Source organism: Euleptes europaea, chromosome 16 (assembly GCF_029931775.1).
Source record: "Euleptes europaea isolate rEulEur1 chromosome 16, rEulEur1.hap1, whole genome shotgun sequence".
Classification (NCBI taxonomy): Eukaryota; Metazoa; Chordata; class Lepidosauria; order Squamata; family Sphaerodactylidae; genus Euleptes; species Euleptes europaea.
The window spans coordinates 46172959-46317137 of record NC_079327.1 but is presented as its reverse complement, the minus strand read 5'-3'; the positions used below and the strand labels follow the sequence as shown (position 1 = coordinate 46317137).

Sequence of the window (144179 nt, the reverse complement as noted above, 5' to 3'; positions counted from 1 at the left end):
ACAGAACTTCTGTCCCTTTAACAGAAGAGGTAAAATTGGGCAATGTAACTTCTCTCACTGCTTCAGTACTTGGCCACGGCAAGCTTTTCCTGATAACATTCCTTTTTTTTTTACACACCAAAATAAAATGTGCAAGAAGTCTGCTGTACCTGGTCTCTACCTATGTACCTGAGTAGGTAAGAGTATATAGACTTGGCAGTATGTATACCACCAAATGTAACCTTCTAATAAACTGAGGACAATAAGCACACAACTGTCAATTCTATGAAACACGAAAAAACAAACCCAAGATTTCTGCTGCTTGAAACGATCCATCCTAGGGATATTTACTCTGCAACAATTATTGATGTGAGTGGAATTTAATGCCAAAGTAGCATGCTTGTAAGCTCAATTCATGCATGTTTAAACAACTGAATTTTATGTTTATGAAAAAATATGCAAAGACATTACCTGCTTTCTTCCATTCCGTCAGCGAAGAGGTTAGCATAAGTGTTATCGACAAGCCTTCCTCGGCAGACTGCTCAAAAGAGACTTAAAAAAAAAAGATATTCCAGTTCTCTCCACAGTGGGTCACATTTGTGCCCTCCTAGAATTTATGTAGACGAGATTTCCTAAGCACCCTGCTTTGGAAATGACTGGATTACAAACAGCCCCTTTCTCTCCTCGGGCTCGAAACCGGAGCGCTGTGCTGCAGCTACCGAACGGCAGTCACACTGTTGTTCTGGACCTCTGTTGTCACCACACTCCCTGAATCTCAGGGAGAGAAAGGGATCTCTAAAGTTATCTGCTTCATACCAGGAGTCTCATCGTCTCTGGCAGCCTTCGTAATGATGATGAAGCACAACTTTGGATTTATGCAACCCTAGCATAAAAAATGGGAGACTTAGGCGTTGGAAAAGGGAGTAAACTCTGTAAAGAAGAAAAAAGGAAAAAACAAGGAAACAGCTTTATAGTTTGTTAAATTAGTGATATGTTCTAGAGGTGGTGTACCTCTGAGTACGACAAGGAATCGCCACCTGTTCTTGCGCACTTCCAGCTGGCCATCCATAAAATCCCAGTGCTGTAGGAGATGAACTCCGGTCCGATGCAAGGTACTTACTTTACTAACAAATACCCCTACATCCTAAAAGAGTTTATCTTTCAAAAGCAGCAACATTTTGGGTCGCGATAAAGATACCTACAAATAAAATACAGGAAAATGATGCTTACCTGTGTCTGTCCCTTGACCCGGGAAAATTTGTTATTTGGGTGGACTGACCTATACTTATTGTTCTGCCTTTATGGAGGACTGGCCTACATGAACGAGTACAAGTGGTGGGGGGGGGAGTGAAGAGTTGAACTTCATCTCAAGTTGCCTATAAAGGGGATCATGATAACATGCAACTTGAGGAAACAGGCGTGAATTCAGTTTCCAAGTTAACTTTCTCTTTGTTGACATCAAACACTATGGCACGCACACCTCCCCCCCTTGAGACCCAGCTTTCACACAGCCTGCTACCACGCAGTAGGAACAGACTTAAGGTGAATGTGCAAAACATATAGGCAAGTAATGGCTGAAGCAGCTATTGATCCCAAAAAGTGTCTTTAAAAGATAAGTATGTTGGGGGTTTTTTTTTCTAACTGTCACAAGGTGGGTTAGTCTGCTGCAGCAAAACCAGGAACGAGTCTTTTAGCATCGTAAAGACTAGCATTTATAGTGGCCTGAAATAGTCTAGAGACCATTTCATCAAAAGCATTAAGACAGCCAAGTTAAGTAAATATATAGAAGATAGCTGGGTTTCCGACTTTAATATCGATTGGAAGGTATGGTCAATATATATAAATCAGTATTTCAGGGATAGAAAAATGACCCTAGGTTTTAGAATCTGAACTTACTAAACTGTAGACTAAGATGAAAATGCATGTATGTGTGTGAAGTGCCTACAAGTCGCAGCCAACTTTTGGCGACCCCTTTTTGGGGTTTTCATGGCAAGAGACTCACAGAGGCGGTTTGCCAGTGCCTTCCTCTGCACGGCCACCCTGGTCTTCCTCGGTGGTCTCCCATCCAAATACTAACCAGGGCTGACCCTGCTTAGCTTCTGAGATCTGACGAGATCAGGCTAGCCTGGGTTAGGTCAGGCCAAGATGAAAATAGCTAAATAATAATTAAAGTAAAAACAGATAAAGTGTTATTCACAAAGGAAATAATATATATAGTATTCTGTTCTGTATGAGGAGAGTTGGAAGTCGGTTTCTGTAATGTTTTATATTTCATTTTTTCTTTCTTTTTCTTCACTTTCTTTCTTTTTTGTATACTATGCTTCTCTGTATATTTTGTATATTTTGGTATATTCTGTAACATTTTGCATACTTCAATAAAACTGTAACTTAAAAAAGCATTAATTATATCTGCAGTTGGCAGGTACATACATCCAGGTGAACACAGAGAAACCTGTCAATTGCAGTTTCAAAAAGCAATGAAATACAGCTGTCACATTTCTATCAAGATGTACAAGGATATGCAACGTATACAAGATAAGTGGTGACCGCTCGCAGCATCAGTAATGGGTAACGAATGATGATAATTTTTAGTAATGTTAGCATTATGCTGCCCTCCTCCCCCATTGCCTAAGTGATGAGGAGTTCCAGGTGCCGGCACAGGAGGAAAAACCATGGTAGACTTTAGGTATTTCTGTAGTATTTTGTGCATTTACAAATATGCAGGCAGAATACAGGTGGATGCATAGAAATCACGAGTCCCAGCATCCAGTCTGGATTCCTTTGAAGAACCCAGACCCAGGGCATCCCTCACCCCAAGGTGGAGAAGGTGGGCCTCACAGTAAATCTGTGCTTCCAGGCCCAATGCTGCTGCTACCTTGATGTTTTTGCCACCATCCATCACCATGAAGCCCATGGTGACACCCCTGCCTACCCAGGCCGCTAACTAGTTTCTGATGGCGGCAGCGATGTTGTCGGACATGGGCGCCACATAGAACTGCTTGGTGTGGAGCAGAGCCTGGCAATAGCCGGCCCGTCGACCCTCACCCTGCCTAGCGCTGCTCTCCCCACCCCCATGGCCCTACTGATCATGGTGTGTACCAGGGAGCCAGTTCACAGAACACTCTTTGGAAGGCGACTTTCTCTACAATGCTGAAGGGAAGTCTGTCAATGGTGACCATTTCGCTGATGAAACAAGTAACCCTTCTCGCTACCACCTTATTCCCACTTCTTGGCACCCTAGTGCCAGCCTCGCCAAGCATCTTGGACACAGTAGCTGGCCATTTCTTCCCTACTGGAGACCCTGCACTGCATGCAGCAGGGAGAGCCATCTTGAAGATGTGTTTTTGAGCACCACAGTTCAAAAACTAAAAATCAAAAGCTGATGGCAACAGTTAAAAATAAGTCGGTTTTGAAAGGCAGTTTCACAGCATAGGCAACAAGCAGGTTTTCCCTGTTTTAGAGATGCCTGGAGTTACAGCCAGGGATGCTTGCTCACCCCCTGTTCAGATCACAAATTGTGAACTTCACTCTCAAATGCTCAGAGAAGTTCACATTTTTTCAATGTTCAAAAATAGGTTGCAAACACTTTGCATATGCTGATTCTCATTATTCTCATACCACAGTCTCCATTCTTCGTTGTGTTTGAAAATCAGTAATAGAGGAGATAAGAATGATGTTGCAAGCCACTTCAGCTCCCCATTGTGGAGCAAAGCAGAGTCTAAATATCTAAATAATATAAAAAAGAGGTGCTTTATTTCCCTTGAATGGGGGAACAGTTGCGTAGCTTGCTTCTGTAGATGCAGAAACTTTCTATCTTGCCTATTTTATTTGGCTGATTCAGTGATTAGATCTGGATCACAACTATTTTGTTCATGTGTATTCTGGCACTCCTTTGCCATGTCTGGTCTCCCCCACCCACGCCCATTTTTCTAAAGCACCTGGGTGTGTGTGGAGAACACCAATTTACAAAAGATGAGTTTTCCTTGGTTGTCTTGATCCTGCTGCATGGCTCATCTCTCTAGTGTTCCGGCTTTCTTCATTTTGCCTCCTTGTGTAATTCCCAAAGCTGAGCATGTTTGTGTTCATTTGTTTATATTAATTGGATTTATGCACTGTTGCGCTGCCACCTGAGAACTACTATTCAGTCCAGTAAGTTCCAAGCATGCAACAACATGAACAATGCTGTCAAATGTGCAGTCACAAATACAGTACATCAACTTTAGTGCAGTGGATTTTAAATTATGTCCGACCTGCTAATAATAATGAATCAGGCTGCATGCAATTCAAGTAAATCGTTAATTGTGAGCGCAGACCAAGAATGGCTGTCTGGCCGGCCACCATGCTGAATGCTGCCGTTGCACAATTACAAAACTACTTGAAATGCTGTTTGTTTTTAATTGGAAGCAAATAATACGAGGAGCTGGACTCTATGGAGAATAAGCATTCGAATAAAGTATGATTTTCCAACAACCTATTTGAGAAAACTGAAACATCCCTAGTCAAAGCAGGTGGCTAGCCCAAAAGGTTTTGTAATGCTGCTACGTCTGCCCTGACCGCAGGACTTGGGGCAAGTAGCCAGGGCCAGATTAAGACATGTCGATGCCCTAAACTAGGTCAAGATTAAGAGGCCACATAGGATTACCCAAAGAAAGGTAATCTGAGGGGAAGGGCTGCACCAGTGACTGGAGGCAATGCAGCCGCAGTGACTGGAGCCGCATTGCAGCCGCATTGCCTTCAAAGGAGGTTTCAACACCCACCCACCCCACTGAGGCCAAAACCTTTCTCTTCCCTCAAAAACCCATGCAAGGAGGACGGCGCATGGAAGATGCCGGCGTGAGGCTATGCCGGCGTCCCTGAGTGGCACAGCTGCAGCAGCACTGGGAGGATGGCATCTGCCCCCCTCCCCCCGGCGTCTATGCCATCCTGAGCGGTGTAAGTGGCACGGGTGCCAGTGCAGGGGGCCCAAATGCCAGCGCAGCCCCTTCCTGGCCTCCAAAGGACTTTTGTAATTTAGCATTTTTTTGTTTTGCATTTATAATCTGAGGTCCCTAAACTGTGGTTTGCTTTGCCTGTGCATAAATCCAGTTCTGGAAGCTGCTGTCCACTTAAGACTTCGTAACAAATGACACCGTAAGTAAATAAAAAGGGAATTATACATTGCACACTTGACTTTGAGGAATCTTTGGCTGCAATCAAATAATTTGCTGTTGATTAAGTGACAATTTACAATTTGACCAGTCAATTGACTGCAGCGTTGTCCCCAATATGTTGCTGACCCAAAAGTCACTGTTAATCAAAGACATTGAAGAATGACTTCTGTATGGAACTGCTGAATAATTCATTGGTTACATTTACCCCATCTTTCTTATATGGAACTTCAAGCAGAATATATAAGGACTCCCATGCAGTCTACCCATCCAGACCAGACTAGCTTAGCTTTAGCAAGGGTGCTGCATCCTATACGCCTTCAGACCATACCCTGAATTTGTTTATCGGGAAGCTTGACACTATCCAATGAGGACTCAGTTGCAATTATGGGCTCCTGTTACATGACAAGTGTTAAATTAGCGTAGCAAGTCTAGCAAGATTGTGTTATCACCTATTACTGCGACTGTGAATGGTCCTTGTGCTTATCTTGTATGCATTTGAGCTTTGCATCGGAATGTCACAGGCTGTACCTCTTGTGTTTCGTTGCCTTTTTGACCCCACTCCTCCTTACCATTTCCCCCCTCTAGGGCCCTGAAGCGCATCTGCTGTCAGCTGAGGATGCCGTTCGTGTATCTGATGAAACGGACTCCAGCCTGCCAAGGCTTGCACCGCAATGCATATGCTAGCTCTCAAGCTGCCATTTGCTTTTGTAACAAGAGAAGTCGCAAAACCACTTTGCCATAATCTTTTCCCCACTACATTTGTCTACACTGTTTAAAAAGCATGCACATTCTAAGTTCTAAAAAGTTTAGCACTGCTGAACTGTTCTCTGTTAGCACATCATGTTAATTTTTGTTTCACTCTTTAGCAACTGAGCATATATTTTTAATTGTCGTCGTCGTCCCCATTAAGTCACAGCCAACTTATGGTGACCCCATAGGGTTTTCAAGGCAAGAGATATTAGGTAGCCACCTTGGACTTCCTTGGGGGTCTCCAATCTGAATACTAACCAGGGCCAGTCCTGCTTAGCAGCCAAAGTCTGACGAGATTGGGCTAGCCTGGGCCATCTCAACTATTGTACATGGGCATGGTCTATGAACCTTAGATTTCAGCCAGGGATGGACAGAGGGTCACTTGGGAGCCACCAGTCACTCTCCACACAATTAAAAATAGCCCTTTCCCTCTCTTCCAGTGTCACTGTAATCACTTTCTCGTCCATCCCTTTAAAGCTACCACAGCAGATTCTCCCCTCTTTCTTGTGGTCGCACACATGCACACACCTTTCCTCCAGATGGGAAAACACCCTCTTGCCTCTGACTCTCCTCTTCATTCACACGTGCAGCTTTGCCCTGGATGGGCAAGGAGCACGCTGTTGTCTCTTTCACCCTGCACTGAAGCGGCTAATTTTCTCTTCCAAGGGAAAGCATAGTGGTAACTAGGGTTGTCAACCTCCTGGAGGAGACTGGAGATCTCCTGAAATTACAACTGATTCCCCCTGGAGTAAATGGCTGTTTTGGAGAGTGGACTCTACGGCATTATTCCCTGCTGAGGTCCGTCCCCTCCCCAACCCTCCCAAAACTCCACCCCAAAATGTCCATGAATTACCTAACCCTTAGATGGCCACCCTAGTGGCAACTGTACCTTTTTCCCTGCAGGGCATTAAATTTTGGAGGGAGGGGGTTTGTTTTGGGGAAACAACAGAGCAAAGGTTTCCCCAAAGCACTGCAGACACACACTTGAAACACTATAATTTTTATACAAGCCCTCCTTTTGTGTCTAGCTCAGTGGTTCCCAACCTTTTTTTGACCAGGGACCACTAGGACTTTTTTGTTCGGTGCAGGGACCCCAAGGTTCAAAATAAAAATTCAGAGAATTTGAAAATAAACATTAATCATAACTGTTAGTTAAACATTAAACTTAGAATAATATTTGAATATGTATTTTTATAATAGAGAACTTTTAATTGAAAATATTAATTTATGGGTTTATAACTTTGTTATAACTTTCACGGACCTTAATTTAGTTCTCGCGGACCAGTGGGGGTCCACGGACCCCCGGTTGGGAACCAGTGGTCTAGCTCCATCGACTGAGCTGCCATTTCGTGATTGATAGCTCCCAAGGCTCTTTAAAAAAAATTAAGTAATTCCCAAAACATAAAGTCTGCCTTCTCCTGATTTAAACAATTATAAGTATCTAGGGTGATGTATAGCTGTGTATGGGTGGAATGGAGCTACCACCATTACTCCCAATATGGAGACCCTTCATAGTGGTTACCCAACTGCTGCTGCGTGTAAGTCCTCATTATATGTCCTAATGCACCATTTTTATTATTTTGGTTTATTGGTAGGCAAACAGTGTCTCAGCATGAGTGTGGAAGTATGCAGCTCTTTTTGAGAACGCAAAATTGTGCCACGCTTCTGAACAGGTGCAGGCGGAGGCTCATGTCAAGCATCACCAAGATAGCAGGAGAGCACATAAAAGTCATGAATGGTTAATCCACCGTGCAAGCATAGTCAGCCCTCTGCTGACAAATCATCAGACTCTGCTTCAAATGTATACTGAAGCAAAAAACAATATTCCCGAGTGGTAGCCACGTTAGCAAAATTAAAGAGTAATCTTTGTGGCACCTTAAAGACGAACACATTTTTATTCTAGCATAAACTTCCACTTCTTCAGATGCAATGGGTTGATCAACACCCATCTTTATTTATTTTATATACTATTTATTTAAAACATTTCCATGCTGCCTTTCCACCCAAATAGGGTCCCCAAGGTGGGGAACATCAACATATTAAAACATTTCAACATTAAAGCATCAAGACATTAAAAACAGCATTTAAAATATAAGTTTATATAAACACACAAACACATATAATATGTTGTCATTTTATGTACTATGAATAAAAAACAAGCATGGTCAAGGTACCATTTTATGTAGGTAGTGTGTACTGTTGGTTGTTCAGACAAAAACGTCTACAGCAGTGGTTCCCAACCTTTTTTTGACCAGGGACCACTAGGACTTTTTTGTTCGGTGCAGGGACCTCAAGGTTCAAAATAAAAATTCCGAGAATTTGAAAATAAACTTTAATCATAACTGTTAGTTAAACATTACACTTAGAATAATGTTTGAATATATATATATTTATAATAAGAGAACTTTTAAATGAAGATATTAATTTATTACGGGTTTATAACTTTGTTTCGCGGACCTTAATTTAGTTCTCGCGGACCCCTGGGGGTCCATGGACCCCCGGTTGGGAACCAGTGGTCTACAGCAACAGTTGAAAAAATGCAAAACAATAAGCCTTGCCGTCAAATATTCTCTAGCAACATTATCATTCAATGTGAATAGCACTGAGATGACTTTAGAGTAGGGGTCCCTCAACCTTTCTCAGCCTGCGGACACATTTGGACTTCTGACATGGCATGGTGGGCACACCGACAAAACGGTTGCCCCCAAATGGCTGCCCCGAGAGGGGGAGCCAGCCATAAAATGATCACAACAGCTTAACTTCGGTAAAGTGCAGGTCCTTGTGCTGTTGTGGCAGCTGCTGCCAAAGCAATAATTTACAAAATCTGCACGGCCAAATCCCCAATAGTCAAATGAGAAGCCTTGCTGGGCAACAGCCCCACCCGGCTACACCCACTTCCTAAAAACACTTAGTGGGTGCAAGAAAAGGTGTTGGCGGGTTCCATGTTGGGGACACCTGCTTCGGTGTAATAGGCATTACTTTTGTGTTTTTTTTCTTTTTGACTAATGTTATGATTACGGTAAATAGATAGGGAAAGAGAGAGGGATTAGGCCGTTTATGCATTGCAGAGTGAAAGGTTAATGGTGTATTGTGAACTCAGAAAATGCCTTAATAAAAAGTAAAAGAACATGCACAACTTGCATAATACTTTTGCACTGTTCCACAATAATAATTCCAAATTAATTCATGATGGGAGTGTATATACCACCTCTTTAATGACCTGCTCGAGGTGGCTCACAAGGAAAAACGATACAAAATGGAACAGAACAGTGCCCAATATATACCCCCCCCCCAGAACTTAAGGACCTTCGTTGGCTACCAGTCTGTTTCCAGACCCCGTTCAAAGTGCTGATTTTGGCATGAGGCCATAAAAGTTCTGAGATCTGGTGTTGAAAGGGCAGCCTGCTGCCATGTGAACCTGACTAGCCATTATAGTCTTCGTTGGAAGTCCTTCCTCCCAGTGCCCTCCACAAGATGTCACCAGGAATAGAGTCTTCTCTCTGGTAGTGCTTCTGTGGGGCTTGCTTCCTTTGCCATTCATCAGGCATTTTTAATTGCTTCTAGCTAGCAAGCATCCTATAATGGTGTGTAAATAGGGACGCCAGTCTCCAGGTGGGACCTGGGGATCCCCTGGAATTACAGCTCATCTCCAGACTACAGAGATCAATTCCCCTGGAGAAAATGGATGCCTTGGAAAGCGGGCTCTATGGTGTTGTACCCCACTGAGTCCTCCCAGACTCCATCCCCAAATCTCCAGGGGTTTCCCAACCTGGATCTGGCAAGCCTACCCCCCATCCCCTACCATGGGCCAGGAGGGACCTGGCAACCCTACGCTTACATGTTTAACCAACTCTCTGGCTGTTTTTTGTTTGTTTAAATTGACAGCTGGTTTCTTTTATGTCATTTTTTAAATGTGCACATTCTTCGAGCACTAGTTAGGAGGAAGGCTATTAACAATTTAAAATAAATAATGACTAAATATACTCAGATATTTAATTCCAGCTCATACCATTTCTTTCTTTGCGCATTTTTCACTTGTAGGCATGCTCAGATGCCTGCCCATTCAGCTCCTGGGTCACAAGCCGTCAGTGGATTACCCAGCAAACTGTTTGGACACGTACACTGTTTTCTTGAACAATTAGGCTTTCTGGTCATCACTTCCCATCTGCCCTGCTACTGCCACCAATTTTTAGAAGGGCATGTAGCAAAATGGGAAAAGGTTTGCAATTTTTGAGTTGTGACTGATTAGTGTCTTAGTGTCTACTCATCAACCCAGCTAACCATGTGATTAGTTTTGGATTGCCAACCTCCAGATGAGGCCTGGAGATCTCCCACAATTTCAACTGATCTCCAGATGACAGCGATCAGTTTGCCCCCGCTGAGGTCCCTCCCTTCCCCAAACCCCGCCTCCCCCAGGATCCTCCCTCAAAATCTCCAGGAGTTTCCCAAGTCAGCGTTGGCAACCCTAGAGCAGTTCTTTCAATCACTTTCCACATACATGCTGCTTGACTGCACAGGTGCAAATGCATCTTATCTGATGTTGGTCCTCAAAATGATTACCTGACAATGCAAATACAGACAAGGTGAGCAGTAAGTTTACCAACATGACCCAAGGGGTTGCTGCCTCTTCTCCAACTACTGTGCATGAGATTGGCATAGGGTTGCCAACCTCCAGGTACTAGCTGGGGATCTCCTGCTATTACAACTGATCTCCAGCCGATAGAGAAAATGGCCACTTTGGCAATTGGACTCTATGGCACTGAAGTCCCTCCCCAAACCCCGCCCTCCTCAGGCTCCACCCCAAAAACCTCCCAATGGCAAAGAGGGACCTGGCAACCCTAGATTGGCATGATGTAATGGTAAGAGTTTCAAAGCATATTTCAAAACATATTTCTTCTGTCTGATCCATACTGCAACTGGAAAACATTCATGTCTAGTAGCACCTGAAAGACCAAAATCATTTTTCAAGGCATAAACTCACTCTGTCAGATACAAGTAAGAATGAAGATCCATCAGTCCTTATAGCCTGGTCAGAAGGGGGGAAGGATGTGTCCTGACTCCAACTGGCCCTTCCTTGTAACTCCCCTCCCACCCTCTGACCTGCATATAAGAACGGAAGGATCTTTATTCTTACTTGTATCCTGCAAAGTGAGCTTAGACCCATGAACGTTTACACCTTGGAAAATCTTGTGGGCCTCTAAGGTGCCACTGGACTTTAATTTTGTTCTGCTAGAGCAGCGGTTCCCAAACTGTGCTCCGCAGAGCACTTGGTGCTCCGTGAAACATCTCCTAGTGCTCCGTGAAGAGGCTGGGAAAAAAAATACTACTGTCATTGTTTAGTATATAGGTGCTAGGTGAAAATTAATGCTCAGTGATGGATTTCTCTCCTGAAAAGTGCTCCATGGCTCAAAAGGTTTGGGAACCACCGTGCGAGAGTAACCGGGCTGCCTACCTGAAACTGTAGCCATGATGACTAATGCAGGGAGACAGGAAATCTATGAATAGCAGTGCTCCTCATGAAAAACTGAAGCAATATTTGGACTTCTTCTTTTTTAAAATAATTGCAATGCTTTGCATGAAGCACCACATTGTTATCATAACTGAACAAGCAATACTGCTGAGTACTTCACTATTTAGTAACCTGCTATGTAACATTGGGGTGGTGTATTACCCATGGTTAGGTAAGGAAATGATTCCAACAGGCAAGTGTTGGGGGAAAACAAAGTACGCAGTTTTATTAAACAAAAAATACACCCTTTTACCCAAGCTAAGTAATCTTTTAACAAAAATACCCTTTTATCCAGCCTGAATCTGAAATAAGGATGGGAAGTTGTCTCCTGGGAGGCAAGCAAGCCGCTTCTTCTCTGGCAGCCGTCCAGACACCCTCCTCCTGGCTGGCTGGCTCCTTATCTGAATCCCCCCCTTCTTTTAACAGAGTGAAAACTAACCTTTTCCCCCATCACCAGGTGCTCATCATTTACAGTGCTGTGTGAAAGTTAACTCCCTAATGACCTGAGATTACATTCACATGGGGAAGGGCTGCATTGACCGCCATCTACCTCCTCGTAGTGCAATGGTCTTTCGCAGTTTCCACTACAGGTGGGGGTGGAAAGGGCTGTCAAGTTGCAGCCGCCTTATGGCAACCCCATAGAGATTTCAAGATGTTCAGAGGTGGTTTGCCAGTGCCTTCCTCTGCACAGCAACCCTGGACTTCCTTGGTGGCCTCCCATCCCAACACAAACCAGGGCCGACTTTGCTTAGGTTCTGAGATGGAGCTGGCCTGGGCCATCCAGGTCAGTAAAACACATCCACAAGAAGTACAATTCTGACCCAGGATCGGTGTCTGAGGAGCTCCCACATCTTGCCCTTATGTATCCCAGGAACACTCTGAAGCAGAGGGGAAGGGGTGTAATGTTCCAAAAACTCTTGATACCCCTGGGGACCCATGGAGCGGGGCAAGTCATGCAACTTGTTTTCATCCAATGTTTGGGTTGGATTCCCAAAGGAATCTTGACAAGGAAGGCGATGATGGTTCTCAGCAGTGCTGGTGAACCCCATTAGAAAAAGGATTTCATCTTCTCTATGCAGTATTTGACGAGGACAGGGGGGGGGATTGTACCATCCATCTTCAGTCACAAAAGGTCCACGGGGTCACTAGAAAAGGTCTTTGCCTCTGATATATCCTTTCAGGGCCATCAACCCACCCCACGGGGGCGGGGGGGGGGCAGCCTGATCTGCTCCTGTGTCCTTTGAGGTAGCTTGATATGCAGAAATTAGTAGGTGAAACTTTACACAGCATGGAGAGAAGTATTATTATATTACCTATAGATGAAGTTGCTGTTGAAGATATAGTTGTAAGGTTCTTCAGCCGACCTCGGCAATCCCAAAAAGCCACTCGCTCAGACAGGCAGGTCTAAAGCAGGTAAACGTTTATTTAGGAGCCGCAGGTACAACATGAGCAATCCATGGTTTCAAAGCTGCTAATGGCGAACCAAACTACAAAGCATAACTTTATGCACGGAATCACCCCAGGTGCAAAACAAAGCGGCCTGGGAATTAAGAGACAACAGCGCCTGGTAGGAAGCAGGGAATGAGCAAGCCAAAATACAGAAGCTGTCTGCTAGCGAGTCAAGGTCAGAGCAGGGGGAAGGGGAGGAGGGGGAACAGCTTGAACAGTTCAGAGAAACTAACCCAAAGGATAATATATGAACAGGAATGGGCATAACGCATGCTGTCTGGACAGCATGCCTTCAGACAGCATGGCCATGACAGAGGAACAAAACCATTAGACACACAGGAACATCATGACACTTGTGGCAGGACTCCTGGCATGCCTCTTGGCATGACTCCTGACATTAGTAGCAGACTGGGCGGGGGGAGGTGGGCGGCCCTTCTGCCCTTTAATTGAAGGGCCGCCCACATTTTCCCTTTGAGCAGATCCCCTGCCTGTAACAGTTGTGTTGACGTCCAACAGGTGCAGCTTTTCCTACAGCAATAGGGAACCAGGGCCCTGTTGCATTCCCAGGTGCAACAGGTGCAGCTTTTCCTACAGCAATAGGGATCCAGGGCCCTGTTGCATTCCCAGGTGCAAGAGGTGCAGCTTTTCCTACAGCAATAGGGAACCAGGGCCCTGTTGCATTCCCAGGTGCAACAGGTGCAGCTTTTCCTACAGCAATAGGGAACCAGGGCCCTGTTGCATTCCCAGGTGCAACAGGTGCAGCTTTTCCTACAGCAATAGGGAACCAGGGCCCTGTTGCATTCCCAGGTGCAAGAGGTGCAGCTTTTCCTACAGCAATAGGGAACAAGGGCCCTGTTGAATTCCCAGGTGCAACAGGTGCAGCTTTTCCTACAGCAATAGGGAATCCAGGGCCCTGTTGCATTCCCACCTCCTGACATTTCCTAAAGGCAAAGAAGTGTCCGCGGGTGCAATTGGCCTGAGACACGTCCTGGCCCTTCCTTGCCTCATTTGTCCAGTGCAAACAGCAGGGCATTTCCTAAATGGTTTTTTTCCCCCAGAATGCTGTCTTGGGGGGGGGGGCACAACCACTACCTCGCTTCTGGGGGGGGGGAGTGTGGTGGGTAAACTGTCAGATTTTGCACAGTAGTCATATATATATATATATATATATATATATATATATATATATATATATATATATATATATATATATATATATATATATATATATTTGTTAGTCTTTAAGGGGCTACTGGACTCTTGCCCTTTTCTACTACTGTCAGATTTTGCACCGCGCAGCCTCTTGCTCCCGAGGAGGACCCGCATTTCCTTGCAACCCGGCACGTGAGCGTCTCGCAGCAGAACAAGGGGGAGCTTTGCGCATGCGCGCGGCTGCTCCTTCGCCTCCTCCTCCTTGCAAAGGGTCTCCAAAGGAGACACCGTAGACGGGCGCGCGCAGCGAAAGGATTCCCGCCCCCCCCCTCCCTGATCCGTCCCGGCGGCTTCCGGGTTCTCCCCTTTCGCCGGAAGTAGGCGGAGCGCAGCGGCCCATCAAAGGGCGGGAAGCGTCAGCCAGGCACGCCTTGAATCTACTGCAGAAGGGGATTGGTGGAAAAGGAGCCGCCCGTGCGGTTCCATAGTGTAGTGGTTATCACGTCTGCTTTACACGCAGAAGGTCCTGGGTTCGAGCCCCAGTGGAACCACGTGGGGTTTTCCTCTCCCCCCCTTTTAAATTGCTGAGATGAGGATGAAAAGCTTCCAAATCCCCACCTCCTTCCCCTCCTTGGGTGAAATCTTTCTGGGGTGAGAACGATGCTCTCATGTGTTAGGGTAAAATGGAAGATTTGCAAAACAATTAATCTCTAATGGAAATGGAGGGAGGTGTAGGGGAAGCCAATATTCTTTTTTATTATTATTATATGCAAACATCTTTACTAATGGTTCCTATCTGTTTTTATCTTTTACTGTTTATCTCAACTGTTAAACTATGTGTTTAATATTTTTGGAAAAATTTAATTTTCAATGGGACCATTTAAAGAATACTTTCTGAGCTACTATCTACACCTTTTATTAATTGTATATTAGGTATTGATCTAATGATGTTAGATAGGATAAAAATATGTTAATTAAAACAGTATAGGGATTTTTCCCGTTAGCAAAGGTTTATACAATTTATTTTCAGACGGAAGAGGGAGAGGGGGGAGTCAATTTATTGTTAATTTAGTAATATTGTTTGTTTTTTTAGTATTATTACTATTTTTTAATATTGGATATTGTTTTATGTGTTGATAAAACAAATTAAGAAAATAAAAAAAATTATTATTATTATTATTTTTAAAATAAAAAAATAATCCTTAGGAACCGGGAGAAAGATGACGGGAACAATAAGCATATGAACAGTACAAAATTCTAAGAGACTAATAAGCCATTGAATGAGATAAGCCAAAAAAATATATTTTTTGTATTTTTGTATTGTATTGCCTCACATGTACTCATAGTTATTTTCATAAGTTTCCTTTATTAGATTGTATGTAATTTTTTCACTTTCGTCACTAAATTCACTGGCTTATAGAATAAGAGTTTGTATGTCATTTATAGAGCCCTTACTATGCTTTCTCTCAGCCTCCAGGTACCAGGTGGAGATCTCCTGCTGTTACAACGGATCTGCAGTAGGGCTGCCAGTGCAATGCCTGAAATCATTATATGCTATGGGAAATGTATTGGAAATGTATTCTTTGATTTGAAATATATTCTTTGTACTCAATAAAGTATATCTGCACTCATGGACAGGCCACGCTCAGCATATTAGAGGTGGCTTGTATAGTTACACCAAGCCCTTGCATATGTTACAGGCCTCAAGTATAAGAGGCCCACTGTTGCTCCTTAGTTAGAAGCAAATTAAAGAATCCATCGATGGCCTTAGCGTGCTTGCATAAGCTGGTTTTCCAAAGATAAGGACCAGCTAGGAACCCTCTTAGTTAGCCTTGGCAGCTGCCAGGGTCCAAGATAAGAAGAACTGCAGCAATTTAGGATCAAATAGAGAAGCACCTGGGAATATGGGTCTTCACTGCTCATTAGTGAGAATGAGATCACCATTTCTATGCAACGCCTCCAAATCTCTAATAAAATATTCAAATCCTTAATTATCTATTATTGGTTCTATGTATTGTCGCCATGTATTTCGTCTTTTGTACCTCCCATTACCAAAGATTATATCCGTGCTTGCACTCCTTTGATGTTTGTGTGAATTGTCCTGCGCATTTGGGCAATTTTCACCCGGTGTGTCTATTGGGCCTAATAAACTGCTTTGAACTATCAACCTCCGACTGTGTTACTGTCATTGGGAATTGATACAATAATACAGGCGTATCACCAGGTCCCTCCTGGGAGGTTTTTGGGGCAGAGCCTGAAGAGGGCGGGGGGGAGGGACCTCAATGTCATAGAGTCCAATCGCCAAAGCAGCCACTTTCTCCCGGTGAACTGATCGGCTGGAGATCAGTTGTAATAGCAAGAGATCTCCAGCTAGTACCGGGAGGTACTAAGTAAGATGTCTTACTTTTGCCGTCCAAAGACACAGGAAAGGTTCACTCCTTTAAGCGTTGAATGAATTTTGCACGGAAAGACTGAAGACTTGAGAAAGTTCACACGAAATGGAACTATACCGGATTTCCATTGCACCACGTCTTGTTTCCGTTGCCATGGGATGCAATATTTATGAACTCTATTTACAACGAATATGATATGAACTGAGCCTTGCGCCGGTATATTCTTACATTTTGTGTTTATTTTGGGATCATTTTCGACCCATTGCTACATATTTGTTGCTCTAGAAGTATAATTGTATCCCATTTGTTCTCAATATATTCTTCTAAGAGCAAGTATTGCATTGTTATTTTCCTATTTTGGAAATATTTGTCTTGTGCCATATTTTGAATTCCATACTCCTGTAAGCACTTGCAAGCCGTTTATTTGATTAGTACCTGGAGGTTGGCAACCCTAATTTCCAGCCGACAGATCAGTTCCCCTGGAGAAAATGGCCACTTTGGCAATTGGACTCTATGGCATTGAAGTCCTTCCCTTCCCCAAACCCTGCCCTCCTCAAGCTCCGCCCCCAAAAACCTCCCGCCAGTGGCAAAGAGGGACCTGGCAACCCTACAGCTGGATCTGCAGATTTGCAGTTGCTTCTGGCCATTATACAGAAAGACAGAAGGAAGAGGGGAGGCAAGCAGGAAAGAGTGAAAAGAAGCTGGATATGGGGAAAGGGGGGGGAGAACCATTTTTCTAGGAACTAGCAGGGGACAACACAGCATACTGTGATTATGCCAGGTTGCAAAGCGCAGCCCGGACAATATAATTTTATTTTTTTAAAAAATACAAGGCTTCCCAGTCATTTCATCTGTAATTAAACCAAAATCTGAGCATTTGAATAGGGAAGGAGGAACAGGTAAGCCAGGTGTCTGTGCCTTTAAATGGGCAGTGAAGTGTAGTTAGGTGAGGATCTTGCTAGGGTCAGAAGGACCTTGCAAAATAGCTTACCTGTGTTTATGTATACACATCATGACCATACAATGGCTCTTTGTTTCTGCAGCTGTTTCTTCTAGAAATAGCTGCAGAAAACATTTATTAAAAATATATCCATTAAAAGAGCTCAGTGAAATAAGGGACCTGCCTTCTGCTGCTGGCCTCACAACGACCTTGTTAGGTAGGATAGGCAGACGGATAGCTATTGGCCCCATGTCACCCCTTGACCTCAATAGCTGAGCTGGATTTTTAATCCAAATCCAGCTTTGAAAAGTTGTCATACACCGTTACGCTAAGCACAAGCCTTCTTGAAACCAATGGCCACTTTTTGCCTTTGTCTCATTCGGGAGGAAGACAGTTGATATCAGCTGGAATGGTCCACTCAAAACTCTGACTATATTTGGGCAGAGCATTGCACTAGTAGGTTTGAATGGCTGTGATGCTCATTTTGCGATCCCCTTTGTATTTTCTTTTTTTTTTAAAAAAAACAACATCCTAGCTGTATGCTCATTCAGGGAACGAGCCCAATGCCAGATTACTCATCCAGGGACAATTATTTTAAAATGGCAAATCACAGCAAGCCGCCTTGCCCACAACAGATCTCCTGCATCCTTTCATTCTGTGCTGCTTTAATGTTCTTTTAAAATTTGGAAGCCTTTTTCTTTCCTGTTGAGGAGCACACGTCTAATTACGCCCAAAGTGGCATAACTACGGTATGCACTTCCTTTCCAGACTCCGCAGCAAGGCTACCAACACATATCCGTTACGTGTACTCTGTGGGTCAGGGTTTGTGCAAGTTATCACACAAAACATAAAAAATGTGTCCCTGCGCTTTGCATTATAATGTGGGAAGGCCCTAGAATAAGTAACAGACATATGAATCAGAGTTGGGGGAGGGTATGAAACATGCTGGCTATGTACTATTTAACTTGTTTCAACTAACTGTTAAGTAAACTATAGATTTTCATATAATAGAATATCAACATAAGTAGAATAATTGAATGACACCCTGTAATAATTTTTTGTGTGTGTGTAGAAAATGTTTCTTTTTTCCTGTATATAACTGAGCTTATTTTTTAATACTGTATTGTTATTATACTTACAACGTTTTATCCCTCCCACTTTTTTCCTGTACCCCTTCAATTATATAAATAAAATCTTTAAAAAAAAAAGAGTTGGGGGAGGGAAAGGGATTTTATAATTTGTGATACACATTGTAATATTTATTTACTTTTATTAACATTCGGATTTTGATCATGCCATGTGAATCCATTACAGAGGGCAAATTCAATGCCTGTTAATTCTTGTGCATATTTTGGTTGAAGATACTCTTGACCAGAGAAGGAGTTTTTTTTTTTTTTTTAAAGAGAACCCACCAGATGGTTAAAAAGGGTTAAACCCCAGGCTTTTTGCATATACGCAGTTAGATATTTGGGTCAGATCATTTTAAAATACGATTTACCCTTGGTCTTTCCTTCGAAACTGAAGTGGGATGAATATAGCAAATTAGCAGTTGTCTTAGTGTTGTGGAGTAAACCCCCTAAGAGCTAAAGAGAGTAAGGTGCTTAAGGAGTCCGTGCTTAAGTTAATCTCAGCCCTTTTCAGAAAGGTTCAGCACACAGCAAGCCTAGTTAGTACTGAAAGGGGAAAGAAAATAAAGGTGATGGACGTCAAGATAGGAAGTGTGGTTCTGTGTCTTCTTTTCGGGTCTAAAGGTAAGCGCCACTTGTGCTTGTGGGAATTTTGCATTGTCATCCCTGTTACTTGTGACCTTCCTGTAAAACCGATGATATCTGTTCCCAGCTGGACATAGGTATTTGCAATTGGTGCGTCTTTAACAGCATTGTTCCTGTCTCTAGGGCAGTGGTCCCCAACCTTTTTTTGACCAGGGACCACTAGGACTTTTTTGTTCGGTGCAGGGACCCCAAGCTTCAAAATAAAAATTCCGAGAATTTGAAAATAAACTTTAATCATAACTGTTAGTTAAACATTAAACTTAGAATAATATTTGAATATATATTTTTATAATAGAGAACTTTTAATTGAAAATATTAATTTATTATGGGTTTATAACTTTGTTTCGCGGGCCTTAATTTAGTTCTCGCGGACCCCTGGGGGTCCACGGACCCCTGGTTGGGAACCAGTGCTCTAGGGTAACCAGCGTGTTCCATGAATTGCATTCAAAAGATGCTTTGTCAGAGAAGGAAGGGTGGCAGTGATCAGGACCCAAAGATGTAGCTTGAACTCACACAAAGGGCGTGTATTAACTCACTTCTGACAGATGACTCTAAGTGCCATATCACAAGTTACTCTTGAAATTCCTCTTCGTTTCAGAAGTAATTTTCCAGGTATCTTAGGACTGCTGATGTCTGAGAGTCCAATCCTAAGAATTCTTGGGAGGAAGTCCCACTGGATAGACTTGAGTAAGATTCTAAATAGACCTTTTTTAGGATAGCAGTGTAAAGATCATTTGGACTCACAGATCTAGGGGAATAATTGTTTGGGTTCTGACCAAGGTTTAAGAAAATAACAATAATTTATTGTTAAGATGACCTGCAGTTTACAAACAATTCCAGCTGATCAGTAACCAAAGACAAGGTATGATGCCTGACCAAAAGTGCATTTTTTTCTAAAAGATTTTTCGGACTTCTCCAGGATGTGTAGGAAAATCACAAACGAAAGGCTTCATTAAAGCCAGTCACATACACTATAGAGGATGAAAGAATTAAAAAATACATTTGGTAAGTAATGATTAAACTTTAATATCTGCAGAAGCTAAAAGAAATGGATCTGGGACCCTTCTGACCTTAACTCACTCTTTTGTGCTGAAATAATAATGTTGACTTCTCAGTTTTATAGATCTTGGCTCCTGTCCCAGAGGTACATAAGTTGGCACAGGAATACTGACTTTACTTGCTCTGTGCCACCTCCCTTCCCCCCACACTTTAAAAATTTTCTTTGTACAGTTACATGACCAATCTCTGATTTGCATGGCATGCTTGAGCCAAAACTAGAAGGATTATTTCATTCAGGTTTCAGGTGACTTGCCTATTGGGCAAAACCTCTCATATCCTATCTTTCTCTTTCATTGTGCTGGATGTACTTTATGTTCTTTCAATATCTAGTATTTTTATAACATTCTGTGCTTTGTTCCTCTTTTTTGGAAATCTTTCCTCTGTGAATAAATGTCATGGTTGCTTAAAGCATCTGGGTATGGATTTCATCTGATGCTGTGTCTCAGCATTGCTGCTGGACTTCAGGGGTGCTGCACCTGGCTACTCACATCTGGGCAGTTTTGAGGAATACATTCTATGCTTATAATGCCAATCGTGTTTTCCACTGCAATTATTCCATTATTCATGGTTAGGGTATCATGTCCTGGACATTTTCCCTAGCATGTTAGCCCTTTATTGCAGTGATTCAACCTTCTTTAGAAGAATTCCCATTAGTCTCTTCATGTATAGATAATCACTTTAACTTGCCATCGTGAGAGGTACTGTCAGGTCATCCACCTAAGCTGGGGAAAATGATCTTGTTCTTTGTAGTAACCTGCTTAGGGAGTTCTTTTCAATTTGTCGTGGAGCTTAGAGAGGATTCCATCACCTGCTTTCTTCCTCTGTTTGATTTTTTATTTATGTTGATTTATAGTACCATACATGAAATTATAAGATAGGCACATACCGTAAATGAAGTTTTATTTCTAATAATACCTGAGCACACTATTTTCTTGCCTTCATAAAGACAGCCAGGGCTAGATTAATATGCAAGTGTAGTATACTGCAGTATAATGTCCAAGTAAGGGAGTGTAATCAAATTTACTATGGTTAGGGAAACCCTGTTTTATTGTCTGAGCAAGTGAAAAGCCAATTCAGAATGCTTCACTTAAATTTCCTGTTGTTAGCCCCCAAGTTCAGGCAGGCTGTTTGGATCTACCCTGCCTAACCCATTCCAAATATAAATCAATGGGAAAGAAGGGAGCTATCTAGGGTCAACTGTACTTGAATCTAAAAAATGTTGTAACTAGTGCCTTTGTGGGTTTCAGGCTTTGCCTAAAGGTAATTCTGGTCTTGGCTCTAGAATAGCAATGAAAGTGAAAGACAGTGGAATGTTTTATTTATATATTTTAAAGATGTCTCACTCTTTCAATGATATATTTTCAAGGTAAAGTGACACCCTTCAACTAAAATCAGATGCTAGAAGCATAAAAACAAAGCTGAGCAGAGACTATTTAAAAACCACCAGTCAAGGAGATAAAACACAAGAAATCAAAACTTATAAATACATAAATTTATAAACTTATAAATACATAAAAACTTATAAATACATAAATGCATTCAACTCAAACCATTAATAAATAGGCACAGGTACATGGTGTGGGTGCATAGAGACATTTTCTCTGAACACTGTAAGAATTCTTTTTACCAACAATGATTTGAAAGAATTTAAATAGCCCATATTTTGAAAATGCTGAGAAGGCAAAGAAGGAAAAGATGAGTCCGAATAATAATCCCCACTACAATGTGACTTTAAATAATGCCTGATGCTTTTCACACAATGTACAGAAGTGTGTGTTTTACAGTGCAATCCTAAACAGGTGTACTTAGAATTTTACTGAATTCTGCTGAATGGGGCTTACTCACAAGAAAATGTTCTTAGGATTGCACTGTTAGTAACAGTGTAGGCTAAAGATGTGGAGGGATACCCAAAGCAATTTAGAGACAAGATCTTTTCCCATTTTATTTTGTTGGTTATAAATAAGATAGAAAAATATGTGCCAGTCGTTGTAAAAGCCAAAAATAGATCACAGTGTCATTTACCTCTGCACTTCAGTGCATTCAAGGTCTAAAGACAATAAAATTATGATAATCTCATCTGTAAGGATGTGTCACTGGGCACCAAGATTAAGTTAATTCATGCCATCGTATTCCCTATTACTATGTATGGGTGTGAAAGTTGGACATTGAAGAAAGCTGATAGGAAGAAAGTAGATTCCTTTGAAATGTGGTGTTGGAGGAGAGTGGTACGGATACCGTGGACTGCCCAAAAAACAAATCAGTGGGTTATAGATCAAATCAAGCCTGAACTGACCCTAGAAGCTAAAATGACTAAACTGAGGCTATTGTATTTTGGCCACATTATGAGAAGACAAGAGTCACTGGAAAAGACAGTCATGCTAGGGAAAGTGGAGGGCAGCAGGAAAAGAGGAAGACCCAACAAGAGATGGATTGACTCAATAAAGGAAGCCACAGCCCTCAATTTGCAAGATCTGAGCAAGGCTGTCAAAGATAGGACATTTTGAAGGACTTTGATTCATAGGGTCGCCATGAGTCGGAAGCGACTTGACGGCACTTAACACACCTAGGGGCTTTATGGAGCGGATTGCTCCTCTTTAGCCCGCTCCCCCAGTCCTGGGGGGACTTCCTCGAAAGTAGCGGGGATCCCGCGAAACAAGTCATGTCTGGTGGACCGGATCCTCAGCTGGAAGTCCGAGTATATTCACCTTTATACCTAGGTTTAATGCTGCCACAATCTCCTCCAACGTTCTTTGACTTCCTGATAGTCCCACCCTACAGACGATTATTTATGTTGGCTAGATTGAATGCCATTCCATCAGGGGAGCTATCGGGTCATTTAAATAAGGTGCTGTATTCTGTGTCAATGCGGCTCTGGTCAAACAGAAACCTTTCAACATTCTCTATTCAGCTGTGACCTACTCAATGAGGCAAGAGATAGATGAATAAAACCTATTATCTGGGACCCTCAGTGTGAACTGGATAATCTGAGGTTTCTTTTAGCAGGGGTGGATTTTAATATTACATTGGCAGTTGCCCAGTTTTTCCCTCAATTGGTTAAGATTAAAAAACACTAATTCTCTATTGTTTATGCAGATAGATAGATATGTTCAGAGCCAAAATGACTGTATAAACAGTATCATTAGGATAAAGAATAACTTCACTTTGTATGATTTGACATGGCTGTGGGTACCTAATTTTTTACAAGTGTGAGAGTTTTTTGATCAAGCAGTCAAAACTGGTATTTTTCTAAAAATCAACATGTTCTGTACTTTTGATCATGATGTCATTTGTATTTCTATGCCTTATTCAAAGGTAGAATTGATTTCATTAGTGTAATATATGTTGGCAGAGGGACGGTGATTCTTCTGATTGGTTTTGGATAGCTAGTTGTGTTGGGGAACCTCCCTATAAACTCAGTGTTTTGTATAGGGTTGCCAGGTCCCCCTGGCCACTGGTGGGGGATTGGGGGGTAGGGTTGCCAGATCCGGGCTGGGGTTGCCAGATCTAATGGGGAGAATGGCCAAACGTAAGCCACCCTTGGTACCTCTGCCATTCAGAGAGTCTCACTGGCTGCACATTCTCCCTCCTAGCACAGGCCTTGTTCTGCTCTCCATGGTAATCAGGGTTCCCATTTGATCACTTATGGCAGGAGGTAAAGGTAAAAAGGTAAAGGTCCCCTGTGCAAGCACCGGGTCATTCCTGACCAATGGGGTGACGTCACATCCCGACGTTTACTAGGCAGACTTTGTTTACAGGGTGGTTTGCCAGTGCCTTCCCCAGCCGTCTGCACTTTACCCCCAGCAAGCTGGGTACTCATTCTACTGACCTCGGAAGGATGGAAGGCTGAGTCAACCTTGAGCCGGCTACCTGAAACCAACTTCGGGATCAAACTCAGGTTGTGAGCAGAGCTTGGACTGCAGTACTGCAGCTTACCACTCTGCACCACGGGGCAGGAGACCTCCAGGTAATCGTGGCCCTTGCTCACCGAAGCTTACCTGATCAGCAGGCAGAAACTGGGACCAAAGGGGGGAGGCTGTGACCATCCTAGGGTAGAAAATTCAAAAGAAGCATAAGGCCTACTTTATTTACAGGAGGTTCTGACCTTAGTTCCTGGTGATTTCTAGAGCTACCTAGAAGTGAAATGGGTAGCTCCAGGATTTGCCAGGAACTCTATCGTTAGAATTTCCTGTAAGTATTTTGTTTTTTACTTCTTCTCCTGAGATGCTGCCCTCCCACAAGTAACTCTCTATTCACTTGCTATGGGCACATGTGAGCCAGCCACTGTGGAAGCAGGGATATTCTCTGGATATTCTCCATAGTCTGCCATCCCCCCTGCCTGTCACATGCTAGTGAGCAAGTTGGCATCACAGTATTCAGTAGACCATTCAGATACTGTCACTGGTACGCATGCACAAAAACAACTTCCTCGAGTTGCCATCCTCCAGGAGGTGTGAGGTTCTCCAGCCAACCTCGGCAATCCCAAAAAGTCACTCGCTCAGACAGGCAGGTCTAAAGCAGGTAAACGTTTATTCAGGCGCCGCAGATACAGCATAAGCAATCCACAGGTTCAAAGCTGCTAATGACAAATCAAACTACAAAGCATAACTTTAAGCACAGAGTCATCCCAGGTGCAAAACCAAGCGACCTGGGAATTAGGAGATAACGGTGCCTGGTAGGAAGCAGGGAGTGAGCAAGCCATGATACTGAAGCTGCCTGCTAGAGACTCAAGGTCAGAGCAGGGAGGGGAAGGAAAGGAGTGGGGACAGTTTGAACAGTTCAGAGAAACAAAACCACCAGACACACATGAACAGCAAAACAATAGATACACTTGAACAGAAATAAGCATGACTCTTGGCATGACGTTTGAGACACATGAACAGCAAAACCAATAGATACACTTGAACAGAAATAAGCATGACTCTTGGCATGACTCTTGACAGGAGGGACCTGGAGGTCTTCCAGAACTACAACTCATCTCCAGACTACAGAGATCTTTTTCTCTGGAGGAAATGGCAGCTTTGGAGCATAGACACTATGGAATCATATCCCCACTGAGCTTCCTCCCCTCCTCAGACTCCACCCTCCCCAAGCTTCACCCCCAAACCTCCAGGAATTTCCCAATCCAGAGCTGGCAACCCTACCCAGACAACAGGGCAGCTTTTCATGAAGTGGTTGGGAGGAGGCAACGCTACTGCAAGCTGAGAGCCAGAAGCACCCACCCCCACATCAGGAGGGTAGGAGCTGCTGTGGGAAGCTTAGGGTTGCCAACCTCCACATGGGGCCTTGGAATTTCAACTGATCTCCAGATGACAGCGATCAGTCCCCCTTAGGGTTGCCAGGTCCCTCTTCACTACCAGTGGGAGATTTTGGGGGCAGAGCCTGAGGCGGGTGGGGTTTGAGGAAGGGAAGGATTTCAATGCCATAGAGACCAATTGCCAAAGCGGCCGTTTTCTCCAGGTGATCTATTGGCTGGAGATCAGTTGTAATAGCAGGAGATCTCCAGCTATTACCTGGAGGTTAATGAAAAAAGCAGCACGAGGCTCATATATACAAATGAAAAAGCATGACTAACTATTGGAGTAATGATTCTATTTTTTCAAACAATTTGCAAATGCAACTCCATAGGGAAACAAATATATATATACTGGCGTGTTGCAGGATACACCCGCCAGAGAACAAGGCTGCCACGCAGGGCTTAAGGCAATAAATACTAACTTATAACAGTTAACTGATAACAGCCTCAACCGGGCTTGTAATTTATGAACTACCCTGCAGGGCTTAAAGCAATAAATTATATGACTTGTGACAGTTAACAAAAAAATAGCCTCACCGGGCTGACAATTAGTAATAGAACTAAAACATTTACAAAAAAGGCAACCCTAAAGGAAAACAAATATGTGCAAAAGAAAATCTGCCACGCAGGGCTTAAGACAACCTGGAGCTGGCAACCATAGGCAAGGTGGCAACCTCCGCACTACACAATGTTGGTAGATGAAAGCTAAGCTGGGCAGAAATCATGGTGAGCCTGCTCTTTCCCTCCCCCCCGCCCCCGTTGGGGGCAGGCTAGGGCAGACTGGAGAACGGGGCCATTTTTGCATCCCAGTTTGTCCCTGGAAGGTGTATGGGATTATTTAATTAAGTTCTGTAGTTAAAACTTAGACTAGATAGTTAGTTTAGTGGATTTATTGATTGAATTTTTAAAAGTAATTTGTAGTTTCCGCTGGATATGCTGCTCTCTTGATGCACAGTATTTGAACTCGAATTGTCAAATCACTAGGCACAGGGGGTTTCCCCCCTGAAGAAATTCCCAGAGTACTTGGGGTTCAATTTATGCATCACCAGGAAAAATGCATTAGAAAATTTAGAGCTTCACTAGCATTCTCACTCGTTGCAAATAAAAAATAAGAAATCCTACAACTGTTCGATCAGGCTAAGGTCCAAAACTGACCACACTCACTGTGAAACTGACCAAATAAGCAGCTGCATAGGTCGCTTGTGATTATTTCAGCATTCTAGCTAGTCACAAACAAAAAAAATATTTGATCAGGGTGAGGTTTGAAACTGACCACATTCACTGTGAAACTGTCCCAATAAGCAGCCTTATGGTATTCTAGGTTCAAGGGAAGGGGTTGGATGAGGGGAAAGACAAGTGAAAGGGAGAAGCGAGAATGGGTTTGGAGAGAAAATCTCAAATTGACAAGTATGTTCAGGATCAGCTTTTGATTTGGGATCGAGGCAGACATTAAACTTGGAGTAAAACAATATCCACAAAATGTGGTGAAAACGCAAGGGGCGAGCGAAGTGACTTCTAAAGGTTGGAAAATACATGCATAATGAAAACAAAGCCCCGAAAGTGGACTCTATGGCATTATACCCCATTGAAGTCCCTCCGCTCCCCAAACCCCACCCTCCTCAGGCTCCAGCCTCAAAATCTCCAGGAATTTCCCAACCTGGAGCTGGCAACCCTACCCAACACATATGCATAACACATATGCACACACACAAAATTAAGTTTGAAATTAATAATTTGAGTGGTTAAAAATCATGCCGGGGCGGGGACAGGACACCAACTTTTCCTTTTCTGATCCTACTGGAGCAGCAAGGAGAGCCAGAAGCCCCCCCGCCCTGGGCCATTTTTTTATGGCTGATTGGAAACTACCCATAACTAAGACATCCTTACTGCTAGAAGTTTCATAATTGAGGCCTGTCCTAGGGATTCTGAATTGACAAGGCTGTCAAAGTTAATCACATAACCTTGAAACCCCAAATTAGCCACTGTCTGGGCCCTGACCCTCTTGTATCAGACTCACTGATAATTTTATCATTTATTTTATGAGGGCTCCTTCCCCTCAGCAGCCAACCAGAGAATGGTATTGACTAAGAAGAGTCAATTTGCCTGGGGTCGGCTTCCTATGGCTAATTAATTCAATCCCTGATTGGAACATGTATTTGCCGCAAAGCATAGCTAATTTACACTACCAAATTGTGATTAACTAGTTTTGAATTGATGGAAGATGAAGGCACATGGTATAATTTTCCCTGCTGAAGTGACTTTCACTACAGGATTTTTCCTTCTGGGGAAATTCACTGTGTAAGACTTCGTGATAAACATTCCAAATGGGTCCTTTTGAAGCAAAAAGATATTGATCATAGAAAAAGCATAGCCAAAAGATAAGCATGTTTGTCTTCCTTGACGGTAGAAGAGGAAAGGTAGGGTGGAGCAAGATGTGGACCAAAGGGGATATACAAGCCTGTTCTCCTTTTGGCTCTGAAATCACTGCTTTCATCTGGTGGTTCCTAATGCTCAAAACCCCATGAAGGCATTGGGGCCAAAAGAGGAGGGTAAGGGCTTATTCAGTACTCCTGTTGGTTACCCTCAGACTACAAATTCTGAAGGATAGTCCTTGTTTGAAATTAAAGCATCCTGGGGGATAGGTGTCCTCCCTTTTTCCTAACCACCCTCTTCACCATCATCCCTCCCTTTTTCTTCTACATATGTGCTCAGTTAAGTGAATGTTTGGTTGGTTCTTGCCTGCCCTAACAATATATTTGTTTTTGCTTTTTTAACATGTACTTTTACAGGATAGGATGGACTCCATGAAGAACACTTTGCTTCATGTCTTAATAAACCATTATATATTTGCTGTTTGACAATAGCAGTTATCATTACAGCCTTCTTTGAGACCAGGGCTGTTCATATGTGGAGAGCATTTTGCATTCATTACTGTTGATTGACAATGGATTATCCACACAGGACTGTTTGCACACTTTCATAGAATAATAGAACAGAATCATAGAGTTTCCTCCATCAGCCATCATTTTCTTTGGATTTCCCCCCACCATGCCACCCCAAAATTGGTAACTGCTGTTGGGGGTCTAGCATTACAATACTATAACAACTATCTTCCTTCAAAAAATATTTTAAAACCCTCAAAAGGTCCTTTGGTGGCATGGCAGCTAAAACGGCAGCTGTGAAGAGCTGAACAGAGAAAACAAAGAAAAATGGTGCCAATGCGGGCCAGACCTAAAATGAGCATTATCATCATCCAGATGGCATTCTAACATGCACGGACTTAAATTCTTTCAGAAAGGACCATACAAAGGCAGGTTTAGGAAAGTAGTAGGTGTTTCACAAGATGAATCTGTATGTCAGATAAATTCTTGCACTTGCTGGTCTTGACCTTGCAGCTGTACTATAGTAGTAAATGCTCTGCTGATCCAGCCTTTGCTTCTTGAATATCATGGAAAAGAAGCTTATCTGACCATTGAGGTCAGTTGATTTGAGACATCAGAAACTCTAAACTATCCGTGAGGTTCATGTCCTCCCAGTTTGCACATTAATATTCATCACAGAGAAAACAAGCGTGTGTGCATGCATGGGTGTGTGAGAGAAGCTTGTAAATCAGACTGTGTAGGACATACTGTCATCCCACCCGGCCCCCAACGAGCCCAGAGCAATGTATATGGTTCTCCCCGCCTCTGTTTTAGGCTCATAACAACACAATGAAGTAGATTAGGCTGAGAAAGAGAGATACTGACCCAAAGTCACCCAGAAAGCTTCATGGTACAGTAAGGATCGCTGAGCCTCATCTAACTATCAAACCACTGCACCACTGCTAGTACTAACCAGTATACTGCATAGATTTATAGCTCCGTTGTGGGGGATTTTATCATCCACACAGGAACTAGGTAGTTTATTCATAGTTGTGGTGATGGTGTCCTCCCCTCTGGCTATTTATACTTAGGACAAATCTGATTGGCAATGAGGTGTCATGACATCATTACACTCCCTATGCAATCTCTGAGTGTTATAATTGCTCAAGGAGTGCAGACATCGAAAACAGGTATTTAAGCACCAGGAGTCAAGAACGGTGGATTGCTGCAGCTTGTATGGGGGGGGGCATTGTCTCAAAAGTTGGGCTGGGCCAGGAACAGCGGCCGCCCGGGCCCCGAGGAGAGCCGCATTCAAGGGGCCAAAGAGCCGCACGCAGCTCGGGAGCCGCGGTTTGCCGACCACTGAGTTAAATGTTGACAAACTGAGGACTTAAATCCCACCTACTACTATCTTCACACAGCTAGAGGACAGCTGCCGCTACATTTTTATGGCCCATCCTTTTTCACTTCATCGTCCCTTTCCTCTGCTATGCAGAGGGGTGTGTGTGTGTGCAGTGATCGATCAAATGAGTTGTACAGAGGAGCTGGGCCCACGCTAGGGTTCTCGATATCAATAAAGATTCCCCTTTCTAGACTAGCCAGTTTTAGAGTGCAAAACACTGTACTTTTGAGTGGGGATGCTGCAGACTTCCCAGTGAACATATTTGATAGGTGCAAAATAGCATCAACAACACAAACTTAAATTAATACCAAATGGTAGTTTTTAAAAAACGCTATAACTCGCTGACTGATTGATTTGCTCACTGTTTATATGATTGAATGCCCAGTGGCAGGTCTGTGGAGGAGGGAGGGGAGTATTTATTAATATTATTTATTTACTTGATACTCAAGGCAAATTACAACATGGGTATCTTATGCATTTACACCATTTAGGGTTGCCACGTCCTTTCTGGCCACCAGTGGGGTGAGATGGGGTTGTCAGCTCCAGGTAGTCTGGAGATGAGCTGTAATTCCAGGGGATCGCGAGGTCCCACCTGGAGGCTGGCATCTCTAACACCAATATTTCTTTTCACCTGTGAAGAAATGTTTTTGTTTATTCCTTTATTTACTTCATTTATATCTTCCTTTCTTCCCAGTGGGACCCAAAGCATCATTATCCTGTCTTCCATTTTATCCTCACAGCAATCCTGCCTGATAGCTTATGCTGAGTCTGCGACTGTCTCACAGTCACCCACCAAGCTTCCAGCCTGGTAGTTAGAGACCTAACCCTACCCTCTCCCAGGCCTTACCTTGTTGGGTTCCCTTTCTTTTAGCATTTTGGTCCCAGCCAGGCTCACTTCCAGCACTGAAGCCAGTGCTGCGGAAAAAAAATGCAGAATGCAGCAAATATGGAATAGGGATAATTGGGGGGGGGGTTTGCCTATGTGCTGCATTTTTATTTTAAAATAGGCTCCTCTGCCATAATTTGTAACATGTGGGTTAGCTGACTGATGTAAATACAGAAGAAACTCCCTCATGATACCTGCTCCACTATGCCTGAGCAAACTAAGGCCATTAACGCATGGCCGTTTTGTCCCCTGAATTTCCTGGGCATGTACTGATTGTGTTCAGTCAACACGCATGGCTGTCTCCGACCAGCATGTTCGACCTGCCCACTTCCGCTACTTGCCTGTGTTTTCCTGTTCCTTGTTAATCGCAACTTTAATGTAAAAAGTGCCGCAAACGGGTGAGCTCGCTGGAGTGTTTAGCATCTGGGTTGACTCCCTGCCTCCGGCACGCTTCCAGCCACTGCAGCCTCCACCCAGCGAAAGGTTGCCGGGTGGAGGTTTGAGGTGGCTGGAAGCGTGCGGCCCTGGCGCCGAAAGGAGCCGCCACCTCTTCGCCTCTGATGGTGGGGCTCCAGGGAGCAGGCTGAAGGCTGTCTTGAGGTGGGCTTGAAACCCCGGCTGGTGATGGGGGGGCGGAAGGAGGGCATGGGGGAGGTGGGCTGAAATGCCGGCTGGTGCTGAGGGGGGGCAGAGGGGGGAATGGGTGGGGGTGGGGGAGAGAGATGCACTGGCCCTGGAGGCGGAAAGGAGCCGCCGCCACCACTGCTGCCAAATTTGTTTGTCCCAGTCTCTGTCCCCATGCATTCAATTTCTTGAACATGGGGTCATAAAATGTGAGACAGGACAGGGACAAACAAATTTGATTACAGCCATGCATAAATGGCATAAGTCTGGAGGGTAGCTTTATGAACTGGACCCTGCCTCTACAAATCCCCACATCCCCACATTCTACCTATGCCCAATAGCATTTTATTTGTTATGTATTATTGGTGCCTGTTCTGTCAGGTTAACCTGCTTTTTTGTGTTTGGCCAAACTCTACCTTCTGCCTATAAAACAGGGACTATTTCTCTTTTTGGTCTGAAATTTGGAGGGTGAGATTACGGTGCCTGAGTATTTCATCCCAATTGGATGAAATGGATAAATTACAGCTGGAAATATATGTTGAGATCCTGGGAGGGAAAGAACACAAGCTCAATAGCTAATAACTTTAACAGGCTGGACTATTGTAATGTGCTCTGTATAGGTCTGACCTTGAAGACATCTAGAAGCTGCAATTGGTTCAAAATGCAGCGACCCGTCTTTTCCCCATGAGTTTCCATTCAAAAAAGCTAATTAGTGAAATGGTGATAATTTGTTTTTGCTTCCATTGTTTTAAAATGTATAACCCATTGTATACTCTTAATGGTTTGCATTGTTGTCTACAAAAGGCTTCCAAACTACTGTTGAAGAGCACGAGAATTGTCAAGTCTCATTCCTGCAACTTCAAACCATGATTTGCCATTCCTTTTCAGAGCTCCTGTGCAATTCTCTTCAGTGAAAGCCCTTCAGGCGTTCATCCCTTTGTGTATATGGTGCTGTCCTATTTTGTTGTCAGGGAACCTGTGTGTGTATTGGAGCCTCTCATGTGCCCAAGAGTTGTTGACTTGGGTCGACTACTTACAGTTTGTAAAGGGCTAGATAAGAAATTGGGTCAAACAGTCAAAAGACAAGATCTGTGATGCTTTCTACCATCTTTTAAAGCAAAGCTACTGGTGTGCCTGGCCCCAATCAGAAGGGAAGAGTAGTTTAGACTCAGCCTTTCCCATATGGTTTAGCTAACAGAAGCTGATACAAATACTCTGCCACTGTTGTTATCTCATTAAAGAAAAAGAAAAGAAAAGCAAAACCAGGTGCTTCTCATTTTTCCTTAAAAGGTATGGAGACCTGGATGGCCCAGGCTAACCTGATCTCATCAGATCTCAGAAGCTAACCCTGGTTAGTATTTGGATGGGAGACCACCAAGGGATACCAGGGTTGCTGTGCAGAGGAAGGCACTGGCAAACCACCTCTGTTAGTCTCTTGCCATGAAAACCCCAAAAAGGGGTCGCCATAAGTCGGCTGCGACTTGAAGGCACTTTACACACACACATAGAGGGTATGAAGAGTTCATTGTGGGTATGGACGAGTTAAATCCCATTTCCTATCCTATTGTGGCCCTGATTTGAATCTGGGCTTTACATGGTTGTCATTTTCCTTTAAAGAGGTGGAAAGATGTGGACTTTATCCATGAGCTCTATCTTATCTACTTTGATTTAAGGGGGGGAATTTACAATCCGGATTATCCAAGGGGAGGGGAAAGGATTTGCTAAGTAGCCTCTGCTAGTAGCTTTCTACTGGGTGTTTCCTATACTTTTTCTAATTCAGAAAAGGCAGCTCATGTGGAATACATTCTGTTTTCAATTTTCTTTTGTGGCTACAGTTTGACATCCATCACACAGGAATATATTGTGTTGAATGAGTGACCGTATGATTCATTTTAGCACCTTTAGCATTCATTGCCACAACTTGCAAGTAATTGCTTTAACTGTCATTTTCTTGTCATTTCTTCCCATCCGTCTACGTAGCCACACTGGCCTTGTCACCTGCTGAGGTAGGTGCCTCAAACTTATCTGAATGCTTTCCTGATGCCTTTTGGACTTTTCCCCCGTCGTGTGCTGAGTTCTCCACTGTTCACCAAAAAGAATAGGAGAACAGCAATTTGTAGAATTGGTATTTATGCTTTCAGGTTGTTCAGCCATAGGGTAACTTCTGGTATTTTAAAAACAGAAATATTTAGCAACACATCCCACAAGTGTTCACACAGCACCAGAATGCATCCTCCTATCAAATTGCTGCTTTAAACAAACACATTTTCCGGAGAGATACATTTTCATCCTTGCTTTTCTTCAGAAGGTACCCCTGCAGACCGACATTAAGTTTAGAGAGCTGTCTGCGGATTGCACAAAAAGCTTTTTGAATTGCTGCCACTTCCCCACTTCCCCAATTTTCCTTCTGGGTGTGCTACTTCCACATAATTCCCCATATTTGCATGTTCATCTGGGAGATTCTGCTTGTAAGAACAACAAAAGGGCTATTCTAATCTGAACAATATGGTCTCATTCAATCTTATTTTACATACAGCCCATTCCGGGGTGGGGGTAGATCCGCTGCGGAGGGGGGAAAAGCTTTTATTAAAAGAAAAAAAGGGGGGAATGCCCCATTTTGAATGCCCCATTGCAAACAGTGAAAATGGTGGCACAGCCACGCCGCAGCTCAAAAACCAGCCACGCCTGGTTTTTCCCAGGGCAAAAGGGGTTAGGAAGCTGACTAATGTCGGCTCCGCCCCTTGGATTGCCCCCCAAACAAGCAGAATCGCCCCCCCTGCCGCTTCCAGGCTTTAGGTGCCGGCGTGGCAGCTGTGGCGGCGGAGACCCGCACCACTCCGGAGCACCCAGGCACCTAGGACTACGTAAGTGCCCATTATCCCTGGTTAAATGGGCACTTACACCAGAACGGGATCACACCAGCTCCTATGGAGTTTTGCTCCCTCCCCAGGAATGTGCTCATTGCCTAATGATTTCCTTGGATACTACAGAAATATAAATTCTGGTATTTACACTCTGGTATTTACAGCAGCACTGGTTATTTAAACAAGAGCAGAGAAGAAGCTTCGGGGGAGGCACTGTCTCTAATAACTATGATATCCAAGACTACTAACTTATGGACTATCCATGAAATTTAGGAAAAAATTAGGGTTGCCAACCTTCAGGTGGTGGCTGGAGATCTCCCACTTTTACAACTGATCTCCAGCCGATAGAGATCAGTTCACCTGGAGAAAATGGCCACTTTGGACTCTATGGCATTGAAGCCCCTCCCCAAACCCCACCCTCCTCAGGCTCTGCCTAAAATCTCCAGGTATTTCTCAACCCAGACCTGGCAACTCTAGAAATAATAGTGCTTTTAAGATCTGGAGAAACCAAACATATCAACCATAACTACATTTACTGCTAAACCAAACCTTTTCACAGCACAAAACAATCAAACACAAAATAATATGAAAATTAGAAAACTAGTTGACACATGTTGGGGAATGGCAAAATAAATCTTTTTTTTTTTTTTTTACAAATAATCATTGTTAATATCTCTAATAGGAGACTGGGTGGCCCATGCTAATTACAAAAATAGCAAACCAGGCCACCTACATACAAACTAGGTTGTTTGACATATCTAAGAAACTCCTCTGATATGAAGAAAAAAAAGTTTGTAATTTTTTTTAATGCCCTTGTGACAATAAAGCGTGCTCATGGCATTTTGAGAGCAGTTTTTAAAAAAGCATGTGGGGGCGGGGAGGAGTTGGCTGGCTTGCACTTGGAACAGGTATAGCATCCTAGGGGGAAAGGGAACTGAATTAGTGTGAGATGCTTCCTATGATTAGGGTTGCCAATTCCGGGTTTGGAAATACCTGGAGATTTGAGGGTAGAGCCTGGGAGAGGGAGGTTTATGGAGGAGAGGGACCTCGGTAAGTTATAATGCCATGCAGTCCACTTTCCAAAACAGCCACTTTCTCCAGGAAAAGTGGAATAAATGATTAAATAAATAAATCAATAATAAATAAGCAGTGTATGTAGTCTGGAGATCAGTCCAGGAGATCTCCAGCCCCCACTTGAAGGTTAGCAGCCCTACCTCTGGTTCTTCTTTATCATGTACCCTCAGGACTTCTTAATCCGAGAAGGAGGGCGAGCCACTATCCGGGGACGGGGTGAAAATAGGAATAGTGGTTGTGTTCTATTTAGCACAGGGAGGGAGAAAAATACATCCTTTCCTGCAATGAATTGCTGTAGCTCTGGACTGCTGAGGTGGAGGGCTGGGGGACCAGGACCCACTCCTGTGAGCCCCCCAGGCTCAGCAATTTCGCTCAAGTCAAGCAAAAAATCTGTGAACAGGTCTCCCACTATTTTAAAACTGTGACTGCCCTTTTCTTAGATCCAAATTGGGACCATGCTGTGGGGAGGAACAGGGGGTTAATGCTTTCCCCCTGAACTATTGGTCCAATTTCTATTGCTCCTGAGTCACTTTGCTCCTTATAATTGCCTCATGGTACTTTATACATTTTTCCTGTGGGACAAATAGAAGCCCTGGGGTTGGGTTGAGATGGCAAAAACAGCACAGCGGATGTAGTCTGAAATAGTCCAAAATGCCATGGATATTTGTAGTTGATGAAACAGCGGGGAATTGGAAAACATCTTCCATTGTTGGGTTGCCAACCTCCAGGTGGGGTCTGGAGATCTTTTGTGATTACAATTGGCCTCCAGATGATGGCATCGAAGTCAGTCTCCTCGAGCTTCACGGGGGCCAAGAGGGTCTGGGCCAGCTGGAAGGTCCGGGGTCCGCAGACGCTGAGGAACACCGCCCGCTTCTGCACAGCGTCCGTGAACTTGTTCGCGACCATGAAGAAAGAGACTCAGGAAGCGTAGCTCTCCCAGTCGCCGGGGTTGGAGATGTCGAAAGCTTCCAACGACCCGGTGGTGGCCATGAGTGCGGTGTGTTCGTCTCTCCCAAGAATCCAAGTGAATCAGCAATCGGGCCAGGCTACCTACCGGTCACTGTGAAACGGCGGAGAGGGAGTGATTCAACAGGTTAGCCGGGTCGCTCTCCAGTCTTCGTCACCACTGTTAAGTCCGCGTGGGAAGGATTCACGAGGTCGGAGACGTTCAAACAACAACCGTGTTTATTGATTACAGGAACAGAACTGGTTAACACAATGAGCAACCCGTTTATATTCCCCCTTGGCTGCCTGCAGCCACTCCCCCTTGATCCGTGATAGGGGGACATAACGTCCTGGTGACCAATGGTACATATTGGCTTAGAGCCAATGGGGTCCTTTTGCTTGACCAATAGGGTGAGCAGGGTTTAGGATCCTTCGTGCAGAACTCAAGCTCCTAAGTCTCCCTTGTTTACTCCCCAACTATATACATACATAACACCCCATATCAACGATATGGACAATGATGATGCAGTTTGAACTGTGATTTGCTTCTGTGTCAAATGCTGCTCTGTAACCTGTTTTGTATCATTTTTCCTTGGAGCCCTACACCAACAGTAGGGCCCCCCAGAAAAACAGAAGTCTATCAGTTTGTTGCATGCCAGAGTGATGGTGTCTTCTCTATGCTGTTAGGATGACAGACTGGAACACAGGCACAGCAAAGCCTGCAAGTGTGATTGTCAGGAAAGTCCCAACTCAGTATGGTCCACTGGAGCAAGCAGTCTGCAGTGCATGCCAGGTAAGCTGCTTTATTTATTTGACCTTTGCTTATAGTGTTGGATCCTATGGACTATTTCTACTTGCGCAAGGACATTTCCAATGGTTGAGGGCAGGGACTGCTGATTCCCCTTCAACTGCAGACCACAGGAAGTCTCTAGAGGTGACACTACAGAAGGAGGAGGAAGCTGAGAAAGTTCACATATGGTAAGATCTAACCCATAGTTGATAGCATATTTTACAACCCAACCCCCAAACCCAAATTATTACACCTTCTTAGTGCTGGCCACTTGGAACAGGCTTGTGCTCAGGCAGGGATGAGAATTCCAAAGTTAAGAGGCAGCCACCGAAGACACTACTGATGGTGCCCTCGCGACCTGCTATGGTGTATTTAAAAGCACATACTTGGTTGCTCTTAAAGGTTGTGATGGAGAAAGCTGCTTGGCTCGGGCCATTTCAGGTCTTCTAAATTCTCACTATCACTCTGAACTGAGCATGAAGGCTATTGAGCATATTATTCCTAGTGATGCTAACATTATAGCTCAGCACCCTTCTTAGTACTGTAGCTTTTCTGGAGTTAAAAAAGTAAGACATCACTTGACTGAAAAGACATCAAATAAGAAGGGTGGGATAGATTATAAGAAGTTTTTATAATGCCTTTAATTGTTTGGAATAAAACTAGTGGAAACATTAGAAAAATATTGAGGGAGAAAGTAGTTTCATGACCATTTTCTTCTATTTTTCCAGACGTGCTGGGCATGCTTCTTGAGTTTCAGAATTTACCTGTAACAGACACAAAGCAGGAAAATTTTAGATAACCCCCTGATGTTGCAGTATTTGCAGTCTTACTAGTTGCAGTATTTGACTGTCTTACTTTAAACAGAGTAGGAATTTTTTTTTTAATGCAGATGGGTGCAATTTCCTTCAGCTTGCAATATAAACATAAGCAAACAGTAGCAGTAGCCAAGTAGGAGCTTCCCTTTCAAATGCTGGGAGAGCAGTTGTTTGGGTTGTAGAAGCTTTCCTAGAGGAGAAAGATGTACAAAGCTTGCCTAGTACATATGTAGATTCTTAAGGTCAATGGTAACCAAATTAAATACTTTAACTGACTTGACCTGGCAGTCTCCAGACATCTGTTTAGTAATCCCTAGTCTACAGCAGTTCTCTAGAACAGAAGGTGGCCTCTTAAGTACATTATGCTTCTGTTACCATGATTAGTCTTACTAAAAATAAAATTTCTTGCACACATCTGAGCCTACCACAAAGTGGTGCTGCTTAGTTTGCATTGTTGTAACACTTCTGAGAGCCAGCATGGTATAGTGGTTAAGAGCGGTGGAGTCTGATCTGGAGAACCGGGTTTGAGTCCCCACTTGGATGCTAATCTGGTGAACCGAGTTGGTTTCCTCACTCCTACACATGAAGCCAGCTGGGTGTCTGTTGTTGGGAGGAGAAGGGAAGGTGATTGTAAGCTGGTTTGATTCTTCCTTAAGTGGTAAGAGAAAGTCAGCATATAAAAACCCCACTCCTCCACATGAGCGGCGGAGGCTAATCTGGTGAACTGGATTTGTTTCCCCACTCCTACATATGAAGCCAGCTGGGTGACCTTGGGCCAGTCACACTCTCTCAGCCCCACCTACTTCACAGGGTGTCTGTTGTAGGGAGGAGTAGAAAAGAGCAAGAGTCCAGTAGCACCTTAAAGACTAACAAAAATATTTTCTGGCAGGGTATGAGCTTTCGTGAACCACAGCTCACTTCTTCAGCTGTTGTAGGGAGGGGAAGGGAAGGTGATTGTAAGCTGGTTTGATTCTTCCTTAAGTGGTAGAGAAAATCGGCATATAAAAACCAACTCTTCTTTTTCTTCTTCTTCTACTTTCACACATGTGATCACTGCAGTTTCCATGATGGGACCTCTGGCTGTTTCTACATGGAGGTTTTTTTCCTGCTTCGGCTTCCAAACTGCAGTGCATAACCACTTTGATCACAGTGATGATGAATGCAAAATGGAAAAACCTCACTGTGTGGAAGCAGCCTCCATCATTCAAAATGTGCCTCTATGATCAAAGAACTCAGCAGTTGCATAATGCCTACGTGGAAGTGGCAGGATGCACAACATACGCCCAATGCGATTTGCTTAATTACTTGGGATATACCTCTTTTCCATTTTAAAAATACTCAAAGTTGCATGATTTGTGGATCTCTGATACAATCCAGGGAGTGTCAGCCCTTGGCCCACAGAATCAGAAATCACCACAAAGTCATATAGAGTCCAAACAGATGGTTTTTACTGATCAAAATAGGCATACAGTGCAAACGAATAAAATGACAGCTCTGAGAGGCTCACTAGCTGGGAGATATTATAAGGCAGGCAAGGCGGGAGATTACACGCATGAATACAGTTTCCCAGGAGCTGAGTTCCCAGGCCTAGGTATGCGACCTTGGGGGGCAGACAATACAGCACAGAGACAGAGGCAATAACGAAACCGAGATAGCAGCCTGACATTCTGCTCCCCTCAAGGCCCCCTCCCAGTTCGCAAGGGGGCTGGCCTGTCCGGGTAAGCAATGTGAAAGGCGTCGACGAGGTCGGGGGCGGAGACATCCCGTGCGCGCACCCATTCGTCATAGGCAGGGGGAAAATGTTTCCAACGAACTAGATATTGGAGAGTGCCATGGTGAATACGGGAGTCAAGGATCTTGGAGACTTCGAAGTGTTCTTCCCCCCCCACCATGATGGGCTGCGCAGGCGGTGGGTCCGGATGCCACCGTGGAGAAGCAACATGGGGTTTGAGGAGGCTTATGTGGAAAACAGGATGCACACGCCTCAAGGATTTGGGGAGAGCCAGTTCCACTGTGACAGGGTTTATGACCCGCGTAATGGGGAAAGGGCCAATGAATTTGGCGCTGAGTTTATGGCACGGTTGGGTGGAACGGAGGTTTTTGGTGGAAAGGTAAACCAAAGCACCCACTTGCAGATCACCCCCGGGGGAGCGATGTTTGTCAGCTTGCGCTTTGTATTTACGTTTGGCCCGGTCGAGGTTGCTAACGAGCCAGGGCCAAGTGGTACGGAGGGCGTGTGCCCAGGAGGCAATGTCGGGGTTCCCCTCCCCCTCTACATCATCTGTAGGAACGATGGGACTGAAATCTTGTCCATATACAGCAAAAAACGGGCTAAAACCTGTGGATTGATGCATGGCATTATTGTAGGCATATTCTGCTAAAGGTAACAGTTCCACCCAGTTATCCTGGTGGTAGTTAACATAACAACGCAAATAACATTCAAGTACAGCATTGACACGTTCAGTTTGACCATCAGTTTGAGGATGGTATGCACTGGATAATCCCTGTTCCACCCCCACCAACTTGAGGAAAGCTTTCCAAAACTTAGAAACGAAACCACTTCCGCGGTCACAAATTATTTTACGCGGAAACGAATGTAAACGAAATATATGCGTCACGAAGAGGCGGGCCAGTTTCTGAGCAGAGGGGATCCCTGCACATGGAATCAAATGTATTTGCTTAGAAAACAAATCAGTAACAACCCACAACACAGTTTTACCCCCACTGAGAGGGAGATCAGTCATGAAGTCCATAGCAATCACTTCCCAAGGTCTGCTGGGCGTTTCAAGAGGTTGTAGCAGTCCCGGGGGTTTGCCCTGCGATCGTTTCGCAGCGGCACAAACGGGACAGCTGCGGATGAAGGAGTCAATGTCGGAACGCATTCCCCCCCACCAGAACTGTCTGCGCAATAAGTGAAGGGTCTTCAGAAACCCAAAGTGCCCAGCTGTTTTGGCTCCATGAGCTAAATGTAAAACGTCCTTCCGGAGAGCTTTGGGTACATACAATTTTGAGTCTTTGTACCAGGACCCCCCTTGTTCCAAAACACCAGGAGGTAGGGTATGAGCGGAACGTTCTAAAAGGCACTGGTCCCGAAGGACAGTTAAAAAGGATTCGGAGATGGGGATTTTGGAGGGAGCCCCCCCGTCGGTCCTGGAGATCTGAGGAATAGTTATAGGGTTAGTGCTTACGTGCGGCGGCGCGCAGACTGCAGGCGGCTGAGCGGTCGGAGGGGTAGGAGGGGCGGGAACTCCGGTCTGTTGCGGTGGCGGCTGGGCAGCCGGTTGGGCTGGCGGAGCTTGCGAGTTAGGGAAGGTGTTTTGATGCTGGGATCGGGTTTGCACAGCCAGCATAGGTAGGGCCCCACGTTGCATAGGGGTGAACAGAGAGTTGGTAGGTCTTTCGAGTTTTACCGGATATTGTGGTAAACGGGAGAGGGCATCCGCGAGAACGTTCTGCTTCCCAGGGACGTGCTTCAGGGTGAAACGGAACTGAGCAAAGAACTCCGCCCACCGTTGTTGTTTCGCCGATAGCTTATGGGACCCCGTGAGGGCAGCTAGATTTTTGTGATCGGTCCAAACTTCAAAGGGTACTTTAGACCCTTCCAAGAATTGCCGCCATAAAGTCAGTGCATGATGAACTGCAGAGGCCTCTTTCTCCCAGATGGGCCAGTTTAATTGAGCGTGCGCAAATTTTTTTGAAAAGTAAGCGCAAGGGTGAAGAAGACCGTCCGGTCCTTGCTGGAGGAGAGCCCCTCCCATGGCTACATCGGAAGCATCGACTTGCACAATGAACATTTGATTTGGGTCTGGGTGCCGTAGCACCGGCTCCGAAGTGAAGAGGCGTTTGAGGGCCAGGAAGGCGGCTTGGCATTGCTCAGTCCATAGGATTTTTGCGGAGGGCAAGGCAGCCGAGCTTACTTTTCCCTTAGTTTTCAGTAGGTCCGTAATGGGTAGAGCCACTTGGGCGAAGTTAGGGATGAATCCCCGATAGAAGTTTGCAAATCCCAGAAATTGCTGTACTTGCTTACGGTTGGTGGGGGGAGTCCAATCGAGGACGGCTTGGACTTTGGCGGGGTCCATGCGAAGACCTTGGTGGGAGATGATGTATCCCAAAAACGTGAGTTTGCTTTGGTGAAATTCACACTTAGCTAGTTTAGCGAACAGTTGATGGTTACGCAGGCGTTGTAGAACTTCCCTGACCAGAGTCACATGCTCGTCCATAGTTTTCGAATAAATGAGAATGTCATCTAAGTAGACCACCACCCCACGATATAGAAGGTCATGTAGGATTTCATTGATGAGTTGCATGAAGACCCCCGGGGCCCCTTTTAATCCGAACGGCATTACAAGGAATTCATACATTCCGAAACAGCTAGAGAAGGCAGTGAGGTGTTCATCTCCTTCGCGGATACGGACTCGGTAGTAGGCTTCCACCAAGTCTAATTTAGAGAACACACGGCCTTCCTGTAATTGTCCCAAAATATCCGATATTAATGGGATAGGATAGGCGTTGGTCTGGGTAACCGCATTGAGCTTTCTGAAGTCAATGCACAGGCGAAGGTCGCCCTCTTTTTTCCGGACGAAAAACGCGGGGGCCGAGTTTGGGGCATTCGAAGGGCGAATGAACCCTCTGGCGAGGTTTTTGTCCAAAAAGTCCCGGAGGACAGTGCGCTCGGAAGCGCTCATAGGGTAAATCTTACTTTTGGTTAATGTGCAATCCTTTACTACTTCAATCGCACAGTCTGAGGCCCGGTGGGGGGGTAAGGCATCACATTCCCTAAGGTCGAAGACATCTTCAAAGTCCCGGTATACAGCGGGTAGAGCCGGTGGTACTGGGGCAGTAGAGGTTAACGCTGGAACGGGCGGAAATGGCAGAGCAAAGTTTTGCCGATGCTGGTCGCAGGTGGGACTAGCGAAAGAGATAGTGTTTGTTTCCCAATCAATATTGGGACTATGACCTTTAATCCAGTTAATTCCCAAGACCACTTCAAATCGGATAGGGGCTATAGTGAAGTCTATTTGTTCCCAGTGGGAACCAATTCCCATTGCCACCCCTATGGTGCGATGATCAACTGGACCCCCCTGGAATTGGCTCCCGTCCATTTGAGCAAATTGGACGGGGGCGGGTAAAGCCTCTGAGTCGGCTCTGAGTGCAGCAAACGTGGCTTCGCTTATGAGAGTGCGACAGCAACCGGAGTCAATTAGTGCTTTGACGGGGATTTGTGGACCTCCGTTAAGTTGTTGTAAAACTGCATCTACGTAGACGGTGGAGTCCACTTCTTTGATTTTGGTAGGAGCATTTGGTTTGATAGGAAGATCCTGAGAGGTCTGTGGAGATGCTCCATTCACCACAGACCGGAGCCGTTTTTTGACAAGTCGAGGGGAGATTCCAGGTTTAAGGCTGGAGAAATCCACGGGTTTTCCTCATCCGAAGAGGGAAAGCTGTCCCCCAATGGGGCACTTGTAATCCGAGACCCGGCGGGGTCGTTGGAAGCAGGCAGGGAGGCTGGGTCCCCGGCATGGAGTGCAGAGGGTGTGGGCCTTCCCGGAGCTGCGCTGCGGGTGGCCGCGGTGCCTCTGCGTGGTGGACGACCTCGGGCGCGGGTTGTCGTGCTGGGACGAAATAATTCCTGGCGGCGTGGGCAAACGGCTGCAAAGTGGCCCATTTCTCCGCATGTAAGACAGGCACCCCTCTGAAATCGGGCTTCACGTTCCTGGAGCGGACGTGGGGGATTTCGTGGGACGAGCAGTGGTGCCTTGGGTTGAGGCTTTTGGGTGCCCTTCTCCTTGTGCTTTTGACGGACGAGAGAAATAAAGCGGCGGCGGCTTTCCACTTCCTCGGCTAATAGGATCCAGCCTTCGAGGGTATCGGGATCGCCCCGCATGTAAGACCAGTTCAGAATGTCAGGATGCAAGGCTTCCCTGAAATGATGGATTAGGGTGGTCTCGGGCCAACCTACAATTTTACTTGCTAGTCGCTGAAATTCATCGGCAAATTCCCGAACTGTAGCAGAGCCTTGTTTTAATTGTAAGAGTTCCGTTTTGGCTCTTTCTCCCAGGAAGGGGTCCTCAAACCTCCTTCTCAGGGCAGTCATGAAGTTGTTGAGGGAACGAATCGCACGAGAGCGGGTGTCAAACTGGAGGACCATCCAGTCAGCCGCTTTGCCTGTCAGGAGGGAAGCTACGTACCGCACCCGGCTATCTTCCGTGGGGAAAAGTTGACCTTGTTCTCGCATATAACTGTCCACTTGATGCAAGAAACAAGGCAAAGTCTCAAGAGATCCGTCATACGTAGTCCTCAATTTGAGTTGCTTCCAAGGACCGGGCGTGGGCTGACCCGGTTGCACGGGTGGTCCGGGCGGAGGAGCAACAGGAGCTCCGGGAGGCACGGGTGGAGCAGGCACATTAGCAGGTGGTTGCACGGGTGGTCCGGGCGGAGGAGCAACAGGAGCTCCAGGAGGTAAGGGTGGAGCAGGCACATTAGCGGGTGGTTGTACGGGTACCCCCTGACCCGGTATCGGAACGGGCTGTCTCTGAGCTATCAGGGTTTGTTGTAATTGCCTGTTCTCGTGAAGCATAAGTTCCATTACTTCTTGGAGTTGATCAACACGGTCGGAGAGCTCCCGATTCTGGGCTCGTAAAAGATGAACCTCCTCACTTGGGCCACCAGTAAGATGAGGCTTACTGGTTCGGAAGCTCGTGGCCCATTGAGAGCTATCCCCATATAAATCCTCGTCTTCAGACTCATCTGAGTCTCGACGTCGGTCAGCCAAACGGCGTGCGCGTTGGGTCGCACGCGACGGGACAAACGCCGGGGAAAAAGTTAGACCTGATAGTCCCAGTACATAGTCCTTGGGGCGCGTGTCCACGTTCGCCTGATTCCTTGCTGCAGCCGCCCTGGCTGCTTCCGCCGCCTCTCTCTCTCTTGCGACCCTAGCCGCTTCGGCGGCTTGCTGATCCGCAAGAACTTTGGCGTTCTCAAGTCTTAGGGCAGCCTCTGCCGTAATGCGCGGCAAAAGTTCTGTCTCGAGGAGCAAGAGTATGGGGTCAGGTTCCCCGCCCAGCAGAGGTTGTACTCGAACCGCCAGTGCGGATGCCTCGGCTCCAAACGTCGGGGTCAAAACTTGAGCCAAGGTGGCTACCGGGGTGTCCTTTGTACATTCCACAAGGAGAAGAGCGGTGCTAATAGCGACTCGCTTGGCCTCAGCCTGGCAGCTGGCCGCATCCGGGATCAGGGAAAAACCCTCCGGCGGGGCTCCCGCCATGGTAGAAAGAGTTTGTCGAGAAATAAGATTATCCAAAAGTCCAGTTAATATTTGTAAATCCTCAGTCGCCAATCGGGCATCGTCCAGTAATTGATCCAAGTCCTGAAGATCTAAACGAGCATCAGTATCCTCCGATGTTAACATCCAGAGACGTCCTGTAAGAGATTGCCACTGCGCGTGTACCAGTCCCCTCAAGCGGCAAACCTCTCGGTTCGTCCGGAAAAGTTCAGCGATTAAGTCCTGTAACAGAGTAGGGTCCTCTGAGAAGGGCTCCAGGGTAGTAGATCACCTGGAGAGCTGCACAGCTCCCATCCAAGTGGCAGGCGAACCCCCCCTGGGCTCCAGCCTGGCTAGGAGAACGGTGAAGAGATAGCTGTCATAATGTCAGCCCTTGGCCCACAGAACCAGAAATCACCACAAAGTCTTATAGAGTCCAAACAGATGGCTTTTACTGATCAAATAGGCATACAGTGCAAACGAATAAAATGACAGCTATGAAAGGCTCACTAGCTGGGAGATATTATAAGGCAGGAAAGGCGGGAGATTACACGCAGGAATACAGTTTCCCAGGAGCTGAGTTCCCAGGCTTAGGCATGCGACCTTGGGGGGCAGACAATACAGCACAGAGACAGAGGCAATAACGAAACCGAGATAGCAGCCTGACAGGGAGGTAGTTACAGTACCTAGTTGTAGTAAAAATAACAAAGAGTCTTGTAGCACGCTGATGACCTCAAAACCATTAGCCAAGAACAAAATTTCAAAGCATGAAATTGCTGAACTAAAATGTATCAATAAACTTCATTCTACAGGAGACCCTAGCCATTCACTTTCATGACTTGTGGTTTCACTTATTCACGGCCCACAATTTGACCGCATGACCATGCTTTGGGGAAGGAGTAGTGATGAATGATACCTAAATCCCTGTATTATATGTACTCATACTTTACAGAGAGCAAAATCATGCAATGCATTTACAAATATTGATGCACATATCACTCAGAGAATGTCCCTGCATATTGTAAAGAAGCTAAGCAAACAAACTAGGGTCTAGCACATTCTGGGTGGAATGCAAAGGTTGTTTTCCACAAGTGAAACAAGGGGCTATTTTGGCTGATATCTGCTCCATTGCTGATACCCGTCACCATGTTTTCCTGAGGGTTCTCTGTCCCCCTGGGGTCACATTTCACGGAACCTAGTGGCCTGCAGTGAGGGTAAGGGAATCAGCAAGGATTTTTCCCTTTCCAGGAGCAGAAAGTGGCCTTTGGATTCAAACCTCTGCCTTGGGGTTCCAGCAAATATGAAGTAATATTAAGTTTTAACCCTCTTTTCGATTTCTCTTCCCCCTTATAAACTATTAAAATCTACCTAAACTGAAAAACCTAAAACAATTCCAAGAGAAAACAAACTTCATTCCATGAATGCTTCTTCCTGCTAGTAAAAGGAAGGTTTTTTTCCCCCTGTACTATCTTCTGTAATGGCAGTTTAGACAACTTTTGAGGAGATAATGGTGAGATTTTTGGGACTCCATCAGTCTTCTGATAAGTGGCTTATATTTCTGTTACAGAATGTCCTTATCACAAGCCACTTGGTTTTGAATCTGGATCTGTTACTTCAGATCAGATAAACTGTGCCAATCCAGAACAGTACACGGGATGGTATACTTCATGGACTGCTAACAAAGCCCGGCTTAATGGACAAGGCTTTGGGTAAGCTGAGAGATATCCTATATCTCTTAACTCTTATTATTATTTTACATGAGTACTGCAAAATATTGAGTTAAGATGTGAAGTTCCAGCAAATAAAATGTCTGACTTGTTGTGCCACTGCCAAATTGCCCACAATGGGTGGAGATGCAGCATTCTATAGTGGGCCCTATTTGCATAGCCCCAATTATTATCTTCATATTCCCACCCTGGGTTCTGTTTCTCGGTGGGTGAGGAGTGTAGCAGAATTTTGAAGTTTTAAGAGCACAACAATAAGAGAGAACATTGTGGTTTGGCTATTGTCTATTGAGAGAGGTTAACAACATGATATCGACAGTGGTTTGCACAGTAGAATTGGTAGATATGAAAGAGAATAGTGAGGAGTTGGGGATCTTCTGTTCTCCATCAACATTCACCTGATCCACTGCATTTTTCTACTAAACCTGTTACAGGTGTGCCTGGCTCTCAAAATTTCAAGACTCTAATCAGTGGCTGCAGATTGACCTGAAGGAAATCAAAGTTATTTCAGGGATACTCACACAAGGAAGGTGTGATGCAGATGAATGGATGACAAAATACAGTGTTCAGTATAGGACTGATGAGAATCTGAACTGGGTCTATTACAAGGACCAGACAGGAAACAACCGGGTCAGTATATTTTGTGATGATTTCACACATTTGGTAGAGATTCGTGAACAGTGTGAACTTGGCATCAAGATGAGTGACATTTTTCAAATAAAATTCTAGTATTCAATGGGTTGAATCCAGACTAAAATAGTAAATTCTACTGATTCCTCCTTCCTGCTGCAGACTCCCATGTCATTCCTCAGGGTCCCTTCTCCCCCAGGAACAGCATTTCATGAAGACTGCAGTGGGGGACGGGCAGGAAAGTTCCATTCTGCCATTGGAAAATTTAGTCTGTTTCCAACTCATTGACTCAACTGCAATACTGGTCATCAAATATAATGCAAACTCCATACTTCTGGGTAAAACACATGTACCCTGATCAAGCAAGGAAGATACATATACCATCTTCTGTATATGTAGCCAATGCGGGTCCAGGTTTGTAAACCTATCCACACTGTGATGCTCATTTGGATCACTGTGATGCCGATCAGGATCAGACCCTCACAGAACTTTTAAATGGCAAATTCTTTTCTGAAATGATGTTGGCTGCCACGAGTCAAAACTTTGGTTGCCATAATGTCTAGTTTGGCTGTAAGTCTTCTGCCTCCATATATCATTTCAAAAAATTGTGTTTGTAGTGAATCTATTACATTGGAGCAAACCTCTGTGCAGTCTGAATGGTGATAGGATCGTGCAAAAAAAAGAGAGGTAAATTTCAGGCTTATTGGGCACAATTTTTCCAGTAAACCCACAATAAGCTAGCTGTCCATCAGTTTTCAGGTCCAGAAGTTCAGTATTGCCAAGGAATGGTGGAAAGAGCCAATTGGCAGGCTGGTGCCTCCAAGTCTGGGGGCTCCATTTGTATCTGGGGTACTTAGCATGATGTCCATGCAAATTAGCTTCCAAACTGAGGGAAAAGGCTTAAATGCAAGAAAAATAAGGAACTGAAAACATTTCTTTTAGTGGCAAATGACATCCAGTGAATAGTCCTTTATTATGGTCATCAAAAATCTGATTTCAAGAGATGGTCACAGGGCAGGGAAACAAAGCCTCTACTCGGGACAAACTTCAGTTTGAAAGCAGGTTTTCAGGGGGGATGATATCAGAGTTAGCCAAAGTCTTGACCATGGGGGCTGTTCTGAAGGAGCTGCTTATCTGTGCAGGTGAGGGAGTCTCCTTCGGAAGCCTGGTAGTTTGATCAGCTGTTGAAGTTGGTTCTTTTTAGTTGGGAGGGTTTATCCCTCCAGACGGGACTTGGTGAGCCCCCGTCTTTTAAAAAACCCTTATTCTTTATCCAGATTAACCCACTGAATGGTTGGTCAGACCAAGTTGGCTCTGTTTACACAACCTCTACCTCAACAGGGTCCCTAATAAAACTGGTAAAAAAAAATAGAAAAATGGGAGAAAGCACAGAGCCGTGCATTTGAGCAAAGGTGAATAGCCAAACCTGAAAAAGCCAAATTCCCTTTTCAGGAATTGCCTATTCAGCTTCGGGCAGATTCCCAGGTTTTGGTATTCGGTAAATCCAAAACCCGAATATTGCAGAAACTGTAATTTGGGTTTATTTTCGGTTTGGGTATATCGATATGCACAACCCTAAATGGTGACAATCAACAAGAATAACTGGAATCTTCTGAGTTAAATATTTTACATCATTTAAAAACCTTTAATTTTATGGCCTTTACTCTTCACTTACATTATTGGGTGCTTTCTATGTTTAACTAGACATAGCACCTTTGGAGGTGAGATTACTTGCCTTTACAAGCTTGCTATTGTATTAACATAATTACGCTGTGGAAAGGTGAGTTTATCTCCCTCAGCAGAATTTAGCAACATGCACCATGTAATTGGAAGCAGTTTATTTCTAGTGACTGAAACAATCAGCAGCTTTGCTTGGCAAAGTAATCACACAAAGTGATTTCAATCAGTCAATTTGTTTCCAAGTTACTGAATGCAAAATTAAAGGAAAGTGAAGACCTAGGTTTTTCCTCAAAGTCTTCTATAAGCTGACCCCCCACCCTCTGTCATTTGGCTTTCTGTAGGTTTTCTATGGGAACTCAGACAGATCATCCACTGTGCAGAACCTTCTGCGCCCACCCATCGTCTCTCGCTACATTCGATTGATACCGCTTGGTTGGCACGTGCGCATTGCCATCAGGATGGAGTTGCTCGAGTGCATGAATAAGTGTGGTTGATGCGGAACCAACAGCACCACATGACTCTGTAAGGGACATGTTGGGAAGCATCAACAAGATTATAGAAATACTATGAATAAATCGTGTAGGTTCTTCCTGTACGTAGGATAGGCTCTCAATGTACTATAGAAAGTATAAGCATTATACAACCACCTTCTGCTGTGATTTATATCCTTGGCAACTTTGGCAGGTTTAATGGAGTTTTTTCAACTAAAAATAAAGTTGAGGTGGAATCAGGGCCTAGAAACTTTTCTGAAACAATGACCAGTTGCATGAAATCTTCCCCCTCATCATCCCTTTTCAAGCTCATGGTATTTTTACAGGGGTGTTTGTTTAATATTGCCCAAGTTTTCATAAAAGCAGAAAATTACTTGTGCCGGAAAGATAAATATTTTGTGCTCAAGTAAACATTTTATTCCCTAGGAGGTGTTGTCCATCCTTACTGTACACATCAGCCTTTGCTGATGAGGGTAGAGCTGTACCACAATTTATGTCCCAGCTATTTCCATTTCATTGAGAGATGTTGTTTCCATGTGGTTAAGGGTTCCTGCCTTCCCCCCAATGCTTCAAAAGGCCAAACAGAATAAATTAATTCATCCTTCAGAGTATTTTTCCATTCTACTTTTGGTATGTTCCTCCCATTGTAATATTACTACCTTTTGCAGAGGGTATTCCCAGTGCAAAGAAGAATTTACATATCAGTGGAGTTTGCTACTTTCCAAAACCAGCAGTATATGAGAGAGCCTTACATGATTGGGCTAGCACTAGGCCTTAGTTTACATTGGATCAGTATGTAAATCTCTGTTGAAAAATTTCAGTTTCTTGCTATTATCAATAGCAATATTCAGTTTCTTACTATTATCAAAATGGTAAAGAACTCATAATATATGGAGTACTGTCTTGTATTTTTTAAAGCTAGATATATGCCTGCCACGCCCCTGTTTGGGGTGAGGGATCCTCTGCCCTGAGCTCCTGTTGCTCAGAAGCAACGGCAATAGCTTTAGAAATAGCTGAAAAGTCTATCATTATCATAAAGTTTCTGGAGATTCCTAGAACTACTGCCATTGCTTCCAGGTTTTCCTTGGAAGTGACATCATCATGCTTCCAATGCTGCCTCACCACCATGTCCCTGCCCCTAACCCTAGGGATGATCCAGTCTTTCTCCATTTTGTCATGTGGCATGATGCTGGCAAATACAGAAATACACAAGGAAATATACTTAAAATGTGACCGGATTATCTTAGGCCTTTTCATACTTAGTGTTGGCAATATGAGATCCAGCAAAGAGATGCTAGAATTTTTTGATCTTTCTTTTATAGCTTTACATTCATTTGTATTAAATAAATAAAAATAATACAGAAATCCTAAGTTGTGTTTACTTAACAGATTTGATATGTGTCTGAGAAACAATGCAGAAAATTATCATGGTAGCTTGGTGAAATGTAAATGTGATGTATACATATAGTCGTGTGTGTAAATATATTATTTACACACACCACTACTTTATTATATATACCTTCTGAACAGGTAATTCATCTTTTCAACAGAGAATCTATCAAAAATAATTTAACTAATATACTCATTAATAAAGCCAAAACTATTTTGATGATTTACTGGGTTGTTCCTCTTTTTTTCAGGATGGAATACTACAACAAACCAGTTTATCCATCATAATCCCCTGTGATCACAACTCAACACTGTCTTAAATGCTCTTTAACCCATTGATTTCTGTGTTGGATTGTGGTCTACAGCTTTAATCAACTCACATAAACACTGTGTGATCACCAAGTCATCACCTGTCTAAATTTAGCTATGATCCTGGTTTTGGACTTGCACGTAGGCTAGCCTACCCAGCTGCGTTCAGTACATTAGCTGTAGTATCTTCCTAACCTAGCGAGAGCAGCAGAACTAGATACATGGTAGCAAGAATATACCTAGTACCAAGATTTCAGGACAGCTAATTTTTGATGATCACCACCCTCACATTGGCATTGTGATCAATGGACTCTACTTATTAACTAATTCTGGGGATATGTCCAGTATGAGGTCCCAGCAGAACACCACTTCAGAAAATCACTGTAGGGAGTGTAAGGAAGTCCATGCATCAATGCAGTGCCATAGTTTTTGCCCCAACCCATACTAGATATGTTGTTCTTCTACATTAGCAACAGAAGCAGCTGCAAGGAAGCACATCTCCTTTTTTTCTAAGGAGCTCAGAGAAATATACATGATTCTTTCTTTTTCCCTTTTATCTCGCAACAACCCTGTGAGGTAGGTTAGGCCATGACTGGATGAAGAACCCAGTGGTTTCCATGGATGAATTTACTTCTGCAACTGCAATGTGACATGTAGAGTATGTTTCAAATAAGTCCAAGGTTGCCATGGTCTGCCATACAGCAATCCTTAAAGGTGTTAGACATTTGTGGGATATCTGAGTTAGTTGTAACAGCAACACCACCAGAATAGTCTTGTGGCTCCTTAAAGACTATTTGTGTATTTAGACAATGTATACGCTGCCTATCCAGGCACCTGCTCGAGCTTGGTCACAAAATAAATACTATAGTAAAATAAAAACAGCATGGAAAAAAAAACATTAAGCAGCCTAAAAATGCTATCCTCAAAACTAGCCAACCAATGTATTCCTGTATAAATTGTCATGGGCTTTAGCCCATTTTGTCAAATGCATTTGGGATTTTAACTCTACTGAAAGTAGATGTAGTGAAAAACAAACAGAAGTTTGCTTGAGCAATGTGGAAGTCTAGGCAGTTTGGAATAGGTCAGTTTCAGTTTGAAGGCCAGGCTCTCTGGCATTAAAGGCAATCAATAATGAAGATGAGTTGGAATAGCACATATTCTTCAAGCTCCAGTTCCTGCAGTTTCTCCCTGTATACTACTAGGGTCAATGAATCCACTGAATGCTGCTGTAAGAGCCTTTACATCTCCTTCCTTTAATGCTGAAACTATGTTACATTCATGCTCATTAGCATCTCTGGGAAAGTAATTAAGTCTAAATTACTAAAAAGCTATTACTCTCATCACATAAGTTCGATACAGTAAACTGGAGCATATATAAGTACTTAAGGTAAGTTTCATTGTTCTAGGGTTGCCAGCCTCCAGGTGGTAGTAGGAGATATCCTGAGCTCCAACTCAGATTGCCCATACCCCATAGTTGCTTTTGAGATTGTTAGATGTTTGGAGATAGGATGGAAGATTTGTCAAATCTTTCTCATGGTGATCTTGCTCTTCTTCCAAGGAGCTCAGGGCAGCCTACTTGACTCATCTCTTCTCCACATAACCCTCCAAACGACTGGCTTTAGGAATCCATTGAGGTTCATGGTGAGGGATTTGAACCCAGACCTCTTCAATCCTAGCCCACCACATTAGTACCTAGACAGGCCAGGCTCTGGCCAGCATCATGTATTGCATTAAGACCCATGTGGCAATTACTTTGAAAAAGGTACTGCTGTTCAAAGGCTCACCAACTTCCTCTCAAGTTTGAGTTTGCTCATACCAAATGATACATTTGCTGCCTGTATCAGCCAGTCCCTGCTCTACTTCTGATTAAGAGCAAATGCCTCTTTATGGAAGAAGAGAAAAGAGGCTAAAATAGCTGACAGCCCATAAAGCTTCAAAACAGCATATGTGAGAGGAAATTGAGGAACAGAACACAGCTTGTGGAAAATGTCAAAAGTGCTGCTGCAAAGTTGAAGTGAAGTGGCATTTTCATGCTAGTGTCAGAAGGTATTGCTCCAGCGAGTTGCAAGGCAGAAACAGTGTAATATGGAGGCTAATTAAAAAGCATGCAACCGGCAGTCAACTTTGGTAAAGTATGAGGGAAAGCACAATATAAGGCATATGTTCATATCAAAGGAACAAAATATCCAGACCTCAGAAGGTTATTTAAGAAGACGACTTCAGAAAAGGTGTGTTTGAAAAAGACTCTTCCCTACTACATGTGAATAAATGAGAGCCAAAAAATAAACAGGAGTCTTGTGGCACCTTACAGACTAAGAAAAGTTTATACCAGCACAATACTGAGCTCACTTCATCAGATACAGTGAGACGCAGCAAAAGCATCACAGACGAGCGTCATTTATGCATGGTCGCTTTAACCTCCTTTATTCCCCGTTTCAGCCAGGATCAAAGTAATCCGGGTTGGGGGAAACGGTATGCATTGGCTGGAATGATCAGGGATGAAACTGTGTGCGAATGGGCGCATGAATACAGAAAAGCAGTCTCCCAAGTTCAAATCAAGTCCCACCCCTTTAAATGCTGCTCTATAATTGGCTTACCTAGCGAGAGAAGGTTTCCTTCCTCCCAAAACCCAACTGCTGCATAAAAAAGCATTTTAACAACAAAAACCGGAGCAATCTGAAAGAAGGGGGGGGATCCAAGCCTCGTTTTTTAAAGAGCTCCGAGGTAGCCGGCAGCACTTGAATCCCTGCCTCTTTACACATTGCTTCCTGATTGGCTGTGAGAGAAGCCAATCTTCTGTGCTTCCCCTGTTTGGCTATCTGCATGCTGCCTTGAAGAGGGGTTTGGAAAAGGGTGGGGCGAAGCTCAACCCGAGAAAGGTGTAACGCTCACTCAGTGATTCCGGAATGAGCCAAGATGAACAGTTTAATTCAGGCCAGAAGAGGAATGGGAAAAGCCGCGTTCGTTTTGTGTTGAAACAAGGTTGAGCCAACAAGGAATGAGGTAACGTGCACACAGAAAAATTTCATCCTGGCTGAAACAGGAGAAAAAAGGAGGTTAAAGCGACCATGCATACATGACCGAGGAGTCTCTTATAACAGAGGAGTTAGCCTCTTCGTCTTTTTACTTTGTTTATTATGCTTGTCTGACCAGCCTGGTAGTTTAATTGCACACTTTGGCTCATTTTGTTTTAAATATCTGGATACACATGCATGTATTGATCTAGGCTGAATCTATGTGTGGAAACCCAGTGAATCCCTAAATTGACATGGTAGCTTGCTGGTTGACCTAGGGCAGTGGTGGCGAACCTATGGCACGCGTGCCAGAGGTGGCACTCAGAGCCCTCTCTGTGGGCACGCAAGCCGTCGCCCCAGCACAGAGTTTGCCTGAGTTCGTTCCCCCGGCTGAGGAGGCTGGGGACCAGCGGTGCCTTCCCGGCTCCTCCGGGAAGCGCCAGGCTCCTTCCCAGTACCTTGTCTGCAGTCGCCGGCTGCATGCTCCGGAAGTGAAGACAACGACGAGCCTTCTGCCGAGAACTGGAAGAGGCAGGGACGGGGCTGGACCAGGAGTGGGACGCCTGGGCAGCCGTCTGCGGCGGGCTGGTTGGTGACTGCAGCGCAGGGGGTTGGCGGTGAGGGCCGAACGGGGGCCCGCTTGGCGTTTGTGATGAAGCCGTGTGCTGGAGCCAAGCCCTTCGCTTAGCTCAGGTTTCCACTCTGCTCGTTCATGCAACCGAAGGTGCCTCTGAGCGCGTGCAGAGGGCTGTCCCCATCAGCCCCCCCTCATAACAGTCTTTTTTAATTCGTATGAACAGTTGGAAAAAGAACCAAACTGAAGGGGTGGGGGCTATGCTCCAGCTGCTTTCCTTCCCCCACTCAGCCGCCCATGCAGAGTTGCCAACCTCCAGGTAATAGTAGGAGAAAAAGACACCACTGTACTACTATCAGGAGATTAGGAAATCAGTACAGGGGCGACAAAATTGTACAATAACAATTACTGTTAAGTGCAACCAATATTTATCCTATGGTGTCTAAATACAACTATACATATAAACATACAGTGTTATGTACAAGCATACAAAAATAACAAGCACAACCAAACAAGTCCACATGGATGGTGACACAGACACTAACAAAATTCACAAAAATGCAAGGTCTTTGGCAAGGTGCTGCATTCTTCTATAAGTCCCATGCAGGTAAGTGTGCAATTCTAGCAGAAATACCAATTTTAGAGGAGTAACTTGATGGAGGATACGGCCGTTTCAAATTCTTATGGGTAGAATTCTTCATCAGTCCTTCATATAGATTCCTCTAATATTGCACATCTTAAAGATTAAATTTCAAAATACTGGATGCATGTTAGTTCCCACGAAGGGTAGTTATCCTTAAGGCAGCTGATGCCCCACCATCCTCAGGCTCCGCCCCAAAAACCTCCCGCAGGTGGCAAAGAGGGACCTGGCCACCCCATGTGGACTTCTAGCTGTGTTGGCACTTTGCAATAAATAAGTGGGTTTTGGGTTGCAGTTTGGGCACTCGGTCTCTAAAAGGTTCGCCATCACTGCCCTAGGGCAAGTCACACACACTCAGCCTAACCTAACTCTCAGGGTTGTTGTGAGGATAAAACAGAGGACAGGAGAATGATATAAATCACTTTGGGTCCTGTGACAGGCCTTTTCTATAAACTGAGGGGACTCACACAGTCTCCCTGATTTTAGGGAACCAGGTTTGTTGTTTTAGTAGTAGTAGTAGTAGTAGTAGAAGCAGAAGCAGAGTTGGGTTTTATACCCAGCTTTTTCTCTACCTTTAAGGAAACTCAAACTGGCTTACAATTGCCTTCCCTTTCCCTCCCTACAACAGACACCTTGTGAGGTAAGTGGGGCTGAGAGAGTTCTGAGAGACCTGAGAGTAGCCCAAGGTGACCCAGCTGGCTTTATGTGTAGGAGTGAGGAAACCAATCCGATTCACCAGATCAGAGTTCACCGCTCTTAACCACTACGCCACACTGGCTCTATAAACCTTCCCCTCAGTTAAGTTTTTATATGCCAACTTTCTCTACCATTTAAGGAAGAATCAAACAGACTTACAATAATCTTCCCTTCCCCTCCCCAAAACAGATATCCTGTGAGGTAGGTGGGGCTGAGAGAGCTCTAAGAGAGCTGTGACTAGCCCAAGGTCACCCAGCTGGCTTCATATGTAGGAGTGAGGAAACCAACCCAGTTCACCAGATTAGTGGAGGAGTGGGGAATCAAGTTCAAGCGGAGGAGCGGGGAATCAAGTGGAGGACTGGGGAATCAGTTCACCAGATTATGTGGAGGAGTGGGGAATCAAACCCGGTTCTCCAGATTAGAGTCCACCGCTCCAAACCACCGCTGTTAACCACACCACCACGCTGGCTCTCAGTGCTCTTAAGGTAGTGCGTGTGTATGAACGTGTTGGCAGCCATGAGGTATGCTTTGTGGTGTGCAAGTAGACTACGGAGATCACTGAGGCAGGATTAGTATATAAACAACAAAAATTATTTACGGGTTGGCTTCAAAGAACAGATGAGCAGCACAGGTCTCCAGATAGTCAGAGGAGAAACCTGGCTGAGGCACGTAAACGTAAGCTAGTTATGGCTTCAGAGTGTGGTTTAAATTTTCTTCGATGCTTTTAGGTACAAACAGGCTTTCGCTGACTAATCACTAGGTTGGATCCTTTCTCACATGCAGGATTGCATCCACTTCAGCCTCCACTTTCCCAAGAGTCAGACTAAATGGTACCGTCTGCTCATTACCAGGTATTCTAATTTCTCATAGAGGTGTCACACTACCTGTGAGCTCCAGGCTGGGAGTGCAGCTGGAGTCAAGGACGAGTAGCTCTGCAGATTGTTATGACGGGCTGTGCCCCGGCCGATAGCTGTAATCTCTCATGGGAACCAGAGTCAGCCTAGTAACTAACGGTGCCTTTCTGATGTATAATGGCGCCCTTCTGATGTATATGTGTTCAACCTTCCTGCCTTTTCCCCACTTGAGTCCTTGTCCCTTTTCCCAGTAAGTTGCTGCTTTCCATCTTATGCTTTCCAAATAAATGGCTTCTTAGAGAACTCTGTTTGGATGTTCTCGTTTGGGATTCGACAGGTGGACCCAGACCTTACACTACCCTTCAAACTGTCTGCTCTTTTACGGAGGCAGACCCAGACTATCCCTGCAAGCTCCCTCGGGTAGACCTGAACTGAATCATCTCCTACTGTGCTTCCCTCCAGCAGTCCATCCCCCCCGAAAGGTGATTAGATGCTGGAGCTGCATTCCCATAGGCTCAGCTGAGTAGCTGTTCCCCCACCCCAGGGGCAGGACAGCCTTCTGTCCACCACACAACCCCCCTTTTGGAAACTCAGTAAACAGGTGAGACCTTTTTTGGATCTCTGCCTGGTCAATGTGGCCTGCTTACTCTTTATTACATCACAGTAATATTAACAAGCAATATGAACAGTGGTTTACAGAAACGGAATTGGAAGAGTTAATGGTACAATAACATTTTTCATATTTACATATATAAACACACCACTCTTTTCTTTTGGTACAGACAACACTTTTGAGCTTGCATCCTCCTGTATAAAGCGTCAGAGACCACATTTTCAGGCCCACTGACATGAAGTTAAAATCAATGTCTTGCAAAAGCAAACTCCGCCAGAGCAATTTGCCATTATTGACCTTAGTGTTGGGGAGCCAGCCCAGTGCAGAGTGATTTGTGCACAGGGTAAACTTTCATCTCCATACATAAGGCCTTAGATTCCCTATAGCCCACATAATAGCCAAACACTCCTTCTCCATGGCTGAAAGGTGTTGTTCCCTGGCCAGGAGCTTCTTGCTTAGGAATAACACTGGGTGTGTAAGTCCATTGGGCCACACTGACTCACTACTACCCCTAGACCCTTCTGAAGAATCTGTGGTTACAGTGAAAGATTTTACAAAGTCAGGGACTATGGCCACAGCTTTCAACGTCATCAGCTTTGTTAACTTCTGGAAAGCAGTTTGGCATTCTGCTTCCTTCACCTGATCCAGGCTCAGTGCTGCTGCTCTCGGGAAGTGGAAAACCACTATAAGGATCATGTGTAACAATCCTGCATTAGCAGCAAAGCAAAAAATAAACACATAGATGTTAAACCCATATGTGTTAATCAATCTTATCCCCCTTCCAATACTTTTTAAAGTCCTGGACCTGTAGCAACATCCCGTTTAGCCCCACCACACTGATGGTTGCTAATAAACATGTAGCGGGTCAGTATAACATGGGTTTTATTGCATAGAGGACCGCAACTACCAATATGCAAGTTATTAAACAAGCCACTTTGTGTTCCTGTGGTTTTATGACACCTCCTTCCACTCATGTATTTGAGGTTTTTACTTGGCTACAATGCCACCTGGCCATTTGTTTTCTTTTTTCCCTTTTTGGGTCTTATGATCAATATCTTGTCCCCTGGTTCAAAAAATCTGTTTGGGCTCTTGCATCATATCAGTTCTTTGGCTTCTGCTGGGCATGATGAAGATTCTGGATGGCAGCTGCCAGCACCCCACTCAGAGCGTTCTGCAAGTCCTCCACATATTGCATGATGGTTTCTGGTTCAGGAACTTCTTCTCCTTCCCACACCTCATTGATGATGTAAAGGGGTCCTTGAACATGTCAACCATACAAGAGTTGAAAGGGACTGAACCCAGTGCTCTCCTGAGCAACCTTCTCTGTAGGCAAACAGCAGGCGTTGCAGGTTCTTGTCCCACTCATTTCGATCCCACTCATTTCGATATGTTGCAATGTAAGATTTGATTGTCTTCCCCAGAGTCCCACTGATCTGTTTCATTAAGCTATTAGTCTCCAGATGGTATGAGGCTGATGTATCATCATACATTTCACACCACATATGACCCGCTGCATCAGAGTGGACATAGAGGAGGTTCCAAGGTCACTCACAATCTCTTTTGGAAAACTGAGTCTGCAGAAAAGAAACAGCAGGGCATCTGCTACTTTGATTGCCTCAATGTTGCTCAAAGACGCCACTTCCAGAAATCTAGCAGCAAAGGCAACTTGTATCAAGATATGCCACTGTCCTCTTCTGGTGGGTTCATTCAGTGGACCAATCACCGTATATACTCGCGTATAGGCCGAGTTTTTCAGCCCAAAAAAAGGGCTGAAAAATCCCAGCTCGGGCTATACGTGGGTCAATATGGTAGGTGGAGGGGGGAAACTTACCGCTGCTGCAGCTGCCACTTCCAGGGCGCCTTCCCCCAGGCCAGGAGTGGCCTGCGCAGCCTCCTGCGCACTGGGGTTGGCTCGCTGCCGCCGCCTCCAGCGCGCCTTCCCCCGGGCCAGGAGCGGCCTGCTGGGCCTCCTGTGCGCTGGGGGGGGGCGCCGCCTCCAGCGCGCCTTCCCCCACCGCCAGCTGATCACCACCTCTCCCGGTAAGTAGGTGGTTCAGGGGCTCTTCCCCCTCCCCCCTAGGGTGGTGCTGGACTCGGGGTGGGTCTGGGGGGCCCGGGAGGCCGGGCGGGAGGGTTACCCTGGGGTTGTATAAGCCGACCCTCAGCTTATACGCGGGTGCCTAATTTTTCCCCATTTGGGGAGTGAAATTAGGCACCTCGGCTTATATGCGGGTCGGCTTATACGCGAGTATATGCGGTATGTTAACTCCCACTCTATTATGGGCAGAGGCTGCAGTTTTGCTTTGGTTCTGTCCCTTGGTTTGCCCACGATTGGTTTGCCCACGAAACATGACATATTTTGCAGAAGTCTGCCACATTTCTTCCTATGCCAGGCCAATAAAAACATTGGATCAGTCAGTGCTTAGTTCTAGCCACTCCCAGGGGACCTGCAAATAGGCTGTCATATGCCATTGGCAGTAACTGAAATCTGTACTTTCGTGGGGCCATCAGTTGGACTTGCCTCTCCCAAACAGCTGAAATTTTTCTTTGCAGTCTCTGTACATTTGCCCCCCTTAAGCATAAATTTTACACGGTGTTCTACAGACGCTCCAGGTGGGCCTTTCTCTTGCTGGTTGTGTTAAGCCTTTTAAAGTCTCATCAGCTTGCTGATCTGCAATCAGCACACTAGACAGTGTATTCTCCTCCACTTGCCAGTCTGGTTCCCTAGGCAATACTTGCTCTTGGGCTTCTGTGTTGCAATTTCCCTCCCCCCTCTGAGGAATTCTCTCTGGCTGCAGACCTAGTTTCTGACTTTTTATTCAGCATTTTACTTTGGCATCTGGTCACTATATTGACCTGTTTGAAATGTCTTGCCAAATCATTGCCAATCAGAAGTGGAGATGGGATTTCTTCTCACACCCCCAGTTTCCAATCTCCTTAAAGGTAAAGGTAAAGGTCCCCAGTGCAAGCACTGGGTCATTCCTGACCCATGGGGTGACGTCACATCCCGACGTTTCCAAGGCAGACTTTGTTTGTGGGGTGGTTTGCCAGTGCCTTCCCCAGTCATCTTCCCTTTACCCCCCAGTGAGCTGGGGACTCATTTGACCGACCTCGGAAGGCTGGAAGGCTGAGTCAACCTTGAGCCGGCTACCTGAAACCGACTTCCGTCAGGATCAAACTCAGGTCGTGAGCAGAGCTTTTGACTGCAGAACTGCAGCTTAACACTCTGCGCCACGGGGCTCCTTTCCAATCGCCTTACCCGTCTTTATATGTTACCTGTATGTTAGCTGAGGGCACATTAAAATGAGGCCCTACCAATTCTTTCTAGCCTCTTCCTTTTTATGAAAGTACCATTCAGGCCTCACTAGCTCTGGCTTTATTAGAGCCACTTGAGCTCCTGTCCATCACAGATGCCCCATTTGTTACCCTAAGTAGGCAGCCTCCACTTTAGTTGGTGGAATTAGCTGGGGAGACAGAGCAAGAGGGAGTACCTGGGATTGATAACCTACATATACCAGGGATAATCCTGGGTGAAAACTCTCAAATGAGCAGGTGGTTATACAATTAAAATTGGTTTCATTAAAGAATAAAAATAATAAGGAACATACTTTCAAGCAATGGACATACACACACAAATACAAGAGCTAAGAGAAAAAGGGTGGAAGTTGGATAGGGTTTCAGGGAGGGTGATATTTACTGGTCTTGAAGGGATGTCCAGGGAAAGCAGCACTGAAGAGGAAAATGGCCAGCATTTCCAGGAACTAAGAAAAGAACCCACACACAAATGGAGGAATATGCACGGATCTAAGAAACTTGAATGGCCAATGGACCAATATTTATACCCCAAAATGGGTCCTGGGGTGGTATGAGGTAAGCTGGCAGGAAAGCCAGAGACAAAGAATTGATTGCTTTTGCAGGGTTAGAACAAAAAGATAGGAGAGGTTTGATGAGTAATTAGGATCCAAGATAATGCTTGGGATATTCTCCTGAATACTGACTGATTGCCAGGATGGGTGCAGATAGGATAATTAATAGTCTGCTCGGAGCTCTGATACAATCACCTTAAGGTGATACAATGGAGATTAGCTTGCCCCATTGTGCACACCTTCGGGCCAGAGGAAAAGCACAGCTGCCAACGACCTTCCTGCTCAAGTAACACACTCAAGATGGATCCCAAAATTCTCTGAGAGGCATCCATTTTGTGTGTAGCAGTGTCTTGCTCTTTGAACTCCATGCCTTCGTGGCACCCCTTAGCAGGAGGAGGGGTCTGACTGTTTACACCTTGGGGAGGAAGGTATAAGTAAATAAATACAAAAATAGATTTAATGCAAACCACTGTTATCATAATTTTCTCAATCATATAATTGTATGCCAGTAAAATTAGCTTAAAATACAATTTAAAAACCTTTCTAAATAATCTTTCTCCTCATTATCACATTATTGCCTTTCCAATCCATTGGCACAAATAATTGACCATTAAAAATAAAAAAGAAGTGAGGCAAGCAGAATCTCCAAGAGGAAGAAAAAGGTTGATAGGGAAAAGTTGCTGGTGATCAGCATATGAATGGATTATTCTATTATTCAGTATGAACTGAAATTCAAATACCTTGAATTTCTGGATGGGTGTGATGGAATTGAGGAATGAGAGAGAAAATATGCATATTTGGATCCTAAACTGATGAAAGATTATAGTTTCTGTTGTATATTCAGAAAGGAAAAAAAAAAGATAAACTACTAAAAATCATCCTAGGTCAGTTCATAGCAGCTTTTAATACACACGTGCACACACGTTTTAAAAACGTGCTAGCAAGGAACTGCAGAATGAAAAGTGAATTAAATGAAGCAAAAACAAAGAGATACCTGCATTTTTAGAATGCTGTAAGAAGTATTAACAGTGAAGTATTGTTTTGTAAAATCTTTTTTGTAAACAACCCAGCTTAAGGATTTTATGCAACACGGTGCTACAAGCACATAGGCTTGCTTAGATTTCACTTAACAGTGCAGTCCAAAGACTGTCTCTTTGGTTTCAAATTTAAGAAAAACAAGAGAGCAAACTATCTCACTTGGACACACTTTAATGTGGTGAGAGGGTTGGAGTCTGTTAGCGAAGCTAAGATCCTCTGTCAAGAATCTGAACTCCTAGCTGAGTCACTCAAGGTTAAAGCTGAGACAAGAGACTAAGCTGCATCTCCACCCCATTCAGAAATCAACAGTCACATCAGTGGAAGCAAACTGACAGCTCCAATGGTGATGAGGGTGGAGGAAGCCTTGAAGAGTACCTACTGGGCAGTAGTAGTGGAAGGTGACACTGGTGGAAGATCTTTCATGGACAAAGGCAATGACACTTCAGCTAACCCTGATTAGTACTGAGCAGAAGGTGGTAATGGTAAACCAGTTCTGATTATTTCATACCCTGGAAACCCTATGGTGAGGCAACCCAAAACAAAAGAAACTGTAATGCTGGAAGACAAAACTGCAGAATGACTTTTGCAGGAAGCGTAGCCAACCACAAAACGACTGCAACAAGAGGCAGCGCCAACCAGATGGTCAGGTTGGTCAAAGGTCATGCATAACTTTAACAGTAACTCTTCAACATTTCGGGCAGAAGCTTTGTTTAACAGGGTGACCTTTAATACAAACATATTGATTAAAAATATTTTCTTGCATACACACAGCTTACCCTCATTCACACAGTGGAGATCCTTGATCGGTTGTGGCAGTCGCTGCTGAAGCCACATTTTTGCAAAATCGCACAGCAATCAGATCTTCAATGACAAATCAGAAGCTATACTGGGAAAAAATCCCCACCTAGCCTCTCACACTTTGTAAAATCACTTAGTAGACACCAGGAAAGGTGTTGGTGAGGTGCCATGGCGCTCTATTGGGGACTCCTGCTTTACAAGATGGAGCCCTCTAACTGACCTGCTGCTAAAATGATTAAAAGGATAAAGACATTTGTTGATTATATTGGTCCATAGAAACTTTCCAAACACATATAATACCTTTCACTAAGACCAGAAAAAACACCACAGAACAGCACATCTCTACACTACTTAATCCAATCAAAGACCTAACAGTCAGTATCCTATTTGTATAGTAGTGGTTAACTGTGGCAGACTCTAACCTGGATAACCGGGTTCAATTCCCCACTCCTCCACAGGAAGCTTGCTGCGTGACTTTGGGCCAGTCACGGTTCTCTCAGAACTCTCTCAGCCCACCCAGAGTTAGGCAACGGCAAACCACCTCTGAACCTCTCTTGCCTGAAAACCCCAAGAGGTTGCCATAAGTCAGCTGTGACTTGACAACGCTTTCCACCACAACATAAACCGCACACTAAGGGTCCTCTTAGCCCCCAACCCTCCTCCTCTTTTTAAAAACTTTTTTTATCAAACAGCCCAGCTGATGAATAACAACAAAGCCTAAAGATTACTTATCATTGTGTGGTATTTTGGTAGCATTTCATTAAATTACTTCATAGTCAAATAATACAAATGTCTCAGAGAAGTTATAACCGTTTCTTGACAAGCACATTTATGTATTTCTCAAGAACCCAATTCTAAATGGCTTAAAACAGAACTGTAAATAACATATCAAGTCAGAAAGATTGAAGTTAATATAAATGTGCAATATATTTTTAGTACATTAGGGATGACAACATCAGTTTTCTAGTGCAAAACCTGCTTTTTTATTAAAGACAATTTGGAAGGCCCATTAAAAATACATTATGCTCAGTGAAAATGAATAATCCCCATGCTGACAATCAAAGGTTAAACACAGGATAGTTTCTCTTTCTGTCATACTTATTTACATACTCAAAATTATACAGGAGTTAAATACATGCCTGAAAACAAGTTGATAAACGACAACATGATACTAATAGTTCGAAAAACACTTTATGATGATTTAACTTGGAATGAAAACGTCTTCAAACACTCAACAGATGTTATCGTTTAAATTCAAAGATTAAAAAGGTTACTGTCGCATTATGACTCTTCAACAGAACGCAGGTAGAGTTAAGAATTTGTGTGTGACAATTTCTAAAAAGGAGATTGTGGGTAATTTTTAGAAGTCTGGGAAGATGCTATCAGAATTGTAACATTTTCATTATCTTCCTCTTTGTGAAACTATCAAGTTCTCCAACAAGTATTTTCTCTTCAGTTTTCTCTTCAATACTTTTTAATCAATATTTTGACAAAAACACATGTAAGCAGTTCTAGATTTTCATGTGAAGATTTTGATCTATTTTTTTTCTCCACAGAGAACCCAGTTTTATTGACCACAACTGTACACCATCTACCATCATTCTCTACATTAGCACAGGCAGAAAAATGGTGTGTGTATGTGGAAGATTTACAATCTTTGCACTGTCTTAAGAACTTAAAAGCCACCTGCCAAATGCTATTAATTTACAATTTTGCACTCTTATGTATCAGATTATTCTACTTGTAGAATTGTTGGATTCCATACATTTTAGAATACATTTTACATTTAAATGATTCTTCTGAATAGATACAGAATAATTATGTCCTGCGAACCAAGTTTTGTTGCCAAAATAAAATATTTTTAAAGGTAATGGTTCAGCTGGAATATAAAAAGGTATGATTTCTTTCTTGGATGAACTAGCAAAGTAAATGAAAAATATCCTGAGCAAGTCTAACAAGGCAATCTAATATTTTAAATCTATATGAGAATAGACACAAAGCAAAAACGGAAGACAGTGGCGTCAGGATGAATGTGTGCTGAGGGAGTACTGGTTTAGTTTTTACAGTTCGATGGAAGCACTTCCCAAAATCTGACACACTTTATTCACAAGTTTGCCATTACTGGGCTTTTAGTTCATAAATGAAACCAAAAGAGGAAGTAGAAAGTTCCTCTGCATAATGTCCTAAGAAAATAATTCAAAATGCTTATATTGCATTTTTGCAATGTTTTGTGCTAGAGTGCTCACCAAGCAGAGAGAGAGAATGCCAGTTTAAATGGTGCACTTCATTAAAGATAGACTTTGGAATAATTACTCACATTGGCAATGGCTTTAGTTTCTAAAAAAAAACTACTGTAGAACAAGTGGCTTCAATGGTTAATGATAATTTCTTTTAATTACATAATAGGACTCAGCTAACATCAGTGGGGGATCTCCTATGAAACTAATGAAGCTTAAGCTTCAGGGGCCCTAATCCCTGCAGCAACTTTTTTTTAATGAGTGAATTTTTCAACAAAATCAATGTAGTTTTTTAAAGTGTTTGTTATTAATATATAGCTATTTTAGTGATAGAATCATAAGCCAATGGGTTGAAGCACTTACTATTGACCTTAGAATATGCTCTAATACCCATTTCATATGGCTTCAAAGTGTCCCTGGTCAAATTTCAAAATTTTCTCAGGGGCTTGCAGTGCCCAAACTCTCAGCTGTATGGGCTCACTGAGCTCGCCAGAATCTATTCATAGCCTACATTTTGGCAGCTGGATCCTCGAATCCTTCATTGGTGCTCACCTTAATAGTTCTATAGATCAGCCCTTAGGCTAGAGCCAATTGGAACCATAAAAAGACATCTAAATTTTCAATTCAGTCTGCAATCGTCTCGCTTGTGCATTTTAACACCAAAAATCTGATTTTCACCTCTTTATCCTAACGAGCCCCCTCTGATGACCTTCTACCTCTCTGTTGGAGAATGAACCAATACATCTGCCATAGAACCCCACTGAAGAAGATAAAAGCGGTTACCCAGACCTTGTTGTTGGTGGGAAGGGGCTCACTGTATGGCCCATTTTCAAGGACTCCATCCCACCACCCTGTTCTCCACCATTTGGGCCTCGAGGTCCTTGCAAGGGCAGCAAGGGCCTTTGGACCTTGTTGGATGTTGCCCTAATGTTGCTGGTCGCGGAGGGGCCCCCATAATAGTTCAAACTTCAGGGTTCCAAAAATATAGGTCCGCCGCTAGCTAACATATATATTTGATACTTAGAACGAGGGTCAGGAATTCATACAGGCAATCATTCAGATTCAAGTAAGCTGAGCAAGTTTAACTACTGTAATAGAATCAAGCAATTCTTCTTGTAAGAGTCCATTGACAAACTCAGGTCAATATTGTTTACAGGGGGCTTTGTATGTGTGCACACACATGCACCTTTGAGGGGATACTTTTGCAATGTTTTCAACAGTTGAGTATTTAGGAATAAGCCTGAAAACACAGCAGACTAATTAGGTACTGCAAAATAAAGAGCCATGACTACGTTAACTCCCAAAATTATTTGAAAATACAGGTCACATCCTATATAATAAAAATGGCTTTTGTCCTAATTTGCTACAAACTGCTATATGAGGGCCAAACTAGATGTCGCAGCGTCCATGGGTTTGACCAGCGGACACTTAACTCCGTTTTAGAGAAGAATGTGGTCATTTAAAAATGCCACAAGGACCTGATCCAGCCTGCGACAGGACCAGGCAATCTTTAAAACGTGGGCAAGGAAACAAGTGCCGAAATCCCCCCACCCACAGGTTAGACCTGTGAATACCATAACATCTAGTTTGGCTCTGAGTCAGTATTACAGCCCATTCCGTGCGCTAGTGAAAAGTAGTGAATGTAATTTTATTTTCCTTTCCCTATCTTCCCTATTTCCTCTGTATTTTGAAAAAAAAAAAAAATTTTTTTTAAAAAAAGTATTACAGCCCATTCCTGAGCCTCCCGCTGGCGTCCCACCAGTGCAAAGCCCTGCGCCGGCGTCCTGGGGGGGACGTTCCCGGTGCATGCCAGGGGGCGGAGCTGCCAGTAGGCAGCTTCCTGACCCCTTTCGCCCCGGTTACGCTGTCCGCAACAACAGCAATTCTGTACCAGGTTTTTGCTGGGGCAGCCTCACCATTTTCAATGGGGCAAAATGCCCCATTTTCAAACCTTAAAACATTTAAACGGCTTTTTAAAGCCCTTTAGCGGATGGGGAGCGGCTCTGGAGGCGCTGCAGCGGCGCCTCGGCCATGCCATCCCTGGCCACTGAAGACTCAGGAACGGGCAGTTAGAGGAGGTGGAATTTGGAAAAGAAAGTCACCAGATCCTATAATTTTTTTCCCAATTGTTTAAATTGGTGCTGAAAAATGTTTCCTGAAGACTACTGTCCCACTCTTCCCTTACTACATACACTAAGCGTATTTAGATAATGGCTGCAATACTAAACACACTTACTCAGGAATAAGCCCCACTGAACTCAGATTTACTTTTGAGTATACATGCTTATGATTGCACTTTAAGTGTACTATAGACATTTCAGTGCAATGAAATATATATCTTTGGGGATGCATGCTGCTTGTCTACAGATCCTGATTTAATTGACTTCTGGGTATGCAACCATCAGACTGAATGTATATATTGAACATGTTTTAGAAAACTGATCAAATTTCATAATTCTGTCATAGCATCACTAACTCTCACATTGAACTTTGACATATAGACAGACCTGTACTCTGCCAATTCTACATTTGTTTACAGTTGTAAAAAACTGTAGGCTAACTTGCATTCTACCAGCAAACCACCTCTGTTAATCTCTTGCCTTGAAAATCCCATAAAGGGGTCGCCATAAATCGGCTGTGACTTGATGGCACTTTACACACACACACAACTTGCATTCTAATTCCTGATTCTTCTATGTTGGTTGTTTTTACAGTATTTTTAGAAAACCACAAAGAATATACGGTTTTAGGTGGATTATCATACAGTGTAAACATAAAGTTGAAATTATTTAAGGCAACTGGAAATTTTCAATGACCACTGTGGTTTGCTATAGTCTTTGGGTGGGGTGGAGGAGAGATCTATATTCAACTACAATCTCAAATATTATCTACAGAAAACCCAAATGAACTACTAAAGTTCCACCAAGTTGTATCTTTACATCTCTTCTAGGAGATAAGTTACCAAAGATTTCCAAAAAGCCAGTGGGGGGGGGGGGAAATGTTGATCCCAAAATTTTCTAGATTGATAAGAATAGGCACGGGGAAACCTTGAGATATATAAAATCAGAAAAAAATGTTAAATTCCTGAAAACTTTAAACTCACATTTTGTAATTAAGTAGCAAAGCTGTAGGGGAAAGTGTCTGTAACTGATGTTAGTTCTGCGAAACCAGAAGCAATACTTGCTTGCTATTTTCCCCAAATTATAATATCATCTGCTCCTCAATATAGTGCTAATGAATGAGTTTAAGGATATGGGGGTGGGGGAGAGCTCTTTTTGGTAAAATATTATTTTCTGAGAAATCTATTAAAATATCACATTTCCATTTTCACTAACACAGCTCTCAAGTACTGCCTACAAGTTCTCAGGAACAGGTTGTTTTCATGACGCTATTTAGTCAAGCATGCTTGTGCTTCATGGAAATTTGTGTACTTTTGAGATTTTTATTGCACCTTAGGACACATTTTCAGAAGGGCAAAGCCACTTGCACCAGTAGAAGTACTGCTGATACATCTGGAAGGAGAAGTCATTTCATCTGCATCCCCCTACTCAGTGCAGCTGTCTGTATTGTATGACTATTCATACGCACACTGGGATTCACAAATGACTGCTGGGGGAAGTGGCAAAACCCACTTTCGTCAGTATCTTCTACTGCATAGAATCTTGCTCCTGAATTTTTCTATTACAAATAATTTTAATCAGATTAATGATAATAAATCATGGATTTGGATCTAAAAGGTGCTCATCAACCAACGGAAGAACTTCTTCCGTGATCCAACGAACTTCTTTTGTGATCCAACCCAATAAGAGATTTATTTTTCCATGTATATATAAAAAAATCTAAAATCCCATTGGAAAACACATACTGTTTTAGTAATGCATAATCCTAACATATTCTTTTGTACAAACGATATCATCTGAAAAGCAAAAATAGCTATGGTTAGCAGCTCTTTCCTTGGCAAAGCTACTGAGTACAGCAAATTACTTCTCTAACCTCCGTGAAGTTAAAAGCTCAAACTTGAATAATAAGTTAATAGGCTTTCCCCTCTTACAAAGCTAGCAAATCTCCATTAGTCTAATAAGATTTTAGGCTAGTATGTTACAAAACTGGCTATATAAACCAACTAAGTGTGAAGCTGTTACTTACAACCCTTTAGTAAAAGATTTACTTTTTTCAATTAATAGACTAAAACCACCATACAGATTTAAGTTTAACTAAACAGAATTATTTACAAAAAATGAGGAAACCATGCTTTCTAATAACTTGGATCTCACTGGGGGTGGGATCACACATTTTCAGTTTTATACACAAAATGACAATACCAATTTTAAACATCTGAAAGTACAATTAGTTATCTCCCCAGTTTCATTAATTGGATGCTGAAAATTTCCAATTCGAAGCTTCCATAAATGAGAATAAATAAAATCATGCAAGTTACCAGCTAGGTAAGAAGTATTACTCATTTACAGAAAGCAGAGCCAACTAAAACGCCACATCTTGTGACATTTGTACAGTATGGCTTAGAGTCCCAGTCACAAAATTAATATTGGATCCAAGAATCAAAGGGATAAATATAAGAGATCCAGCCAGTTTTCTCTGTTCACTCTCAACCCTTACTACAGTCACCATCCCCCATGTCTTTTGTATATCTTATACAATTGAAACACCCCATGACTCCAAGATACTACAAAGCCCCACCATGCTCTTACTTCCTCACTGTGCGTCCCATAGATAACATAGCTGCTCACTGTTTCATGTGTTGCTCCAGGACCTTAATTTCCCAACATCAAAACATACACATGCACAATTCTTGCAGTGGAAGAAATACTGGGATTTGCTTTGAAGCCTGCTAAATTGGTAAGGAGGATTTTTAAAAATTTAATTTACTCCATCTGTAACTTTACTGTATTATAGATTGCAGTTTACATAGCTACTGGCACCAGGGTTGCCAACCTCCAGGTGGTAACTGGAGATCTCCTGCTATTACAACTGATCTCCAGGTGACAGGGAACAGATCACCTGGAGAAAATGGCTGCTTTGGAAAGTAGATTCTGTGGAATTATATTCCGTTGAAGTCCCTTCTCAAATCCCAGCTTCCTCAGGCTCCACCCGCAAAATCTCCAGGTATTTCCCAACCTGGAGCTGGCAACCCTAATTGGCATAATTTTTTACTTTTAGAACTGGCCAAGTTAATTATCCCACTCCATGTGTGCTACTTAGTAGTTAAATACCACCACCAGCATTCCCCAGCTTCATTTTTGAGGAAAAAATAGAAAAGTGCTAGGAAAACATATAAGGTAGAGACTAAATTATACATCCAAGAGCTGAGTAAGTTTAATGAGTTAAAGTGTATTGTTCTGACACTCCATGGCTCTTCATTTATACTAGATTTATAATGGGGTAATTACAATTTTTCAATTGTCTTTCCTGAGTTACAGGAAACTGTAAACAAGAGTACTATTAGCCCCTACATATACTAAATTATAAAGCCATCTTTTATAAAGTAATTACTCCAATAATTTCTGTAGATTTAAAAAAACAACATCCAGCACTCTGAAGACATTGAAGTTTTAATGTCCACATAAATATTCTTATGAGAGGCCTAGAAGAAATTAAGCTTCAGAAGAAAACTGTTCTTTCCGACATTCAAATATCAATGTTACATGTTTTATTACATCCTGGAAACAAATGAAAGTGCCACAGCCTCTCATACATTTAAATACAATATTTTACTTTCTGGTTAGTACAATTTCAAACAAAGTGCAAAGAATATACATAGGGCTAAAATCTTATACCATGATTTACAGTGCCATGTCATGCCACCATTGGCTTGCCACCTGCAACTCATGCTGTGGCTCTTTGGTCTTCACCACATGTATGGAGAAGAAAAGCACCTGCTTTAATTCCATTTTACCAGTCAGTTTTCCCATATGGAAGACTGCAAGCAATATCAGGATTCTGCCATCTTAATGCAGATGCTTTTCTCCCATTAACAGCAGTGGGGAAAGTTAAGCGCCCATATGTTTTATGGTTTCATTGTTTGATATATTTAAGCCATTACCTCCAGAGAAAAAGGCCTATAACAAAGTTGTCAAATTTTGTATTTTGTTTGTTATCAGTTTCACTGCATCTAGTAGTAGCTGAGCAAAATTCATATTGTTACAGTCACACTTCGATTCACATTCAGTTCCCTTTTATTACAAGTATAGTACTGCACTTTATATCACAAATGTATAAAAATATGGCAGATAGTGTCATAACAATACTTTTCTTTTAAATGAGTATAGTTTAAAAAAGACAATTATGTACCACTTTATATATATATATATATATATTCATTTATGTGTGTGTATGTATGTATGTATATAATAAAATACTCCTAATGCAATATGTTAGTTTTTATAGAAACTATTGTCGCTGTTGCACTGCATCACAATGTTTCAAATGGCTCAAAATACCTTTACATTGTAACATAAGATATGATTATAACAATACGATAATAGATCATAAATAAATGTTACAAATTCTATCAAATATGGAAGTTTAAAAAACAAATAAAAGACATACAACTGAACTTTAAACCCCTATTAGGGATACAAGTGTATCACATAAACCCCACATTAAAAAAAATTAAATCTAGGCAGCAAGGATTTTCCTAAGGGCATAGGTCTAAAGACATTTCTTTTAACCACCAAAAGTGCCTATACAGCTTTCAGACAGATATGTGCACTAAGCTGGAATGTAAATTAAGAGAAAAGGGCAATAAGTTCATTCTCCCTGAAGTGCACATTCTGTTGTCATGGGATTAGATGAATGGCAATTAAATAAAGTTCATTTCACCGTATGATCTCTACTGATGTGGTACCGGACAGTAGCTCGATGTATTCAATATTGCACACACCTTTTATAAAGCTGGTCTTTCAGTCACTAACACGATCACCAGTACCACCATACCCCTTGATAAATCCCTGCAATAGTGTTTCTAGGGGTATTATTACAAGGCAGTCTCTTTTAGATCATTCAGGTTTGGCATTCGAGATCGATTTGTTCGGTTGTACGTATGCCCATTCTGCCCACTCTTAGAAGGCATTTGATCAGGGTATGAAGTCCCATCACTGGCACTCCTGTTCACTGGGGAAACATGCCAGCTTGGTTCCATCTGGCTTGGGATCTGGAGTGTTGTTCTGCCTTTTGAATGGGACTCTTGACGTATGTTGCTGCTGGTGGAACCCTGATTTATAGGATGAATCCGAACTTCAGAAAAGGAAGTTTTTGCTGGCTGACTTGGTAAAGGCTGGAATCGGGGTTCAGAAGAAATTGAATGATTTGACGATGAGGAAAGATGTAACAGTTTGCGAAGAGATTTTAAAGGCTGGCTCTGAAACAAAAAGAATGAGCCAAATAATGAACAAGTACTGAACAATGCCTGCATTGTTGTCATATTGTTATTAAAAATGGTGTGGTTGTTTTTAATCCACTTTCTGGTTTTCAAGTGCACAAGTATCCTAACTTCTTTATCATAACTTGGAAGCTTCACATGTACACAAATTTGACTTTCGATCATCTTTAAGCAAAATGCATTGTTTCCTTGCTGAATATTCTCTGCTTTCTACAAAATGACTTAATTTTGATGTAAAGAACACAATTTTTCCTTCAGTTATTTGTTTCATTTATTAAAATATTTACATTTTGCCTTTCAAGGTGGCATATAATTCTTAGAACTAAAAACATATGAGATATAGTAAAAACTTATTTACCCACCTCAAGAACATACATGCTTCTTAAACAAAAATAAAAAAAAACTTGCAAGTAAAATGCCTTTACAGCACCTCCCCAAAGGTAGCATTCTCAGAACTGTTACTTGTTCCACATACAGGGCCTGCTAGACAGGGCATGCATTAGGGGTTTCAATGTATGGATGAAAAATAGTGCAGAGAGAAAGAGTTTAATTAGTTGGGCCCTGGAGAACTTTCTAGTACAATCCAAACCTGTACAAAAGAGATGGGTTCCATCTGAACCAAAGGGGAACCATGCTGGTGGCACTTAATATCGAGAAGGCGGCAGAGCAGTTTAAACTAACTCCTGCAGGAAAGTCAGCAGGAACTGGGGAGTCTCCAGTTCAGGAAAACCCATCCAGAGAGGATGATGGAGGAAACACTTGTGATAATATTTGTGTATCAAAAAGGGCCTAAAGTCAAATAAATTAGAAAACATAAGGAGAATATATTTCCTTATGGAATGAGTGTGAGGGAAAAATCAGGCCAATTTATTTTAGAGTTCAATTCAGAGTGCTGATTATAACCTTTAAATCCTTTCATGACCTACCACCTGTATATCTGAAGGACGATGTCTACCCACTTGTTCTTGTGTACTAACTACGGTCTTGTCCTTGCCGCCTTCTAGTTCCTATGCCATAGGTTCACCAACACGGTGATAGAGGTTTATAAAATTATGCATGGGTAAATAAAGTAGATAGCACTTTCCCTCTCTCTTCCATAATACTAGAATTTGAGGAACCCAGTAAAGCTGATGGACGACAGATTCCAGACTGACAAAAAATACTTTTTTTGTGTCTCAACAAATAGATATTGTATACTGGTGGACTCAGTGATAGCCATGAGTGTAGCTGGCTTTAAAGAGGATTAGTCAAATTCATGGAGGATAGGGTCCATCCGCAGCTACTAGCCATGTCACCATGGGAACCTTTACATTCAGAGATAGTTAGCCGGGGTGGAGTAGTGCTAGTCCCACCTACATCACAGGGTGTCTGTTGTGGGGAGGGGAAGGGAAGGTGATTATAAGCCAGTTTGATTCTTCCTTAAGTGGTAGAGAATGTCGGCATATGAAAACTAACACTTCTTCTTCTTCTGAGGTAATATCAGACGAAGGCTTTGGGCCCTGTTACCTGTTCACTGGCTCTCCACTGTGTGAAACAAGATGCTGGACTACATGAAGCCCTTCTTAAAAACTTCTAATATGGCACTCCCCCTCCCCCAAGGAAGCTTGTTCTACATGAGGAACCACTATATAAAAGAAATGGTTAGTGTCAAGCGGGCAACCTTAAGCACAGGAACTAGAAGGCGGCAAGGACAAGACCGTAGTTAGTACACAAGAACAAGTGGGTAGACATCGTCCTTCAGATATACAGGTGGTAGGTCATGAAAGGATTTAAAGGTTATAATCAGCACTCTGAATTGAACTCTAAAATAAATTGGCATCTAGCCCTGGCCATAACTGAGCTGCTGTGTTCTGAACCAGCTGTAGCTTTTAGGTGGCCTTCAATGGCAGATAAACACACAGTAGTCAAGCCACAAAGTTATAAAAGCATGGATTTATGTGGCCAAGTCAGCTAAGTCTAAGAAACAAGAGTTGACAAACCAAACAGAAGAAACAAGAGTTGACAAACCTAACAGAAGAGACAAGAGTTGACAAACCAAACAGAAGGCCATCATACCAAGCTGCTTTTTAAACAGCAAGACTGGTTCCATGAGTACCTCCAAACGCAGAACCTCTCTGCAAAAGCTAAGTCCACTCCATCCAAAGGAAGTGGTTCCACTTCCTCTAATGACTTAGCCTTCCTGACCAACATTCTTTCTGGCTTGCCTAAATTCAGCTTTTTCTGCTTTAGCCAGATTTGGGATCATAGATTAAAAAAATATAGGGCTGAGTGTCATCTGTGTACTGCTGACTTCCAACTTCAAGGCTTTGGATCATCATCATCATAATCTTTTATTTAAACCCGCCCTCCCCCGGCCAAGCTGGGCTACCAACACAGTTAAACACACATAACATTTACTTAAAATATAAATAAAACAGTAAAACATATTTAAAACTTTCTAAAATCTGACGGAAGTCGGTTTCAGGTAGCCGGTTCAAGGTTGACTCAGACTTCCATCCTTCCGAGGTCGGTACAATGAGTACCCAGCTTGCTGGGGGTAAAGTGTAGATGACTGGGGAGTGCCCTGGCAAACCACCCCATAAACAAAGTCTGCCTAGTAAACGTCGGGATGTGACGTCACCCCATGGGTCAGGAATGACCCTGTGCTTGCACAGGGGACCTTTACCTTTACCTTTAAAAACCTAATAAAATCTTAGCACACTGTAATTCAGCACCCAGTTTCCTATGCAGGGAGTGATGATGGTATAGTTGGGCTTGTTGTTACAGAATCATTCCCATGCTACAAATGTAAAATCTCAGGGGGAAGGAAGGGTTTAGAATAGGATCATCACTCCAAAAATGGGAAGGAGAAAAGGGAAAAAGGGGGGAAGGAGAGAGGGAAGAAGGAAAGGGGAGGAAAGAGGGGGAAGGGGGGCAGTACTCTGATAGGCCTGGTGGAACATCTGTCTTGCAGGCCCTGCGGAAAGTAGCTAAATCCCACAGGGCCTGAGTCTCACTAGATAGAGTTCCACCAGGCTGGAACCATGGTCAAGAAGGCCCTGGCCCTAGCCGAGGAGAGATGGATACTCTTAGGGCCAGGGATCTCCAGTAGATTATTATTAGCCCGTCATAGGGCCCTCTGGGGGTTGTATAGGGAGAGGCGGTCCCGAAGTTACAGTGGTGGCCCCAAAGATGCAATCAAATTCAGCAGCCCCATGTAAAATATTGAAGAGCATGGGTTACAAAATGGAACCCTGAGACACTCCACAAGACAGTTCCCAACCAATTGATTCTGGTCTTCTGGTTGAAACTCTTTCGATCAGACAAAGAAGACTGAATGCACTGAAGAGTTACTCTGATACCAACCCCATATTCCAACCAAAGAAGAATGATGGAGTGGTCAACTGTATGAAAGGTTGCTGACAGATCTAACAATATCAACATGGAAAGCCATCTTTTGTCTAAGTGAAGACTGGCCAGCAGTGCAACCAAAGCCATCCCTATTCTGAGCCTAGGCCTGAAACCAGACTGAAATATGTAAAGGGAAGATATAACATCCAGGAATCCCTGGAGCTGCTCTGCCACAACATGCTCCATCACCTTTCCCCAAAATGACAAACTGGAAACAGGCCTCTAATTGACCATGGATGAGGTGGCTAATTAAGGATTTTAAAGAAGAGGTCTAATAACTTTTCCCTGCAAAGATTAAGGGAGAACCCCCTCAGTCAGCAAGTATTTACCAACTGCAACAGAAGTCTTGAATATTTTCCCAGTATGATTTTAAAAATCAGAATGGGCATGAATCAAGACCACAGCTGGTAGCTCTCACATGCCCAGGGACCATGTCAGCATCCATTGGCAAGATCGGTCTGAATCTGTCCACAGAAAAAGGAACAGCAGGTCCTTTTAAAACATCAACTTGGCCTTCATGTCAGAAAGGATGAGAGATACTTTATCAGCAAAGAACCTCACAAAAACATGATTTGGGACAGGGGAACTTGAAGGACCACCTCCATTCATATTGTCCAGTCTGCCAGTTAAGATCCTATTCCGAAGTGAGACTATCTTCAGAGCTGAGGAGGGGGAACAACCAGACACAGGGCTTTTCCAGTAGTGGCATCTCGCCTTTGGAATCCCTCCCCCATGAAGCTTGCTTGGTGCTTAGCTTACTTTCTTTTAGGCCCCACGCTAAAACATTCCTGTTTACCCAGGCTTTTAACCAAGTGTTTTATCCTTTAAAAGTTTTATGGTCTGCTTCAGGCCTGAAGATCATTTTATTTACATCATTTTAGGCTGCTCAGTGTGCTTTGCCATGACAGCTTTGCTTATCTGAGCAGGGCCTTCTACGTGAGCCACCCCACAAACGGGCAAAATCAACAACTGCCCATACATGTGCATTCTCTGTTATGCCCCCACCTTATGGAATGCCTGATGAGGTGAGGAAGGCTCCCACTCTCTTGGCGTTCTGCAAACTAGGCAAAACTGAATTATTCATGAGGGTTTTTCTACACAGATAAGGCTGTACTGTAACAAAATGGTTCAGAAAGAAGCTTCGGTAAAGAGTTATGGACTGTGTTCTATACTACGTTTCATGGTTCATTCAGTCTCTTTTTGTAAGTAGAATTCTATTATGCAATTTTTGCATTGTACAAACACATCATGTTAATATTTATGTTTTGCTTAAGTTCTGTTTAGATTTCTGGTGGGTTTCAAATTTCTACAAACCAAATCCTACTGCATTGTCTAATGAATGTCCTGTCAAGTTGATTGTATTTACTATCAGCTCATTTCTGAGCTTGGGGGCCAAATGGGCTTAGGAGGTGCTGTGACCCCTATGCCGGTGTCCGTGCCACTTGCACTGTGCCCCCCTGAACTGCCGTGACAGAGCGGCACTCAGATGCTGGCTCCCACCGGTGTCCTGCCAGCCCAAGTCCTCATGCCAGCATCCTGGGAGGCATTCCTGGAGCATTCCTGGGAGTGGAGCTGCCTGTAGGCAGCTTCCTAACCCCTTTCAGCTTGGAAATGCCTCTTTTAGCACCAGCGATGCTGCACCAGCTTTTTGTACAACAAATTGTTTACAACTATTATTCAATCACTTTTGTTTTAATTTTTAAACATATTTATTTTATCATTAGTTGGCTTGTAAGCAATTCAAATGAAGGAGTTTTAAATTAAAACAATACTGATTTCCAGTTAAAGATCCTCAAACAGCTAGTGAATGAACAGTTTCCACAAATCAGGTACAAATAATACACTTTATTTATTCCAGTCCTCCTATTCTGGGGCCATTCTGCTGGGCAGAATGAGATACATAGGAATTATAAATCTACCTGAGCTAAAAAAAATTAAAAAAAAGCCCCTGTGTAGCTGTTTCTCCCCTCCTGCCCCACTCGGGCTGTTGATCAGCTGACTGCTACATCTCTTCACCAGCTACATTGGTGGCATCTGTGGAAAAATGATTCTCCTGGTTTCTACTTGGGCATCCTTCACCACTGCAGATTCTACAGAATCAGAGATGAGACAGCATTCTGCTGTCCATCTTTTGCTAATCCATACTGCCTTGTCTGCCATGTGGCAGGAAGGGGAAAAGGGAAAGGGAAAAGGGGGAGAAGAAACCATACTTACTTTCTCTTCCAACTCTGTAGTGATTTAAGGTAAAGGGTTGTCTGGGTTGCAACCTAGCCGCCCTCCCTCTCTAATTCACTGAAGGATGAACCATCTGCGAAGATATCAGTGTGACCTTAAAATGGAATGAAGTAGTAACTTCACTTACATGACTTTGGATTTCTGTCATTTTGTCAGAATGCCAATCCTTTTGCCTGCTAGCTGGATGATTAGATGAGTGAATAGCTTTCTGTAATGCCAAAAGATCCTGACTATCACTTCCAGGCATCTGCAACACACACAAAAATTGGATGCTGGTAAGATTCCAAGAAGAAATGTGCTTTGCTGCCTCCCTTCTCCCTGCCACCCAGATCCAAGCAATGCAGGTGAAGCCCATTATGGCAACTGAATCGCAATATTCTTAATATCTCTTAAATAATCATAATATTTATAGATGACATGCAGGTTTGTTATAACCTCCACCCTTAAGGCATTCACATGCTGTTAGTCAAGTCACTGTAAGGAAGAGAGAGCAGTTAAATAAGTGCCTTGCAGAATTTATTCCTCATTTTAATAGCATTCCAAAGAGCTGTTAAGATCCTGAGCCACTTCCACAAAACCAAGGAAAAATGAGTTTAAAAGAATGAATACAATTTGTAGGTAAAATCTGTCTATTGTTTAACATTATACTTGCATGGCAGCCTTTTACTGGCCTTCAGCAAAAAGGAAGGAAGCTTTAGGCAAAACAAAATTAATCAGAAAAAGTTTTTTGGCAATTCAAAAAACTAATTGATGTGGGGCGGAACTGTAGCTGAAAATATCTCTGTGAATATTACTGAGCTTGCTTGGAGAGGGAGAAGATTGGCAAACAGTGTAATCCTGAAGGGGTGGCAAAAGGAGTTTAGAGCCGGCGTGACCCCTGCAGCAGAGTGCCACTTGCGCCATCCAAATGGGTACTCATACCGCCGGAGGGCCTCTTATGCTGGTGCTGAGGAGCAGTGCAGCTGCACGAGGCAGGGGTGCCGGTGGAGTCTCAGCGGCATTGTTCCTCTGGTGCGAGGGCTTGCACTGGTGCCAAAGAGGGCATTCATGAGGGCGGGGCTGAGTTTAACCAGCTCCCTGAGACCTTTTGCCCTGGGAATGCCCCCTTTTGCCGGTGCGAACTTGCGCCTGCCAAAAGGATGATGTAGCCCCATGAAATTCTATGGAGCAGTTTTACGGGGCTTGAAGGAAATCTGGTTTTTAATGCAGCTGCGCCTCTGCAAGCCAGTCAGGAGGTGGTGTGGCTGTGTGGTCCCAGGGCACCCAGCTACTACCCCCCCCCCCCTTTCAGGATTGCTCTGCCCGTGGCCTTGTATCAGGAAATAAAGCTAAAAACCTGTTCGGCTGTTAAGTAAAAAGGGCTTATTTTTTGTTCTCTCAACTAAAAGGAGCTGATCACCATGAAATATAAAGAATGTAAAGGACATTAAAATACATAATAATTATGTAGAAAATCTAGTTAATAATGATTGTTTCTGAAACCAAACTATTTTTTTCATTTGTGGAAATGGCTCAGGATTCTTAACTTCTATGAAGAGACTGTGACCCCCCATGGAAAAAAAATACATGCTGCTGTGGTCAGTGAAAAATTGGAGTGCTTTTTCAGTGTTACCATTTTTAAATATTAATACCATAGGTAGAGTGACTACAGGAATCTTTTTCAAAGAAGAGCTATGCTTTAAGTGATTCTTTGAATTAAAAAGAGGAAAGAGAGATTTCTTGATGCTTGGGTTCTCCGCCTTGGTGGATTCTGTCTGTAATATAAGATACAAAAACTAATTGCATAAATAATTCTGATTCAGGAAAACTACCCTTGCCTCTTAACCTGCACATATACTAATAGGTAGTTATTTTCATACCATATCTGCCTTTTCTTAACTATGGCAAGATCAGATTAAGTGTTCTGCTGAATCACAACCCTTTATTACAAACACTATCTCTACTCCCATTGTATTTCAAGAACATATATGTTAAAGTCTGGGTTTAATAAACTTAATTTGTTTTTTATGGCTTTTTGGTCAATCATATGAGCTATGGCTATGGACTCATCATCACCCTGCAAACGGGCAAGAACAATAATTGCCTGTACACGTCCCTTCCCTGTAGTGTCCCCACCCCCCCAGAATGGCCTGCCTGAGAAGATCAGGAAGGCTCCTACATAGCTGGCATTTTGCAAACTATGTGAAACAGAATTATTCAGGAGGGCATTTTTATAAAGGAAAAAGGGTTACATCATAATCGACTGGTCCAGCAAAAAGCATTGTGTTTCTCTTCATGCAATACCATGAAATGTATTGTTTAACATGTCATAATTAATACTTAAGCTTTGTTCATATGATAGCTCTGTTTCAAATTTCTGCAATTCTAGTCCTATAACACTGTTTTATTAGTTGTATGATCCTATTGATTGCATTGTTGTATGATTGCATTAGTTGTATGATCCTATTGATTGCATTGATTTACATTGTACAATCCACCTTGACTATCAGTGAGAAAGGCAGACTATTATCATATTATCATAAATAAGTAAAATAAATATGTGATTTTAGATGCAACAGAAGTGCTTGTGTATAAAATTTACTTTCACAAAGTGGGATTTTAGGGCCTTAAAAATGACAGATTGGGTCCAAACTTGTGAAATAACTTTGAAAAAGGTTTATGTACATGAAAATAATCAAATAAGTAATTAAGAAATTGTACACATTTGAAGAATCATTCTTTCCCATCTGTCAATGAAAATCTATGACAGAACAACCTTTAGGGCATCCAGAGTCATTTCTGAATTATATCAGTCTGTAGAAAGGCATTTGGATGAAACTGAAGACATATCAAGGGCCATGTACAATGTCTGGAGCAAGTGAAAAATGTAGCTACATTATATCGCTAAGCACAAATTCCTATTTTAAATAAAATGACCCAAGAAAATAGCTCTGCTAATAGGAATTCCCAACTGTGTAAAATTCCCACTGCCTGGATACCTTGGAAGAAATTTAATAGATTGATAGTATGAAGAGCTTGAAGATCTAGTAAGATCTTGCTAATGACAACCTAGTTGTCTTGCTCTTTAAGATCTACAACAGACAAGTAAATGTCTTTACTTGGCAAGTACAATTCAAAAAAGTTGCTAAACCCCTAGAACAAGCAATTGCTTTAAAAATCTTAAGAAACATCTTCACATTTGGAAATGGTACCTGTTTTACAACTTTATTACACAAACAGGTAAGCACAGTTGAGTAAATAATCCAGCTCAGTAATTCTTTCCAATCCATCTCTCATATCAGTGGTAAAGGATTCAAGGGCAAACTTTTTTTGGGGGGGGGTTGTTGTGAGCCTTGAACTTAGTCTGTGAATATATATTCCCTACTTCAGTATCTTTTGTTCACAGTGTCAACTGTCAACAACTCTTTTCTTTTAAAAAACAACAACTAATTGGATATGTGCTCAAGGTAACTATGTCAGCTTGGAATAGATGAGAAAAGCAAGTGAGGAGTATTTGGGTTTAGTGTTCACTGAAATGAAGCACTCTATTGTAATGACTAATCCACTCCAATTCTATTGCCGTCAACTTGAACTAGTGAACCTGTAGTAGCATTCTATGTACGAATATATTGCATATCAGCTGCACTCTCATCACAGTGGTCTTTAACAATACTTTGGTATTTTGGTTTGTACTAACTAGATGGCTCTGATGTGGTAGAGAAGTCCAACTCACAAACAGCCTCCAATCCTACATGTGTCACATCACCTCTGTTCCCATTTCTGTGTTATATAACAAATATGCACAATGTATCTAACCCTGGGGACAGTGGCATCAGTCTATGGTGTCACTAACACAACAGCTTGGGTTGAGTCAAGGTTAACAGCGCTAGTCAGTAGAGCAGCTCATAATATCATACTATGAAGTTGTGGTATTACTGACACTTACATAAGGTTAAGGCAAACTTCAGTTCAATTTTCTTGACCATTCAGGCAGCAGCTTTCTTAGAAAAAGACCTATTTGAATGCTGCCTGTTTGTCTTACTAATTTCCTACTAATACACTTATGCACACATTTTCACACTCATGACTACACTGCATAATGGGTTTTTAGCCTTATCAACAGTTCTTCTGAAAATGAAGATATTCTGGCAAAAAGATCATAACAGAAATGCAAGTTAAACAGAAAAATTGTTTTTAATACGAGAATGTAAATATCACAGCAACAGATAACATTAATTCATGTCAGCATCACTTTAAGCACATTCATTAAAAGCATGGTGGATTTCATAACAGCTAAGTATTCTGAAATTATGAAGCATAATAATATGCATTATGTATTCTGTTTTATCCAAACATTGGCAGCAGTTGAGATGATCTAATAATCAAACAAAAAAAAGGTTAAATGGAGTTTCATTATAACTGTGTCCATGATTGTGACTTGAAAGGGGAGTCCAGTATGCTAAAGAATGAACTGGCAAAATTTATATACATTACTTTTATAATTAAGAAATATAATCAGTCTCTTGAGATCCAATTTTCTGTATGATTCCGGAAAACATGATAATGCTATAAAGAATGAATACTGAGTTAAATATTGCATGCTACTAATAAATTTGTTCTTTAACTCTAAAGGCCAGTAGCGTATGTGCATCTACACAGGCAGATACACACAAGCTGCATTCAGATGTTACAACATACCTGTTTGTCCAGGACTGTCAAAAACATGGCTTAATTCCAATTTAGAGTCTCAGATTTTGGGGAAGAAACAAACTCTAATCTGCCCAAGAGCCTGCATTTGTATGTTACAGCAAATTGGCATCTGACTGAAGGCTTCAACAGTAGGAAACCCCCAAGCATGCTCTGTGAACCAAATGGGGCATTGGGGCAGAAGACAGAATACCCGAGCTTGGCAACAAGCTACATTAATGCCCCTCATAGACAAACCAGAGGTTAGTTGCGCTGCCTGAATGCAATCACATACTTAGCATGCTTTGTCAGATAATTGATTCACTCTGCAAAAGAACTAAATTAATCCACTGGTGGTGGAAAGTGCCGACAAGCTGCAGCCGATTTACAGCAAAGGTAGTTTGCCATTGCTTGCCTTTGTGTGGCAACCCTAGACTTCCCTTGGTGGTCTCCCATCCAAGTACTAACCAGGACCAACCGTGCTTAGTTTCTGAGATCTGATGAGATCAGGGTGGTGTGGACCATTTGGGTTAAGACAAATTCATCTACTATTCAGTAACATTTTTATAGAACTGCTCTATTAATGTCCTACTTGTCTCATTTCAAGCATTTGTATAAATGAGTATCAGACAGATTAAACCATATTAAAATATATTACCTAAAAGAATGTCTCGATTCTTAGGCTAGCCATATAGCTACATATCCCAGCTTCCTGAGGTCAACAGCAGTATCCTTTAAGATCCCCAGGCTTAATTCAGACATCATGAGAATATACTTGTTTAACTGGTTCCATTTCCCTACGCTCTGCTGCACGTGTGACCTTCATACTAGTGCTTTAATTGTTTTATCGCTGAATGACTTATTTTATTTTTGTGTAAGCTGACCTGAGTCTTATGAAAATGGTCAGGACACAAATCCAACATATAATTAAAAAACCAAAAAAAATAAGCTTATAGGTAATCTTCAACACATTTGCTGAAGAAGTTAATCTGCTTTGCCAATATTATGCATGGAATAATGCCACAGGAACTTGTCTGCAGATGATACACTCCATACTGACTGGCATCATTATTTGAGATAAGATTCTGGTGTAACTCTTACGTCCTGTCTTAACTATTAGCATGCTAGTACATCAGCCTGAAAGTCAGACTGTCAGAAGGCTATATTAGAAATACTAGGCAAAATTAAATTCCTAGATTTAAAAAGTTATGACAAAATAGTGGAAAAAATCTAAAACTGCAGTTCTACCAAAAAAAGAAAAGAGAGGAATATACACACTCATTTTAGGAAACAAAGCTACTTACGGACTGAGACTTCTTTTTTTTCTTTTTTATTGCCTTGAAAAAACCTTGCTTTTCTTTTTCTTTTAGTTGTTCAGAATGAGCATTTTCAGGACTTTTCCTAAACATGGGGGGGGGGAGGGGGAGAGAATTAAAATGTTGTAAGATAGCACTTTGCACAGACATTATGCTAAGCCTCAAGGGGGAAATCCACCAACCCTTTTAGACAGTAAACCCTCAGGAAGCTCTAAAATACATAAAGTTTGCTTCAAATAGGGGAGAATTTATAACAGGTGTTAATGTTCATGAAAACATTCAGGGATGCTTGCCAGAATACACAGTGAGTTCAGATAGGTTTGCCAAACCACTGGGGCCATAATAGGCCTTGGTAAAGATATCTGGGAAAAAGCACAGATTGATAGCACTGGCCTGTGCCTGGGCTCAAAGTCTACACCAATTGCATTCTACCTGCTGCTAGGTTTGCTGCCAAGAAGCCATCCTTTAGAGAAGTGCTACTTGAACTGTGCTGGCTGCCAGCATCACCCCACACTGTCTATTTATTTTATTTTATACCTGGTTTTCCCCCCCAAGGTGATCCAAAGTGGCTAACATCATTCTAACCTACATTTTATTCTCACAACAACCTTGTGAAGTAGGTTAGGCATATATTCTGGCCAAAGGACACCCAGCAAGCTTCCATGGGTCTGGGTCTCCAAGATCCAATAATACTTGCATAGTGCCATTCTGGCTTTAGATAACTTATGCCTACAAGATCCAACACATTAAGAAATATACAGCAATAAATATCCTCTGCACCAGCTGTGTAATTGGATAAAATACAGAAACTGGTCTGGAAACTTCCTAGCAAATTCAATTATATGGAACTATTCACAGGTTTTTTATATGGAACTACAGGTTTTCTCCCCTGTACCTTTGGCTCTCTCATATGGTTTATTTTGTTTTCATGCAATGTCATAGGGTTCGGTTTACCTGCTGGGGTATAAATGTTACAAATAACATTAAAATAATATTTAGATTGAAACTAAAAGCGTAAACTTCTTGTAAGAGAAAATGATTTTTGCCAATTCCCCCTCCCACTGTAGATTATCTGCAACACACCCCACACAGTTCATATTCCCTGGGTCCTCAGGATCAACATTTCAGGGAGCACAGCAGGAAGTGGGAGAGAGGAAAGATCTGTTCCATTAGCATGGTCCTTTGGACCGAATAAGACCAGAAAAGATAAAAGGGTAAGGCTAAGCAAATTGCATTAACAAGCTAACTAAAACCCTAGCAAGAAATTCTACATGCAAAGAAACAATGCATTTAAGATTTATTAATGCAAATTATAGCAAAAACATAATCAATATGTAACATCTACACTAAACTAACACCCAGCTTTGTCTCTCCACATCCAAATCTCCTGTTGATGCGGTAGAGGTCCTGAATTGTTGCCTGTCTAATGTGGTTAAATGGCTAAGAGCGAACAAATTGAAACTGAATCCTGACAAGACAGAGGTAATGCTGGTCAGGAAAGGGGAGATCTTGAAGGACACTGTGCTTCCCACTCTCAGTGGGGTGTAGCTGACCCTTGCTGACTTGGCTAAGAGCCAAGGGATTATGCTGGATTCAGCATTATTGAAGAAACAAGTGAATACAGCTTTAAAAAAACTTTCTTCCAATTCAGTTTAGTCCAGAAGATGGTCCCCTACCTTGACTTGGCAAATCTAGCCACCTGGATCTACACCATGGTAACTTTGAGACTAGACTAATACATTCTACATAAGTCTCCCCTTGCAGTCAACTCAGAGACTCCCGTTGGTGCAGAATGTTGCAGCCATTGTTAGCAGGAGCTATGCAGAGGATGCATGTTACTTCCATTCTGCAGTCACTCCATTGGCTGCCCATCAGTTATTGAGTTCAATTCAAGATATTGGCTATCATATACAAAGCCCTGCATGGACTTGGCCCCTCATGGACTGCCTCTCCGATGCTCCACCATGACATCTTCACTCATCCTAGCAGGGCCTTCTGCAGATGCCACTCTGCAAACGGGAAAGATCAGCAAGTGCTCATACAAGTGCATTCTCTGTTGCGGCCCCTAATTTAAGGAATGGCCTGCCGGATAAGGTTAGGAAGGCTTACACTCTCCTAGCATTCTGCACACTGTGCAAAACTGATCTATTCAGGAGGGCATTTTTACATAGGCAATAGTGCTATGTTATAATGGTCCAGAAAGATGCTTTAATATAATGGACTGTGGAGTATATTACAGTGTATAATACATGTCTGTTGCAATATGTATTATCCTAATATGTAATTTCTGTATTGCTTAATATGTCATGTTAACACTTATGCTTTGTTTCAGCTAGATGTCCTGTCCTGCTGATTGTATTCACATTGTGTAATCCGCCTTGGGTTTCAGTAAGAAAGGCAGACTATAAATAAAATAAATGTTAAAAAATGAAGCGATAAACCAAAGGGGAAACAGATTAAGATGTATAGTAACAGAGGAGAGATCTATAGATTTAGGCAAAGGAGGTTGCTAACCCCAGATTCAATAGAGTGGAGTCCATAGATCCTAGGCTGAATTAGAGGACAGGAACAAAAGCTAGAAAGGATAGAAAAATATAGAGGTGATAAGAAAGGTAAAGATGGGCTGATAATTAGAGGATTAGATTCAATAAAGGAATTGTTTAGATTGTTTTGATTTGAATATTGCTACATCTTATACCTCAAAAAACTTGTTGGTCTCTGTAAGGTGCAACTGGATTTTCAATCTAGCTGTTGCTAAATTAAAATATGAACTGTACGGAGTACTTCCTTTTGCCAATAATGAATCAAGGCCAATCAATTACCAAGAGTTTAACTTCCCAGCTACTCTGAGGTGACACAGAATTGTATTATTACGGGAGAGAAAAAGGTTTCTTTATTTATTTTCCCCGCCTTCATAACAACTATATTAATCACAAAATAATATCCTAAATGATACATGGAAACATTCATTTTCATCTCTTCTCATTGGATGAAGTAGGTTTTTTGGGGTTTTTTAAGTAGGAGTCTACAAACAGAGCTAATGCCCATACAAGCTATTTCTCTAGCCTATCCACCCATACAACACACATTCATCACACTATGTTATACTGCTAACATATGTTTAGTTAGAAGAAACAGCCGAAATTAGTTTTTAAAAATTTTATTCACTGCATTTGCCTCATCTGGTACACATACAATGGTATTTCAAAACTGTACAAGAGGATTAAAGCTACTGTTGTACCCTGTAGTATAGAATACATACTTGGATACTCCCATTTTATGCAACAGCCAATTAAAATTCATTTCTCCTTCAACTATCAGTAGTGGATAGATGAAAGCTAGACTTGTTTTGTATCCAATGATACAAACCCTGTTCCAAATATATTGCAGCCAAGAAAAATAGCAAAGATTATTTGGACCACACCATATGGACGGAATGAAGCAGATAATCAGATGCCATTAAAAAAAAGAAGTCTAGGATTAAGAAATTAGGCAAGAATAAACATTTGATTCTTGCATTTCAAGGAACTGAACCTTCAATTTTGGAAACTATAGAATGCTTCAACTTTAGTTTGAGCTAACCAAAGAAAAGGAAAGGGCAGATATAAAGAAAGTATAAGGTGCCTTAGGAACATATAAAGCTTATAAAGAATCAGATCATTGTTCCTCTAGCTCAGTGTTGTCTATTCTGAATGACTATAGTCTTTTAGATTCTCTGGGAGAAAAAGGTCTTTTCTAACACCTGCTACCCAAGATAGAAATGTCAGGGACTGAACTTTTTCTATTCCATGTGCAAAATGTTTGCTCTGTCACTGAGCCACAGTCCCTTCCCAAGTGTTGTGAACACCTTTCCCATCACCATCCCCTTTCCCACAATATCTCATGAAGATACCATTACTCTCACCAGGGATCAAAAGCAGTTTGTCTCTTTGAGTGGCTTGTTATACTGCTGCTTTCTGCTGGTAGTGCAGGGATTCTGTTAGAGGCACTGCTATCTAGGAATGTTCCTTCTGGGCGTGGAGATGGAACTGTAAAAAAAAATATCAAGTTGGTTTTTATCCATTCTCAGCTGAATGTCTCATAATACAATAAAAACGTTGAATTCCTATTCATATTTGTTTGTAACTCAGAGAAAGTAAATGCACTTTCTCGAAGTGTGAGCCTGATAGTTATCTCTTTATTTACTGCACTATCAATTTATGAAACACAACAAGCTATCAGCACCGAGAAATGTGTAACAACAAAAAAGAACTAGGTCTTAGCATGTGAAAAACAGAATCAACTTGGAATCAATCCTCAAAATGATGAGTACTTCAGTATTCTGCCAGCATAATTCCCTTAGGCAATTTCAGAAGCCAAAATTCCATCTCAAATCACATCACAGAACATCTGGCTTACACAATAAATAAAGCTAAATCTTTTCCTTAGTTAACAAGCCCAGATTGTGGCTGAGAAAATAAATTTTGAAATTATTATTTCATCATAATGTAGATGTTCCAAGGACGCATAGAACATATTCTGATGTATGTACAGAAACAAAAAATAATGTGTACGGCATTTAAAAGAGTGCCAGCAGACCCAAGAGAAGTTACCTATTGATTCATGTAAAATTGTTGCTGCTTTTATTTTTTACAAATGTACAGTTACACAGTCACTCACACACATCTACTACCCATCTTGCTCATATCTTTTTCTCAAGAGGTAACAAGACACATGTAGCAAAGAAAGGTAAAGATTGGGGGGGGGAAGTCAAATTATTATCAGTGCTATCTGAAGCAGGGTTATACACGGCTGACTTCAATGGACTTAGAAGAGTGTGACTGTTCAGTCAGGATGGCACTATATGACGAGAAAATTGCGGGGAAAGAAAGAATGAGCAGTTGACCAGCTCAGAACTAATGGATGTATACAAACCTCAGTAGCTAGAAATCCACAAACCTATGCCCAATGAAAGTTTTGGCTCAGGAGTCTCTCTCCTTTTTGTAAGGTGTATTTCATAGCGCAGTGTGCATAGTGCAAGATCTCTACACAATGCTCAGGAGTAAGACAAAGGTGGTGATACTTGCAGTGTTGAGATACTAATATTTTTACCACTAATAGAGTTGAACTCATAAGTTGCCATATTTAGAAAGTATTTATAAGAGTAGATTATACTCAGAAACAAATAATTAAACCAAACTATCTGGGATCGGGCAGGATGCCCTTCCCTGTCTGTCATTGTAATAAAGCTAAAGATTAAAACAGCAGGACAAAGTCTTCTACTCAAAGACAAATACTAAAGGCAAAATGATTCCAAAGTACTACAGTTCTCTGACCCAAGTTTTGGACACTGATCCAAACTTTAATGAAAACATCTTCCACAAGAAGTTAAATTAGTAAATAGAATCCTTTGCCCATCAAATCCATCTATAATCCCATTATACCTCAAAATAAATAGCTGGATTCTCCCTCAAAAAAATTATACATTTCAACTTAAAAATATTAACAATTTCCAAGGTGCTCTCATCATTAGTATTGTTGGACAAAAGGATTGATAAAAATTACAAATGAGTGTCAATGTCCTCCAATCATATTAAATAGAGCCTTATCCTCCTATTAATACATTCAAGTATTAGTCTCCGCATCCAGAAACCAATATCCTATTCATGAGAAGAGAAACATGTTATGGTACTAACACAGATTAGGGAGACTGAACCAACCAGCAGCTGTACCCTTTTTTAATGTTGTTCCACATCTCCACACCTACAGTTGCTATCTCAGTCTGTGTTACAACACCGAGTTGATGGACAGCCTCATTCCTTCACTAAATTTCTTATCGTTGGTTGTTGCCATGCTTTCATGTAAATCCTTATTCATTAAAAAAACTGAAGAAATCTCTTTGCTGTCACTTTCAGTGCACACACACACCCAAGTGTCACACCTCCATGCTGACAGGCCTTCACAAGTGGTCTTTGGCTCTAAGAGCCAAACCAAAAACATATGAGTCAAACTCCCTTTTCAGTCTTTGGGTTTTTAATTTTTTTAATTACCATGATTTTAAATTATTGCCACCACAAAACCTAATCCTAAACTCCTTACTGTTTCCCATAATTTTATTAAAGCTATGACATAAGTGTTGTATTATAGAATTTAATACAGGATAACCCTGGTTGTCATCCCCACAACACAAACGTGACCCGGGGGTCAGCAATCTTTTTAGTGAGAGCCACTTTTCAATAATGCAAAATTTCTAGAGCAAGCTACCCTCCCACAGCATGTTACAAAGTTTTGTTCTGTCCTAGAAATGGAACATGGACTTGGAAGAGCATCAGAAATGAAGCTATCAGCTAAGCCTCACAAAGAACAATCCTACAACATAAAGGCTTTAAAAAAAAGCCTTGAGCACATCTTTCTGCAGTCTTTTCCTGGATCTTCTAGGGGATGAACCATCTACTCTGCACTGCCAGAAAGCAACCAGTAGCTCACAAACTACCTGCTGAAGACCCCTGATCTTACCTTTACCTAATCTCTCCAATTTCTCAAAATTCCATTATTGCTTTAAAAAGTTCCATTAAAGTGACTGTTTGAGCCAGTATAGAAAGCAACTGGTTAAGCAATGAATGTATTTAGCATTTGTATGTCATACAACAAAACAAATTCAGATGTGAAATGGCAGACATTGTACTTCTACTGAGGATTACCAAGAGGCTCTGTAATAAAATCATTGCTGACAATACTAGGTGCCACAATGAGATCTGTAGGTGCCATGGTGATCGTGGATTTGTTGAGCCTTGTCATACCTGATGCTGGTAGCAGATACTGAATCCTCCCCATCCCAGTCTTTTTACTTGTATGCCCAGGATGTTTTTGACTCCTCACAAACACTACCTGCCAACCACACACCTGGGATATTCATATACAGAGTTCAAAACCAGAACAAAGCCCCTGGAAGAGCCTGCACATCCTACACCAGTTTCAACACATGTAACAAGCACACAGCTGACTTGTTTAATGCACTTTGATGAACTGAGAAAGCAAATACCAAGCCACTACAAAAGCTAACTTAGACTGTTATACAGTGGATTGGGAAGGACCCTGGGATAGGTAGGCAGTTGCTTTCCTTCCAACCAGCCCCAACCCCTAAGTCCACTGTGAATAGGGTACTTTTGTAAATCACTTTGTAGATGGAGCACACACAGTTAAAACAGTTAAAACAGTCATAGGGTCCACTGGCTTAGGGGTGCATACTGAAGAAGCCCTGCCATGTTGCTGTGTTTTATTGCTGCTGAAAGCAGAAGTGGGGTGGCAACAGGAGTCTATTGCAAGGAAGACTTGGAACAGAGGATGAGGAGAGGCTTGATACTATTGAGAGACAACTGAAGTTAAGATTTGTTTCATGAGCTTTTTTTGTCAGCTGATTCAGGGCATGGAGCATTACCTGGAAAATCCAGGATTAAGACAGGATACCGCAATCATACATAATGAAAAATTATAGTCAGGACCATATCCTGGCTTGAGGTAATCATAGTATAGCTATTTAATTAAACCATAGTTTATGTTATATCTGAACTGAGCCACAGGTTCTGTTTAAGAGCAGACAAGCTCTAAGATCCCACCAAGCCCTACAATATCAGAAAGATATACAATAGCAGTAAGATCAACTGAAAGGAAGGACAGAACAGGGTACCTTAGAACGGTGGTGCTATCAGTCATCTTTAAACCACGCATATTGTTCCAGAAACAGAAGGCTTTTCCCACATCCTATTTAGGGATTTTTTTGCCAGGGAGAAGAGTAATATGCGTTCTACAATTAAATCGTGATCTTTTTTCACAATAACAGTAGCAATACTGATTAAGTTGTATATGATAAAATACCTCTGTAAAAGCTACCAACTCTCCTTGGTACAGAATCACTATACAGAAGTCTATTTTCTTTCGTGGATGTTCCATCATCTGTGTGCGGATCATGGTATGTTCCACCCTAAATTTAACAAAAAATATATTAGAACTGGTTAATCTAAAAAGCTTAAATTGTTCTCCAATGATATGTAATAGGATAGGGATTAAACTGTGCACTTTGCTTTTAATAAGATGAAGTCCAACACAATGGGAAAAGGACCACAGTAAAGCAATTTGAAACAAAACTATAATTGTAAAGTGATTCAAATTTCAGGTTTTTGTGTGTTGACTGAAAGGGTCCTGTGATTGCTCCATCCATTCCCTTATTGGCTCAACCCCGGTACACAGGCTTGCCCAAAAAGAATAGTCTTACAGCATCACTTGCAAATTATATCCAAAGCTTTAGCAAAATAGCCAGCAAATACAGTTCTAAGCTAAGAAGTCACCACTGAGCTGCTTTGTACTCGTAATGGTCAGACTTGACACAAGGGCAGCAAACTTGTATTCAGAACCTCTTAGACATCTTGACTCGACTGAGTGGGAAAATAAGCTTTTAATACATGTGGAACCCAAGCTATGGACAACTTTCAGTGCAACCCTAAGAACATTTTCCTGAAAATAAGCCTCACTGAATAGACCTGATTAGGCTTCTGAGTAGACCTGCTAACAAAACCACAGCCAAGATGGACAAGCTGCCTTGAGCACCTTCTGGGTGGAAAGGCAGAATAAAAATGGTAATATCAAACATACTGTGACTGCAGATAGGACTATATAATCAACTAGAAACACTAGAAAAATATGACTAGTTACTCATCAGTTACACAGAACAGCACACGTTCAATGCTCTATATTGATATAGCATTAGATTATATATAGTCTACTATTGACACCTGTATATTATATTTATATATATAATATACAAACGTCAATAATAAAGAGACTAGTTAAATTAACAGTTTGCTTACAGGAATTTACTTCAGTGGTAAAACATTTCCCATTATCCCAAATATTTAAGAAGTAGTATGTTATGAGGTAACAGAGCTGATCATGCAACTTATTTTACACAGTCACTTTTTGCTCATTTTTACATAGTAAATGCATGTTTGAACAGAATTCTAATTCATATTAGGATCAAAATGTAAACCTGTGTCTAGCTAAGTCTGTATATGTGAATCTAACAAAAAATGTCAGCCCTTACATAAAACATTCAAGAGAGTATGATAAATTAAATATGAGTGTTCAAATAATAAGGCAGTTACCATTAACTATTAACTAGTGTTAACTATTAAAAGATTTGCATCACGGCAAAGCAAGATCATAGCCCAGGCATATTTTTCTTCCTGGACTCTTTTCCTGCTATTCTAGTAAGAGTGATTGTTACCAGCTTTCACTAGTTTGCCAACTAAACAATTCCTGTAGAGAACCACTATTACACACACTTTGGTAAGATCCAGATTGGAATATTGCAGTGTGTTTTATGTGTGGTTGCCTTTGATGGAGATTTGGAGACTCCAGATAGCTCAGAATACAGCAGCCAGAATAGTAATTGGGGTGCAATGAGCATGATGCACAAATTTTATAACAACTCTACTGGCTCCCAATTTGCTTTGGACACAATACAAAATGCTTGTTTTAACCTTTGAAGCCCTAAATAGTTTTGTCCCAAAGTACCTGAAGGATCACATCACCTCCACCCACACTTATCTGCTCCTGCACTGACACAGTGCAAGGAGGCACTGCTGTAGGAACTCACTTTGTCTGAGGTACATCTGATGGGACCCAAAAGTAAAGTCTTCTGGACAGCTGCCTCCAGACTTCATAAAGCCCTTTACTGGAATTTCAGTTTCCTCATTACAGATTTTCCAACATCAATTAAATATTTAAAAAAAATTCAGACTGTTCCTTAAAGACCACATTAAAACAACTTTTATCCCAGTGTAAGTTACAAATTCTTCTTATATTTTTGTATTTGATTTTTCTATTGCAAGCTGCCCTGGGCGTAACTTTATTGAAAAGCAGCATACAAATGTCTACATAAATAAAAGATGTTGATAAATGGAAAGAAAGGGAAAGAGGAGTTGGTTATGGGTGACTTCTATTTTGGAATCATGTTACATGCACAGTTTAAAACAGGAGAACAATTTTCAAAATGTTTACTCTAGAATCAACTATGGCAGAAGAAGTAAATAAAATACAGTATAGAATCAACTATGGCAGAAGAAGTAAATAAAATACAGTAAGCAAAACTTTAACAGAAGCCAAAGACTCATGCCAAGCACATAAACTCTCTCCAGCACAGTATGATGAGGTTGAAAACAGAAGGGTTCAACAACCTTTTAACTAGCTGTGATATTCAAAAGTAGATGCCTTCACTGACCGAGGTATGTTTCCTTCCTGGTAACTACGATTCTTAACCAGGATTAAACCTTGGTTAAGAATACCAGCTACTGGGAAGAAAACAAACATCAATTAGGGAACGCAACTGCATTCAGATATCAATACTAACTAGAGTTACTTGAAGACTTCCATCTTCAACCTTGGACCACCACATGGAAGTGGGAGGGTGGGAGAATGAGGTAACGTGAGAGCTTGGTAATTAACTTACACAACCCAAGACATTTACTGGTACACTGTCAACAATTATGCAGATTTCATCCATATCGCAGGTATCCCCTCCCCACAAATAGCCAAAAATACTTCTTTTAGATAGACACCAGTAAATAATATAGCAAAAATGGAACAATTCTGCTTGAAGTTAATACACTTGTGATAATTTTAATGGTACTTCTGATGGCTTTTAAAAATAAGACTAACTTATGACTGAAGCTAATGGAAAATATTCTGAATACTTCAATTTTGACAGCTTGAGTTAAATCAGGTTTGTCAAAATGCCAAATCAGAATTAGAACAGATAAAATAAGTCATCTAGTTCAAGAAAATATATTGTATTCCTAAAACTCCCTGATTCATCTAAGTTTGACAACCACCTTCAAGGAAGGAGATTCTAGACACTACTGAAGCATTTTTTTTATAATTCATCTTAAATTTTGATCTTAACCTACATCTTCAGTTTATTCCTAGCCTTAGTGATAGAACCAATTATTATCTTTAGCCAACATATGTTTAACAGTACAATCCTGAAGGGGTGGTGGTGGAGCCATTTAAAATCAAGCATGACTCCACAACCAGCATCCATGCCACTTTAGCCGCCCAAAGTGGCACGGACACCGGTGCAGGGTGACTTACACCGGCTCCAGGGAATAATGTGGCAGTGTGAGTCTCGTGTGCCTCAGCAGCATTTTTCTGGCGCGTGTGCTCACACCGGCATCCAGGGGGCATTCCTGGGGGTGGAGCTGCCTTTAGGCAGCTTCCAAAGCCCTTTTGCTGGCTCCATTCCCTGGGATCTTAAAATACACTGCTGAAACTCACTAAAATGGCTCCAAGGGGTAGGGTTGGATGAGGAAGAGACAAGCGAGAATGGGTGTGGGGAGAGAAACCCGAAGATAAATGTATGCACAAACATTGCCTCGATTTGGGATCAAGGCAAAATTTAAATATGTGCTAAAACAGGTTGCTAAAACTGCAGGACAAGTGCACTGCAGCTGCGAAGAGACTTCTGAAAGTCAGAAAAATCATGAGTACTACGAATCTCTAAAGCAGTCTGGCAGAGAACACGATGCAAAGTACTCAAACATAAATGGCCTAGGCATTATTAAACAAGGTCAAAATTACTTTTCACAATTTGATCATGAATTCATTCAACAGAGGGGAATAAATATTTAATGGAGGAGGGGAGAAGATTCTGCAACAGCCAACAATTCAAACTAACCCTATTAGGATCTTCAGTACAGTCTTCACGTGAAGAACCAACAGATCTTGTAAGTGACTTATGCTGCGCCTGTGGAGATAACAGTTGCAGGCTGTTTGCTCTGGCTGCCATCCCTTGCCCTACGTTTAAGCCACCCTCTGAGCCCTTTGTCCTCACTCTGTCCCGGCTCACATACATAGAATGTCTATGAGGGCGCTGTTGTGAAGAGAAAGGACTTGTGTAACCTAGACCATAAGAAAAAGATTCATGGGGAGCAGATAAAGAGTGTGAATGGCTTCCCTCCATATGATCTGGCAATTTTAACTCCTCCATTGTTTTGGAATGTCTTGTAGTTGGTCTTCGGGATTCAAGTGTACCGTCACTTCTGTTGTTTCTTCCAGAAGGACTGAGCAAAGTTCTATTGTCAGCATGGCGAGAAGGCGTTGGTGTAGTAGGAGAGTTCAAGTCCAAACAGCTGGATGGAAAATACCTACTGCTGTTTGAGTCTGCAACTTGAATTCTGGCCTCTGAAAGATTACCCACAGATTTGGAATCTGTTAGAGCCCCATGACTTTTTGATTTTGTCCGATACGAAGGACTCTTTGAAGACTGAGGAATGGTATCAATGTAGCTGTGACGGCTGTGCCTTTCACTTGGTTGCAGTGTGCCTGTTTTACTCTGAGAACTCTCCATAAATGAGTGGCGGTTATGCTGAGATCTGGAATTTGACTTCAGGTATTTTGTACCTGGGCCATCGGATGCTTTGGGTTCTGAATTGAAATCAAATTCAGTTTTTGTCTTTGTTTCCTTTGGACTGAGCATATGCGGTATGTTGTTATTAGCTATATCTTTGCTGCCAGATCCAGAAGGATTGCTTGGCTTTTTTGACAGCATAGGACTATGTGCAGTTACAGGAAGGTTTCCATTTAGAAAGCTTTCATTTGTTGGAAGAGCCTCTTCTCTTTGAACTCCAACTCCCACATTCTGTGTATCTTTGCTGTTAGATCTGTGGTGAGACTGCACAGCAGTACTTTTGCTACTTTGATTTCTATAGTATAACAACAGAAAGAAAGCACACATTAGTAATTTCTGCCTACGCATATAGACTGTTTCAGTAACCCTCTCACCATTAATCTACTGCAGATAAAGTATGCACACAGCACAGACTGAGACTTTTGCCATGAAGGCTGTTTGTTCCAGGCAGCTGGTAAATTTGCAATTAAAAAAACCTCAAAGCCCAAATTCTTAAGGATAAATAAAGTGGATTGAAAACATATATTGGAAATTTGGTTCACTCCTGCTTTCAAAAACATATACTGTGGGAAATGTGAGTTCAAGAAAATAATGAAAGGCCACCCCCACCTCCTTTTTATCTAATTAGATCTATGAACCACTAGACTTAAGCAGGAACATTTATGTTAATTGTATAAATGGACAAGTTGCTCCACCAGGATCTACTGCCGCTTCAAGAAAGTGGTACAGCAACTGTCCTCAGCACTGCTGAGATAATACCCACTACCTTCCAGTGTTCAATAAGCCACAGGTTTGTAGGAGTAGTCACCGGGACAATTTTACACCACTTACCAGAAATATGATGTAGACTTAGCACATTTTAATGCAAAATACTGTGCGCACTATGGGAGCTGAACCAAATGTACATGGTGCTTTATTAGAAAGCCTACTTGATATATTTAAATCTAGATGTATAACAATGATGAGCATATTTGGAACTATTTCTCCTTTCCCTCAGCTGAAATAAGTGCTATAACTATGGCACTGATGTAAGAAGGTACACTAATTTACCTGTTAGATAAGGTGTTACTGTCTCCATGGTAAGGTTTTCTTTTAGTTGACCGTGAAGGTGAACGATCTAAGAGCCTCTGAGTTTGAAATGATGGGTGGTTCAGACACTGCTCTGTTAAATATCTGTCACCTGGATCCAGTTTCAACAAGTTCTTTTGAAAAGAAATTCAATTTAAAAATACTGGGCTGTATATAATATAAAAGCACAACTATTAAGCCCACTAACATTTACATCTAGATATTTCCAACAAGTATAATAATCAACGGAAACCATTTAAAGCTACTTATCTAAAAACAGCTGTAAATATTCTGTCAAAAATCTGAGCTCTAAAATCTGCTGCTAAAAATCCAACAGATGTAGATGTTATCTATACAAAAAAATATTTATATTCAGCTATGCAAAATCCTAGGGTTCAGTGACTTCTGGTGATTTCAAACTGTGCCTAGCTATGAGCCCCATGGGCTGCTGCAGATATCAAGAAGCAGGTTCATTCTCCTACCTGAATCTTATAACATTTCATTGGCTGCTACATTTTATTTTTTAAATGGATCCCTTATATATTTAATTTTAATAAGAATCTGGAAATTGTGCTCATAACGCAACAACAATACTCCTACCTTCATAAGGTCAAGTATAACACCGCTTAAGATTCCTAAATATCTCCTTTCCAAAGACTGCGGATGGTTGACTGCGGGGAACTGTATAAAAGCAACACACATACACACACACACAATTGAAGTATTTGCAAAAGGCATCAAAACGTTACTGTTAGTGTATGATGACCTAAAATTATCCAGAAGAGCATACATTATGATACTTATCTTAAATATCAGTTGTTCCCCTGAAGTGATAAGAAAATGACATATGGATAATCACATGAAACGCTGGAAGTGTGTTTCACAACGTTATGAAAATAAAACCTTTTGGCAGTCAAGATATTAGAGATCTTTGGAAGAGGATGTGCCAGTAGCCTACATGCAAACTCTGGTCAGCTGAACAGCTTCATCTACTTGAAATTAGAAATAAAATAAATCAAGTTTTAACTCTATTAAATTTTACGCTATGGTACAGGATTCACAAGAATTCTGCAGATGGCAAAAACAACTAGAAACACAGAATTCCAAACGCACACAGAGGTTGACGACAGCCAGCTTTTTCACTCAATCTCACCTAATTCCCCTCCTTACTCCAGTCCCTGTTACACATGCCCTTTGTCATTGGAGGTCCCATGATCTCCAGCATAGCTTTTTGGGTGGTAAAAGGGAACCCTCTCCTTCCCCTCTCATCAGTGGAAAAGGTGGCTGTATCCAACCCAAAGACTAGAACATATTAAACATTTCGGAGTGGCTTCAAGATTTTGTCTCCATACAGAGGACTGGAATCTTGGAAAACCATAGTCACTGTGAAAAGAGCCAACTAAAAAAACCCTATTAAAATGCAGTTTAGAGATTATTAAGATATTCCACTAAAGATGGCAAAAATCCAAGACACTATTTCCTCACAAGAAAAACACTATGATTTGTTAACAGTAAGCATTCAGACACATATCTGTGATCTTGCCTGGTGTTTTACTTTAAAAAAAAAGTTTTTGAGCTCTTTGCTTGTGAAGGTGTCTTCTACATGTAATATCCTTTTGCAGACTGCCAAATCTAAAAGCAGGACATGTAAGTAGTACAGGAGTTCAACAGAAGGAGGATTGTTTCTTTGATTTGTAACTTTCCAGTACCAGCATGTAACATCCCAGACAACTTGCCTCCATTGATTAATAATGCTGAAACTGGAAGAGAGATGCTCAGAGCACACATAATAGGATGGGAATGGACATGCTTCTGAACTAGCAGAGTTTCATTAAGCTTCAAAGAGTGAACTGCTTGTTCTCTTGCCCTACTGCACCCTTAATTTAAAAGTCAAGCAACTGTTGCAACTTGTGTGTGTGTATAGTGGTATCAAGTCACAGCTGACTTATGGCAACCCAGTAGGGGTTTCAAGGCTGAGGGGGTTTGCCATTGCCTTCCTCTGCACAACAACCCTGATATTCCTTGGGGGTGGCCCATCCAAGTACTAACCAGGGCCGACCTTGACGAGATTAGGCTAGCCTGGGCCACCTAAATCAGGGCTGTTGGAACTTAAAATCTACTTCACTGCAATTCAATTTTACAGATTGCACAACAATTAGTGTATGAATTTACACCCTTGGCTTAGAAGGATTGTGTAGGACTGCACTGTAAGAGTCTTTTACTTCCATCACTATTAATATTAAAGCATGGCTAAAAATATTTACAAATATTTGCCTAGCACGAAGTCTCTTCAAACTGTCCAATTCAAGTGTCTCTATTGAAGAAGGAGCATTTAACATTGTGAACGGGGGGGGGGGGGGTGATTCCATGGCTTTATTATAAATCTGTACAAGAGTGGATGCCCCAGACAAAGATGAAGAAATACTTAACACTGAAATTTGTTCCAAATTTCTACCTAATTATACAGTGTTTGGAATGAAAATTGATACAAATCTAAGAAAGTTTATTTTGGTGGTGAAAACTATTCTTTCACAAGACCAAATGCTTTCATATTAGTAGGAAGCCTGCCTCATGGAGAATGATGGAGGAAAGTTTCTTCAATAGACCCACTAGGGATTTGCATTTGGCAAAGCCTCCTGAGAAAACCGGTGGCAATTTAAAGGGAGCCAAAAAGCAGATCCCCAAATCATGACAAATTTTTTCAGCATGATTTGGGCCGCTTCGGCCCAGCCATTAAAAAAAAAAAAAAAGACTCCCCCTCTCCTACTCACCAGCTAGCCAGCAGGTGCAGAACTCCCCTGCTGGCAACTGGAGTCAAGGTAAGTGGGAGGAAAGGGGAAATGAGGGTTGGTAAAATTCAGATTTGGGTCTAATCGACGAGATTTTTTTGGGGAATCTGGATATCCCTGATATGGAGGTTCAAGAGTATCTGGGTTTACCAAAAAAATTCAGGTCCATTGGACCCAAATCTGAACTTCACCAATTTTTTTATACCCACACCAATTTTTAATGAACCCCCCACATTGGGGCAAAAAAGATAATGTGAAGTTTTCCAGATGATGAAAAAAGGAAGCATCCCAGACAGCACAATCTGCTATGTTGAATTTTTTTTGACTAGCAGTGTTAATATTTCTGCAAGCTGATGTCATCTATTTATAATACAGTGCAGCATATAAACATTTATCTACTCTGTATTCTAGTCATTTATAAACGCCATATACATATTTAATCTACTATTCAAACTAAACAACCAAACTTAGTAATTTGCAAGTTTCAAGGGAAATAATGAGAAAGTCATTCCCCTGCATTTTAGAACATAGTGCTCACTATCATGAATTTAATTGGACACTTGTACATCAATGTTTTATTACTATTTTCCAGTATTTTTTCATCCACTTTCCAGAACAGTACTGATGAAGAGGGGTAACATTTTGGCGGACACATTTTGCTTATGCAATTCACCATTTGAACATGCATGAAACACTTAATTTAAGCATTACCCGCAGCCCATGGAAACGGGGATTGCTGTAGAAAAGCTTCATCTGCTCTGCAGGTAGTGGTCCTAGCACCTTCTGAATTGTAAACAGTTGGTCAATTTCACTTTCACCAGGAAACAACGGTTGTCCATCACTAAGTTCCCCAAGAATACAGCCTACGGACCACATATCTACAGACTTGCCATATGGGGCTCTGAAAAGAAAGCATATGGATGCTATTGCAACAATTAACACATTACAATTAGCCTAATACTAGTATATATTTATTATTTCCTGTATTGGCCATTATCCAGCATCTTTCATCCTTCAGAACAAAACCTTTTAATTTCCCTCTAGATTACTTTATAACAACTGCAATAGTATTGTTAGGCCATCAAACTAGGATGATTATTTATACATGCTTCCATTCAACAACAGTTTTGGTTTTGCAGTCTACTTTACAGAGCTGGACAAATCCTATTAAACTTTTTATAAGAAATCACATTTAGGCTCTTTATTTTATTTTCTAAAAGGACTTACAGTTGAACTAAACTGAGCTATCTTGGTACATAAACATTTAGGTCAGGGTAGTAGTCACAATTAACTTATTACTGAAGTTAAAGGAAATTCAATCCTATATTTCAATAGCAATTAATTTTATATGAACATCAATGTGTTATACAGAAAAATGATATATGCAAAATGCAACCCTCCTACTAAAGGGCATTTTACTGGAACACTACTGGGAGAAATTTGTCAGTCTAGTAAAGTACTTCGTAAGTTATACTAAAAGAACACCTTACAGTCCCTGATAAACACTGTCTTTATGATACATGACCCAGAATATATTTTGAGTATATACTCTAGTTGATTGACAGGTACCAGAAATGGGGGCGGAGGAGTGCATCACACTTGTATAAAACAACCAAATATTGGCAGTCTGTCTCAGATGCTCTTTGGTCTCTTTAGCTAAAAGACAAAATGGTCTTGACAAGTTCCCTAATGGTGACAGCAGTTCAACAGAGGAACAGACTGCCTTGGGATGTGGTGGACTCACCTTCATACAGTCCTTAAGCAGAGACTGTATGACCATCTATCAGGAATGCAGTTAGAGATGTGAAAACAACTGGAAAAATTCATAACAAAGCTTTCCCCTCTTTTACCCTGAGGAATTCATTTTATTTTCTATATTTATAGCCTGCTTTTATCACTGAGACTCAAGATGAGATTTTAAATTTTTTCAAAAGAAAAGCAGGGCAATTTTGGGAAGCTTTGGACAAAAAAAATACCCACTCTTATGAAATATTTTCTCTTTTAGAATGAGTGAACTACTTCTTAACGTGAGATTTTTTGCACTCAATGATAACATGAGAAAGTCTGAGGACTTCTTCAGATTTTCCAATGAAAAAACTGAGGCACTTTAGGGAACTCTGGGAAAAAACACCTTTGATGAATTTCCTTTTGGGATGAGTAAAATGAAAGAAATGGGTTTAATGAAAATGTGAAATATGATTTTTTAAAATGTGGCGCACTCAACAGCATTAGATAATGATAATTTCTATGTATATTGTACAACATTCTCAAGAAGTCTGAATGTAAATCATTTTGGAGTTGATATGCTATAATGCATTTCATTATATTAAAAATTGTTCAGTGTTTTAAATATTATAAAGTTGATCTTAATATCCAAATATGCTGACAACCCTACAAAATTATCAGGGAACGAGCTAAGGGCATATTGTATTGTTCTCCACTCCAGAACACTGATATGCAAATTTTTCTCTAGTGGTAACTAGATGCCCGAAACCGAAAACCCTTCACAATGAGCCCCCAGCCCATGAGAGAGACATCTGTGGTTAGGATCACATCATGGTGTCTGAGGCCAAAGCGAGTACCTACAAAGATGTTACCATCTTGAGAACACAAATAAAGAGATTTAATCACAGCACTAGGTATAGAGTAAATTTGGTGTAGGGAATGAAAACCAGGCTTAAATCACGACTAGGAGTGTGCACTGATTCCACCCTCCCCCCAGTATTTTTCAAGTTTGGATTGGTTAAACCTGAAAATTGTCAAAAAATCCAAAAAACCTGGATTTTTCAAAAATGTTCATGATTAATCAACCCAAACCCAAAAAAAATTCAGCAAGGGAAGGGCTGTTCCTAGCTCCACTGTCTGCGCTCTCAGAGGAGATGATCTCCAAAAGCCTTGAAAGAACACACAAGATGTTGAAACTGGAGGATTTCCCCCCTCAGACCTCAGGGCTGGGAGCAGCCACTGTTGTCTGAACTCAGATTTCTCTCTTTTTTGTATTTAAACCCAGAGGAGCATCAAAAATTTAAGTCAGTACCTCAGATAGGAGCCCCGTGGCGCAGAGTGGTAAGCTGCAGTACTGCAGTCCAAGCTCTGCTCATAACCTGAGTTTGATCCCGATGGAAGTTGGTTTCAGGTAGCCAGCTCAAGGTTGACTCAGCCTTCCATCCTTCCAAGGTCGGTAAAATGAGTACCCAGCTTGCTGGGGGTAAAGGGAAGATGACTGGGGATGGCACTGGCAAACCACCCCGAAAACAAAGTCTGCCTAGTAAACATTGGGATGTGACGTCACCCAATGGGTCAGGAATGACCCGGTGCTTGCACAGGGGACCTTTACCTTTTACCTCAGATAAATTAGAAATAGTGAAGAAAAAATGATGCAGAGAAACAACAAAGCCAGCAAACTACAACAAACCAACTCCATTAGCGGTGAAGAAGGAACTGAGGGGATGAGGCTCCACTCCCTCAAAGCATGTGACTATTTTGGGGAGAGCAATGGCTCCAAGGGGGAGGGACGCCCCCTTGGTAAGTTTTTAGCTAGAGAAAAATCTCTCTGTGACAGGCCTGTTCATGCACAGTCCCAATGTGGTGCAGCACAGAAGATCGCAGATGAACACATGCCTTCCTGGGACACGACAAAGTGTTACCCCGATGCTTCAGACGGTAACTGTCTATGGCAATAATATATTTCTTCCTAATCCAAGTCTGTCAAGCAGAAGACTACCCAGATGTAACTGAATGGACCAATCAGGTTGCAGAAGATGCAACTATGGCTAAGTTAACGTGTTTAGCGAATAATAGATCAACATCTGATTTTTATGAAAAATTGAAAGTATTTCTCGAGTATATAGTAGTTAACTGATAAAAATAATAGAATGTTAACATTTAAGTAAGAAATACTCCATCGGATATGCAATTATAATATTCAAAGTAGGTATAACAGAAGTTATAGAGTAATTTCCATTATAATGCAAGAATTTGATGTGTATTTTTGTATGTTTTCTAATCGGCTTGTAAAATAAAAAACTAAAAAAAACCTTACACAACAGTTTTTCTCTAAAGAAATAGTTAAATTAAGGTTGTTGTTGTTATTATTTGCTTTGATTTATATCCCGCTGTTCCTGGTCCAAGCCAGACTCAGGGCGGCTTCCAACAATCTACGATACAAATATAAGATAAAATGGAATAAAAACGTACCAAATTCAAAGCTAATACATATTAAAGATCCTATAAACCTAACTAAAACTAAGGTGGTCCCACATCCTGCATATTATATTAAAATCAGTGTTTTCTGCAGGAGTCAAAAACCCAATAAGTTGCCGGTGACAATCAAACATCTACAGGAGACTGATGGAATAATGGGGAGTCCAGACAGAGGGTCCAACAGGGGTCCAACGAGGGAGGCCAGCTGTTGTATAATACTGCCACTGCCTTCAACAGTAAGTATGGCAGAACATCTCTGTCTTACAAGCCCTGCGGAACTGGACCAGGTCCCACAGCGCTTGGGGCTTATTAGACAGAGAGGACAGCTGGATAATCTTCGAGCCAGGGACCTCAAGAAGCCGAGTGTAAAGCTCTCTGGGGGGTAGATCGATAGAGAAGGTCCCATAAATACGAGGATCCTAGACCGCTCAGGAAGAAAACAAGATCATTTTAACACGGAGAACCAAAAACAGCTAATTGTCACAAGCAGATAATTATGACAAGATAATTATGGCAGGTGCTCACTATGTTCAAATCTATAAAATGTATTGGAATAAACACAGACAGAGGTATTGCTTTCAAATTAGTAACAGTCATCCCTAGAAAAGTTACTTACCCAAGTAAGAGTTCAGGTGAACGATACCATCTGGTGGCCACATATTCTGTGTAGTTAGCATTACTTCCTTCTGACAAATTCCGAGCAAAACCTGCATCAAAATCATTGCTTCTATAAAATGTTCAAAATGTACCAAACAACATCTTCTGTCCGGCAATGAGAATGGCATCTATGATTCAGAGTTACCTTTTTTTCTTCTGAAGACCAACCTACTAATAAGCGTACCTTACAAGCCATCCCTACATAGTGGGCTCTAGCCCCAATCAGTTCCGACTGTAGGGCAGATGCTTATAGTGCTATCCTAAGTAGAAACCCTTTTGCATACTTTACATAAAGACTCTAAAAAGTTGTTTAAACGTTCTTTTTGTCCTATAAGACAGCAGATGTATTGGAGCATGGAACAGCCCAACATAATAGCCAAGTGCATCTGTCACAATTAGTCTATGCTCAGTACTCTTTCTCCTATATTCCTACTAGTAAGATACCACACCCACACAACATGTGTCTAGTCAGCTACAGCACATGATTTTAAGGATTATACCAAGTGCAGAACAGCAAACGTACAGGAGACATTCACAAATTCTTAAGAACTTTTGTGAGGCTCCTGGATTCTTTTCTGAAACCTGACAAAAACCATACATATCTAATGTAATTCTAAGCATATTTATTGAGTTCAATGGGATTTACACCCAGATTTCCCAACAATCATAAAACACTTTCATTATTACAACTGTACAGCACAGGTCTTCTTATTCATTTCTACATTTAAGGATCCTTTTCCAGTGAGCTGCAGGGGATTCAGGGGTATGTTTTAGAGGGCACGTGAGACCACAGCAAGGCCAGCTTTAACTATCCCCTAGAACACACTCAACCCTCTTGCATAGATCTACACTGCTAGTTAACTAAATTAACTGTAAACTACCTTTTATAAAAAACTGTACTTCCCCCTAGGTTCACATTCTTAAAAAGACCAGAAGTAATGGGTAAGCTGTCTTTTATGGCTTGTACGCCATGAGTGATTTATTTATTTATTAGGGAACCCTGACAAGATTATAGGAAACTTGGAGATCCTGGGACAACAGAACAAATGCAGATCCTGTAAAGGGAAACCTGAAAAAATCCACATGTTCTAAATATTCAAGATATCAGAAAGAACCTAAAAAGAATATTTTACACGTAATCATGCCACAGCTATTAGTCTTTGCAACTTGTCTGGGATACTTAGCAAAGGACTTTCTACATTACTGGGATTCTTTCACTAAACGTAAAGTACATGAGGAGAAAAGTATAAAGATGTTGGCCGCAAAGGATTAGATAAGAATACATTAAAAACTTTACAAAATAGCCAATTAAAATTGAAGTCTGTTTAGAAGATCATTAGTCTTTTAGGATTAATATGCATACAAGGAACACCTCAATATAAATGCACTTTAGAGATACTGCAAGAGGTGCAAGAGAATCAGGTCATAATTCCTACAACTCTCATTTAGACCACTGAATTGGATACACAGCACTGTGGCCTAAGTTCCGCTTGCCAAGCAGAATTTCTGCTGCCCCCTTAGCACTCCCCCAACCACTTGTAAGGGCTAGAAGATCTTCTAGAATTGCATAGGATGTGGTGTGCATGTTTGTAGCTGCCAGGGGAGGGGGAATAGAATACCTTAGGTAGAACTTTCACAATCTCTGTGCCACCCCATATTTTACTTTTGACCATCTTCCACAGCCAACCTTCTCATTGCAAAAGCAACTGTGTCATGGTTGAAGAAGGGAAAGATTGATTTCTCTAAATACTTACAAGAAGTGCAATTGTATGTGCAGCTCTGAACCGAGGTCTTCAACCTTTCCAGACCTACTGAGCTACAAAAGCATGTGACATCACAGTCACATTACAGGAATACGAAGAGTAAGAATTATGACCCCATCAATGTCAAGGCCAAATTGTAGGCAGAAGAAGAGTTGTTTTTTATATGCTGACATCTCTACCACTTAAGGAAGAATCAAACAGGCTTACAATCACCTTCCCTTCCCCTCCCCACAACAGACACCCTGTGAAGTAGGTGGGGCTGAGAGTGTGTGACTAGCCCAAGGTCACCCAGCTGGCTTCATGTGTAGAAGTGGGGAAACAAATCCAGTTCACCAGATTAGCGTCTGCTGCTCATGTGGAGGAGTGGGGAATCAAACCTGGTTCTCCAGATCAGAGTCCACCACTCCAAACCACTGCTCTTAACCACTATACCATGCTGGCTCTTCTGTAACAGACTAAGAGAGCTGTGGACAGAAAATATACTGCAGGCAATATGCCATAGTGAGGAAGAAGCCTTGGGGCAAAGCCAAGGAGAAATTATCTCCACCATTGAGTACACTTGCCTTACCATTCTACAGCTCCTCTCAATATGTGTGTAGAGAGAGGCAGGAGGGTAGTGCTCTTTCTGCTTAAACAGGTGCCCCAGCAGCCAAGTCCTTCAAAAGGCAGCAAAAAAATCTAGCTCTTACTACGGTTCATCATGCTCTCAATCTATGGGCTGAAGACCTAGAAAACAGCCTCAGGTATTTTCAGGGAAGCTTAAGGGATCATGTTGTACTGGTACAACAAAATTAGTGATTTGCTATTTATGCCCTAATCATGTACATACATGCACCCCTATGTTTACATAAAATGACTGACTACAGGTTGAATATCCCTTATCCAGACTGCTTGGGCCAGAAGTGGTCCGTATTTTAGATCTTTCCATATTTTGGAATATTTGCATATACATAATGAGATATCTTGGGGATGGGACCCAAGTCTGAATACAAAATTCATTTGTTTTATATACACTTTATACACATAGCCTGAATGTAATTTTAAACAATATTCTAAATATTGTCGAAGGCTTTCACGGTCAGAGTTCATTGGTTCTTGTAGGTTATCCGGGCTGTGTAACCGTGGTCTTGGAATTTTCTTTCCTGACGTTTCGCCAGCAACTGTGGCAGGCATCTTCAGAGTAGTAACACTGAAGGACAGTGTCTCTCAGTGTCAAGAGTGTAGGAAGAGTAATATATAGTCAGAAAGGGGTTGGGTTTGAGCTGAGTATTGTCCTGCAAAAGTATTGTCCTGTAAGTATCAAGATAATGTGCTAATGAGGGTATGGTATGTTAATATGGAACCATTGTATCCTGAAGTGATCTGTCAATGTGTGTAATCCAAAACTAATCTGTATGGCTATTGTTGAATGTTGTCTTTGTCTGGAGGTTTTTCAGGGCAGGAAGCCAAGCCTTATTCATTCTTAAACTCTCTTTTCTGTTAAAGTTGTGCTGATGTTTATGAATTTCAATGGCTTCTCTGTGCAATCTGACAAAATAGTTGGTAGAATTGTCCAGTCTTTCAGTGTCTTGGAATAAGACCCTGTGTCCTGTTTGTGTCAGTCCATGTTCAGCCACTGCTGATTTCTCAGGTTGGCCAAGTCTGCAGTATCTTTCATGTTCTTTTATCCTTGTTTGTATGCTGCGTTTTGTGGTCCCGATGTAAACTTCTCCACAGCTGCAAGGTATACGATATACTCCTGCAGAGGTGAGGGGGTCTCTTTTGTCTTTTGCTGATCGTAGCATTTGTTGTATTTTCTTGGTGGGTTTAAACACTGTTTGTAGGTTATGTTTTTTCAAAAGTTTCTCCATCCTATCAGTGACTCCTTTAATAAATGGCAAGAATACCTTTCCTATGGGAGACTGTTTTTCTTGAGTTTTCTGATTTTTGTTTGGTTCAATGGCCCTTCTGATTTCATTCTTGGAGTAGCCGTTTGCTAGCAGTGCGTGATTTAGATGGTTAGTTTCTTCCTTGAGAAACTGTGGTTCACAGATCCGTCTTGCACGGTCCATTAATGTTTTGATTATTCCTCTTTTCTGTCGGGGGTGGTGGTTGGAGTTTTTGTGTAAGTAGCGATCTGTGTGAGTTGGTTTCCGGTAGACCTTGTGACCTAACTGAAGGTTTGATTTACGGATGACAAGGGTATCAAGAATCACGCACTGCTAGCAAACGGCTACTCCAAGAATGAAATCAGAAGGGCCATTGAACCAAACAAAAATCAGAAAACTCAAGAAAAACAGTCTCCCATAGGAAAGGTATTCTTGCCATTTATTAAAGGAGTCACTGATAGGATGGAGAAACTTTTGAAAAAACATAACCTACAAACAGTGTTTAAACCCACCAAGAAAATACAACAAATGCTACGATCAGCAAAAGACAAAAGAGACCCCCTCACCTCTGCAGGAGTATATCGTATACCTTGCAGCTGTGGAGAAGTTTACATCGGGACCACAAAACGCAGCATACAAACAAGGATAAAAGAACATGAAAGATACTGCAGACTTGGCCAACCTGAGAAATCAGCAGTGGCTGAACATGGACTGACACAAACAGGACACAGGGTCTTATTCCAAGACACTGAAATTCTACCAACTATTTTGTCAGATTGCACAGAGAAGCCATTGAAATTCATAAACATCAGCACAACTTTAACAGAAAAGAGGAGAGTTTAAGAATGAATAAGGCTTGGCTTCCTGCCCTGAAAAACCTCCAGACAAAGACAACATTCAACAATAGCCATACAGATTAGTTTTGGATTACACACATTGACAGATCACTTCAGGATACAATGGTTCCATATTAACATACCATACCCTCATTAGCACATTATCTTGATACTTACAGGACAATACTTTTGCAGGACAATACTCAGCTCAAACCCAACCCCTTTCTGACTATATATTACTCTTCCTACACTCTTGACACTGAGAGACACTGTCCTTCAGTGTTACTACTCTGAAGATGCCTGCCACAGTTGCTGGCGAAACGTCAGGAAAGAAAATTCCAAGACCACGGTTACACAGCCCGGATAACCTACAAGAACCAATATTCTAAATGTTTGTGTACATTGAACCATCAGAAAGCAAACTGGCATGCTGCTGAGAGCCTGTGAGTAATGCCTGCAGGCCAGCTCAAAAAGAAGAGTTGGTTTTTATATGCCAACTTTCTCTACCACTTAAGGGAGACTCAAACCAGTTTACAATCACCTTCCCTTCCCCTCCCCACAACAGACACCCTGTGAGATGGGAGAGGCTGAAAGAGCTCTAACAGAGCTGTGACTAGCCCAAGGTCACCCAGCTGGCCTTGTGTGTAGGAGTGGGGAAACAAATCCAGTTCACCAGATTAGCCTCCATTGCTCATGTGGAGGAGTGGAGAATCGAACCCGGTTCTCCAGATCAGACTCCACCGCTCCAAACCATTGCTCTTAACCACTGCACCACGCTGGCTCTCGTTTTCGGGTCAGTCTGGATATTGGATGTCCGGATAAGGAATACTCAACCTATATAGTTTTTCAGAAACTGAAGTATAATTAGCAAAACAGGTAACATACTGATATACCTTTAAAAGATATGAAACAAAGGTTAAAATAGGCAATTTGTTTCAGATAAAGTACCATTTTACAAAGTTAAACTTTTAAATTACAAGTGAAATTATGAGTTCTAACAGACAGCATTTCAAATTAAATCAGTGTTGTGAAATAAGCATGCACTACAACAGAATAACTTACCAAAGTCACACAATTTCAAAACATCATTATGACTTATTAAGAGATTTTCTGGCTTGATATCTAAAATATTAAATGTATAGGAGAAAGTTAATGCCACTGTATTATACTTTTTGACATTGACTGGTTTAACAAAATTGCAGATAGATACAATTTATTTGAAATATTGCAAAGTATAGTTTAACAAATTTTATTTTCTGAAATAATGTCATCAATTTGGAGTTTGAAAACCTAGAGCAAGTTCCACCACAGTCATGCACTTGTGAAATATTATTTATTTCAGAGGAAAATGTTATACTGCTCCACTGATATCAGTCTGACTCCAAAGCACTATACTTTGGTTAGATATGTCCCTGGTTTTCTTTCTTCTAAATCTGCATGTAAATGAGTAATCCCACGGAAGTTTATTTTAATGGAAATGGGATGGTGGGTTCACATTATTCTGATAATAAATTATGTTTTATTTTATCTGGGGGGAAATTTTAATGATTGAATACAATCTAATGCAGATTTTCACAGTGCACAAGCTCTCTCCCTTTGTTAATGAAATTTCAATTAGATGTTGTTTAATCTATAGCTATTTTTATTGAAGGTATCCATTAAACTATTTCCATAGAATTATATACTGTAAGAGGTAAACACACCATGAATCCATAAACCTCTTAATACTAAGGATGCACGACAAGGGAAAATACTGGTTAAAATGACTTTTATTTCTTTCCAGTATTAACTACCATCTAGGAACATCAACTTATTCCTAAAGGTAAATAAAAATGTTTCAAAGAAATAAAGAATACTAATGGCATTATAGGAGTACAAATGTGAACACACAGGAAGCTGCCTTAGACTACTGGTCCCTCATGGTCAGTACTGTATACTCAAGACTGGCAGGAGCTTTCCAGAATCTCAGTTAGAGGTCTTTGACATCTTGTACTAATTGATCCTTTTAACTGGAAATATGCTGGAGATTAAATCTACCACTAAGCTACAGTCTCTCTAAACATATTCTACAGAAAGACTAAATCTAAAGCATGTATACATTTCTATTCTTTGTTCTATATTCTATGTCACTCAACCCTGTTTTAAATATGCTACAAATGCAATCACTCTGTTTCCTGGTGTCTTTAAGATGAGTTTCAAAATTTGATATTAAAAGGTTCTCATTTCTGTTTCACTCACCTCTATGAACAATGTCATTTTTATGACACCAATGAATTGCTTTAATTAACTGGTAGATGTAACTTTTTACTTTTTCAGGTGGAACTCCATTTGGCATTTCTTCTAGCAATTCAAGCATATTCTAGAATTTAAAAAAAAATGATACTATTAGAAGCTGAAAGAAACTTGACCTGGAATATTAGTGAAACACTTTGCAGTAACACAATTATGCAAGTAATGATGTAGTTTCTCACCAGGAAGTGCTAATCTAACAATAAAATAAAGTAACCTAACCTTATTTCAGAGAAAAGTCTACATGCAGCTCAGTTCTCACCACATCAATGGATACAATGAGCAAAACACCACAAATCAAGCTGGGCACCTGGCAAGGAAAACTCTGGACTTCTCCCATGGCTCACAGCACTGCTGAATTTGCATTTTGATGTTCCAAGCAGCTACAGATTCTAGAAGGCCTTGGCTTTAACAGAAGGAGAAATATCTATTATGGGAGTCATTGTGTCTTTTCCCAGTTGGCTCACCCAGATAGTGCGATCCAACTTAATTTAGGAAAGGCCCTGTTTTTAAAGGATAGTCCAAAACCATAAAAAATGTTCAAAGATTGTGTTTAGTGGATAAACTGGATGTTTATGTTTCCTGCTCAAGAGTAGTTAGACTTTTATCTATTCTTTTAGACTCCAATTTTTTTAAAAAAACTGGCTATGACCTGCAGGTTCTCTGGTCTTGCTTCAGTTTTTAAGGACCACAGACTGTGTCAGCACCAATTACTGGGGAATCAAGTACTGGGGTGTCAATGTTGACTTCCAGTTTATGCCAGTACTGGTAGATGCTAGACTCTAAACAGATATATTTACACATTGCATCTTTCATATATACATTGAAGTCTGTGTTAGCATATGCAAACAGACATACATTAACAGCCCATTCCTGAAGGGGGGGGAGATAGGTAGTGGCCGGGTGCAGTGCAGTCACATCGCCTCCACAGAGGTTTTCTGGCCAAAAAATAAATGTTTAAAATGTATTTTTTTTTAAAAAAACTGTGAAATTCCTCTATGGAGTTACACGGGGCTATGGCAGCCATTTTGCTGGCGTAGCAAAGCTGCAGCATAGAGGGGTGTTACCAGACCAGAAGGAGTTTGGAAGCTGACTAATGTCAGCTCCGCCCCTGGGAACGCCCTGAGAACACCCCCATGAGCAGCTGCTTCCAGGGTTTTGCTGCCCATGCTGCTGCGTCGCTCTGCGGTGTCACCAGCAGGGTTATGACGGCTCCTAGTGCACTTTGGCCCCCTCTTCAGAATTGCCCAATGAAACAGATTACCATAAAACAAAATACTGAACCACAGACAAGTTTAATGTTAGTACCCGAATGATAACTGTAGTAGTTTGAGAACACACCTGTATTAGGAAATTTACCAAAATATTTCACATTTTTTGGATAGACAAGCCATTACTATGCTCAATTGTAAGGACGAGTCAGCTACACTAATGATATAAAACAATTATTTTAAATCCTGAATACATTTTGTTGTACTAGACACTCTAGTTAATGCAGATCTGCAGGATCTGCAGTGTTTCCTGTTTTTTTCCGCCATGAGTCACTAGTAAAGAACAGCTAAGATTGCAAGGGGAGAATTTTTTAAAAAAATTACAGCACAGGGGTTTAAGGAAAGATGAAGTCAGGATGAGAAGGAAGTAACTTAGAATCTTCAGCCATCTACAATGGCTATATTCAGCTGTCATGACAAACGGCAGTTTCTCCATGATTGACACAAAAACAGTGTGTTCCTCCCCACAACCATGAAAGCTTCCTGGTATTAAAATATTTAAATCTATTTAAGTTCTAATGCACCACAATAGCTGAATGTAGGTGCCTCCCAAAACTGGAATTAGCCCCCCCCCCAAAAAAAATCCCTGCAATTCTAAACTGGAATTAAACCATGATTTAAAACCCTAGTTCGTTTGGGGGGGGGGGGAATAGACTCCAGTGTCACCAGGCTCCTGAATTTGGAGGCAGGATATAATGCCATAGAGTCCACACTCTAAAGAAGCCATTTTCTCCAGGGAAACTGATCTTGGTTGACCCTTATCTCTTATATTGTCAAACTGCATACATGGGGAAAGGATAGGATGATTACAGTACACCAGACAATCTTCTTTTATTTGGAATTTTCACATCATTGCCAGAACTGTTTCATGTAACCGTGGTTGGATCCAGTAACTTTTTGTGCAAGGATTGCAGTTCTTCTTTGCTTTCCCCTCCCCTGGCAGCCATTTCTGAATCCAGGAAAGTTGATTCCTGGGGTTGTAGGACCCACCCATTTGGAGTAACAGCTGCACATGTTGATGGGCTGCAATGAGGAGGAGGAAGGGAGTGAGCTGAAAGAAGAGGCAGGAAGGACAACTTCAAGAATCCAGTTTCTCCATGAAATAAAATTAGAACTATATTTTTATATGTTTTATGAGGATAGGTAACCTGTGTTAACTGTGACTAACGGAAGAACATCACTTTTCCAGCCAAAACTTAAATCAAGATAATGAAAGAAAAAAGTCTGTCTAGGATCCCTTTCTTTAAAAAAAAAATCCTAATTTTTGCTCAGTACTGAGGAACACAGTAAACAAAAATAACCAAATGCTTAATATCATCATTTCAGTAAAAAAAATAATCAAAAAATCTCATACATAGAGTGCCTTTATTTGTATTCATTTCTTATATTAATATATTGGAATTGTTCTCCTGAATAAGCACAAACTCAACTTACTTTTTCCACATATTCAAATACTAAATAAAGTTTTCCTCTTCTTCTGAAAGCTTCTTTTAGCTCCACTATGTTTTCCTGTTTCAAAGTACGAAGCATTTTAAGCTCTCGCAAAGTGGTTTCTTTGACCTCTTCATTTTCTAAAATTTAAAGATGAGTGGGATAAGAGTATGATACCCAACAAATATTTATACATATATATATATTTAGCCTGGAATATCAGGCAGGATTTCACTCAAATTTGGCACCAAGTAAAATGCTCTGTTATACAATCCACTACTCATGTAAAAATGTTTAACAATTTAGTCACTTTGAGTACTAAATCATAATCTGACAACTGTTACAGAACTACTTGACACATTATTGTAATATACACTAGTACAAGTTCTTGATGGAATTTGGTTTTCCTTTCCTGCTTGGCTGTAAAACTATTGCAGTAACTATAACAGTAATTCTGCTGCTCACTAATTATTCCATTTCCAACATAGCCACTGCATAAGCAGTGCAGGACAGTTGAAGGACAAACACAAGGACTATTACATCCCTTTAGCCATCATGATTCCTTGATAAATACCACTGAATGCCAAAAGGATGCACATATCATGCAATAATTACTGCATCGGATGTTCCATTTAACTGCAATTATATAAAAATGTGCATGAATCAGCTTACACACAGCTCACTACTCCTAGTGCGAACATTTATATTTAAAAATGAAGCCGGTTTACCAAAAGCGTACCAATGCAAGAAATCAGGTTAACTAGAGTTACAGCCCAATCCTAAGAAGGGAGGATAGATAAGACGGTGGCCACACTGCCACCACAGAGGCTTCCTGGGCAAAAAAAAAAAAAAAGGAAAGCAAAATAGTTGGCATAGCAACACCTCAGCATGAGGGGGTGTTTTGGGGGCAAAAGGGGTTAGGAAGCTCCCCAAAGGCAGCTCTGCCCCTAGGGACACCCCCAGGAAGTTATATTTCAATTTATTTATTTACTTCAACATATTTATTTAAAATAGTTATATGCCTGCTTTTCTCCTGAGTATCTCAGGACCCAAGGAGGATGTTTCCATATGACCTCAGCTGGCGGGAGAAAAACTAACTCTGGTTAACTCATGAGCCAGCATTCATACATCCTGGGCAACTGGGATTTCTTTTAAATGATGATACCCCACTTGAGAAGGGAGAGAAACAACACAAGCAAGCTTGTCAACAAGCTGAGTTTTTGTCCACATTTTTACTTATCTGCAGTTAAGTACAATATCTGATTACAGCGAAAGTGAACTTCACACATTATTTGCCAACAACAATGCTACAATCTTTTAAAAAAGAGTAAATGTAATAAAGAATATTACATTGTAACCTTATGTAAAACTAGCCAAACAGCCCATTATTCATGCAAGGCACCCTTGAGAGGGGAAAACCTGCAGCAGAGAAGAGAGGAAGAAGGCACTTAAGCCTTCCCTGGACTACAGCTGCTGATATTATGGGCCTACATTAACTCTACAAACACAGTTCTAGAACACTGGAAGGAGGTCTGAAAGCACCTTGCAGGAAAATACCACCTCTTTCCTACTGCAAAGCAACCCTTGCCAAGGTTCAGTGTTATAGCACAGAAGGAGCTATAAAAAAAGATTCCGGGGGGACCCAGGAAATTACAGGCCAGTTAGCTTAACGTCTGTTCCGGGTAAATTGGTAGAAAGCATTATTAAAGATAGAATTGTCAAGCATACAGAAGGGCAAGGTTTGCTGGGCAAAACCCAACATGGCTTCTGTAAAGGTAGGTCCTGTCTCAATAACCTATTAGAGTTTTTTGAAAGCGTCAATAAGCATGTGGACAGGAATGAGCCTGTGGACATTGTGTATTTGGATTTCCAAAAAGCTTTTGACAAAGTCCCCCACCAAAGACTGCTAAGCAAACTTCATAGTCATGGGATAAGAGGACAAGTCCTCTTATGGATTGAGAGCGGGCTGAAAAATAGGAAGCAGAGAGTAGGAATCAATGGTCAATTCTCACAATGGAGGGATGTGAGCAGTGGGGTGCCTCAGGGATCTATGTTGGGACCGGTGCTTTTCAATCTGTTCATCAATGACCTGGAGTTGGGGTTAAACAGTGAAGTATCCAAGGTTGCAGATGACACCAAATTATTTAGGGTGGTTAAAACAAAATCGGACTGTGAAGAGCTCCAAAAGGATCTCTACATACTGGAAGAATGGGCATTAAAATGGCAAATGAAATTCAATGTAAGTGTAAAGTGATGCATATTGGGGCAAAACATCCCAACTTCACATATACACTGATGGGATCTGTGCTGGCAGTGACAGACCAAGAAAGGGATCTAGGGGTGGTAGTGGATAGCTCAATGAAAATGTCAACCCAGTGTGTGGCTGCTGTAAAAAAGACAAATTCCATGCTGGCCATAATTAGATGAGGAATAGAGAATAAAACTGCTGATATCATACTGCCCTTGTACAAATCTATGGTGAGACCATACTTGGAATATACAGTTCTGGCACCACACCTAAACAAGGATAATACAGAGCTTGAGAAGGTACAGAAAAGAGCAATCAAAATGATTAGGAGACTAGAGCAACTGTCCTATGGGGAGCAGTTAATACGCTTAGGGCTGTTTAGCTTGGAAAGAAGGCGACTGAGGGGAGACATGATAGAGGTCTATAAAATTATGCATGGTTTGGAGAGAGTGGACAGGGAGAAGTTTTTCTCCCTCTCCCATAATACTAGAACGCGGGGTCATCTGCTGAAGCTGGAGGGTGAGAGATTCAAAACAGATAAAAGGAAGTATTTCTTCACACAACGCATAGTTAAATTGTGGAACTCCCTGCCCCAGGATATTGTGATGGCTGCCAGCTTGGAGGGCTTTAAGAGGGGAGTGGACATATTCATGGAGGAAAGGGGTATTCATGGCTATTAGTTAGAATGGACACTAGTCATGCTGCATACCTATTCTCTCTAGTATCAGAGGAGCATGCCTATTATATTGGGTGTGGTGGAACATAGGCAGGATGGTGCTGCTGCAGTCGTCTTGTTTGGGGGCTTCCTAGAGGCACCTGGTTGGTCGCTGTGTGAACAGACTGCTGGACTTCATGGGCCTTGGTCTGCTCCAGCAGAGCCTTTCTTATGTTCTTATCATACACAGGTGCCGTGTCAAGTGTAATTTTACAGTGCTAAGAATACCTACTGGGTGGTAAGTACAACTGAACTCACTGGGCTTACTTATGGATAAACATGTTTTGATCAGACTGATAGACTACAGGGATAAAAATCTCTTGAATGTCACTACTAGGCTTCCAAGAAAAGAAGACTAGATCCAGTGTAGACTAATCTAGAATTGTTTTTCTTCTAAATGTCCTGTATTCAAGTGGCTTGAGTAGTAGTAGTAAAATTTATTGCGGCGTTTCGCCAATAGAAAGTTAAAACAAACAGTACAAATATATTTCAGAAGGTAACTTAAAAACTATATAGGTTATATCATAGAAGTTTAAAAAGAAACATACATTTAAACTGTTTTGTAGTAAAATAGAATACAATATCTATTTGCGCACTATTTGCAGGTTAAATTTAATAATTTCTTTGGGAGTTCAAGTGGCTTGAGTTTCTACCTCTTTTTTAAAGCACACCTAGATAATTTTAATCCATGGAATCAAGAAGGATATTATTAAAAACCAAAGGAAATTAGAATTTATTTTAAAGTGATTTTTGGCATTCTTCAGTCTTATAAATCATATCTTGTGAAGGCACTTATCAACATACATGTATGCCTGTACTAAGACCAATATTATAAAAGGATCTAATCAGTTTTCCACTTATATTTACTGACAACCTAATTAACTGTGAACTAAATCTGCATACACATATATTCATTGAAATGACAGAAAACAGTTGTCAGCAAGTTTTGAAAATGATTTTCTAATACAGTGGTTCCCAAACCTTTGGGGCCAATGCCCCCTTGGTTCCACAAACTCAATTCCAGCGCACCTACCCTATCTTATAAAAAGCATTATTCAAAATAGGGGCTTGCATGACTCACTAAAGAAGATAATAGAAAAGAGCAAGAGTCCAGTAGCACCCAAAGACAAACAAAAATATTTTCTGGCAGGGTATGAGCATTCGTGAGACACAGCTCACTTCTTCAGATACAGCTAGAATGTGAAGAAGTGAGCTGTGGCTCACGAAAGTTCATACCCTGCCAGAAAATATTTTTGTTAGTCTTTAAGGTGCTACTGGACTCTTGCTCTTTTCTACTACTGCAGACAGACTAACACGGCTACCCACTGTAAAGAAGAAAATAACAATAAAATTTCAAAACAGTAACAATTAATTGCACATATATTCAAAATCAAATTAAAACTTTTTAGTTGAAATTTATTCAACAAAACTGAGGAACTTAATCCAGTGGTACCAGCTCTTCAAAGTCTGAAAAAAAATTCTGATAGTTTCCACCAAATTTGCCAGCATGGTACCATAGCTTGATCTATTGTAAATTAGTGAACAACACAGTCGAAGGGGCCCACCTCTAGCGCCCCCTGCAGCTCTTTTGCCTCTTAGTGCCCCCCTTGGTAATCCCACCGCCCCCCAGGGGGTGGTACTGCCCACTTTGGGAACCACTGTTCTAATACATATAGTTTGGGCCATTCTGCATCATGAGCCAAAGAAAGGCATATTTAAAAAGGCCTTTGTAAATACTGCAAATTTATTTTCACTTCACAGTAACATGACATCTATGCAGCATGTAATTGACAAGTTTTGGAGAGAGATGAAGAATTGTCTTGTCACTATTTGACACTTTAAAAAAAGATTATACATATATACAAGGAGCCTGTTTGAACTGAAGTGGTATAACAAGGGAGAGGATACTGAAGAAAAAGAGATTTCAAGAAAAAGATACTAAAAAAATCACGATTCACTAAAATGATGCAGAGTTATAGCAGTAAAGTCATCATAAAAATCACAAAAGGATTCAATAAGTGTGTTATTGAATTCACCCAAATCTTGACATGTCTTGTGCACAACCATATTCTTTCAGCAACAGTAACAAATCGATGTGCAGTCACAGAAAGTATTGGGATACAACAATAATTGTGTATTTCATATTCAAAATCACAAGTTTGTGTTGTTCAGAACTATTATTCTTGACTAGGTAAAGAGCAGCCTGTTTCCCATATGTTTGGAACTTTATGTTGTCATGGGACACCAGGGATTGAAGGCCAAAAAATATTTATCCATAGGATGGGAGAAATGGTAGAAATCACTCCCTTTTGTTCTCACAGACTTTTTTGATGGGATTCAGTCCATTGGTTTCTATGGGCTTAGACTGGAGTAACTCTGCAATACATTGTTAGTTCTCATAATAGGAAGTTGAGAAATTACCTTCACTGTCTTTAAATTTTTTAATAGCCACAATTTCATGCGTCTCCTACAAAACAAAAACAGATATTTCTCAGAAAGATCAAGGCTACCCCTTTACAATACACATAGTTTCATTTTACAGAAGTACTTCAAAATAAAATAAAAGCAAAAGTAGTACGAAAGAGAATTCTAAATCATCATACTCTAAACACAATGCAAGATTAAAAAAAATACATGTGATATATTCACAATGTCAAAGTCTTTAAATGACATCTAGCAGTAAAAGCCATCTTTAGTTCATTCAGTAATAAATATTAATATCCAGAAATTAGGATCATTGGCATCCATTCACACAAATAAAAAAATGTATCTCTGCAACTGTGTAATACTTATGTCATAACAGAGCCATCTGTTCAGCTGCAAATGCTAAAAAAGCAATTAAAATTTAGGTATCTATTTCAATTGCTAAAAAATTTAGCTTCCCACTACAACTACTGAGAAGGGATTGGACTAGATCAGTGGTGGCGAACCTACGGCACGTGTGCCAGAGGGGGCACTCAGAGCCCTCTCTGTGGGCACGCGCGCCGTTGCCCCAGCACAGAGTTCACCTGAGTTCATTACTAGAAAGCCAGAGGGACACGGGGCCGGGCTGCTCCCCTTTCCCTCTCTCCACGCGTGCCTGAGGGCATTTCTCACCTCACCCGCCCCTCTGCCCAGCAGCCCAATGGAAGCGCTTCCTCCCTCTCCGTCACATGCAGCACGGCGGCTCACATGCGGTGTGAGGGTGCGGCACGGACGGCAGTCTGTTGAGTCTGTGGTGAAGGTGATTCCCGTGGTGGGGTTGGAGAGGAGCTAGGTTGGAGGGGAGCATAGCTCACAGCGTGGCATAGCTGGAGGGGAGCAGAGCACTCAGGCCACAGCGCTGGCTTTGCGGCGCCTCCCACCTTTCAGTGAATTTCCCTACTAAAAGAGGAACACCCACTTACCCAGCATGTAACTAACCTGTGGAACTCCTTGCAGCAGGATGTGGTGTTGGCATCTAGCCTAGATGCCTTTAAGAGGGGATTGGACAAATTTCTGGTGGAAAAGTCCATCACGGGACTTTTTAGTTTTCTAAACTAAAACCTCGGTATTCAGGTTAAATTGCCATGTTGGCACTTTGCGATAAATAAGTGGGTTTTGGGTTGCAGTTTGGGCACTCGGTCTCTAAAAGGTTCGCCATCACTGGACTAGATGGTCTGTATGGTGCCTAACTAGAGTTGCCAGCTTCGGGATTGGAAATACCTGGAGATTTTGGGGGTAGAACCTGAGGAGGACAGTGTTTGGGGAGGGGATGGACTTCAATATGGTATAATGCTATAGAGTTCACCTTTCAAAGATGTCCAGCCACCACCTGGAGATTGGCAACCTTAATTGTAACGATATTCCAATATTTATTTTCTCAGGGAAAAGGTCTCTTTTCCTATTTTCAGTGAGGTATGTGTTTTAAACACAGAAAATGCTCTGCACGAATTTGTATGTCCCCACCTCCCAAGTCTATTTCTGCCATTTCTCCAACAGTCACTATTTCCTTTAGTCCCCTCCACACACAATTTTTGGGCAGCTTTGCATGACCACCTTTGGAGATTATACTTCCTCTGCACTGTACCTCTATCACAGCATCACAAGGACAATGCATTTATATCACCACTTTAAAGCAGCCCATTAACGTTTCCAGTAACCTATCATGTTAAGTATCAGGTTCCGAATGGTGGGTCCTCTATGCAATCATGCAAGTTACAAGTAGAAAATATGCTTGGTTTAATATCTGTGATCTAATCAACCCTGTTAAATTATTATTATTTTATTTAAGCTGTTCAGTGACTACACTGAAAATCCAAATGCTTTCTCTAAGAATCTGAGTATATACTTCAGAAACTTGGGATTTTTTAAAAAATCAATACCATTCTTTAACGACTCCCTAAAGAAATTGAAATATCAAAATTATATAGGAATTTATCAGAAACAAGCCACAACAGGAATTCGCAGATGGCTCTGCCTGTAAATTATTCTTTATATAAACATGGAACTATTCCATATTTGCCATAAATGTTAATTGGTTTGAAGAAGAAAGCTTGGCACTTGGTTAAGATGCATGCCATGGAAGCTGGTGGGCTGGCAAGCAGACTACTGAATTTTAATTAAAATTTAAAAAACACAACGTGATTCATACAGTCAGAGGGGCTGTAAGAGATCAAAAAAGGTAAGATACCTTCCATTGCCACATTTAGGTTGACTAGCTGACACATGCTGACAATTTATCCCAAAATCAGAACTGTAGGTTATCGAATGTGTTGGTAGACAGGGAACAGGCCTTAAAAGGAGTATAACACGGGGAATGATTAGAGTTCCCTGTGCTTTGCGTAAAGAAGACTACAAAAAGTACTCGGAGGGGGGTGGGTTGGCCAGATTACAGTCTCAAGATTAATAATATTTGCTCAACTGTCGTCATTCATTAATCCTTTGTTATCCACTGAACCTCTCTAAGAGCAGCAGACTCTAATCTGGAGAACTGGGTTCGATACCCTACTCCTCCACGTAAATCCTGCTGGGTGACCTTGGGCCAGTCACAGTTCTCAGAACTCTCTCAGCCCACACAGAGGCAGGCAATAGCAAACCACCTCCAAATGTCTCTGGCCTTAAAAACCCTACGGGTCACCATAAGTCAGCTGTGACTTCATGGTACTTTCCACCACCACAACAAAAGACTTTACCTGGCAACATTTATTTCTATCCTACCTGATGATTATGTATTCCTAGAGTTGCCAGCTCTGGGTTGGGAAATAACCTGGACATTTTTGGGGTGGAGCCTGAGATGGGTGAGGTTTGGGGAGGGGAGGGTCTTCAATAAGGTATAATGCCATAGAATCCACCATCCAAAGCTGCCATTTTCTCTAGGTTAACTGATCTCTGTCACCTGGAGATCAGTTGTAATTCAAGGAGATCTCCAGCCACCACCTGGAGGTTGGCAACCATATGCATGCCTCGTGACTTTGGAATTTAACTCACTGCCTGTCTTCTTCACTGGTAAGGTAATGGGGAAGTTTGACATTTATATTCCACAACAGCCATGCCCCCAAAAAAACACATAATAATTATCCAAGCTACTCAAATCAATTTCTCATCTTAACATAGGGGGTTGCCCCTTCTGTTGGCCTTTAGAAAAATAAAAAATAAAATAAAAATAACTTTATTTTTATCATTATAGTTTCTACCAAAGAATCAGTTTTGTATCATTCTTGTATGCATTTTTCATTAGATGTACAAAATAGTGGCAATACACTACAGGCTCATCATTAAAAGCAACTAGCAGCAGCTGCTATGTTGCTGATGATATGCCTAAATTTAACATACTCCTACTTTATTAACAACATGTATTAACTCGTTCATAGAAAAGAAATACATATAGAATCAGTCAAAAAGAATTGGCTGGTTACAGCTGACTTGCAACAAATGGTGTGGTCAGATACTTCCTAACTTTCAACTGGACATAGTAGCAAGGGATCTTCAAAACCTTCTATATAAAAAAATTAATCTGACAAAATGGTTCTAGGAACACTTATGGAAACAGAATGACTACACAGAGTGTGGTGTTGGAGAAACTGATGGAGCAGCCTTCTACTTTTGAAATAGCCTTTTGCTTTAGCACCTTAAAACAATGTTTTATTTCCCAGTACCACTGGGAAAAATATTGATGAGTGTCTGTACTCAATTCCAACTAATTATGACTAGAAACACAACTCAGTCCAACATCATGTGCACTATGCATAACTTCCCATAAACAAATGAAGTTTATTATCTGCTGCTTGCTTTTACTGTAACTTTAGAAACAAATATACCACACTTTATGAGCAGTTTCCAGGAATTTAGTAAGCTAATATTTATTTCTGAGATTGGGACAGACTGGGAGGAAAAACAGCCCTGAAAAATGGCCCTGCCCCTGGCCTCCATAGGCCCTGTCCCAACAAAGGAGAAAGAGCCAGCCAGCCCCACACCTTGCTCAGCTGAATGCTTCCTGCAGCTCTCCTGAGTTGGGCATGGTCATCTCTATGCTGTACCCTACTTGCCTAGGCAAGGCAAGGCTGACACCTGCTGGGCACTGCCTGTTTCCAGGCTGGGCACCACACTTTCCCCTTGGGCTGGCCCAAGTGGTGGTGGGGGGGGGGGCAGGCAACTGGCCTACTGGGAAATTCCCCAATGGTTATAATGGCCACTCCACCCCATCTACAATCTTGGGAGTCTTTGCATAGAATGGATTATTGTGCCGCTTCTTTAAAAAACGAAGCAAAAACAGCCTGATCACCTCAAGTTGCATTTTCCTGTGTCTTGACTGCTATATTTTTAGAGTGTTGCAAACAGAACTGTACATTAAATATTCTAAATAAGGATGCATCATAGGTTTATATTACAGATTTATAATTCTTGTTTTGCTTTAGCTCTACTACTTCAAATCCAGTAATTATATTATATTTGCCTTTTCTCCTTTCAGCTACAATAAAAGTTAGGATGATAGACCTTTTGATCCTTGGACACACTTTTGATATACTGGATGCATCATATAGTAAATAGTGTGATTTTGCTATTTGTTCTATAAGTTCCCATTTGAGTTCCTTTACAATACCTGGATGAGTACAGTGACATATTATTTAGCTTGCTAATTATAAATTGTAAATTAAATCATTTCTATTATAATTTTTCTTTCATGTTACAATACTGTAAGTAGTTCTCAAGTGGGTGCCCCAACAAACTGATGACAGAACAAAATAATTCATTTAAAATTGAATTCATTCAAATTTTTCTACACATTCCAGGATTCTTGGAGTGCTCAACTTACATATTTTTCTTAATCTTCCTACTACCTCTTTGTGCAAATTTCTGCTACTTAGCTAAAATTGTGAAAAGTAAGAATGTTAAAAAAAATGTTCATTTTCCTTTATGATCTACCGGTACTTTACTGCAAATATCTATTAACAGTAATCCCAAGAACATTTTCCTAGGAGTAAGCCACATTCAGCAGACTTCAGTAAAATTCTAAGTAGTCCTGTTTAGGATTGCACTGTTAGTTTCCCAGAGCCTGTACTCTTTTCTGTTTCTTGCAATATTCCATTTAGAAGCAGAAGATACACCAGATTTGCATTAGAGAACAAAATGCCAGATTGTATGGTACTTCTGGTTAAATTTTTGAAGATTATCAGCGCTTTCCTGAGGAAGGGGGCCGAATCCCCTTAGGTAGCGGCATGACCTTGCCGCCAGCGTAAGTGCATCTAAACATGGATTAAGTCGCACTTACGCTCCTGGCAAGGGCAGTTCTGCTGGTGCCCGAGCACCGCAGAGCCGCACCTTGCCCCTCCACAGGCACAGCCTCTCCGTGGTGCAGGCCACAGCATAGAATGGCCATGCCGGCGCAGGGGTGCTTTCCCAGGGCAGGGGGAGGAGCCGCTGGTTAGGCAACTTCCTATCTCCGTTCGGCCTATTACGCCAGCGCCGGAAACAGCGGTGCTGTGCCTGCTTTTTAGGAGGTGCAGCCTCACTGTTTTCAATTGAGCTTTTAGCACCGTTGAAAACAAAAAAAAGCCTTTTCAAAGCCTTTTTCGTTCTCACGGCGTGCACGAAACACCTTAGGAGGAGGCACGGCTGCGCCTCTTCCCCACCGTCCCCGCAGACCGCCAGCTCAGGAATGGGCTGTAAGTGTGCTAATCACAACAAAATATGCCATTTCATTTCTTAAGACTAGTATTGCTTTCAGAACTTTGGCAAAGAGATTAATGCCTCATTCACATATCCCATTTTGCACCTCCAGGTATTGCATATGACAACACAGGCATGCCTGTGGAAATGTTTATGTTTTCAGCAAACCTAAACACAATTTAAAAAAAAATACTGAAGTTTGAAATCAATGAGATTGCCTTTCAAAGTAATATCTACTTAGGATCCTATTATAATAAATATACTGAAGTGTTTTTTACATTCATATGAAGCTGCCTTCTGCTGAATCAGACCATTGGTCCATCAAGGTCAGTACTGTTTACTCAGACTGGCAGTGGCTCTCCAGGGTCTCAAGCAGAGGTCTTTCACATCACCTACTGCCTGATCCTTTCATCAACTGGAGATTCCAGGGATTGAACCTGGGAACTTCTGCATGCCAAGCAGCTCTTCCACTAAGACACAGCAGCCTCTTCCTTTAATCTGTCTTTTCTTGAGTTGCCTTCCTAGATAATGTCACAGCAATTAATTCACCTTTGAACTGGATTTTGGAATGAGGCAACAGTGAATGCAGCATCTGTTTTGGTAGGAAACATGCATAACACATAATAGTGGTTTCCAAATATGACTGGCTTGTACGCAGGATGTCATTTTTCAAGATACTGCAGACAACTCAGAAGAGTACTTTGGATTCATCTGAATGCTAGACAGTATAAAGACCTGAAATTCTGTCCATGAAATTTAGATTACAAGCATCAGACAGACAGCAACAAAATATACATATACCCTTTTAAATAAGGAGCTGTAATAAATGAATGCAAAGTTGACTTGAGTGTACATATGACCATCTAGAGAACCCTTTTGGTACCTACAATGGCTTTCCTCCTTGTACTGGAGATTTCCTCTCCCTTCCCCAGAAATTTAAGGTTCAAAAGCAGCTGTTTGTTGAATTGTTTTTTGGGACATTGTTAGAGGGGACCACCTTCTAAAACTAGACTTCCACAAAGGGGTTGCCTCAAACCTTGAAAATGGTTTCTCATGTTTTTCATAGTGAGGATTTTTTTTTTAACAAGCAACTTGGTCTACAGATCAATCCTTTATACAGCTTTAAGCATTTTACTCACCTTGTGTCTGCACTTAAGTACAACTCCATAGGCTCCTAGACCATCACCGCAAAAGAAGGGAAAAGGGAAAAAAAATTTAAAACGTATTAGCCAGCAGAATTTAGGAAAACAATTTGTTTTTATAGGTGCATTCAAGGGATGCATTATACAGGGTAGATTTTATTTTCATATGTCTATATTATATCTCAAACTTCATTATATTAGCAATAATAAGAACTACTATTTGCCATGAAAACCCCAAAAGGGGTAGCCATAAGTCGGCTGCGGCTTGAAGGCACTTTACACACACACACACATTTGGCTTTTGAAGTATTTTGTAATTCTTTCCTTATTGAATAAAATTATACTAAGCAATGTGAAAATGTCTCTATGCTGTAAAACAAAATAAACACCAATAAGGATTTACATATGCACATAAAACATACTTTTGGTTTAGATGCAGTAATAGTTTACAGTAATCTTTCTATCAGCAGAATTCTGAAAACTAACAGTTGTTGAAGGCTGCAGGATAAAACTATGAAGATGATGGCTATTGACTGTGTAACCATGTAGTCTTATGGTTATTTTCTTTCAGTTTAAAAATAGTTCTAAATAAAAAGAGTTGTCTGAAATTATGAGGCAGAGGATGCCTACTTCCAGAAATCTTAACTAGGGCTATATATTAACACATGTTTTATATCTATTGGTCACTCTTCACAAAACCAACAAACAAGCTCTTCACTGTGCCTGAGTATCAAGAGCCCACAGATTTTGACTAGCTTTGGCAATGCATCAAGTTTTATTCTTGATTTTGCTTCTCCCTAGAGGACCTTGTCTGTAATGTCATACATGAGCTCCAGAGGCTTCCAAAGTTCAGCATGACTGCAAGGGCAAGCCACTACCCTTCTCCTTGGTTCTGAGTGAGTCAGGGTCAGGAGCTTGCCCCTGTGATGCTTCAGATACATTTGGAAAAGAATGACACCATTTACAAATATTTGATACTCAGCACAAAGTCAAGGAAAGTTCCCACTCCTTCCCAGGCCCTAACAAAGGGAAAGAGGCTCTCACCAATTTTTTTAAGACACTCATCAGTGGCATGTTGGTGGGTACAAGGTAGACTACTGGGCTTTAGAGATGTGCAAAACAAAAGGTCCTCAAATTGATGGAGAAAGTAGCTTCAAAACCACTTCCATTATACATATATAATATATATGGAAGTCCTATGTTCAGAATGTAAACCATTTCATTTTTCAGGTGTTCACTATCAGATATAACCAGCCTTTTGGTATACTACTCACTGATAACAAGACACAAAATTTGGAGATTGATATTTTTTCAGAGCTGGGTAGACTGATGGAACTATCATAGCCTGGAGTTGATACATATTGTTGCCCCATTATTGCATCTGGACCAACATACAGGATTCGTAGTGCTTCAAAAATTAGTTTGATAAGAAATAATCTGAGGACAAACTAAATTACTATGTAACCCATGGACTGTGATTGTTCCATCATCCCACCTCAGTTCTCTGAACAACTATTGCTTCTTTCAGTCATCAACACAGCAGTTGATCTAAAAGAGGCAGTCATTTCCTTCCTAAGGCAGTCATTTCCTTCCTAGCTATGCCAGCTACGCCAGTCTCCCTGAATGCATGGAGTCCCTATTTAAAATATGTTTAAGGAGAAATGCTTACCTTCACCTACAACCCCAAGGATCTCAAATTTATTCATCACATTACCAATGTTAGGAATCTTCATGAAGACAAATTCCTCATGGGATGACAGTGGCACAACATAGCACTTCAGAGAAAATCTGAAGTCTTTGCAGCAGGCAGGCTGTTTTTTTCTATCGTGGTTAATTATACTGTTTCATATCCCCATATTAACTTCCAGTTAGTAAAAGATTCCTGTGAAGAAGAAATGGTACCATTAGATTTAGCCAATGTTGCTTCCACAACATTTTTATTAAAAATAAATCATGGCATATTGAACATCTCCGTACTTTATTTTTATACTTTATTAACCTGCTCTCTCCAAGTTATTTACTTATAGAGAAAATTGTTCCAGATGCATTATATGACAGTAACAAATCTACAAGCAACCGTTTTCATACCAAGATTTACATACAGTGAATAAAAAACAGCACCATGTTCTCTGCTTCCTTAGGAAAGAACTGATGCAATCTAGAGAGCTCTTTTAATTAAGCATACACAGTGTTTGTGTGTAAAGAAAGGATCATACAACTTTTTCTTGTCCTTAGTGCTGCTCCTCATTATGCACCACTGGGCTTTGGTAACAGCTTGCGAAGAAGAGCATGAAGCTGCTTTAAGGAAAAGGAAGCCTGAATCCCCATAGCATATACAAAGTTTCCCACCTGGCCTTAGAAGTTGTAGTTCATGCCAGCATCCTATTACTGTATTTTTTGCTCCATAACACGCACTTTTTGTCTGTGCGTGTTATGGAGCAAATGTGTGCACAGAGCCGGCTGGGCGCACTGGAACGACGAGAGCCGGCTCTGTGCGCCCCGTTCCAGCGCGCCCAGGCGGCTCTGTGCGCCCCGGGACGCACAGAGCCAGCTGGGCGCGCTGGAACAGTGAGCCGGCTTTCCCCGCCCCGATGGCCAGCTGGGGGGGGGGGCGTGTTATGGTCAGGTGCATGCTATGGAGCAAAAAATATGGTAATATTTGTCTCTATATCACTTCCTAATTCCAAAGAACCTATGACAAAGTCTATTTAATAGTTATTGTTATTTGAAATCTGCATGAAAAGCAGACCAAAATAGTACACTGACGTTAGTGCAGAACAACGTTTTGTGTCTCAGTTCCCCGGGAACACAGCTGCTCATGAGGAACAAGGCTTCAGGATAGGAATGAATGTAAATCATTAAATAAGCACATGGCTGTGGATCGATGAATGCTGTTTGGTGGTCTCTCTGCCTCCCTAGACACATGAAACTGCATCACTATTTTTAGTGTTCCCACGTGGTGTTGCAGGGAAAATGAGTTGTAAATCATCCAAGCATAAACAAGGTAGGCAAAAGGCAGAGAAATCTTTCTGACATGGAAATCACACTTGAATGTTAACAAAAAGATATTTTGACTTTAGTTAGTAAAAATAAATTTACTTTTCAATTAAATTGTCTAAAAACATTTCTTTGCAATTTAGAATTTAGTCAGAAAAATCTTTTTCCTTCTCTATAAGAACTTCTTCAAAATGCATCATCTCATTGGTAACAATTTTTTGAAAAATAGAACTTTTTCATTAATTTTATTCTCACAAACCAGATAAATTCAGATACCTTTAAAAATATTGGCAAAGCTAAATCAGAAGCTCATTTTCAATACCAAATAGTGTGGCCATCAACTTCACACACATTCATTTTCACTGCCATACCTCATTACCTTACACCAGCTCAACATCATTATCAATGAAACTGAAAATAGCTACACACGAAAAAAAAAATCCAAGGATGAAGATTCAAAGCGTTACTTTCAACTACATTTAAACTGGTATATCTTGAAGCCACAATCAGTTTTAAAGAGTCAAAATATATCAGAAGCAGCCCTATGGAACCTTGTTTGCCCTCTTTCTCCAATATTTGTCAAACAATATATCTCTTCAATATAGTTCTATGACACTTGTTGAAACCAGCTTAATAGAGAGATATCACTACTCTTAGCATGTATCCTCTACAACTGTCAAAAGGTAAGAGATCACTGGACACCATCCCTGCATTAATTAATTCATGGGCCTCTATTCTGCCCCTCCTCTTAGCCAGGTGTGAAGCCTTAGCCAGGTTTGAAGCTTTCAATGGAAGTGGCTCTTCTGCTGGTGGGAGGGCCATTTCTGCCGGAGGAAGGATTCAAACTTGGTTGAACGGAGTGGTAGGATCCTGGCTACAGTATGGAGTAACCTGCCAGGTTGCTTCACCAAATGCACTCACCATGTCACTTCACCAAATGCACTGAAACACAGCTAAGCTTTCAGAGTTGTCCTGGAATTGCTAAATCCAGAACTTTACACTACAGGTAATGGAATTTGCATATGATGCAAATATCTGCATGTTTTGTAATCTGTGAAACTTTTACTGATTTATTTAAAATCTCACACTTTCTCACCAGAACAGGAGACTCAAGTCAGCTTTTAAGAAATTATCTCCTTTCTCCAATGTTTTCATATTATTAATCATAATGTAAATAAGCAAAAACCAATTGGTACAAATAAATGGATAGAATAGGCTTTTATTTGGCAAATGGGATAACTGAAGAACATTTCAATATCTTTTGGTAAACCTATTTAAAAAATAGCTATCCTAACTTTATATTAACGTTTAAAACAAGACTATTATTCTAAAATAATATTTTCTGATACCCTGCTTTGGAAATTAGCTATTCTGATTCAATTATGTAAGAAAAAAGTACTGCATGAAACACCAGTTGATCTCTATTTTAAACTACTGTAAACTATGAAAATATTTGCAATTTTTTATTTAATATTATAAGGGAGATGTGCCATAGCTGAACTGAGCCAGGCTTGCTAAGAATGAGGGAGGGCTATAAATTTGGGGAAAAATAATAAACTGAAAATAGGTAATTTAACAAGTGTACACTATCCAGACTAGCAATGAACAAACTATTCAGCACTGTGGGCAAAATTACCAGTAGGTCTTTTTCCATTAACAGAAAGGCCACAAGCAATACACACTTTTACATATTGGTTTCATGAAACCAATACATAGTGTTTACATATTGGTTTCATAAAACAGCCAATGCGATGCTACAGGTTATTCATGTTCTATGGTAACTTGGAATGATGTGACATCAGTTCCGGGTTTAACCCGAGAATGGCGTCATGGTGTTGCCATTTCTTTCTCCCACCGGTTGCTGGAGTGCCATCACACAAGGCTGGCTGGGGGTGGGAGATCTCCCACCCTCAGCAGGCCTTTGGCAACCCCACCAGCAAATGATCTACAGGACAGCTTATATCAAATAAAAACAAACTACATCTTAACCAGCATAATACCACAGTTACAACACTGAGTCAGCAACAATAAAACATTAACACTAAGAAATAAAAGTGGGAGCACCAGCATATAATTTGGTGTTTACAGAAAAGTAAACTGTCAAAAAAACTCAATAGGCTTCAGCATCACTGAGACTGTCCACATTACAATATGGAATTAGGTGCACAAACCCACTGATTTTACTGGCTCGTGTACTAATTGTGCTGGATTTTGATCATTTTTTCCAGATATAAAGTCCTGGATTGAAATAACTGCTTGAAGAACTCTGCTTATGCAGTAGGTTCTTCCTGATACTGCTGCATCTCCAGGCTCCCCTGAAAAGTTGTTTCTGAGGATTAGAGGATTTTCTAGTACACCAGGAAAGGGAGGGAAATCTGTTATGCCCCACTGTCAAAAAGGGATAGTGGATCTAAACTATTAATGGGTAAGAAGAATGCCTTTACGACCTCTATTTTTCTAAGTTACACTTGAAAGCAGTTGTCATAAATAAGAGCTGTCCATCCAGCCTTTGAACAAGAAATCTTCCTGGCAGAGTGTACCAAAAGAGTCGTCTTGCTACTGCCATTGCTTAAGGTGGTAAAGAGGGCAGGGACCACTACAGATATTTCTCTGAAAGCAAGCACATCAGGGGGAATAAGGAGCTGCTCACAATGGCACCACTGGCATTGGCAGTGTCTCAGGGGAATTTTTCACGGAGATTTGCTGCTGTTTCGACGCTGATTTGCGTCAGAGTCAAATTTTGGTTATTCACTGCAGATCCAGCTTTTCCCTGATAGAGGTATAAAAGCCGCGTTACGTCAGCGGCAAACCAAACCACTTCTGAGCCGTACTTTCCAGTAGAAGCACGTTTTGTTGCTCGGATGCTCATGAAAAAATGTTTGCTTCGGTTCCACTGTCCCACTGTTCGGTTCCGACGTCTCCTTTCTCCTCCCCCAAGAACGGTGATTGGCTGGGGGAGTTTCGTGCTTGGACAAGAATACCGCCCCTTTTGCTGCCTGCCTAGAGTCCTGGCACTTCTCTCTCTCCGTCCCGGAGGCTGGAGGGCGGGAAGGCGGCACGCCTTCCCCGCCCCTCACCCGGGATGGGCCTTGGAGCTGGGCCCACACCTCCAAGCCCAGGGGGACGTCGGACGGACGGCTCCAGGGAGAGACCGGCGGGGCCACGCCATGTGCTCCTCGCGTGCTGGGGGTGGTGGTGATGGCAGCTCGGTCTAGGGCAGCTAGACCCGTGGGGGGGATGTTCAAGGGAAGGGGCTGTTGGCCGCTCTACCCCAGCGGGGAGGGGGTATTTTTGAGAATTCGGATGGGAAAAATGTGCATCCTGAGAGCGGAAAACCCAAGGCAAAACTCCCTCCCATCACTCTTCTGAAGAGGGGCGGCCACCCTGCTCTTATCTCCCTCCTCTCTCTCGATGCACTGTAGCCGGATCACGGCCGGCGCGCAAGCCAGGGGCCTTCTTTCCTCTCCCCCCCCCTGCCATTCCCACTTTCAGCTAAACACTTCTCTGGGCACATGGATGCAATTCCTCCCCCCGCCAATCCTGTCTATCATTAAAGGGCAATGGGTTCCACATCTATAGAAAATAGAGGGAAGCTTTGAGGAAAGCGCTGCCTCCCCCCCCCCCCCAAATTTGGAATCTGACTGTTCCAAAAGCAGAACAGAGCGAGGGTGGAAGAAAAATGGAGGAGACCAGAGGGACTGGTGGTTGTTTTCTGTGCTGGGGCTGGTGAACCGCACAAGATAATCTGCTGGGCGGAGTTGGGGCGGAGCTGGGGGCAGGCATAAAGAATGAGCCTGTTGGAAGGGGAGGCCTCCTGCAAAAGGGACAGACCAAACCGTTGTCAAATACAGCGTGCTTTGTTCCCATGAAAAACCAAAACTACATCGAGATTGACAGGGATAAATCGCGGCCATGAAAAAAACATTTAAATCGTGTGTTTTTTTAGTCCGTGGCAAAACAGAAGCAAAATCTACCATGAAAAATGCCCACAGTGAAAAGCTGCTGGCTGAATGTAGTAAAAATACCTGTACTCATTGTTCCCTTGCTGTTCTAAAGAAGTTAGATAAGGAAAGCCATTCTGATTCAGAGGAATTGTATCATAAACACAACAAAGAAAAAAGGAACTTTTCGTACCTTCAAAGTGATTGTAGCTTGAAAAGGAAAACTATAGATAACTTAAAAAGCCATTCAACAAAGTAGATGAATTTTTTGAAGATTTATTCCAACAAGCAGGAGTAAAAAATTATGAGAAAGTACTACATAAATGAAATATATTTAAAAGTAGTTTGCAACCATTTCTTATAGGCTTGCAAATGCGATATAGAAATTCTTAAAGAAAATGAGCAGCCAATACATAGTAATTGGTTCTTGTAGGTTATCCGGGCTGTGTAACCGTGGTCTTGGTATTTTCTTTCCTGACGTTTTGCCAGCAGCTGTGGCAGGCATCTTCAGAGGAGTAACACTGAAGGACAGTGTCTCTCTTACATAGTAAGCTTGCACTACTAAAAAAGTAACATCAATGAGAACATGTATTTTAACATTATTCATGTCATGAATGAAATGAGAGACTTATCAGGTAAGATAATTTATTAGATCAATTGCTGCTTGTATAAAAGCATGCCACAGAAGTTGGCTGGCAACAGAACTAAAGGTGTCATTTACAAGATGTCACTTAACTCTATTTGGCATTTTAAACTGAACAAGACAGAGGATGGCTAGAATGGGATTTTTTTTTTCATATAAGAAACATTCTTTTACTGAGGCACATCAGATATTTTGAAGAAGACAACTTATATTTATGACACTCTTAACTACAGGAAAGAGGACATGAAATTTAAGTGCTAACTAGCAAAATTTGAAGAACTATACAAAAGAGATGAAAGGATGACCAATTCCTTCCAAGAAGAAACTTTTGTAGAACGTACAGTTTTAGAATGTAAAATGAAAGCTGCACTGAGAGCAATTGGAAGAAACAAATCACTAGAAGTAGATAAGATATCAATAGAGCTATTCCAAACTACGGAAACAGAGTCGATCAAATTCTTAATATAAATATACCAACAAATATGGAAAACAAAACAAAGGCCCACAGACTGGAAATGCTCAATCTACATTCCAATTCTGAAAATAGGATTTTCCAATTCTGAAAATCAGACCATCACATTAATTTCTCACGCAAGTAAAGTGATGCTCAAAATCTTACAACAAAGACTGTCACCATATATGGAATGAGAAATGCCAGCTGTTCAAGCTGGCTTTAGAAAAGGAAGAGGGACTAGAGATCATATTGCAAATTTACGTTTGTTACTGGAGCATATGAGAAAATTTCAGAAGAAAACCAGCTTGTGTTTCGTATATTACAGCAAAGCTTTTGACTGTGTGGAAAGTTATGGTTGGTTTTTTAAAAAAATGGGTATGCCAAAACATTTGTTTTGATGAGCAACCTGTATTCAGGACAAGAGGCTACAGATAGGATAGAATATGCAGAAACTTTAAATTGTTCAAGATTTTCTCTTCTTGGCTTCATCATCAACCAAAAGGGAATCTGCGACCAAGAAATCAGAAGAAGATAGAGACTAGGAAGAGTAGCTATGAAGGAGCTAGGAAAGATTCTTATGTATGAGGATGTGTTGCCAGCAATCAAGATCAAAATAATTCATAACATTGTCTTCCTCATTACTTTGTATAAGTGTGAAAGTTGGGACACTGAAAGAAAGCTGACAAGAAAGTTGATTTATGTGAAATGTGGTGCTGGAGGAAAGTTTTACGGATACCAGGGACCGCCAAAAGCACAAATAAGTAGGTTCTAGATCAAATCAAGCTTGAACTGTCCCTAGGAACTAAAATGACTAAACTTACGCTATCATACTTGTCACATTATGAGAGGACAAGACTCACTGGAAAAGACAATAAGGCTAGGAAAACTTCAAGACAGCAGGAAAAGAGGAAGACCCAACATGAGACTGGCTCAGTAAAGGAAGCCACAGCCCTCAGTTTGTAAGACCTGAGGCTGTTAATGATAGGATGTTTTGGAGGTCATTAATTTATAGGGTCGCTATGAGTTGGAAGCCACTTAACAACACAACACACACAATTGACAAAATTTCTCCTCATTAATTATTTCTTTTAAAAATTGCTTTTTGCTGGCCAAAAACTGAACACCAGCTAGAACAGTTTTTTGCAAAAGAATTTAAATATAAGGAAACCACAGAGCAAAAGCCAAAATTTTACTGCATAAACCAGTACTATGATTGTCCAAACCTGCAAACAGCAAGAAACAATTTCCCTTGTTCCTCCCCACAGACAGGTACAGAAAAGCCATCCAGTCATCTTTGTGAGCACAAGGAGCACTGGATAACAGTACCTCCAGGACTGGAATGCTTAATGAATCTCCTCAGCAGACAGATGGAATGAGAAAAGAACATGGGAGGAATGTATTTGTACAATTATTCTTGCTGCATTAAAGATTCACTGGTTTATCATAAAAACCAAAATAGCAGATAATAAATTTAAAATACAGCCTGAGAATAAGCATGTGAATAATGATTCATAAGCAATTCCTCCTCCAAAGTAACAGTATTTGTAAGGACAATATTTTATTTTCATGAGTTCAGCAAGACACCCAAACCTTTCAAACAAATTAAAAGTTTTAGATGATTATCAGAATGAAGACCATTAAATTATTTGATCTATACATCCAAATAAGTCATTTATATTTCAAGAGTGCTTGGCACTTTAAAGCTCCCTAGATTAGGAAAAAAGTTTGGTTAATCCCTGAGCAAAGAAAAAAGAAGGAAAGCATTTAAACTACCCTCAGAATATTTTCTCTCTTGGTCTCTGCAAATAATTTAAATCAATCTCAGGAAGGGAAAAGGTAGTGAGTTTTTGCCAGTAGCACTTATATATATAAAAGCATGGGCCAAAAGCATAGAGGGAAGACCCTCTTCCATCTCAACTTGACTGATGCCCCTGAAAATTGTTTTTCTGTTTTTGTTATGGAAAAATCAACAGTTTGCTCTCATCCCCAATTTACACCAGCAATGCAATGAGAGTTTCACTTCCAAGTCCTCTTGTCCCAATGAGACCAAAGAAGTGCCAACAGAGGGAACTAACACTGGCATAGAGCATAGAAATTTGTGCAAATTCTATGCTGTCAGGAATAGACCTGCTCCCTTTGGCAGTAGCATTATGCCAGCAAAAGAGGTGACGTAGACTAACACGTTCCTATCGGAATAAATGAAGAATCCAGAATGACTGTCCCCTCTACCTCCTCCCTTTCTGGCCCTACAACCACAAAGGCCAAGATTCCATTCAACACTGTAACCTATCATAGATCATCACCATGAAATAATAAGTAAATATAAACATGTGCGACTTGGACTACGTCCTACTTCTGTTGAGCAAGGAGCACACATGAAAGCTTTGCCTGACCAAACAAAAAAAATCAACAACCAAGTGAACTGACACCATCTTCTGAGGCCCTGCTTCACCTCCCTCCATCAGAGGTGAGGTGGGCCACTAAAAGAAAGAGGACTGCCCTCCTCTCAGCCACTGAACCTGGTATAGAATTTAGCAGGCTTCTGCCAGGTGATGGAGATGGTGTGGTCAAGGTTTTAAATGATGTTGGAGTAGAGGTAGCATAATGTGAACTTTGACCAATGTGCCAATCTACACCTGACAGACTAAACCCTAAATGCAATTATTTAAGTGCATGTAAGGGAATTTACTGCAGTCTAATTAGTGTTGCTAACTACTTATGGTTATAATGTTAGCATAAGTTTAAGTTTGTTAAAATTTGTTCTTTTAAAGTCCAACCTATATGTGTGACCACGTACAGGTTTTTCTTTCCCCAAGATTGTAAATTCCAAGAGGTCACTACTATCCAGGGTGCCTACTACTTTAACCTCATCGACCAGTTCTTCCCTGTTGGTGAGAATCAAGTCTAAGATAGCAGACCCTCTTGTTTCCCTGTCCACTTTCTGGAATAGGAAGTTGTCAGCAAAACAAGTCAGGAATTTATTGGATCTTGCATTTTTAGCAGCGTTGGACTTCCAACAGATATCCAGGTAATTAAAATCTCCCATGACCACCATGTCCCATCTCTTTGAGAACTTTGTGATCTGGTCTAGGAGCGTCCCATCCAAGACCTCTGCCTAGTTTGGTGGTCGATAGCAGACCCCCACCATAATATCACGATTATTTCTTATTCCTTTTATGTTTACCCATTGAGTCTCGACTGCACTACCATGCTCAGATTCATTTACTTCTTCACAAGTGTACACATCTTTGACATACAGTGCTATTCTTCCCCCTTCCTTATCTGTCTATCCCTGTTAAACAAGTTGTACCCCTCAATCTTAATATTTCAATCATGAGTGACATCCCACCAAGTTTCAGAAATGCCTATTAGGTCAAAATCTCCTTCCTGTATTAGGGCTCCGAGTTCTTCCTGCTTGATGGTATGATCATTTTAAAAAACTACCCATTGATCACTATCCTACTAAAAACTGCTAGGCATTTAAACTCATAGTCCAGTGATGGCGAACCTTTTAGAGACCGAGTGCCCAAACTGCAACCCAAAACCCACTTATTTATTGCAAAGTGCCAACACGGCAATTTAACCTGAATACTGAGGTTTTAGTTTAGAAAAAACAACTCATCTTTTGTCTTAAAAGAAAAACACAATAACAGAGCTTTATATGCTTTGCACACTCCTTTGCACACTTTTACCACATGCATTTGGAAAAGCAAACCTTTTTCGGGGGGGGGGAGAGGGATAAGTGTGTTACTAAGTTCCTTAGTGAGACTTTAGCACAATGCTAGAGAGTTGGAATTCATATGCAGATCTGATACTGAGCCTTAAACAGAATAAAAAAATGTTACCAGCTGATAGTAATACCATGCATCTGACAAACTGGGCTGGCTTCAGTAGATAATGCCACAATAGGTGCCACAAGAATTTGTAGTTTTAGCTGCAGCAGATTACCACTGCTACTCTACTTAAATAGGTTCAAATTTATTTATTTGTGTGTGTTTTTCACATGACAAGGGACCAAGTCTACACAGCTTCCAGACTGTGTAGGGGCCGTGGCTCAGTGGTAGAGCCTCTGCTTGGCACGCAGAAGGTCCCAGGTTCAATCCCCAGCATCTCTAGTTAAAAAGGGCCAGGCAGGAGGTGATGTGAACTTCTTGTTTGATGTTCACCAGGGATTGGAAGAAGCCCCAAGGGCTCCTTTGCGAGGAGGAGGAGGAAGAAGAGGTGGAGGAAGCGCTGAGAGGGAAGCCCCCCGCCGGCTCTTTCTTGAAAGTCATGCCCTGAGGGGGGGGGCGGGATGGGGGGTTGGCGGCTGTTGCAGTCGTCACGGTGGAGGAGGAGGAAGAAGCGGAGGTGGAAGAGGAACACGACGAGGAAGATGACGAGGCTGCTGAGGCAGGCGTCAGCCCACAATGCTGGGGGGGCGCGACTGGGCGGGTGAAGCTGGTGACGGGCGGCAGGCGGTGGTTGAACATGACCATGCTGGGGTGGGCTCCATTGCTGCCCTCTTGGAGGAGCCGCCACCACCACCCAGGAAGCCGCTGCCCAGTTTCATGCTCTTCCCTCGGGGGATGGGGAAAGCGGCAGCGGCGGAGCAGCCGGGAAGGGCGAGACTGAGGAAGCACGGCACTCAGCGGTGGCCGCTCTGGCTTTTCACTCACCCGCCCGCCGGCTGCTTGTCTGGCTGCCTGGCGGGAACTTCCCGGAGGTCCTCTGGCCCACCCGCCTCTCAGCTGTTGGGTGGGGTCGGGCTGGCTGTTGGCCTTTCTCTCCCCCTCCCAGGCTGCCGCCTCCGCTCGCACCGGGAAGCCCCGAGTTGACTGCTCTCAGTGGCTCTCCTTGGGGCGCGCCTTGGGGAGCCGTGGCTTTCGCGTCCCCTGGGCGGCGAGGTGTTGCCGAGCCAGCTGGTTGGTGGGGCCCGGGGCCGTCTCGAGGTGGCAGGGTGCAAGAGGCGCTGCTGCCGGGGATCGAACAGGGGACCTTCCGCCTGCCAAGCAGACGCTCTACCACTGAGACACAGCCCCACCATGCAAAATATACCCCACCCCGTTCCCAAGCCTCGCGGCTTTCCCTTTCCCCCGTGGCTGAGCTCCGGGCTTGCTGTTTACATAAACTTGAAATATTGAAGGCTGCTTAAAATAGAGCAGTAACGCACAGCCTCAAGGTAACTGAAATAGTATAAATATAGACCCAGTAAGACTGGTACTTCAGACTTCTCTCTTAGAGAGTCTCAGAAAAGGCTGATTGGTATGTATGGCTTTACTAATATATTATTCTAGAATTTGAATTAGATACTTTAACCTAAATCAGTGGTTTTTGACTGTTATATTTGAAATATTGGATTAAGATTTTGATTAGTATGTAGAACTTGCTTGCTTAACAGTATACATTGTACATACATTTTTGCTGCATATACAAATATTGTTAAATACATTGTTGTTGAACATAAATACTTTATAAATTGCATTTACACTTATTTACTGGAAGTATATCAATAAAAAGACTTGCTTTTTAAAACTAGGTAAAGTAGTTGAGTCCTGCTTAGTAGGTGACTGGCTGAATAAGATAACATATCCTTTTTCAGGAAGGGGTCGATTCTAAGAGCCTAGTCTCTCAAAAGGCACTGACCCGCTTCACCCCAAAAGTTTTGAATGCTTTTCACAATCTGTAGATCACTTCCTGGGGGCCCTTGCTTTAGTAGTATCATACAATAATTAATTCACTTTCCATATATCCATGCCAGGGTGAATACATTATATATTTTTCATTTTATAATTAAGCCAGAGACCAACAGGCAAACTTGGCAGAGTGGATAAGTGCCTATTAAATGCTTCGAAATGTATGTTCGCCTTGATCCTGCATGGAACACATTTTACAGGCAAATTATAAACAGGTCTGACAGGACTGATAATATAAATTATCTAACACAACTGCCTTACATGAAGTCAGCTTAACAATCAAGATTTACCTGTCTAACTGTCTGTAATCGGGGGGGGGGGGGTTAGAAGAGAACCAAGGACAAGATCAAATAATTTAACTTAACTGTTCAAAACACTATATGGATTTTTTTTTAAAAACAGGTTCTTTATATTTTTATGTCAACCTACAGCCAAAAAGCCTACAAAATTTCTAGTGGGCAATATAAAAATGTTTTGTCGAAGGCTTTCACGGTCAGAGTTCATTGGTTCTTGTAGGTTATCCGGGCTGTGTAACCGTGGTCTTGGAATTTTCTTTCCTGACGTTTCGCCAGCAACTGTGGCAGGCATCTTCAGAGTAGTAACACTGAAGGACAGTGTCTCTCAGTGTCAAGGGTGTAGGAAGAGTAATATATAGTCAGAAAGACACTGAAAGACTGGACAATTCTACCAACTATTTTGTCAGATTGCACAGAGAAGCCATTGAAATTCATAAACATCAGCACAACTTTAACAGAAAAGAGGAGAGTTTAAGAATGAATAAGGCTTGGCTTCCTGCCCTGAAAAACCTCCAGACAAAGACAACATTCAACAATAGCCATACAGATTAGCTTTGGATTACACACATTAACAGATCACTTCAGGATACAATGGTTCCATATTAACATACCATACCCTCATTAGCACATTATCTTGATACTTACAGGACAATACTTTTGCAGGACAATACTCAGCTCAAACCCAACCCCTTTCTGACTATATATTACTCTTCCTACACCCTTGACACTGAGAGACACTGTCCTTCAGTGTTACTACTCTGAAGATGCCTGCCACAGTTGCTGGCGAAACGTCAGGAAAGAAAATTCCAAGACCACGGTTACACAGCCCGGATAACCTACAAGAACCATAAAAATGTTTCTTTTTGATATTAAAAATTTGTTTGAAATACACTTGTGCAAAAAGACACATACTTTCAAATGTTTTCAGGAGCAAACATGTTAGAAGAAAAGATGCATTATTCACTGTCCTTATAATTTTATTTGCCTTTTTTGTTCCTTCTCTAGGTTTATATTTTAAATAAGGAAGTACCCTACACTTGAATTAATGATATTAATGATACAGCAAACAATATACAATGTAATTAGGGTTGCTAGCACAAGGCAGGCAACCAATGGGGGAGAGGCCTCACTGGTGATGTAATGTCACTTCCAGTTGCACCATAAGTGATGTCAGTGAATTGCTGGTGATGCTCAAGCATTTGGCCAAAACTCAGTGGTTTAACCATAGAATTCTGCAACAATAAGAGCATCCCTGGTGACACACTGATGTCAGCACATCAGAGGCTGGCAATCACCTCCTCTTTTCATCCCCATTTTTCTCCTACCACTCAGCTGAGCAGCAGCAGTAAGGACCTGCTGGGGACAGGAGATCTCCCAGCCCCAGAAGGAAAATGGCAACCCTGGATATATTTGGGATATGAAGCCTTTTTTAAAAAACTAACAGCAACTAAAGGGGCTTGGTTCATAGAAGGATCCCGGTACAGGGGCATAAGGATCTAACCTCAGAGTACAAATCACTTTGTATCCCAGTTCATACATGCACTACTGTATGTTTTTCCCTTATCTCCCATGTCATGTATAGTCTAAACTTCTCCAACAGTATTGACTGATCCAAGAATCAGTAGAACAGATTTTCCTCCATTAGGTTGAATTAACAGTCTTGCATTTAAGAACGTAGTCTGATTTACACAACTGTGTTCTCCATTAGAAAGTTCTTGGCATTTTTGGCAAGGATGTCCCTTATCTCCCTTATTATTTGCCATTTTATTAGAACTTTTAATAATTAGTATAAAAATAATAGATTTATTTAAAAAGTTAGTATTAATGGAGCGGAATACAAAATTAGTTTATATGCGGATGATATAATTATGATATTAACAGATATATAGAACTCAAATATGGTACTTTTAGAGGAAATAAAAGGCTTTGGGGCAATTTCAGGTTACAAATTAAACAAACAGAAAACAGAGGTTATACCATTTTATTCAGAGGTTGCAGAGAATAAGGAGATTACTATAAAAAGTATTGAAGAGATGAAAATAGTGGGCCAAGTAAAATATTTAGGTATATTGTTTGATGCAGACCCAAAGAAAAATCTAAAATTAAACTGTAACCCAGTTACACGTGAGATGAAAAACCAAGTTCAAAGCTGGTCAAAATTAAATATATCCTTCTTTGGAAGAATCAATTGAATCAAAATGAAAATTTTACCTAAGTTTTTTGTTTAAAAATCTGTTTATTGAAATCCCAAAGAAAATTATTATGGAATGGCAACAAATCTGTAACAGGTTTATTTGGAAAAACAAAAAAGCACGAGTAAAAAGGGATAGCTTCTATGATTATAAAGAGAATGGAGGAATGGGATATCCAAAATTTTATTGGTATTATTTAGTCGCTAAAATAGACAGTTTAAAGGATTGGTTGGCTCCAGAAGATAATTTTTCCTCAGTAGCTCTGGAACAAGATTTTATAAAGATCCCGGTTGGAAAATGGCTGTGGATCGATAAAAATATAAAGGAAATTATTATGATTATGATAATGGGCTTATAAATACCTTAATTGGAGCATAGGATCAGATTAAGCATAGATTAATAGTAGGGAAATCATTATTAGCATCAATAATGGCAGCTATGACAGCCGATAATATTGGCAAACATTTATGGATCAAATATAATTTAAAAGATTTTGATAAGTATTTACATTGGTTTAAAAACTTACAAATAATCTCTTACATAGAGATCCCAGAGGAAGTTAAAAAGGTATTGCCCCCCTTTAAGTATCTTCAAATAAAAAAAATATTT

General features: G+C 41.6%; 2 protein-coding genes and 1 non-coding gene across 4 annotated transcripts; 2 read left to right on the top strand and 1 right to left on the bottom strand.

Annotated features, from left to right (window-relative positions):
• Positions 1 to 14467: 14467 nt before the first annotated feature.
• TRNAV-UAC (transfer RNA valine (anticodon UAC)) lies at positions 14468 to 14540 on the top strand. Its single transcript has one exon. It is a non-coding gene; the product is annotated as a tRNA-Val (tRNA).
• Positions 14541 to 18977: 4437 nt separating this feature from the next.
• On the top strand, positions 18978 to 49513 carry RS1 (retinoschisin 1). Its single transcript, XM_056862018.1, has 6 exons — positions 18978 to 19073; positions 33200 to 33225; positions 36790 to 36895; positions 46536 to 46677; positions 47127 to 47322; positions 49344 to 49513. The coding sequence occupies exons 1-6, from the start codon at positions 19022 to 19024 to the stop codon at positions 49494 to 49496; spliced, it is 675 nt and encodes a 224-aa protein (XP_056717996.1). The 5' UTR covers positions 18978 to 19021; the 3' UTR covers positions 49497 to 49513.
• A 22034-nt stretch (positions 49514 to 71547) lies between these two features.
• On the bottom strand, positions 71548 to 129176 carry CDKL5 (cyclin dependent kinase like 5). 2 transcript variants are annotated; one of them, XM_056861759.1, is made up of 17 exons: positions 129042 to 129176; positions 127370 to 127404; positions 120525 to 120570; positions 115144 to 115280; positions 112388 to 112508; positions 111212 to 111271; positions 105642 to 105732; positions 101534 to 101723; positions 98634 to 98714; positions 98016 to 98167; positions 96234 to 97260; positions 92381 to 92486; positions 88431 to 88554; positions 84515 to 84611; positions 80177 to 80299; positions 78673 to 78792; positions 71548 to 72899 (listed from the first exon to the last, which is right to left on the bottom strand). In XM_056861759.1, the coding sequence occupies exons 1-17, from the start codon at positions 129103 to 129105 to the stop codon at positions 72516 to 72518; spliced, it is 2958 nt and encodes a 985-aa protein (XP_056717737.1). In that variant the 5' UTR covers positions 129106 to 129176; the 3' UTR covers positions 71548 to 72515. The 2 variants fall into 2 exon arrangements, with proteins under 2 accessions (XP_056717737.1, XP_056717738.1); XM_056861760.1 differs by lacking the exon at positions 80177 to 80299.
• Positions 129177 to 144179: the final 15003 nt, after the last annotated feature.

Bases quoted from the DNA above. Each gene is read 5' to 3' on its own strand.
- CDKL5 (XM_056861759.1), bottom strand. From the start codon at position 129,105: ATGAAGATTCCTAACATTGGTAATGTGATGAATAAATTTGAGATCCTT. The intron at 105,733-111,211 runs GTAAGTTATTCT...ATTTTGATGCAG, and splicing joins TTTGAAATTGTGTGACTTTG to GTTTTGCTCGGAATTTGTCA. The intron at 84,612-88,430 runs GTGAGAGTAATG...CCCCATGTTTAG, and splicing joins CAAACTGCTTTTGATCCCTG to GAAAAGTCCTGAAAATGCTC.
- RS1 (XM_056862018.1), top strand. From the start codon at position 19,022: ATGGACGTCAAGATAGGAAGTGTGGTTCTGTGTCTTCTTTTCGGGTCT. The intron at 33,226-36,789 runs GTAGGTGCCTCA...CTATGCTGTTAG, and splicing joins TGGCCTTGTCACCTGCTGAG to GATGACAGACTGGAACACAG. The intron at 47,323-49,343 runs GTCAGTATATTT...GGCTTTCTGTAG, and splicing joins ACCAGACAGGAAACAACCGG to GTTTTCTATGGGAACTCAGA.